Below are 144,179 nucleotides of genomic sequence, written 5' to 3' on the forward strand. Positions count from 1 at the left end.
TCTGTTCTGAGCTCATCCTTTCGGTAAGCTGAATATCACTACGTACTCCACAGGGACAGGTGCAAAAGACAAACTGTGTGCCCTAAGAACGAGGCTGTGGTGGTATTTAGGATGGCCAAGAATACCTCCCTTCTGGCCCTCAGCTGATGCTCCAGAAGGAGGTGTCTATCTCATAGATTTTCCGTCACAGTTTACAAGCACTAGCATAAAACTAGGATCACCCAAGGCACCTTGGGCATCACTGAGAGACTGTGTATGAGCAGTGCAGTCCCTGTGGAATAAAAACCAAGGATTCAGATGAGGGACTCACACACAGACACCTCACTGTGCACATCTGAACTCAGCTAGGTGAACTTGCAGCTCCCATGGTTCTTTGAAAAACTGATCCCAATTCAGCCCCAGGGTTTCCATCTGAGGATGAGATGCCTAACGCTAGAATAAGGATGGGATGGTCTGATGATAACAGGACAAATGGAAATGGATTTAAATTAAAAAGGGGAGACATAGGTTAGATGTGAGGAACCTATTTTTTTACACAGCAACACTGGAAAAAGTTGCCCTCAGAGGCTGTGCATGCCTGATGGATGGGATCCTGGGTTTACTCTGGGTTTACCCTCACGTCAGTCCATGTTTCTACTCATACTTTTGTCTAGGTGAACTCTCACTTAACTCAAGGTTTTACTCACAGTTTACCATCAGGGAGTGTGATCTGGAGATCGGCTTGTGGAGTGACTTGCTGGCATCCCCGAGGGAAGGCTGCCAGGCAGATACCCCCAGAAAAGTGGTTGACTCCCTGCCCTGTCACAGTCAGACAGACCTGACTGATGAAGAGGGTTGGAAGAGAGTCCCAACTCAACGTCACAGGGGCCCCCCCATGCCTGCCTAGCCCTCTACCCCTGCTCCCTCTAAGCAACAGGTTTGACACTCTGAAATCTGAAGGAGATAAGAATGGGGAGGCAATGGAGGATCTGCCTAGGAGGGAGCCTAATGCAAGGCAGTCACTACCAAGCCTTGTGACTTTCTCTGCCATGAAAGAAAGAAGGGTGGCCGTGGTGGGTGACTCCCTTCTCAGAGGAATAGAGGGCCCCATTTGCAGACTGGACCCGAGTTGTCAGGAAGTCTGCTGCCTTCTTGGCTTCAGGTCAGGGACATAATGAGGAAACTCCCAATGCTGGTTAGGTCCACTGATTATTTTCCACTACTCATAGTTTATGTGGGCAGTAATGAAATTTCTTAGATAAGACTACAAACTATGGAAAGAGATTTCAGGACTTTAGGCCATTTAGTTCACAGAGTGTGAGATCAAGTGATTTTTTGTTCTATACCTTCAGTGGCAGTGAGGGACACGGAGCAGGCTTGGAAAGCAAAGCAATGAACAGTTGTCTCAGAGACTGGTATTGAGCCAGAAATTTTTGTTTCTTTGATCACAGGGCAGTTTACTTGGCCCATGGTCTGTTATCCATGAATGGAACCCAACTGTCTCACAGGGGAAAATGAATCCTCGCACAGAAGGTAGCAGGGCTTATCGAAAGAGCTTTAAACTAGCTACGATGGGGGAGGGGACAAAACAAGGCTCACCAGAGATGAGCCTAGGGGAACGCTTCTTGAGCTGGGAGAGAGGCAGATGCCTCAGCTGAAGTGCGTCTACACCAACGCACGCAGCTTGGTCAACAAGCAGGAGGAGCTGGAAGCAACTGTGCATCTGACAAACCATGACCTAGTTGCTATTACCGACCCATGGCGGTACCACTGCCATGACTGGAGCACTGCGATGGATGGTTACAAGCTCTTCAGAAGGGATAGAGGAGGAAGGAAGGGTGGTGGTGTGGCCCTTTATATTAAAGAGAGTTTTGATGTTGAAAAGCTTAGGCTTCAGAACAATCAAGACGAGTGCATGTTTGTAAGGATCAGGAGAAAAGCCTGTAGGTGTGACATCTTGTTAATGGCCTCTTATAGACCACCTAATCAAGATGAATTGATGGGTGAGGCATTCTATGAGCAGCTTACTGAAGTCGCACGATCGCCAGCACGCATTCTCTTGGGAGACTTCAGCCTCCCTGATATATGCTGGGAATATAATAAAGAGCAGAGGAAGCAGTCCAAGAGGTTTCTAGATTGCATGGAAGACAGCTTCCTTACTCAGTTGGTATGAAGGCCTACCAGGGGTGGTTCCTTGCTAGACCTGCTCTTCACTAACAGTGAAGGACTGGTAGGAGTTGAGAAGGTTGGGGACTGTCTTGGGCAGAGTGGCCATGAAATGGTAGAATTCTCTATTCTTGGAGATGTCAGAAGGGTGACTAGCAAAACTACTATCCTGAACTTCTAGAGGGCGGACTTTGACCTGTTCAGGACACTTGTAGCACGGGTCCCTTGGGAGTCGCTCCGTATGGGTAAAGGGGTCCAGGATGTCTGGACACTCCTCAAGATGGAAATCTTAAAGGCATAAGATCAGGCTGTCCCTGAATGCCATAAGGTGAGCCACAGGGGAAGAAGACCAGTGTAGTTGAACTGGGAAAAACTGTTGAGACTCAAGAAGAAAAAGAGAATCTCCATCGTCCAGAAGAAGGGACAGGATACTTGGGGAGATTACAAGGAAGTTGTTAAGGTATGAAGGGAGGAAGTTAAGAAGCTACCTTACTTCCTTGTCCATTAGTCCATGCCCAGAGCTTCTCAGCCATGCCCCTGTCAACTGTAGGCTCCATGCAGAGGTCAAATGGGACACAGAGGGCACAGCCTTCTTCTGGGTGGATACAAGTGTTGGTTGAACTGGACGGGACAAGCCCTCCCACCATGCCCTCCTGGGAAAATGGCCACCCCAAGAATGGCAGTCTGCCTCCTCCATGACCCCATCTGAAATGCTCCTGCACTGATTGATTAAAGGGCTTTAAACCAGGTCTGAAGGAGGAAGGGAGGGGAACTGGATGTGACAGAGAAGGGCTGAGGGATGTTGTTGCTGTTGGAGATTGAATGGAAAGCCTCTGAGTTGTTCTATAGGACTGTGTGAGGATTCCTCAGAGAAAGTCTTGTTGCCAATACCCCGTCCTAAATCTTACTGTGTACCCTCTGGGGGTAACCCCAACCTGCTGCTGCCCTAAAGTGCCTGTAGACCAGTGCGGGTAGCATGGGAAATAAACGGGACAAATCAAGAGAAAACTAACGAGCTTTTCCTTTCATGAAGGCTGCTGCTTCTGAGCAAGGCCCTGAACATCAGTACCACAGTGTAGATGCAAGACCCAGACAGGCTAAATCAAAGCATGCTTCTGGAAGGGGATGCTTTCTGAAGAATCCTTACACTAATGAGAGGACCACAAACATTCACTCAGCGAACTCCAAATCTCTGTGCCTTTGCAGGCCTAGGGTCTAGTTTGTCTCACAGAGACATGGTGGGATGGTTCCCACCTCTGAACTGTAGCAAAGTAGGTACAGACTCTTCATTACGATTAGGCAATGAAGATGAAGAAAGGCTGCTGCCATCTGTGAGAGTGCACTGAGCTCTGCCTGGGGATGGCAGAGGAGCCACCTGAATACTGGTGGAAAGGTTTCAAAAAGAAGAGCAGCAGATTCTGTTCCTTGCTTCCTGATCAGGAAGAACAAGAAGAGGGGACAGGCAGGAATCTGAGTTACAGCTCAGATGAATTTCTTTTCTTCAGACTGCCTGCTATGGTGCAGTGTTTTGGTTCTAGGAGAAAATCATTGATAACACTCTGATGTTTACAGCTACTGCTAAGCAGTGTTGTACGGAGCCAAGGCCATGGTCAGTAAAGGGCACATGGAGCTGGGAGGGAACAGAGTGAGGACAGCAGACTGATAGTGGCCAAAGGGACGTTCTCTATCACCTGACAGCAAGCAGAAATTGTATTGAAAGGGGTGGGAGTTCATCTCAGTCTCTTCACTGCCCAGGGCCCAGCTGAGCATCAGTCTGGTGGTGCTGTGCAAGTGCTTGTGCATCAGTTGTTACATACGATTCCATATCAATGGATATATAGTGATAGCTATTACTCCTCTTCTTTTATCTTTCTTAGTAAATTGCTTTGTTACAACCCGCAAGCTGCACTTTTTTTCCCAATTCTCTTCCCCATCCCACAGTGAATGGGGCAGTGCACCAAGCACTGTGTGCTGCTGAGCCATATGTTGGGTTCAACAACCACTGTCATTTCGGTGCCTGATGTGAGGCTCCAAGGGTAGAGATAACAGCACAACTGTCCAGAGATAACTCAGGGCTTTGTGGGAGTTGGAAAAGTGCAGGCCATGATGCTAATTGTTTCCCTATTTGTGGAGCTTGTTGAGTCTTCTCATGAAGCTTCACTGCACAGCTCCTTACTTGGTGCTTGGATGCTTGATTAGGGTATTTATTTTGCTATGCTGTTTGACCTCAGTTTGTACCACGATAAAATTGGCAGCTGACAAAGTGAAGTTTTGTGCACATTCAGCTCTGTGGTCATCTTTGGGTTTTGGAAGTAATATTGTCCATATGATTAGGAATTACACAATTTACATTGTCGCCTCTGTGAGTCCGGGGGTGTATTGGATACTGTGTTGAGGGACATGGTTTAGTGGGAGCTATTGGTAATAGATGAACGGTTGGACTGGATGATCTTTTAGGCCTTTTTCAATCTTGGTGATTCTATGATTCTAGGATTGAGGTTAAACAATTATTCAGGAATATCACTGAGAGATCTGCCCCAAGGTGAGAAGGCTCTGCATGGCAGAGGGTGTGGGACAGTCTGGGCAGCTGCCTGGAGCGGTGGGCACCCACAGGGCTTTGGAACTTCATCTCCGAGCAACTGCAGGATCCTGAGAAACTGGTAGAATACTGGGGGCAGGTCTGCTGTGGCACTGGTAACCCCCAAGAGGCACAAATGACTGCAGTGTGCCAGATCCAGAGAGCTGGATCTGCTGACAGTGCTGCAGCCTCTGCAACTCCTGGCACAGACCCTGCAGTATAACCAAGTTTTTCTACACATCCTGTGGCTGCTCCATGCTCTGGGACAGATCCTGCTGTCACTCCATCCCTCATAATGAGCTCTGCAGTCACTCCTGCTACGGGTCCTGTAGCTGTTCCAAGTATGGTAATAAGAAAATGGTACAAATTCCTCCCAAGGGAGGAAGTACAGCCCCGTGGTGGCTCCAACCCCTCCAATGAGCCCAGTGGCTGCTCCAACTTAGTCACATCTCCTGTGGTGGTTTCAGCTCTGGCAATGAACTCTGAGGTCACTTCAACTCCTGCAACAGCCCAACAGCCACTTCAGCTCCTACAGTGAACCCTGTGGCTGTTAAAACCTCTGCAACTAGTCCTGGCCTTGCAAACAGATGCGCATAGGGATTAGTTCATATATGTTTGCAACTGCATATGTTGTATATGTGTGAAAATACACTAAATAAATATGTATAAATACATTTGTCATAATTATTATCCTTTTCTTTTTCTCTTTGTCTCAACCCATAAACCTTAAACCACAGCACTGCCCTGAGACGCTTACGGATCTCCTTGGGACTATTCAATCTGATCTGGTCACACACTGAAGAGCATCAGAAGATCTCGAGGTATTCTCATGGAGCAGCTCCTCAGGTATATTCCTTACACCACCTTCGGAAGAGGCCTCCCTCCAGTTCTCTGGTTCTGCTCTAAAGGGGCCCTCTTGTTATGGCAGTGCCAGCAAGGAGACCAGCTCTGACACAGCTGTTCGTATTGCCAGCTACCGACTCCGACTACTGGAGTGCTGCTGTGGAGACAAGACCTTCAGGACTGCACAAATGAGAGGGCTTGAGAGCACTGTGGTGGTGTAAAGAGATCAGAAATGAAAAGAGCACGTTGAGCTGCTGTCCATGGCTGTACCTCCCCAAATCCAGACAAAGTAGGAAAAAAGAAAAGCTAAGTAAAATCTATTTTGAAACCTTTTTAGGTATATTTTAACGTATTCGGGGAATCTGGATAGATGTTTACATGAGCTCTTGGAGTGAAAAAATGGAAATTAGGTAGGAAATAAGTGTAATACATTTTTATTTATAAGTTCAATAACATTTTTTTGCACGTTGCTATATCTCACATGATCAAACAATCAAAGATGCATAAAACATGAAGAACCATCACTGGGAATCCTATGAGGAAGTTGTCCATTTTATGGAAGCTGGAATAGTGCTCACTGCAACACCTTCCTGAGAGCGTGCTTGATCTCCCTGTTTCTCATGCTGTAGATAATAGGGTTCAGTGTTGGAGGAACCACTGAGTACAGAAGTGCCGCTGTCAGATCCAGGAGTGGGGAGGAAATGGACGGGGGCTTCAGGTAGGAAAAAATGCCAGTTCTGACAAATAGGGAGACCACGGCCAGGTGAGGGAGGCACGTGGAGAAGGCTTTGTGCCGTCCCTGCTCAGAGGGCATCCTCAGCACGACAACGAAGATCTGCACGTAGGACACAACAATGAAAACAAAGCACCCAAAGACTAAACTGACACCAAAAAAGAGAAACACAACTTCCCTGAGGTAGGATGCTGAGCAGGAGAGCTTGAGGATGTGGGGGATTTCACAGAAAAACTGGTTGACAACATTGCCTTTGCAGAGAGGCAGTGAAAACGTACTGGCAGTGTGCAGCAGGGAATAGAGAACCCCAGTGCCCCAGGCAGCTGCTGCCATGGTGGCACAAGCTCTGCTTTCCATCAAGGTCCCGTAGTGCAGGGGCTTGCAGATGGCAATGTAGCGGTCATAGGACATGATGGTGAGAAGGGACAACTCTGCTGAGAGGAAGAAGACAAAGATCTGTGCAGCACATCCTGTGTAGGAGATGGCCCTGGTGTCCCAGAGGGCGTTGGCCATGGCTTTGGGGAGAGTGGTGGAGATGCTGCCCAGGTCAAGGAGGGCCAGGTTGAGGAGGAAGAAGTACATGGGGGTGTGCAGGCGGCGGTCGCAGGCTACGGCTGTGCTGATGAGGCCGTTGCCCAGGAGGGCAGCCAGGTAGATGCCCAGGAAGAGCCAGAAGTGCAGGAGCTGCAGCTGCCGCGTGTCTGCCAACGGCAGCAGGAGGAACTCACTGATGGAGCTGCTGTTGGGCATCTGCTGTTGGGCTCGGAGTCCTGTTCAGTGATCAGAAGATAATGACAAGTCCAGACCATTCTCAGAGACACTCCTCCTGCTATAATATGAAATGTTTTAATTCTCCTACAACAGTGTACATTTAGCACCATTACTTGCATTTAATTTCGTGTATTTCAGCATTCCTTTAGCAGAATCAGCATATGGAGCTCTAACGTTCCTCTTATTTTCTTATCACTTCTCCCTGGATATTTTCATCTGTTTCATGTCTCATATCTTTACCCCAAGTGCTCTTAGAGCCCTTTACCCCAGCTTCTGTGGCATTCAGTTTCAGTTAGAAAATGCTGCCTGTTTGTAGGATAAGTGAATTATTCATGCCTACAGAAAATGATGATAATTCCATCCTTTGAGAAAGGGGAGACTGAAAGCACATCATGTGTGAGTGTTCACAAAACAAGCAATTGGTTGATGAAAAATTCTCAGAACTCTTATTGCCCCTTTTAGATTTCTGACTCCAAACCTCTTTGCCTCAGAACAGGAAATGGAAACCCCCTGCCTTGGCTCTCCTCTTGCAAAGTGCCCTCACAAACATTCAGTTGTGCAGTGGAGCTGTGATCCCCTGCCCCAGGCAGCAGCTGTGGCAGCACAAGCCCTGCCGGGGGCTCCTTCCCCCCACACGTCTCCCCTCAGCGCCCTGGGCAGCTCCCCGGGCAGGCTGAGTGCTGAGCCTGGCAGGCGGCAGAGTCCCATACCCGGCACACAGCCCCTGGGGCACAGCAGGGACCCTGCTCTGCAGGACAGCCCTGGGCACCTGCCTGCAGCCCCGGCTGCACAGCCTGCAGCCGTGCTGGGACACGCAGCCCTCAGGGCTGTGCTCTGACACTGAAGCAGGGAAGACCTCTGCTGGAGCAGAAGGCTTTTAACACAGTAAAGGAATATGCAGTGCCTGCAGACAGATCTGCTATGGGATGTCCCAGTTATAGTTATCCCTTAATTAAAAGCAGCTCATGGTCTGCAGTGAGACTTACCCCGTCATGGTCTGTGAGCAATGCTCCTGCAGAGAGCTCACAGCCCGCTCACACCATACACATCCTGCAAGCTCTCTGCAATTTCTCTCTTCTTTTTCTGTCACCTGCAGGCTGTGCTGTGCACAAGAGCTGCTCCTGGGCACAGCTGTCTCTCTGCAGCTCTGCCCACTTTTTTGAGCTCCCTGTGTCCCAGGAGCCTGGACAAGCAAGCAGCAGATTATATCATTTTTATCCTTCCCACTCGTGTCCCCTGACACATCCCTGGGTCTTCATGGCCAACAGCTCCTGAAAGACAACAGCATCATGACTGTGCTTTGAAATTCGCTCAATTAACCACCACATGTCCAGTGGTCAGTGACTGATTGGAGACATATGGGGAGTGCTCCCAGAGTTCGTTTGATGAAACAATAAGGGCACCCAGAGAAGGAAGGCGAGGTTTGGACTTTCCCTGTGCAGAGCAGTGATCCAGTTGAGGCAGTGCAGGAGTCTCATCCGTTGACAGAAATCCTGGAGCTGAAATGGGATTCAGCTCCCTACACACCCACAGGAGCTGGGATTCCTCTGGTTCAGCTCAGAAGTGCACAAGGAGTTGCCTGCATGTGAGCTCCTGCTCTGAGTCCTCGGTCCTTCAGCAGGGAGGCAGCTGCTCACACACAGACACTGGGTGATGCCCAAGGTGCCTGGGCTGCTCCTGATGTGTGCCAGTGCTTGTAAACCATGTGGGAAGTCCCTGAGAAAGACACCTCCTTCCTGGGCATCAGCTGAGGGCCAGAGAGGGGATAGCACCGGCTGTCTGGTGAATTCACATGCAGCTGCAAGAGCAGCACAGGGCCTTCAGCAAAGCCATGCCCATGGTGTGTCCGTGCTGCTACGTCACCTCCAAGACCCACGATCGGTCTAATGCCTGTGTGCCACCTTCTGCACACTGATACCATAGATGAGCTCTCCAGTCTGGCTAAGTCCAGTGATGCTTTCCAGTGAGGATGTTTACTCCTGTATTTTTGCACTAATGCAAACACCAACGCACAAGAAGCTAGAAATCTTGGTAGAGCTGCTGGCCTGAGCTCCTGTTTGGACCACAGGGACACAGTTGAATGGCTTCCACAACTGCACTGTAGCACAAGGGGGATACCGAGTCTTTAGGATGGATGGGCGAGGAGATAAAGAAGGGTGAATGCCCTCTGTGAGAGTGCACTGAGCTCTGCCTGGGGATGGAAGAGCAGACAGGTCAGAGCTAATGGAAATGGCAAACAGAGGAGACCATCAGTGTCTTTTCCTGTCTTCCTGATCAGGGACAGTCAATGGAAGGTGCCCTCTGCAGACAGATGGGAGTCTGATGTTGTCTGGCCATTGTCCCCTTTGGGAGCCTTTTTCACTCCAGTACGTGCTGCAGGGACAGCACAGCAGGGCATGTGCCATCCAGCAGATCCCTGGAGAGCACAGATGGCAGCTTCTTGACCAAACCATGGAGGAACCAAAGAGGAGAGGTGCTCTGCTGGATCTCATACTCTCCGGCATGGAAGGACTTGTGGGAACTGTGAAGGTCAAAGGGGCATCAGGCCATGTGCAAGATGCAAATGTATCTCTTTTTATTTATTTATTTATTTTGAGGCTGTAAGCTTAATAGTTGATCATAAATGTCAATAAAACTGAAACAAATAATTGAAGACAAAGATGGAAATCAATGAAAACGTGTTAACCCTTCTCAACATGAAAAATTCTCATGAGTCTTGTTCCTTTTTAAGTTGTATATATGAATCTTTGAGGTGATTTCTTTTTTTTTCTTTCTTTCCTTCTTTCTTTCTTTCTTTCTTTCTTTCTTTCTTTCTTTCTTTCTTTCTTTCTTTCTTTCTTTCTTTCTTTCTTTCTTTCTTTCTTTCTTTCTTTCTTTCTTTCTTTCTTTCTTTCTTTCTTTCTTTCTTTCTTTCTCTCTTTCTCTCTTTCTCTCTTTCTTTCTTTCTTTCTTTCTTTCTTTCTTTCTTTCTTTCTTTCTTTCTTTCTTTCTTTCTTTCTTTCTTTCTTTCTTTCTTTTCTTTTGCTGAAACTACAATGTTTTCCAGAACTTTGTTCGCTGGACACAAATGCCTTCAGGTTCAGAGACACAGACAGTGGTGCCAGTGCCAATGCCCTGTGACTATAGCCCGGTGCTCTTTGAACGAAGATGTTCATTAATGTCAGTAAAAGTGTAAAATAGAGTTGGAGACAAAAATAGAAATCAGTGAGAATACGTTAACCCGTCTCAATGTGTGAAATACTCAGAAGTCCTGATCAATTTTAAGTTGATAACTCTCAACTACCTGGCTGATCTATCCCAGGGAGATTACTGGAATTTGCTCCATCTCCCAGAGTCTGATGGCCTCTGTTGTCAACTACTTCACTGTGATTCAATCTATCCTATCCTACCTCAGTATAAATCATTACTTTTAAAAGTATTCCATATGAAAGACAAACTTCAATAGATGCAGCTTGAACATGGCATGCAGTTGATCACTGTGTTTTACTGTTCATTCAATTGCATCACCTTTCCTTCCATTTGCTGGCCAGATAAAAAAGAGAAATCTTTCCTTTTCCATGTGCAGCTGGTTCTCTGAGGAAGCCAGTGGGAGTTGGTGCAAAGCAGTTTTAACACTGAGCGGATGAATGCAGAGGAGAAGAGTGATGTGAAGAAAAGTGATGCAAGTCCCATAGGTCCATTGTGAGCAGAAATTGGGTAGGGAGGTTGAGAAGGACCTTTGTCAACACAGTAACAGTACAGAACTCATTGGGACAACCTGGATTGGTATCAGTTGCACAGTGCTGCTTTAAACCCAGCTATAAATAAAGAGACAATAAATTTATAATGGATTCTTTAAGCTCTCTCCAGATATCCCTCCTTTTTGCTGAACAAGTTCTGATAACCTGAAGAAGATAACAAGATGGCATAAGGCACAGGAGATTCTTTAGGTTATAATGGTCCCAGGGTGCATTTGATGCTGAGTTCATCAGCCTCCAGTGCAGAGAGAAGTTTGCACAAAGTGCTCAACAAGACAAAGTCAGAAGTAACAGTGAAGTTTCTTGGAGTATTAATGGGCCCACTGAGGAACATTAACAAGCAAGCTTCCCAAGGAACTTGTTAGAGAAGATAACTGGAAGCCATGACTACAGGCAGGCAAAGGCACTGGCATGCTAAGAAACCTCTCCTTTGCCTTACAAAGCAGACAGGTCAAGCCCTGATTGCAAGACCAGTGGTAGAGAGATCCTGTCTCTCATGTTGGCTCCTGGCATTTCCTGGGGCAATGGGTTTGAGGTCTGTATGATGTTAAATGAAAGACATGGGGACAGAAGATCCCAGGCTCTACATGTGGTGCAAGGACGCTGTGAGGTTCATGTCCCATATGAGACCTATGTTTCATTGCAGGATGTGAGCAGGGATGTGAGAAGGGCCCAGTCTGAACAAGCAGTCAATCCCTGTGAAACTCTGAACTTCAGATCTCTCAGTTCCAGTGCCCTCCTTTGCACATTCTCCCAGAGTTTGATGTCCTTTATGTTCTGTGGTGCCCAGAAGTGCACCTAGTGCTGCTAGTGAGGCAGTAGCAATGCAGAGCAGAGGGATGATCCTTTCCCTCACCCAGCTGGCAATAAGTTGCTTCATGCACTCCAGGGGACCGTTGGCTTTCCTGGCTGCCTGGGCACACTAATGACTCACATTCAATTTGATGCAGACCAGGACCCCCAATCCTTTTCAGTGAGACCACTCTCCAGTGTCCCATATCCAGTCAGTGTGTATGTCCAGGGTTGCCCCTACCCAGGTGCACAATCAGGCACTTGTTCTTGTTATACTTTATGCACTTGGTGCTTAGTACCAACTGGTACCCAGTTCTCTGACTTGTCCACATCTCTCTGCAAGTCCTCTCCACCCTCAGTGGAGGCAACAGCACCTCCTCATCTGGTCTCATCAGCAAACTTGCTCAGAACGTCTTCTAGTCCTGCATTCAAGTCATCTGCATAAACATGAAAGGAAAGTGGCCCCCAAATGGAACCCTGGGGACCCCGACAGTGACCATCTACCAGCCTGATGGAACCCACTGACTATAATCCTTTGGGACTGACCTACTGGCCGACTGCTCACCCACCACATTGTGTTTCTGTCTAGCCATATGCAGAACATTCTGTCCAGAAGGTTGTTGTGAGAAACAGTATCAAAATCTCCACTGAAATCCTCAAGGATTACATCAACTGGCTTCCCTTGGTCAACTAAACGGATAACTGTGTCACAAAATGAGCTTAAATTAAACAGGACCTTTGCCTCACAAACTTGTGTTGTCTGCAACCAATGACAGAATTGTCCTTCAGCTGTTTTTCCATAACTCCCACCATCATTTTCTCCATAATTTTACCAGGCTCTGGTATAGCTTTGCAATGTCTTGAACTCCAGAGTATGCCACAGATGGAGCAGAGGGGAAGATTTGCCTCTTCTGTAGTGAACTCATTCATTTGGTAAGCAGAATAACACTACCTGATACACGGGGACTGTGTCTCTGCTCTGCTCTGCTCAGCTCACAGGGCAGCGGTGCAGGGTGTTGCTCTCATGTCAGTGCAGGTAAACTCACTTTAGCCTTTTTCCTCTGTAAATGCTTCCTCTATTTCTATGCTCAGATACACTTCCACATTCCCTAAAGTACACTTCCATATATCATTAACAGAATTGGAAGAGGCCTCCAGTTCTCTGGTCCTTCTCTGAAGGGGCCCTGTTGTTATGGCAGTACCAGGAAGGAGACCAGCTCTGACACAGCTGTTCGTATTGCTGGCTACTGACTGCTGTGCTGGAGTGCTGCTGTAGAGACAACTGGACTGTTTTGAGATACATAGGACCTTCAGGCCTGCACAAATGAGAGGACTTCAGAGCATTGTGGTAGTGTAAATAGAGCAGGATTTAAAAGAGCACTATGTTCTGCTGTCTGCGGCTGTACCTCCCTAAGACCCAAACAAGGTAGCAAGAGAGAAGGGCTAAGGAATAGCAAATTTTGAAAGCTTTTTAGGTATCTTTTAACCTATTCAGGAGATCTGTTTACATGAGCTCTTGGAGTGAGAAAAAAGAAAGTGGGTAGGAAAGAAGTAAAATAATTTGCAAATTTTTTTTCCTACAGATTGCCGTACCATTCACAATCAAACAATGATGTATCAATAAAACATAAAGAACCATCACTGGGAACTATGTGAGGAAGATGTGCACATTATTGAAGCTGGAATAGTGCTTATTGCAACACCTTCCAGAGAGCCTGCTTGATCTCTCTGTTCCTCATGCTGTAGATAATAGGGTTCAGTGTTGAAGGCACTACAGAGTACAAAAGTGCCACCACCAGGTCCATGGATGGGGAGGAGATGGAGGGGGGCTTCAGGTAGGAAAAAATGCCAGTGCTGACAAATAAGGAGACCACAGCCAGGTGAGGGAGGCACGTGGAGAAGGCTTTGTGCCGTCCCTGCTCAGAGGGCATCCTCAGCACAGCAAGGAAGATCTGCACATAGGACACCACTATGAAAACAAAGCATCCAAAGACTAAACTGGCACTAAAAATGAGAAACACAACTTCCATGAGATTTGATTCTGAGCAGGAGAGCTTGAGGATCTGGGGGATTTCACAGAAAAACTGGTTCACAACATTGCCTTGGCAGAGAGGCAGTGAAAACGTACTGGCAGTGTGCAGCAGGGAATTGAGAACCCCAGTGTCCCAGGCAGCTGCTGCCATGGTGGCACAAGCTCTGCTGTCCATCAAGGTCCCGTAGTGCAGGGGCTTGCAGATGGCAATGTAGCGGTCATAGGACATGATGGTGAGAAGGGAATACTCTGCTGAGATGAAGAAGAGAAAGAAAAAGAGCTGTGCAGCACATCCTGTGTAGGAGATGGCCCTGGTGTCCCAGAGGGCGTTGGCCAAGGCTTTGGGGAGAGTGGTGGAGATGCAGCCCAGGTCGAGGAGAGCCAGGTTGAGGAGGAAGAAGTACATGGGGGTGTGCAGGCGGCAGTCGCAGGCTACGGCTGTGCTGATGAGGCCGTTGCCCAGGAGGGCAGCCAGGTAGATGCCCAGGAAGAGCCAGAAGTGCAGGAGCTGCAGCTGCCGCGTGTCTGCCAACGGCAGCAGGAGGAACTCGCTGATGGAGCTGCTGTTGGGCATCTGCTGTTGTTGGGCTTGGAGTCCTGCTCAGAGTGCAGAAGATAATGACAAGTCCAGACCATTCTCAGACACACTCTTCCTGCTATACTATGAAATGTTTTTATTCTCTTACAGCTGTGTACATTTAGCACTATTACTTGCATTTAATTTCATGTATTTCAGCATTCCTTAAGCAGAAGCAGCATATGGAGCTCTAACCTTCCTTTTATTTTCTTATGCCTTCTCCCTGGATATTTTCATCTGTTTCATGTCTCATATCTTTACCCCAAGTGCTCTTAGAGCCCTTTACCCCAGCTTCTGTGGCATTCAGTTTCAGTTAGAAAATGCTGCCTGTTTGTAGGATAAGTGAATTATTCACGCCTACAGAAAATGATGATAATTCCATCCTTCGAGAAAAGGGAGACTGAAAGCACATCATGTGTGACTGTTCACAAAACAAGCAATTGATTGACGAAAAATTCTCAGAACTCTTATTGCCCCTTTTAGATTTCTGACTCCAAACCTCTTTGCCTCAGAACAGGAAATGGAAATCCCCTGCCTTGGCTCTCCTCTTGCAAAGTGCCCTCACAAACATCCTGTTGTGCAGTGGAGCTGTGATCCCCTGCCCCAGGCAGCAGCTGTGGCAGCACGAGCCCTGCCGGGGGGCTCCTTCCCCCCACCAGTCTCCCCGCAGCGCCCTGGGCAGCTCCCCGGGCAGGCTGAGTGCTGAGCCTGGCAGGCGGCAGAGTCCCATACCCGGCACACAGCCCCTGGGGCACAGCAGGGACCCTGCTATGCAGGACAGTCCTGGGCACCCGTCTCAGCTGGAGCAGAAAGCTTTTTCCACAGTAAAGAAACATGCAGTGCCTGCAGTCAGATCTCCTATAGGATGTCCCAAATTAAGTTTACCCTCTATGAAAAGCAGCTCACGGTCTGCAGTGAGACTTACCTTGTCATGGTCTGTGAGCAAAGCTCCTGCAGCAAGCTCACAGCCCACTCACACCACACACATCCTGGAAGCTCTCTCCCCTTTCTCTTCTCTTCTTCTGTCACCTGCAGGCTGTGCTGTGCACAAAAGCTGCTCCTGGGCACAGCTGTCTCTCTGCAGCTCTGCCCTCATTTATGAGCTCCCTGTGTCCCAGGAGCCTGTCCCAGCTCAGCAACAGATTATGTCATTTTTATCCTTTCCACTCATTTCCCCTGACATGTCCCTGGGTCCTCATGGCCAATAGCTACTAAAAGACAACAGCATCATGACTGTGAGTTGAAATTCGCTCAATTAACCACCACATGTCCAGTGGTCAGTGACTGATTGGAGACATATGGGGAGTGCTCCCAGAGTTCATTTGATGAAACAATAAGGGCACCCAGACAAGGAAGGCAAGGTTTGGACTTGCCCTGTGCAGGGCAGTGATCCAGCTGAGGCAGTGCAGGAGTCTCATCCCTTGACAGATATCCTGGAGCTGAAATGGGATTCAGCTCCCTACACACCCACAGGAGCTGGGATTCCTCTGGTTCAGTTCAGAAGTGCACAAGGAGTTGCCTGCATGTGAGCTCCTGCTCTGAGTCCTTGGTCCTTCAGCGGGGAGGCAGCTGCTCACACACAGACACTGGGTGATGCCCAAGGTGCCTGGGCTGCTCCTGATGTGTGCCAGTGCTTGTAAACGATGTGGGAAGTCCCTGAGATAGACAGCTCCTTCCTGGGCATCAGCTGAGGGCCAGAGAGGGGATAGCACTGGCTGTCTAATGAATTCACATACAGCTTCAAAAGCAGCACAGGGCCTTCTGTAAAGCCATGCCCATGGTGTGTCCGTGCTGCTACGTCAGCTCCAAGACCAACGATCTGTCTAATGTTTGTGTGCCACCTTCTGCACACTGATACCATAGATGAGCTATCCAGTCAGGCTATGTCCAGTGATGCTTTTCAATTAGGATGTTTACTTCTGTGGTTTTGCACTAATGCAAACACCAACACACAAGAAGCTAGAAATCTTGGTAGAGCTGCAGGCCTGAGCTCCTGTTTGGACCATGGGGACACAGTTTAATGGCTTCCACAACTGCACTGTAGCACAAGGGGGATACCAAATGTTTAGGATGGATGGGCGAGGAGATAAAGAAGGGTGAATGCCGTCTGTGAGAGTGCACTGAGCTCTGCCTGGGGATGGAAGAGCAGGCAGGTCAGAGCTTATGGAAATGGCAAACAGAGGAGACCATCAGTGTCTTTTCCTGTCTTCCTGATCAGGGACAGTCAATGGAAGGTGCCCTCTGCAGACAGATGGGAATCTGATGTTGTCTGTCCCTTGTCCCATTTGGTGGCCTTTGTCACTCCATTATCTGCAGCAGGGACAGCACAGCAGGGCATGTGGCATCCAGCAGATCCCTGGAGAGCACAGATGGCAGCTTCTTGAACAAGCAGTGGAGGAACCAAAGAGGAGAGGTGCTCTGCTGGATCTCATACTCACCGGCATTGAAGGACTTGTGGGAACTGTGAAGGTCAAAGGGGCATCAGGCCATGTGCAAGATGAAAATGTATCTCTTTTTATTTATTTTGAGGCTGTAAGCTTAATAGTTGATCATAAATGTCAATAAAACTGAAACAAATAATTGAAAACAAAGATGGAAATCAATGAAAATATGTTAACCCTTCTCAACATGAAAAATTCTCATGAGTCTTGTTCCATTTTAAGTTGTAAATATGAATCTTTGAGGTGATTTGATGTCTTTTTTTTTCTTTTACTGAAACTACAATGTTTTCCAGAACTGTGTTCGCTGGACACAAATGTCTTCAGATTCAGAGACACAGACAGTGGTGCCAGTGCCAATGCCCTGTGACTATAGCCCGGTGCCCAGCACTACTCTTCCCTGCTGCCTCTTTGATGTGCCTCATCCTCCAAGTTTTTTCAGCTCTCCTAAAGAAATGGGTTGGAGGTCTGTATGATGTTAAATGAAAGACGTGGGGACAGAAGAGCCCAGGCTCTACATGTGGTGCAAGGACGCTGTGAGGTTCATGTCCCATATGAGACCTATGTTTCATTGCAGGATGTGAGAAGGGATGTGAGAAGGGCCCAGTGTGAACAAGCAGTCAATCCCTGTGAAACTCTGAACTTCAGATCTCTCAGTTCCAGTGCCCTCCTTTGCACATTCTCCCAGAGTTTGATGTCCTTTATGTTCTGCGGTGCCCAGAAGTGCACCTAGTGCTGCTAGTGAGGCAGTAGCAATGCAGAGCAGAGAGGGATGATCCTTTCCCTCACCCAGCTGGCAATAAGTTGCTTCATGCACTCATGCACACTTCATTCAGTGTGATGCTGACCAGCACCCCAGTCCTTTCCAGTCAGACTCCTCTCCAGTGTCCCATATCCAGTCAGTGTGTATGTCCAGCGTTGCCCCTACCCAGGTGTATAATCAGGCACTTGTTCTTGTTATACTTTATGCACTTGGTGCTTAGTACCAATTGGTACCCACTTCTCTGACTTGTCCACATATCTCTGTGCAAGTTCTCTCCACCCTCAGTGGAGGCAACAGCACCTCCTCATCTGGTCTCATCAGCAAACTTGCTCAGAACGTTTCTAGTCCGGCATTCAAGTCATCTGCATAAACATGAAAGGAAAGTGGCCCCAAAATGGAACCCTGGGGACCCCGACAGTGACCATCTACCAGCCTGATGGAACCCATTGACTATAATCCTTTGGGACTGACCTACTGTCCAACTGCTCACCCACCACATTGTGTTTCTGTCTAGCCATATGCAGAACATTCTGTCCAGAAGGTTGTTGTGAGAAACAGTATCAAAATTTCCACTGAAATCCTCAAGGATTACATCAACTGGCTTCCCTTGGTCAACTAAACGGATAACTGTGTCACAGAATGAGCTTAAATTAAACAGGACCTTTGCCTCACAAACTTGGGTTGTCTGCAACCAATGACAGAATTGTCCTTCAGCTGTTTTTCCATAACTCCCACCATCATTTTCTCCATAATTTTACCAGGCACTGGAGTGAGACTGACAGGTCCATAATTGCCCATGTCATCTTTCTTGCTCTTCCTTACAATGAGACAACATTTGCCAGCTTCCTGTCAGCTGGCATGACCCTAGACTTCTATAGATGCAATTGAAATGAGAGCCCAGAGCACACTAAGTTTTCATCATTGAAAGAAAGTAGATGTGCCATAGCTTTGCAATGCCTTGAACTCCAGAGTATGCCACAGATGGAGCAGAGGGGAAGATTTGCCTCTTCTGTAGTGAACTCATTCATTTGGTAAGCAGAATAACACTACCTGATACACGGGGACTGTGTCTCTGCTCTGCTCTGCTCAGCTCACAGGGCAGCGGTGCAGGGTGTTGCTCTCATGTCAGTGCAGGTAAACTCACTTTAGCCTTTTTCCTCTGTAAATGCTTCCTCTATTTCTATGCTCAGATACACTTCCACATTCCCTAAAGTACACTTCCATATATCATTAACAATTACACTTTCTTATACCATCAAAACAGTTTGTCAAACAGTACGGTTCTTCAGTTCACATAAACTCCCTTAATACAGTCTGTATTCTTCAGTTATAAACACTGTGCCACAGAACCAGCACTGGTTGAACCACCTCCCTCACACACTTCCTCGCAAGCAGTACATAGTATTACATAAATGGGTTGACACTCATTGGTGGTGGAATGTACACCTCTCCTCAGGACAATCTTACTAATCTACAGAGTACAAACTCCCGTCTTCTTACATACAAGCAGAAAGTACATATGAGTGGACAGACAACACAGTCTTTCACTTTGTCCGTGTCTGGCCATTTCCCTCACAGGAGGAAGGAAACACGGGTCGGGACTCGGCACTCACCCTGCAGCTGTTCTGTGTCTCACTCACACCACACTCACTCTGACATTTAGATCTAAAACCATGGTTAATACATACTACACAATGCTGACAACGTTTTCTAGCTGGAATCTTAATAACACTCATACTCTGGTCGACCAGTTGCAAACGTTAATGTTTTTCCCAGAGTCGGCTTGACACACGGTACCAAACACTTAAAGCAGATGATAATATTGAACATACAACCTATAAGCCCCATGATTACAACTTGGAGAACCCAGGCTACCATTTGACAGGCTATCCACTATATCCCATACCCGTAGGAGAGACCAACCTAGGTCCCTTCTATTGCCAACCACCTGGGAGAGAGTATTTGTTCTTGTTTCCATTCATATGACATACAGTTCCCTTTCATAGGAACTCACCCAAGGAGTCTTCCTACCCCAGCTGGCAACCAAAGCCATGAGCTCACCTCCCTGGGAGCAGCACGTATGGCTGTAAACTGTGTAGGATGTCTCCTCAAGACATATGGGCTCCACTTACCATACACATACCTGGTCCACCTATGGGTGGTCCTTGTCTGTCCCTGCAGTGATCACGTGAGGAAGGGAGTCCTTCAGAGAAATCTCAGGGTGCGCCAAAAGTGTCTCCCTCTCAGCTGGTCCTGCAGCGAACAGAGCTGGTCCCACCTGGGCCGCCAAATTGACTACAGGAATTGAACTCTATAACCTCTATAACTGATACAGTCTCCCGTGACATACTTATACCAAAGTTGAGGAAGTATGGGATAGGTGAGTGGACAGTGAAGTGGGTCGAGAATTGGCTGACTGGCAGAGTGCAGAGGGTTGTCATTGGCGGTGCAGTGTCTGGCTGCAGGGCTGTAACTAGCGGCGTCCCCCAGGGGTCTGTGCTGGGTCCGATCTTGTTCAACATCTTCATCAATGACCACCCGCAGCAAGTTTGCTGATGACACGAAGTTGGGAGGATTGGCTGACACACCTGAAGGCTGTGCTGCCATTCAGCGAGACCTGGACAGGCTGGAGAGCTGGGCAGTAAGAAACCGGATGAGGTTTAACAAAAGCAAGTGTAGAGTCTTGCACCTAGGGAGAAATAATTGCATGCACCAGTACAGGCTGGGGGAAGAGCTGCTGGAGAGGAGCTCTGCTGAGAGGGACCTGGGCGTCCTGGTGGACGACAGATTGACCATGAGCCAGCAGTGTGCCCTTGTAGCCAAAAAAGCCAATGGCATACTGGGGTGCATTAAAAAGAGCGTGTCCAGCAGGCCGAAGGAGGTGATCCTCCCCCTCTACTCTGCCCTGGTGAGGCCTCATCTGGAATATTGTGTCCAGTTCTGGGCTCCCCAGTACAAAAAAGACAGGGATCTCTTGGAAAGAGTCCAGCGGAGGGCCACAAAGATGGTGAAGGGCCTGGAGCATCTCCCCTATGAGGAGAGACTTAGGGAACTGGGTCTGTTTAGCCTTGAGAAAAGAAGGCTGAGAGGGGACTGGATCCAGGTCTATAAATATTTGAGGTGTGGGGGGCAAAGAGGTGAGGCCAGACTCTTTTCAGCAATGTGTGGAGACGGGACAAGGGGAAACAGACAGAAACTGGACCATAGGAAGTTCTGCACTAATGTGTGCAATAACTTCTTTATGGTGAGAGTGACAGAGCAATGGGACAGGCTGCCCAGGGTGGTTGTGGAATCTCCTTCTCTGGAGATATTCAAGACCTGCCTCGATGCCGAGCTGTGCGACGTGGTGTAGGGAACCTGCTTTGGCAGGGGGGTTGGACTCAATGGTCTCTGGAGGTCCCTTCCAACCCCTACAATTCTGTGATTCTGTGAATATCATGGGGTGGTTTGGATGGGGAAAGACTACCCCTTTGAATGACCTTTTGTCAGGGCATGTCCTGGGATTCCTAGGATCCTAAAAATGCAGCACTGCTTCTGTCACTGAAAAATGGGGCCCTGTGTGGGACGGAGGGAGGGTCCATGAGTCCCTGGCCCACCTGACTGAGTATTTCCATGGTCTTAGCAAAGACATACTTACAACTTGAGAATGACAGTTAGCTGCGTTCATGGTGGCATGGCCACTGCTGATGGCCTTGAACTGTCTGAACATAACTGAAGAGGCTCAGGCTGATGCAAATCAGCTATTGAATGACAGTGTTGAAAAACTGGAATGACAGGTGGAAGTTTTGATGGGAAAAAAACCTAATTCAATCATTCTCCTATGGAAGATCAGTAACAACTCTCTGGAGGACCATGGGGACCCTGTACAAGGGAATCTGTATAAAATGGACTCTGTAAATGAAGGCACTAAAAGGTCAGATTTTGAGGTTCCATTTGGACTACATCTATTTGAGATCTGACTGATTGTAACCCAAAAATGAAAAAAAAAAATAAAAAAAAAAATGCAGGATAGGTTGGTGGGAGTGCCCTGACCAGTGTCCAACCCCCCAAACCCTGCTGCCCATAATACAGCAGCTGAACTGATGGATAAAGTACAATGGTTTAGACAGAAACCAAGAGAGCATGCCAGCATAGCTGCTCTGGTTATGGGACATGGAGGCAGAAAGCGCTGTGGTGAATGGACTGGAAATTTCAAAACAGACATCCATTACTACTCACCCTGCCCTCAGGCAAAGACTGTATGCTCTGTCCAACATAATGAGGATAGCCATTTGATCAGAGAATGACTTATGGCTGTGTGTCATATAACATGGCCAAATAAGAACGACATACCATTAAATATCAGCCTGTGGTCCTCTATGGAGGACTAACAAAATTATATTAGAGAATTAGGCATGAAAGAGGCAATCTATGAAGATGATTTTGAGAGCAGTCAATAAATTTTTCATCAGGAATGAGGGATCTCATCCTACAGCCATCACCTTTACATCAGGATGGGTCTATGTTATCCATACTGAACCCCCCAGTGGCCCTCAGATGCTGTAATACAACAGGCTGCCCAATTGATGGGGAGACAAGAGTGCCTACGGCCAGATGCAGGCTCTGAATGGTGGTGATAAGGTCAGAGAACCATCTGCTGCCATGACTTAGGCGTCCAGCCCCTAAGGTAATCCAGTCTGGACCCATTAGGGTCTTGAGACAGCAAATGTTTAAAGACCAGATTAGAGCAGGAGTTCAGTTTAAAAAGATCGATGGACAGCATAATCAGGAAATAAATATCTGTTAAACAGGCCCAAGCACTGAGTATTTATAGTCCAACCTTTTCAGCCAAACTAGACGTGAATGTAACTCAAGAAGGGTCTGGATGGGGGCTCTGGCAGAGCCAGAGTTCTTTGTGAACCCCTATGAGGTTTTTGGTCACAGGTTTGGCATGGAGCAGAATAAAGATACATCACAGCTGAAAAGCATTTATTGGCTACCTATTCTACACTACAGGTGGTAGAACCAGTAACTCAGATTTCAGAGGTTATCGTTAAACAACAAGGCCAGTCCAGGGGTGGGTAAAAGATCTAACACACATCTCTATGATGGGGGTGGCCCAATCACAAGCAGTGGTGCGCTCAGTTGTTCTGCTTGCCTGCTCCTCAAGGAGTTAGGAGAAATCTATGCCTGTTGCGTGTTCGAGTGCATGCGCAATGCCATGTGGAGGGCTTATCACAATAAAGATTGGCGGATTTGCTGCGTAGACCGGTCAGAACTCAGATCTGCATTGTGCTTCCTGCGGCACCAAACGCCCAACAGTGGCAGTTCCGTGTATTGGCCAGCAGGTGGCAGCAGAGACCACGGAAAGAACGTCTGCGGGACAGACCCTGGGGATCCGTTCTCTTTTGATTATAGGGGAAGAACACAAAGATGGAAGAGGAGGGAAGGGGAAAAAAAAAAAAGAAAAAAAGAAAAAACCAAACCACAGCAAACAAATAAAACTTCTCCAAACGTAGCAAACGTGAATCTCTGTCAATAAATAAATGAGTAATTGAATTGATGTCCATTTTCCCTCCCTCCCTCCCCCCTCAACTTCTGAGATGAAAAAACACCTGGTATCAATTGGACAGATGCACACAGTGAAGCCAGGGATGGTCTGAAACGCAAAGCAGCTGAGCAGCTTTTAGAAGGAAACAGAGTAGTAACAACTTCTGTACCTACATTCACCACTCTGAGATCCTGTCTGGGTCACCCAAGGCTTGTAAATAACCACTGGGTCGGTTCTGATGTTGAGTGATTTGTTGTCAGTTCTCTCATGGTTCTCCGGTCAGTTCTCCGGTGCCAGGATCTGCCACAGGGCATTCTGACCACAGGCATCATGTTTCTACGCTGCCGCCTGCATTGAACAGGCAATGGGACTGCCCAGCATGTGCAAGGCAGCACCTCTTTCACACCACCAGAATGTTTAAGGCTGTTGGGATTGTTGTTAGCGTCCCATTAACACTGAGGCTAGAGATACCCTTAGGATTGACATTACTAGTAGCATTACTTTGATGGTGCCCTATCTGGGTCATCTTCAGGGGATGTCAGGAGTAAGGCACAGTGTCAGGAGAAAAAGAACAGACTCTGTTACTTTATAAACGTGATAATAGAGAGAGTTCATTGGAAAAAATACAACTCTTAAATAATACAAAGCATGCTTCTGATTGGATGCAGGCATCATCTGGGCTCTGATTAATATTACTCTTAAGGTAAAGATTATTGTTACCTTAATGATTGTTTTTTGGATTATGATCAGGGTTAAGGTTCCTTTTGCTACAAACTTCTAGCATCATTTTTGTTGTTACATTTGGAGTTAGAGACGATTTTAGAATCAGGGTAAGGGTTAGGATTAGAGTTACATTGCGGGTTAATGCTGTTATCTTTACAGCTCCTGTGAGGGTTGGGGTCTGGTTCAGTTGTTTAAAAATGAAATGAAAAAAGAATAATAAAAAAAAAAAAATTGAAAGCTTCAGATTTCATTAATCTTTGTGGAAATCATATAATGTGCAACTCAGCTCTACCTCTTCGTGCAGTGACTGCCTGTAAATTTGCTAGAGCCTAATATAATATGGCCTTGTGCTTTCCGCTAACTCACCTTCATTTCATTTCCATTACATTTGCTTGGTAGTCAGATTTTGGTGTGTGGATATTTTAAAACAATCTAACTGACATTAGCAAAAAATTAAAAATAACTAAATAAATGCATGACAGCATCAATTGTATCAATTTTTATAGATAAGATAAAGAAGAGCAGTTTCCCTTAGTTTTCTGTGCCTCTTTACTTTCTTACCCTCTCCCCTTGTGTGAGAAACTCCCAAAGTCAAAGATTTCTAGTTAGGCAAAGATGGCAGCGATAGCAGCAGTGCTTATTCATTATTGCAATACTGCGTGCACATCCCCTATTGGCAAGGGAGAAATTGCACACCAGTCAGTGAAATCAATTCTGTTCTGTGCCCTAAACCCAATGCAGGTGATGCTCTCATGGCTCTCATTGGTTGAGCATCACAGGCTCACAGACTCCTCGAGACTGTTGCTAGGATTCATTTCCATATAAGGTCAATTACCAACCTCTTGTTTTTAGATCTGCCTTGTACTTTTCTGCGGAGAGAGTAGGGCAATGTTTCCAACAGTCAGTACATTCATTCTGTCCTGTGCTGGGCTCTACCCACCCTGTGTATTTATCTTGTGCTTGTCTCAATTCTACCCATGTCAGAATGCCCCCAGTCTGAACTTAACTCTGTTCAGCAACTTTCTTGGTGGAAAAACTACTTATACAGCTGTTTTACAAGAGGGTTATACATTCAGTTAGGGCCGACACTATGTACTGAAAATACTGGAAACCTCCACTGCAAAAACACAATCTACCTCTCCCATCTGTGCAGCCTTGCAGACCCAGAGCATGCCAGGTTATTTCTGCTTTCATAGCATTTGCATGCTGTAGGGTGAGCAAAAGGTTCTGCTGCTTGATTCTTCTGCAAGAGCTGCCTACCGGCAAATGGTTGCAGGGATGGAGGATGTGACAGAAAGCATTTGTCTCCACAAGAGCAGAGTTACATTCAGTGCAGAGTGTGAGAGTCAGGTTGGTGTGGAAAAGCACTGACACGCTGGGGATGATGCAGTGCTCACATGTCTAACACTCACAGACATTACTGTCAGAAGGATGGTGCTGTGTTGTGCTTCTACCTTTGGCAGCCCCTGGAGAAATGCTGTGGCACACAGAACACCTTTGTATTGCACTGACTGCTGCCATGCAGCATGGATTTAACACACCAAATCCAGAGGAGCATGACTGCATCTAACTGCCCTGAGAAAAACTACTGTAGCTGAAGAGATGAGGAGGCAGCTGCTCATCTGCAGAACAAGCAGTACTGCCAGACATTGGGCCAGGTGAGCACCTCCTGCTGCAGCGTGATGATGACAGGGCTGGAGATGATCTGCAAAGCCAGCTTAAAAGTGGGAGACGTGAGTCAACATGGCAGGAGGACAGAGGTGTTAGGGAGCAGCCAAGGCATCAAAGAGTATCAAAAGGCTTTGAAAGGTATCACAAAGTGACAGCCAGGAAGACTGGAATTATCATGAGCAGCAACCTGGATGCTAGAGATTATTTGCTCCCATACAAAATGGTAGAGATCTTGCTGCAGACATCCCAAAGCCAGGCAAAATGGGAACCCAGAGCTCTGCCTGCACGAACCCCACAGCCATAGCGTTGCAAGCTGAGCTGCCTTGCTGTTTGTTGCATTCATCCCAATCCCTGTGAATGAAGACTCGGAATGCAGTCAAGGCGATGATTGAGCATGAGATTGACCTTATTCAATAAAAGACAGGAGGGCTTGAGAAGTCAAGGGTGAAGATGGGACTCCTCTTGTCAAGATGAGAGTGGCTCAGAGCTGGTGCTGCTGCCTGGTGCCTGGGACTGGCAGCCTGACTCTAAGTCCCCATCTAAGATGCTCAGCTTCACCTCACTGATGCTGACCTGCTCCTGCATGGTGGTGCTGCTGCTGGGGCACTCGGGCTGTGCTTGGGATGGGCAGCACTGCAAAGGCGCTGGGTCACAATCCAGGCAGGTGACTGCTGTGTCTGGCAGGCTCAGGTCAGCATCTTCAGCAGAGCCAGTAGATATGAGAGCATGAACGTGGATGAGCCCCTTGTGTCCATCACTGTTACCATGTGGAAGGCTGTCATCCGAATTGCAGCAATTCGTGCTTAATCAGAACTCTCCATTGATGGAAACACACTGCTTGGTTTGGATCTTTGGGGTTGACAAGGGCTCGAATCACCTAGGAAGGCATAGAAACACAAGTGTTAGAGTCAAACGTTTGCAAGTTGAATCATGAAAGGTTGTTGATATTTGGTAATAGAGTGGCGTCAGGAAGAAGCAAATAGGCTTCAAGCAACAGAGCCACTGTCTTGAAAGTGATCCTCGTGCAGGTCCAGCTCGTGTGTTGTTTCACTGTAGTTCGCTTCTTTGGGTCTACCTAGTGGGCAGCAGCACTCGAGCTGTTACTGATATCATTGAAAAGAACTGGAGACAATTGTTCTATTCCTAAGAGCTTCAAGGTGCCTAGAAGCACAAATAGAAACCAGCAGGATTTCATCACTTCACCAAAAGGAAGGTCAAACACCTGAGCTGTGAAGAGCAGTTACAGAACCTATGCATAAGATCACACCAGACATACTTTGTTCTAACAACAGTTATGGCACATAGTCCATTTCCTTCAATATTCCCAAAATGAAATGATGTGGAGCATTACAGGGAAAGAAACACTGCACACAGACACTATGACCCTGATTAGACTCAAGCAGCAGACTTAAAACAAGTCAGAGTTTTAGATTCCAGGATATTTCAGGACCTATCATGTGTGAAATTCAGTTACACAACAGTGCCTAGGTGCCTGCGTTTCAAGCAACTTTCAGATCACAGCCATGTAAAATAAAAACAAATTCAGTGCAGAAATAGCAATCCTGTACCTTAATACTCATGAGATTATCCATTTTTTACAGCACTCTGACTAAGTTCTAAAACTTGCTCATCCCAGTTCATTTCAACAATTTCCACCAATTCAAGCAATGCAGTTCTGAGATCCTGTGTATGTTATGCAGATAGAATTGAACAGTGCAGAAATAATCTCTGACAGCTTTAAGAGCTCCGTTCTGCTTACAAACTCTCAGTCCAAAACTATTCACAGTTTTAAGGCAATGAACACCTGAAGCAGTTGGATCATCTGCCATTTGCTGCATTCTGCTTCTTGGCATCATGATTAGCACAAAGGGTTTTCTGCTGTCCTGCAGAGATGGACAAAGTCCTGCTTACAAATGGACCAAGTTTCAGTGTACAGCAGAGTTTGTACCAGACTAAAAAACCACGTCATTCAATTCATGTGCTCAGGTTGTTATGCACTCCGAAAGGAAACAGAACTAACTGTTGGATTCTGAAAGCAATCTGTGGGGTCCTACATTACCTCCTGATTCTGGAAGAGGAAATTCTAATAGCAAATGCAGAACTTTGATCTCTGTAGACATGAGAAGAGCTGGCATTTAGGAACATTCATTTCAGGGAAATCAAATGATGTGTCTATATTTTTACTACAGATAGTATAGGGAGCAGCCAGTTGAAGAACCAGATACAAAAATATCCAGCCCATTGGCAAGAAAATACTTCTCCTTAAATTCCGTATGCTATCATGGTACAGAATCAGGCTACAGTGCCACATAGGCCAACCAAGTGTAGAACCAAATCCACAAAATACTGGTAGACAAAGCAGAAAAACAGGGACAATATTCAGCAGACAGGCCTTTCTACCCACAGCTCAGCATGTTCTGCCATCCGAAAAGCAAGGCCTCTTGTCAAGCTCAGCTATTTCCCTTCTCAGTGTATTCTAGCACCACTGATACCCACTGGTATCCTCCTGTAGAGTGCCATCATATTGTCATCATCCAAAGGAAAAACCCACACAGCAGAGCATACAGCAGTACACCCATGCTCCAAATATCCGCCTGAAAAACAAAAAGACAAGCTTACAAACCTGAAGCACCTCAAATGGCTTCCTGACAGACTGGATTGTCTGCCCTTGCCAAAGCCCACATATAGCCCATGAAAAGCTGGCTCTTTCCCTCAGGAAAAAAAACACCTTATCGTCCCAGAGAAAGCATATAACCCTCATTCAATTGTTCTTCCACTCAGCTTAGAGCACTACTAAAGCCAGCATCTTCATCTTAGCTCATCACACTGCTGCAGTTCCTTTTACAAGGATTTCACTGGCAAAAATGAAATCAAAGCCGTCACAAGGGATTTAGCACAGTTACGTGTTACTGGATATGAGAGCTGTCAGCACAGTCACCTGTCAGGCTTTGCTGCTGTTCTATTTATGTATAGGCACAACAAGGTTCAGACACCTCACAGTGCAGTTCTCACTTTGACTGTAAAGAAAAAGGAGGCTTGAAAAGCAGTGTGTGGAAAACAAAGAAATAAGAATTAGAACAACAGTGGGGCCATGGCACTTGTAGGAATTGCTCCGCCTTTAACAGCGATTCAAGAAGTATGAGAGCATCCCAAACCAGACCAGTTTGGACAGATTAACAACTGCAAGTAGTGGGTTCCAAAATTCCAGACATGAAATCAAAGCTGGAAAAACTCTTAACATTTTCATCTCTCAATTTTTAGTACATTGTGCATTACAGTGCAAACAACTCTTCACATACAACTTGGAATCTAGAGACAAGTCTGACAAAACAGACTGCACAGAAATGATGGATAATGAACAGAGCAAATTGCTCTTTCAAACACTTAGTAATAGAAAGAGATCTCTGAAGTTGCTGTTTTGTAGAGCCCCAAAGCAGTCGCTTGAGACAGTTCAGGATTAGCCTGAGACAAACCAGCCAGCTGTGTGAACTGAGACCAATTGCAATTTTCCAGTCTGTGGTCACTGACAGCTTCTGAGAGCTACCAAGCGATGCAACCTAGCAGAATTCAGAAGGGAAACCAAGAGAGCCTACCTGAGCTCCATTGCCTTTAAATGCTCTGTGGAGACATTTGGGTGATTCTGCATGGCTGAAGCAGCTCTTTATTGCTTTGTATTACTGCAATCATCTTGCTTGTTTTAATGTACGTTGAAATGAGGTGTGTATTATGGCAGTGTAAAACCAGTGGGAATAGCTATGAAGAATACAAAATGAACAAGCTAAGACAGAAAGTGGAGAGCGGAAGTTATTTGAAATCTTCCCTTTCCCAGAATGTAGCAATCAAGCAAAAGTATTTACAAAGTCCAAGAAAAGGGGGATTGAGTTCGAACGAGGGGACAATCTAAGGCTTAACTATTGCAGAGGGGCTTGGGTAAGCAGGATGTCAGGTCAGATAAGAAAAGAATATTTTGAAACTCCATTGTCAGCGTTACGGGGAACACTGGGCAAGGGACCAGCTGGAAACGGTTGCAGGCTGAACTCAATGCACAGTTTGATGAACAGCCATGTGCTTCCAGCTGGATTGTGGGCTTCTGAGAACATCCGACCCCGACAGCTCCAGAAATGTCTTACAAGAAGGAGGACAGACAGCGTAACTGCACGTCCTCAATTCTTTTAAGGTTCACGGAGAGCCTGATTCATTATGTACAGTGCGTCTGGGCTACACTAAGAAGTTACAAGCTGAAGAGGAATTGATTTGAATAATGACATTTTAGTAAAGAGCATTACAGTATTTTTTTAAAAAAAGAATAAGATTTAATACATTACACTTATAAAAATCGATTGAAACAAAACAGAGTTTGCAACAGTAAAAAGCCGCATTACATGTCATGAATTCCAATAGACAGGCAATTCACTGCATTTAAAACACATCTGGTCATAACTTCCCTCACAGCATTCTTGACTTCATGGTTCCTCATGCTGTAGATGAGGGGGTTTACTGCTGGAGGCACCACTGAGTACAGAAGTGCCACCATCAGGTCCATGGATGGAGAGGAAGTGGAGGGGGGCTTCAGGTAGGCAAAAAAGCCAGTGGTGAGAAACAGGGAGACCACGGCCAGGTGAGGGAGGCACGTGGAGAAGGCTTTGTGCCGTCCCTGCTCAGAGGGCATCCTCAGCACAGCAAGGAAGATCTGCACATAGGACACCACTATGAAAACAAAGCATCCAAAGAATAAACTGGCACTAAAAATTATAAACACAACTTCCCTGAGATTTGATTCTGAGCAGGAGAGCTTGAGGATCTGGGGGATTTCACAGAAAAACTGGTTCACAACATTGCCTTGGCAGAGAGGCAGTGAAAACGTACTGGCAGTGTGCAGCAGGGAATTGAGAACCCCAGTGCCCCAGGCAGCTGCTGCCATGGTGGCACAAGCTCTGCTGTCCATCAAGGTCCCGTAGTGCAGGAGCTTGCAGATGGCAACGTAGCGGTCATAGGACATGATGGTGAGAAGGGAATACTCTGCTGAGATGAAGAAGGAAAAGAAAAAGAGCTGTGCAGCGCATCCTGTGTAGGAGATGGCTCTGTTGTCCCAGAGGGCGTTGGCCATGGCTTTGGGGAGAGTGGTGGAGATGCTGCCCAGGTCGAGGAGGGCCAGGCTGAGGAGGAAGAAGTACATGGGGGTGTGCAGGCGGCGGTCGCAGGCTACGGCTGTGCTGATGAGTCCATTGCCCAGGAGGGCAGCCAGGTAGATGCCCAGGAAGAGCCAGAAGTGCAGGAGCTGCAGCTGCCGCGTGTCTGCCAACGGCAGCAGGAGGAACTCGCTGATGGAGCTGCTGTTGGGCATCTGCTGTTGTTGGGCTTGGAGTCCTGTTCAGAGTGCAGAAGATAATGACAAGCCCAGACCATTCTGAGAGACACTCCTCCTGCTATAATATGAAATGTTTTCATTCTCCTACAACAGTGTACATTTAGCACCATTACTTGCATTTAATTTCATGTAGTTCAGCATTTCTTAAGCAGAAGCAGTATATGGAGCTCTAACCTTCCTCTTATTTTCTTATTCCTCCTCCCTGGATATTTTCATGTGCTTCATGTCTCATATCTTTAACCCAACTGCACTTAGAGCCCCAAAACAGCCTCTGTGCCATTCAGTGTAAATTCTAAAAAGCTGCCTGCTTGCAGGTTAATTATTCATGTCTACTGAAAGTAGGGATATTTTCAATTGGTTCCATCCTTCAGGAAATGGGATACTGAGAGCACATCATGTGTGACTGTTCTCAAAACAAGCAATTGATTGAAGAAAAATTCTCGGAGCTGTGACAGCCCCTTTTACATTTCTGCCTCCAATCCTTTCTGCATTCCCCCAGAACAGGAAATTGAAACCCGCTGCATTGGCTTTCCTCTTGCAAAGTACCCTCAGAAACATACTGTTGTGCAGTGGAGCTGTGATCCCCTGCCCCAGGCAGCAGCTGTGGCAGCACAAGCCCTGCCGGGGGGCTCCTTCCCCCAAACGTCTCCCCGCAGCGCCCTGGCCAGCTCCCCGGGCAGGCTGAGTGCTGAGCCTGGCAGGCGGCAGAGTCCCATACCCGGCACACAGCCCCTGGGGCACAGCAGGGACCCTGCTCTGCAGGACAGCCCTGGGCACCCGCCTGCAGCCCCGGCTGCACAGCCTGCAGCCGTGCTGGGACACGCAGCCCTCAGGGCTGTGATTTCATACTGCAGCACAGAAGCCCTCAGCTGGAACCGAAGTCTTTTTCCACAGTAAAGGAACATGCAGTGCCTGTGGCCATGTCTTCTATGGGATGTCCCACATTTATATAATCCTCTATTAAAAGCAGCTGCATTACCTACTGCAAGAGACTTACCATGTCATGGTCTGTGAGCATTGCTCCTGCTGGGTGCTCACAGCTTTCTCACACAGTACCCATCCTCAAAGTTCTCTCCAATTTTTCTCCTCTCCTCTGTCACCTGCAGGCTGTGCTGTGCACAAGAGCTGCTCCTGGGCACAGCTGCCTCTCTAAAGAGCTGCACACTTTTATGAGCTCCCTGTGTCCCAGGAGCCTGGTCCAGCTCAGCATAAGATGATGTCAGTTTTTATGTTTCCCACTCACCTCCCCTGAGATGTCCCTGGGTCCTCATGGCCATCAGCTCCTGAAAGACAACAGTGTGCTTTGAAATCTGCTCAACTATCCACCAGACAATTCCTGACATGAGGTGAATCGTACCAGGGAGTGTTTGATGAAACAAAAATTGCACCCAGACAACAAGAAGGAGGGTTGGACTTCCCCTGTGCAGGGCAGTGATCCAGCAGAGGCTGTACAGGCACCTCATCCCCAGATGGAAACCTTGGGGCTGAAATGGGATTCAGCGCCCCACGGACCCACAGGAGCTGGGATTCCTCTGGTTCAGCTAAGATGTGTACAAGGAGTTGTACAGAGCGGCTTTAACATCTTCTTTATAACTGTAAATTAATAAACTATAAATGTCTGCTGGATTCTGGCTCTTTAAGCTCTCTCTAGATAACTCTCCATTTTGCTGAACAAGTTTGAAAACCTGAAGAAGATTACAGAAAGGCACAAGACACAAGACGCTCTTTAGGTTATAATGGGCCCCAGGGCGCATTTGATGTTTAGTCCATCAACCTCCAGTGCAGAGAGAAGTTTGCACATAGTGCTCAGCAAGACAAAGTCATAAGTAACAGTGAAGTTTCTTGGAGTATTAATGGGCCCACTGAGGGACATTACAGGCAAGATTCCCAAGGGACTTGTTAGAGAAGATAATTGGAAGACAAGATTACAGGCAATGAAAGGCACTGGCATGGTGGCTCTAATGCTAAGAAACCCCTCCTTTGCCTTACGAAATAGACAGGCCAAGCCCTTATCCCCATACCCTTGTCATGAAGATCTGGTCTCATGTTGGCTCAGGACCCTTCCTGGGGCAGTGGGATGGAGGTCTGTATGATGTTAAATGAAAGACATGGGGACAGAAGATCCCAGGCTCTGCATGGCGTGCAAGGATACTGTCAAGTTCGTGTCCCATGTGTGCCCTGTGTTTCATTGCAGGTTGCGGGTTGTGAGAAGGGCCCAGTCTGAGCAAGCAGTCTATCCCAATGAAACTCTGAACTTCAGATCTCTCAGTTCCAGTGCCCTCCTGTGCACACTCTCTCATAGTTTGATGTTTTTGATGTTCTGCATTGCCCAGAAGTGCACCCAGTGCTCCAGGTGAGGCTGCAGCAGTGCAGAGAATACAGTGACAATCCTTTCCCTCACCCAGCTGGCAATAACTTGCTTGATGCACTCCAGAGGACCGTTGGCTTTCCTGGCTGCCTGGGTACACTGCTGACTCACATTCAATTTGATGCAGACCAGGACCCCCAACCCTTTTCAGTCAGACCACTCTCCAGTGTCCCATATCCAGGCAGTGTGTCCAGGGTTGCCCATACCCAGGTGCACAATCAGGCACTTGTTCTTGTTACGCTTTATGCACTTGGTGCTTAGTACCAACTGGTACCCACTTCTCTGCCTTGTCCACATCTCTCTGCAAGTCCTCTCCACCCTCAGTGGAGGAAACATCACATCCTCATCTGGTCAAATCAGCAAACTTGCTCAGAACATCTTCTAGTCCTGCATTCAAGTCATACATAAAATATGAAAGAGAAGTGGCCCTAAAGTGGAGCTCTGGGGAACCCTGATAGTGAATATCTAACAGCCTTAATGAACCCACTGACTATAGTCCTTTGGGCCTGACCTATTGGCCAACTGTTCACCTACCACATTATGTTTCTGTCTAGCCATATGCAGTACATTCTGTCCAGAAGGGTGCTGTGAGAAACAGCCTGAAAAGATCTACCGAAATCCTCAAGGATTACATCAACTGGATTCTCTTGTTCAGCTAAATGGATAACCATGTCATAAAAGGATCTATAGTTAAACAGGACCATCTCCGTTGGAACTTGTGTTGGCTGCAACCAATGACAGGCATTCAGCAGGGCTGAAGCGGCTGCTTCCAAAGGCAGGGCTCCCGTGTGCGCTGTGGGATCTCAAAATGGACTCCAAGGGGCCCGACTGGTCTGGCCCAGCCAGCAGGCTGCAGCACGGCCTGGTGAGGCTCAGTCCTGACAGGCCTGTCTCCGCAGCCCTGAGGGTTCATACAGCAGAGCTTCTGCCCAGTGGGACCACATCCATACAGCAAGGCAGGCTTCGGCTGGTTAGTGAGCGAGGCTGGGAAAGCTCACTGTTGTAGTTTTGTAATGTGGTTGGTGTTGCTATTCCACATCAGAACATCATGTGGGATAATGGGAGTTAAGAAGACAAGTTTTTCTTTCTTTTCTTTTTCTGTGGACTGCCTTAAATGGGCATGGGGGGAAGGAAGTAGCACTGGAGGGAAGGTCAGGAAGGTGTCAAGGTTTAACCCGGTTCCCTGTAGGAGACAGCGTGGTTGGAACTTCCCACTTCCCGCAGCCCATTGGTGAGATTTGGACTTGTTTTTCTCCTTGTTGAAAATCTCTCTTTGCTGTTTAGTGTCACAGGGTTCATTAAAATGCCGCTTGTTCTCAGATCGTTTCTTTTTTTTTAATTTTTTCCCTCCCTAGGGGGAAATTCCCATTTGCAATCTCCCTCACCGTCCCCTCTCTTGGGGCGCATGTGGACAGGCTGTGCCTCCATGCAGTACCGCGCTGCTAGAGCAGGGAGGTACTTTGTTCCTTCTCTCCCTGTGTATATTCCCGCTGTCACGGAGTGAGCTCTGGAGAGAATTCCATGATAAAACACGTCAATCACATCACAGCTTCAACTATGGCACTTATGACTACTGGATTGCAAGCAACACGTATTGCGTAGCCACCACCTGCATCCTGATGAGTCCTTGGATGAACTAGAGAATAGTCGGTGTAAAGCATAAGGTCACAGAGCCAATTTCCAGCCACATGAGCACCAGTCGTGACTGATGTACCCTTTCTTTTCTAAGAGCCTCTGCACAGCATCCTTCACTCTCTGCATGGTGGTAGTGGTGTTTTTTTCCCTGTCGGAGGTTCTATTCCTTTTGAGCATGTTAAGAACCTCAGTCATTACCGTGATCCCGGTGGCCTTGGTTAGTGGCCAATGGAGGGTGGAGCAGCACCCTCTGAAGTTCCTCCTCTTCCTCATCCTCCTCATCCGCCAGCACTCGAAATGCCCCTGGCATGTTGCAAGACACAGCCACTGAGTAGGTGTAAATGAGGGATTGCCAAGGGTTATGGCATGTCAGGTTGTCAGTGGTGTTTACCGACACATTGAAGGTCATAACTGAGATATTAGGTCTCGCACTGTAGTTCCCTGGCTTCAAGAAATATCCAGGGAGGGGAACACCAAACCAGCAGAGTGAGAAAGGGTCCCCTACAGATGCGAAGGCCAGGCATATCACACAATTCTCCTGGTGGGAAGTCAGAGTGGCCAACTCTTTCCAGAAATGAGATGCCACATGGTTGAGCAGAAGTGAAAGTTCCAAGGACAGGCATTGTAGAGGTCTTACCCTAGAGTTCATGGAAGATTCTATTTCATGATTTATGAAATCTAGTCGTGAACTGAACCATCTTTGTCTGGAGTATATGACTCCCTGATTGTCCAATCTGGTCTGATTCTGCAAACACAATGACAATGCAAAGCACCAGCAAGTCACTGCTATCTTTGCTAATTCTATAACTGACAATAAATGAAAAGCAGATGTATCCTTCTATTCAGGCTTAAATATGGGGAAGTCTTGAACAGAGCACAGATCTCCTTGATGTAATGCTGGACAGTTTCATCAAAACTGGTGCCACAGGGGATTTAGGATCCATTAAGGCTGAGGTTACAGCAACAACCGTGGACCTTCTTGAACCGTTCTCCTCCGACTTCTTTGTCTCCTCTCCTCCCACCCCAAGTGCATTTAGCAGAGATGAGCCTGCTGTCTATCAAGAGCTTTCAGACATGGAGCCCCGGAAAAATCTCCTGGGGAAGCAGTGAGGAAGAGAAACTCCAGTCCTCTGGTGTGCTGATCTGGGCGGGCTCCTGGGACTCATACAAGTGGGCAGTGCTGCAGAGAGACAGCTGTGCCCAGGAGCAGCTCTTGTGCACAGCACAGCCTACATCTCCGAGAAGGAGAGAAGAGAAAAAGGAGAGAGCTTCCAGGATGCGTGAGGTGTGAGGAGGCTCTGAGTTTCCTGCAGGAGCATTGCTCACAGAGCATGACACGGTAAGTCTCACTTCAGACCATGCAGCTGCTATTGATAGAGAGTTATCTCTATGTGGGACATCCCATAGAAGACATGGCCGCAGGCACTGCATGTTTCTTTACACTGGAAAAAGCCTTCTGCTCCAGATGAGAGCTTCTGTGCTGCAGCGCCAGAGCACAGCCCTGAGGGCTGCGTGTTCAGCAAGGCTGCAGGCTTTGCAGACAGGGCTGCGGGTGTGTGCCCACAGCTGTCCTGCAGAGCAGGGTCCCTGCTGTGCCCCAGGGGCTGTGTGCCGGGTATTGGACTCTGCCACCTGCCAGGCTCAGCACTCAGCCAGCCCGCGGAGCTGCCCAGGGCGTTGCGGGGAGACGGGTGGGGGGAAGGAGCCCCCCGGCAGGGCTTGTGCTGCCACAGCTGCTGCCTGGGGCAGAAGGATCACAGCTGCACTGCACAACAGTATGTTTCTGAGGGTACTTTGCAAGAGGAGAGCCAAGGTAGCAATTTTCTATTTCTTGTTTGGATGGAAGGGGAAAGGATTGGAAGCAGAAATCAAAGAGTCTGTCAAATATAAACACAGCTCTGAGACTCCTAATTCTTCTTCAGTCAATTGCTTGTTATGTGAACTGTCACATGTGAAGTGTTTTCAGCCTCTCCATTCACAAAAAGGAACCTTTCCACGGGTGGAAACTATTTGAGATTATCAATTTTGTTGACAAGAATAATGCACTTATATTGCAAATAGGCATGTTTTCCTGAACAGAAAGTGAAGGGCACAAAGGCTGGGACTGAAGATTTTAAGAGCAGTGAGGGTAAAGATATGAGACACAAAAAAGATGAAAAAGTCCAGGGAGATGGGATAAGAAGATGAAAGGAAGGTTAAAACTCCATAGGCTTCTTCTGCTTATAGAATGGTGAACTTAATGAAGTTAAATTCAATTAGTGTTGCCAAATGAATATTATCATAGAAGAATGAAAACATTTCAAAGCATATTAGGAGGAGTGTCTCTGAGAATGTTCAGGACTTGAACTGGGGTTCTCAATTCCCTGCTGCACACTGCCAGCACGTTTTCACTGCCTCTCTGCCAAGGCAATGTTGTCAACCAATTTTTCTGTGAAATCCCCCAGATCCTCAATCTCTCCTGCTCAGAATCAAATCTCAGGGAAGTTGTGTTTCTCATTTTTAGTGTAAGTTTAGCCTTTGGTTGCTTTGTTTTCATAGCTGTGTCATATGTGCAGATCTTCCTTGCTGTGCTGAGAATGCCCTCTGAGCAGGGACGGCACAAAGCCTTCTCCACGTGCCTCCCTCACCTGGCTGTGGTCTCCCTCTTTCTCAGCACTGCCTTTTTTGCCTACCTGAAACCTCGCTCTGTTTCTTCCCCACCCCTGGATTTGACAGTGGCACTTCTGCTCTTTGTTTCCTCCAATACTCCATCCTATTATCCACAGCACGAGGAACAGGGAGATCAAGCAGGCTCTCAGCAAACTGTTGCAATACGCACTATTCCAGCTTCCATAAAGTGCCCATCTTCCTCACACAACTCTCAGTGATGGTTCTTTATGTTCCATTATTTTTGTATTTTTGATTTTTTGTAATACTGTAATCTGCAAATAAGTTGCAGTTTATTTCACTTCCTCTTTCCTACCAAATTTCCATTTTCTTACTCCAGGAGCTCAAAGAAACGTGGAACCATATTCCATGAATAGGCTAAGAGATTAATAATAAGCTTTAAAAATCGACTTTTCCTTCTCTGTTCTCTCTTCCTACCTTGTCTGGGTCTGGGGCGTTACAGCAATGGACAGCAGCAGAACGTGCCCTTTTCAATTCTGCTCCCTTTATACAGCCACAGTGCTCTCAAGACCTCTTATTTCTGCAGGCCTTGTGTGTCTCACAACAGTTCTGTTGTCTCTACAGCAGCACTTCAGGACAGAAGTAAGTAGCCAGCAATATGAACGGCTGTGTCAGGGCTGGTCTCCTTGCTGGCACTGTCATAGAGTTATCTAGATCAGTCTGTGTCCACGACAGGGGGAGCAGTAGGCCCGTGGGCCCCATGGCCCCAAAAAAATGGGAAGGGAAAAAGGAATGGGGGAGATGGGAGCTGGGCTCAAGGAAACAAACAGAGCAGCAGCAACGACCTAAGGAGGAAAACTTGTCTTACTAACTACTATATATGGAATACCAATAGGAAAAATGACAAAACCAAGATATTCCACCCTCAATTCTACATCACTATATCATGCTTAGAAAACATATCTGAATGCAAATAAACAGTAATTAAAATGCATTATGCACACAGTTCTTTATACTACCCCGGTGGCGCAGTGGTAGGAATGCCGCCTTGCAACACTGTGGCCTGGGTTTGAATCCCCCCTGTGGCGCAAGTGGTAGAAGTGCCACTGTGCTACACAGAAACTCAAATCTCGGGGGTTGGACTCGATGATCTCTAAGGTCCCTTCCTACCCGCACGAGACTATGAGACTATGAGACATATATATACATGGAATTACTGACTGCACTCCCCCAACATCAAATTCCCTTGTGGTACACATTGAACATCCCCATCTCTCTGCATCACCCACCAAGCGCACCCAGGTCCCTGGGCAAAAACAGTTCCACGGACAGGTTTGCCCTTTACAGAGGCTGGAAGGACCCAAACAGCTTTTCCCAACATGTTCTTTACATGAACAACAGTGACCTTATCTCCCTCTGCAGTATACAGGGGCTGGATTGGCTAGGACCATCACAACTGACTGATCCTCTAGTACTGACCAACCAAGTGGCTACTGCCAAATGCTTTACCCAGTGCTTCAGTGTTCCACCACCCATTGCTTACAACATAGATTTCAACAACCCATTGTATTGATCTTCTTTATCAGAAGCCGGTGCATGGTAGGGGATATGATAAATCCAAACAATGCCATGATCTTTGGTCCAAGTATTTATAAGGGAATTTTTGAAAGTCATCCCGTTATCAGACTCTTCTTTCTGGGGTGCCATGCTGCCACAGGACTTGTTTCTCATGACCCAATATGGTGTTAAATTCAACAGATTTAGTGGTCAGTGACTAATTCCAGACATGTGCTGAGTCCTCCCAGAGAGTGTTTGCTCAAAGAGGGCACTCATACAAGGATGGGATATCATAGAATCATAGAATCACCAAGGTTGGAAAAGTCCTAAAAGATCATCCAGTCCAGCTGGTCACCTATCACCAATAGCTCCCACAAATCCATGGCCCTCAACACAACATCCAATCATTCCTTGAATGCCTCCAGGGTCACTGAATCCACCACCTCCAACCTAGGAAGTCCATTCCAGGTCCCAAAGTTCAGGACGTGGCATTTGGTCTTGGTGAACCTCATCCCATTGGCTTCAGCCCAGCTCTCCAGCCTGTCCAGATCCCTCAGTAGGGCCTTGCTAACTCCAGGAAGATCCACACTCCCAGCCAATTTGGTGTAATTTGCAAACCTACATAGGATGCACTCAGTGCCCTCATCCAGGTCATCAATAAAGATACTGAAGAGGAGAGGCCCCAGAACAGACCCCTGGGGAACACCAGGTAGGCACACAGGTGGGCGTCCAGGCGGGTCTTGAATATCTCCAGAGAAGGAGACTCCCCAACCTCTTGGGCAGTATGTTCCTGGGCTCCATCACCCTCACTGTAAAGATGTTCTTGCACACATTCATGCAGAACTTCCTATGCTTCAGTTTCTGTTCCATTTCCCCTTGTCTTGTCTCCACACACTGCTGAAAAGAGCCTGGTCTCTCCACTTTGAACCCACACCTCACATATGAGCACTGACATGAGAGCAACCCTCTCCACCTTTCCCCTGCGAGCAGAGCATAGCAGAAGAGACACAGTCCCCATGTATCACGCAGTGTTATTCTGCTTACCAACAGAAGAGGCCAGTCTTTCTCTATGCTCTATCTGTGGCATACTCCAGAGTTCAAGGCACTGCAAAGCTATGGCATATCTATGTTCTTGCAATGATGACACCTTAGTATTCTCTGGGCTCTCATTTCAATGGCATCTAATTAAGTCTAGGGTCATACCAGTTGACGGGAATCTGGCAAATGTTGTCTCATTGTAAGGAAGAGCAAGAAAGATGACAGGGGCAATTATGGACCTGTCAGTCTCACTCCAGCACCTGGTAAAATTATGGAGAAAATGATGGTGGGAGTTATGGAAAAACAGCTGAAGGACAATTCTGTCATTGGTCGCAGCCAACACAAGTTTGTGAGGCGAAGGTCCTGTTTAATTTAAGCTCATTTTGTGACACAGTTGTCCGTTTAGTTGACCAAGGGAAGCCAGTTGATGTAATCCTTGAGGATTTCAGTGGAGATTTTGACACTGTTTCTCACAACAACCTTCTGGGCAGAATGTCCTGCATACGGCTAGACAGAAACAGAATGTGGTGGGTGAGCAGTTGGCCAATAGGTCAGGCTCAAAGGATTATAGTCAATGGGTTCCATCAGCCTGGTAGACGGTCACTATCAGGGTTCCCCAGGGCTCCATTGTAGGGCCACTTCTCTTCCATGTTTATGCAGATGACTTGCATGCAGGACTAGAAGATGTTCTGAGCAAGTTTGCTGATGAGACCAGATGAGGAGGTGCAGTTGCCTCCACTGAGGGTGGACAAAACTTGCAAAGAGATGTTGACAAGTCAGAGAAGTGGGTACCAGTTGGTACTAAGCACCAAGTGCATAAAGTATAACAAGAACAAGTGCCTGATTGTACACCTGGGTATGGGCAACACTGGACATAAACACTGACTGGATATGGGACACTGGAGAGTGGTCTGAATGAGAAGGATTGGGGGTCCTGCTCAACATCAATTTGGAAGTGAGTCAGCAGTGTGCCCAGTCAGCCAGGATAGCCAACGGTCCCCTGGAGTGCATAAAGCAATTTCTTGCAAGCTGGGTAAGGGAAAGGATTGTCCCTCTCTGCTCTGCGCTGCTGCAGCTTCACATGGAGCACTGGGTTCACTTCTGGGCAAAGCGGAACATAGAAAACATCACACTATGGGAGGGTGTGCACAGGAGGGCACTGGAACTGAGAGATCTGAAGTTCAGAGTTTCATTGGAACTGATTGCTTCTTCAGACTGTGCCCTTCTCACATCCGACATCCTGCGATAAGACACAGGACACAAGTGGGATACGAACTTCACAGTATCCGTGCACCGCATGTAGAGCCTGGGATCTTCTGTCCCCATATCTTTCATTTAACTTCATACAGACCTCCATCCCACTGCCCCAGGAAGGGCCCTGAGCCAACATGAGAGACAGGATCTCCCTGCCAAGGGTCTGGGAAGCAGGGCTTGTCCTGTTTGCTTCTTAAGATAAAGAAGGATTTTCTTAGCATCAGAGCCACCATGCCAGTGCCTTTGCCTCACTGGAGTCATGGCTTCCAATTATCTGCCCTAACTAGCGACTAAGGAAGGTTGCTTGCTAATGGCCCTCAGTGGGCCCATTAATACTCCAAGAAACTTCACTGTTGCTTCTGACTTTGTCTTGCTGAGTTCTTTGTGCAAACTTCTCTCTGCACTGGAAGTTGATGGATGCAGCACCAAATGCTCACTGGGGCCCATTATAACCTAAAGAGCCTCCTGTGCCTTGTGCCTTCCTGTTCTCCAGGTTTTCAGAACTTGTTCAGCAAAATGGAGACAGCTTAAAGAGCAAGAATCCAAAATGCATTTATTGTCTATTTATTTATTGTTTGTTCTATACAGGAAGTAAAAGAAGCACTTTGCAACTGATGTCAATCCAGGATGTCCCCAATGAGTTCTATTCCGTTTCTGTGTGGACAAAGTTCCTCCTCAACCTCCCCACCCCACTTCTACTCACATTGGCTTCATGGGACTTGCATCACTTTTCCTCACATCACTCTTCTCCTCTGCAGTCACCCGCTCAGTATTAAACCTCCTTTGTACCAACTCCCACTGGCTTTCCACAGAGAATCAGCTGCACATGGAAGAAGAAAGTGTTCTCTTTATTTACGTCCAACAAACAGAAGGAAAGGTGATGCAATTGAATGAACAGTCAGACACAGTGATCAACTGCATGCCATGTCCAAGGTGCTTCTATTGAGGTTTATCTTTCATAGGGAATATCTGCACAAGAAATGAGTTAGAAACAGATAGGATGGGATAGATAGAATCACGGTGAAGGAGTTGAAAGCAGACTTTTGAGGAATGGAGCAAATTCCAGTAATCACCCTGGATAGATCAGCCAGGGAGTTGGGAGGTATCAACTTAAAATTGAACAGGACTCGTGAGTATTTCAGAAATTGAGACGGGCTAACACATTCTTCTTGATTTCTATTTATCTTCAACTTTTTTTCACATTTACTGACATTAATGAACATCTTTCAGAATTCATGCTTTTTTTAAAAGCATGAAAAATAAAAAAAAAAAAAGAGAAGAGAAAGAGAAAGAGAAAGAGAAAGAGAAAGAGAAAGAGAAAGAGAAAGAGAAAGAGAAAAAGGGAAAAAAAAGAAAGTGAAAAAGGAAAAGGAAAAGGAAATGACATAGAAAAAAAAAGAAAGAGAAAAAGAAAAGATAGGAAGGGCTAGATAGAATCACAGTGAAGGAGTTGACAACACAGTCCATCAGACCTTGGCGAGATTGAGCAAATTTGAGTCATCCCCCTAAAAATCTGAAATCAGACAGATAATTGGGAGGTATCTGACTGAACAAAGAGCAAGGGATGGGGAAATCTGGCAGGCTGTGGCAGGAGCATGTGTCTAAGTGGCCTGCTGAAAACATGCCCTTAACCACGGCCATTTATTTAGGAGAGCTGAAGAAATCTGGAGGATGAGGGACATCAAATAGGCTGCAGGGAAGAGCAATGGCCACGCCAGGACTTCATAACAGGGCATTGGCACTGGCACCACTGTCTGTGTCCCTGAACCTGAAGGCATTTGTGTCCAACAAACACAGTTGTGGAAAACATCGTAGTTTCAGAAAAAGAACTAAAAAATAAAAAAAAAAGTCATCATATCACGCCAAAGATTCATATGTACAACTTAAAATTAAACAAGACTCATGAGAATTTCTCATGTTGAGAAGGGTTAACACATATTCATTGATTTTGATATCTGTTTTCAATTTTTTGTCTCAGTTTGACTGACATTAATGAACATCTTTTAAGCTTACGACCTAAATACAAACAAACAAACAAACAAATAAATAAATAAATAGATAGATAGATAGATAGATAGATAGATAGATAGATAGATAGATAGATAGATAGATAAATAAATAAATAAAAAGAGATCCATTTGCGTCTTGCACTTGGCCTGATGCCTCATTGACCTTCACAGTTCCCACCAGACTGTCATTGCCGGAGAGTATGAGATCCAGCAGAGAACAGGGACTTCCCACACAGTTTACAAGCACTGGCACACATCAGGAGCAGCCCAGGCACCTTGGGCATCACCCAGTGTCTGTGTGCAAGCAGCTACGTCCCTGCTGAATAACCGAGGATTCAGAGCAGGAGCTCACATGCAGGCAACTCCTTGTGCACTTCTGAACTGAACCAGAGGAATCCCAGATCCTGTGGGTGTGTACGGAGCTGAATCCCATTTCAGCTCCAGGATTTCTGTCAAGGGATGAAACTCCTGCACTGCCTCAGCTGGATCACTGCCCTGCACAGGGAAAGTCCAAACCTCCCCGTCTTTGTCTAGGTGCTCTTTGTGCTTCATCAAACGAACTCTGATAGTACTCGCTATATGTCTCCAATCAGTCACTGACCACTGGACATGTGGAGGTTAATTGAGCGGATTTCAAAGCACAGTTATGACGCTGTTGTCTTTCAGGAGCTGTTGGCCATGAGGACCCAGGGACATGTCAGGGGAGATGAGTGGGAAGGATAAAAATGACATAATCTGCTGCTTGCTTGTCCAGGCTCCTGGGACACAGGGAGCTCATAAAACTGAGCAGTGCTGCAGAGAGACAGCTGTGCCCAGGAGCAGCTCTTGTGCACAGCACAGCCTGCAGCTGACAGAAGAAGAGGAGAGAAACTGGAGAGAGCTTACAGGATGTGTGTGGTGTGAGAGGGCTTCGGGCTCACTGCAGGAGGTTTGCTCACAGACCATGACAGGGTAAGTCTCAATGAAGACCATGCAGCTGCTTTTCATAGAGGGTTAACTTAATCTTGGTCATTCCATAGCACATCCATCTGCAGGTACTGCATGCTTTTTACTGTGGAAAAAGCCTTTCGCTCCAGCTCAGGGTTACCATGCTGCAGTGTCAGAGCACAGCCCTGAGGGCTGCGTGTCCCAGCACGGCTGCAGGCTGTGCAGCCGGGGCTGCAGGCGGGTGCCCCGGGCTGTCCTGCAGAGCAGGGTCCCTGCTGTGCCCTAGGGGCTGTGTGCCGGGTATGGGACTCTGCCGCCTGCCAGGCTCAGCACTCAGCCTGCCCGGGGAGCTGCCCAGGGCGCTGCGGGGAGATGTGTGGGGGGAAGGAGCCCCCAGCAGGGCTTGTGCTGCCACAGCTGCTTCCTGGGGCAGGGAGACTGCATCTCCACTGCACAATAGTATGTTTTCGAAGGCCCTTGGCAGGAGGAGAGCGAAGGCAGAAGGTTTCCATTTCCTGTTCTGAGGCAAAAAGGATTGGAGTCAGAAATCTAAAAGGGGCAGTCAGATATCTGAGAATTTTTCATCAATCAATTGCTTGTTTTGTGAACAGTCACACATGATGTGCTCTCAGTCTACCCCTTCCCTAAGGATGGAACCAATTGTAATTATCTTCATTTTCTGCAGGCATGAATAATTCACTTATCATAAAAACAGGTAGCGTTATCTAACTGAAACTGAATGCCACTGAAGCTGGGGTAGGGGGCTCTAAGAGCACTTGGGGTAAAGATAAGACAAGAAACAGAAGGAAATATCCAGGGAGAAGGGATAAGATTATAAGAGGAAGGTTAGAGCTCCATATGCTGCTTCTGCTTAAGGAATGCTGAACTACATTAAAATAAATGCAAGTAATGGTGCTAAATGTACACTGTTGTAAGAGAATAAAAACATTTCATAGTATAGCAGGAGGAGTGTGTCTGAGAATGGTCTGGACTTGTCATTATCTTCTGCACTCTGAGCAGGACTCCAAGCCCAACAACAGCAGATGCCCAACAGCAGCTCCATCAGCGAGTTCCTCCTGCTGCCTTTGGCAGACACACGGCAGCTGCAGCTCCTGCACTTCTGGCTCTTCCTGGGCATCTACCTGGCTGCCCTCCTGGGCAACAGCCTCATCAGCACAGCCGTAGCCTGCGACCGCCGCCTGCACACCCCCATGTACTTCTTCCTCCTCAACCTGGCCCTCCTCGACCTGGGCAGCATCTCCACCACTCTCCCCAAAGCCATGGCCAACGCCCTCTGGGACACCAGGGCCATCTCCTACACAGGATGTGCTGCACAGCTCTTTTTCTTTTCCTTCTTCATCTCAGCAGAGTATTCCCTTCTCACCATCATGTCCTATGACCGCTACGTTGCCATCTGCAAGCCCCTGCACTACGGGACCTTGATGGACAGCAGAGCTTGTGCCACCATGGCAGCAGCTGCCTGGGGCACTGGGGTTCTCAATTCCCTGCTGCACACTGCCAGTACGTTTTCACTGCCTCTCTGCCAAGGCAATGTTGTCAACCAGTTTTTCTGTGAAATCCCCCAGATCCTCAAGCTCTCTTGCTCAGAATCAAATCTCAGGGAAATTGTGCTTCTCATTTTTGGTTCCAGTTTAGCCTTTGGTTGCTTTGTTTTCATAGTGTTGTCCTATGTGCAGATCTTCCTGGCTGTGCTGAGGATGCCCTCTGAGCAGGGACGGCACAAAGCCTTCTCCACATGCCTCCCTCACCTGGCCGTGGTCTCCCTCTTTCTCAGCACTGCCTTTTTTGCCCACCTGAAGCCCCCATCCTTTTCCTCCCCGCTCCTGGATCTGACAGTGGCACTTCTGTACTCAGTGGTTCCTCCAACACTGAACCCTATTATCTACAACATGAGGAACAGGGAGATCAAGCACGCTATAAGGAAGGTGTTGCAATAAGCACTATTCCAGCTTCCATAAATTGCACAACTTCCTCATAGGATTCCCAGTGATGGTTCTTCATGTTTTATGCATCTTTGATTGTTTGATTATGTGAGATATAGCAACGTGCAAAAAAACTGTTATTGGACTTATAAATAAAAATGTATTACACTTCTTTCCTACCTAATTTCCATTTTGTCACTTTAGGAGCTCATGTAAACATGTATCCAGATTCCCTGAATACGTTAAAATATACCTTAAAATGTTTCAAAATAGATTTTACTTAGCTTTTCTTTTTTCCTACTTTGTCTGGATTTGGGGAGGTACAGCCACGGACAGCAGCTCAACGTGCTCTTTTAATTTCTGATCACCTTACACCACCACAGTGCTCTCAAGTCCTCTCATTTGTGCAGTCCTGAAGGTCTTCTGTGTCTCACGACAGTCCTGTTGCCTCTACAGCAGCAATCCAGGGCTGCAGTCAGTGGCCGGCAATACGAACGGCTGTGTCAGAGCTGGTCTCCTTGCTGGCACTGCCATAACAAGAGGGCCCCTTTAGAGCAGAACCAGAGAACTGGAGGGAGGCCTCTTCCAAAGCTGGTGTAAGGAATATACATCAGGAGCTGCTCCCTGAGAAAACCTCGAGATCTTCTGATGCTATTCAGTGTGTGACCAGATCAGATTGAATAGTCCCAAGGAGATCCGTAAGCGTCTCGGGGCAGTGCTGTGGTTTAAGGTTTATGGGTTGAGACAAAGAGAAAAAGAAAAGGATAATAATTATGACAAATGTATTTATACATATAGAATATATTTAGTGTATTTTCACACATATACAACATATGCAATTGCAAACATATATGAACTAATCCCTGTGCGCATCTGTTTGCAAGTCCAGGACTAGTTGCAGGGGTTTTAACAGCCACAGGGTTCACTGTAGGAGCTGAAGTGGCTGTCAGGCTGTTGCAGGAGTTGAAGTGACTTCAGAGTTCATTGCCAGAGCTGAAACCACCACAGGACCTGTGACTATGTTGGAGCAGCCACTGGGCTCATTGGAGGGGTTGGAGCCACCGCAGGGCTGTACTTCCTCCCTTGGGAGGAATTTGTACCATTTTCTTATTACCATACTTGGAACAGCTACAGGACCCGTAGCAGGAGTGACTGCAGAGCTCATTATGAGGGATGGAGTGACAGTGGGATCTGTCCCAGAGCTTGGAGCAACTGCAGGACGTGTAGCAAAACCTTGGATCTGCTGCAGGGTCTGTGCCAGGAGTTGCAGAGGTTGCAGCACTGTCAGCAGATCCAGCTCTCTGGATCTGGCACACTGCAGTCATGTGTGTATCTTGGGGATTACCAGAGTCACAGCAGACCTGCCCCCACTATTCTACCAGTTTCTCAGGATCCTGCAGTTGCTCAGAGATGAAGTTCCAAAGCCCTGGGGGTGCCCACCGCTCCAGGCAGCTGCCCAGACTGTCCCACACCCTCTGCCATGCAGAGCCTTCTCACCTTGGGGCAGATCTCTCAGTGATATTCCTGAATAAATGTTTAATCTCAGTCATAGATTCATAGAATCACCAATGTTGGAAAGGGCCTAAAAGATCATCCAGTCCAACCGTTCACCTATTACCAATAGTTCCCAATATACCATGTCCCTCAACACAACATCCAGTCACTCCTTGAACACCCCCGGGCACACAGGGGCGACACTGTAAATTGTGTAATTCCTAATCATACTGACAATATTACTTCTAAAACCCAAAAATGGCCACAGAGCTGAAAGTGCACAGAACTTCACTTTGTCAGCTGCCAATTTTATCATGGTACAAACTGAGGTCAAACAGCATAGCAAAATAAATACCCTAATCCAGCATCCAAGCACCAAGTAAGGAGCTGTGCAGTGAAGCTTCATGAGAAGACTCAGCAAGCTCCACAAATAGGGAAACAATCAGCATCATGGCCTGCACTTTTCCAACTCCCACAAAGCCCTGAGTTATCTCACTCTGGACAGTTGTGCTGTTATCTCTACCCTTGGAGTCTCACATCAGGCACCAAAATGACAGTGGTTGTTGAACCCAACATATGGGTTAGCAGCACACAGTGCTTGGTGCACTGCCCCATTCACTGTGGGATGGGGAAGAGAACTGGGAAAAAAAAGTACAGCTTGTGGGTTGTAACAAAGCAATTTACTAAGAGAGATAAAAGGAGGGAAGTAATAGTTATCACTATATATCCGTTGATATGGAATTGTATGTAACAACTGATGCACAAGCACTTGCTCAGCACCACCAGACTGATGCTCAGCTGGACCCTGGGCAGTGAAGAGACTGAGATGAACTCCCACCCCTTTCAATACAATTTCTGCTTGCTGTCAGGTGACGGAGAACGTCCCTTTGGCCACTTTCAGTCAGCTGTCCTCACTCTGTTCCCTCCCAGTTCCATGTGCTCTCCACTGACCATGGCCTTGGCTTTGTAGAACACTGCTTAGCAGCAGCAGTAAACATCAGAGTGTTATCAGTGGTTTTCTCCTAGAACCAAAACACTGCACCATAGCAGGCAGTCTGAAGAAAACAATTCCATCTGAGCTGTAACTCAGATTCCTGCCTGTCCCCCTCCTCTTGTTCTTCCTGATCAGGAAGCAAGGAACAGAATATGCCACTCTCCTCTTTGAGACCTTTCCATCAGTTCTCAGTTGGCTCCTCTGCCATCCCCAGGCAGAGCTCAGTGCACTCTCACAGAGGGCAGCAGCCGTTCCTCATCTTCCTTGGCCATCCGTCAAAAAGATTCTCTATGCCATTTGCTACAGCTAAGAAGTAGGAACCATCCCACCATGTCTCTGCGAGACAAACAAGACTGTAGGCCTGAAAATGCCCAGTGATTTCGAGGTTACTGAGTGAATGTTTGTGGTCTTCTCATTAGTGTAAAGACTCTTCAGAAAGCATCTCCTTCAAGAAGCATGACTAGATTTAGCTTGGCTTGGTCTCGCATCTACAACATGGTACTGCTGTTCAGAAGGTGCCACACAGGAACGAGACCCATTGTGGGGCTCACAGTTGTCCAGCAAGCACTGACACTACCAGGACATGGATTTCCTGAAGGTTCTCAGCTGCTTTTGCCAGCTGGCTTAGGGTGTGCTGGAGACCCCACGGAAATGCCATTTAAATGACAGCCCAAAACAAAGAAAGGTGCCATCAGTGACAGAATGTGTGTTTGTCACAGCTTTGGAATGGCATAAGCTCTGGAATTTTCACTAGACGTATAGAGAAAGATCTGTCTCTTCTTTTGGTGTATTCATCCATTTGGTCAGCTGAATAATGCTGCACTCTCAGGTGCCTATTACTCACAGAATCACAGACTCACACAATCGTAGGGGTTGGAAGGGACCTCTAGAGATCATCAAGTCCAACCCCCCTGCCAAAGCAGGCTCCCTACACCATGTCACGCAGGTAGGCATCCAAGTGGGTCTTGAATATCTCCAGAGAAGGAGACTCCACCACCTCCCTGGGCAGCCTGTTCCAGTGCTCCGTCACCCTCACTGCAAAGAAGTTCTTGTACACATTCGTGTGGAATTTCCTATGCTGTACTTTCATCCCATTACCCCTAGTCCTGTCCCCACGCACTACTGAAAAGAGACCAGCCTTGCCACTATGGCCCCCACACCTCAGGTATTTATAAACCTGGATCAAGTCCCCTCTCAGCCTTCTTTTCTCAAGGCTAAACAGACCCAGTTCCCTCAGTCTCTCCTCATAGGGGAGATGCTCCAGGCCCTTCACCATCTTTGTGGCCCTCTGCTGGACTCTTTCCAAGAGATCCCTGTCCTTTTTGTACTGGGGAGCCCAGAACTGGACACAGTATTCCAGATGAGGCCTCACCAGGGCAGAGTAGAGGGGGAGGATCACCTCCTTCGACCTGCTGGACACGCTCTTTTTAATACACCCCAGTATGCCATTGGCTTTTTTGGCTACAAGGGCACACTGCTGCCTCATGGCCAATGCGTCGTCCACCAGGACGCCCAGGTCCCTCTCAGCAGAGCTCCTCTCCAGCAGCTCATCCCCCAGCCTGTACTGGTGCATGCAATTATTTCTACCCAGGTGCAAGACTCTACACTTGCTTTTGTTAAACCTCATCTGGTTTCTTACTGCCCAGCTCTCCAGCCTGTCCAGGTCTCGCTGAAAGGCAGCACAGCCTTCAGGTGTGTCAGCCAATCCTCCCAACTTCGTGTCATCAGCAAACTTGCTGAGGGTGGTCGATGAAGATGTTGAACAAGACCGGACCCAGCACAGACCCCTGGGGGACGCCACTAATTACAGCCCTCCAGCCAGACACTGCACCGCCAACAACAACCCTCTGCACTCTGCCAGTCAGCCAATTCTCGACCCACTTCACTGTCCACTCACCTATCCCATACTTCCTCAACTTTGGTATAAGTATGTCATGGGAGACTGTATCAGTTATAGAGGTTATAGAGTTCAATTCCTGTAGTCAATTTGGCGGCCCAGGTGGGACCAGCTCTGTTCGCTGCAGGACCAGCTGAGAGGGAGACACTTTTGGTGCACCCTGAGATTTCTCTGAAGGACTCCCTTCCTCACCTGATCACTGCAGGGACAGACAAGGACCACCCATAGGTGGACCAGGTATGTGTATGGTAAGTGGAGCCCATATGTCTTGAGGAGACATCCTACACAGTTTACAGCCATACGTGCTGCTCCCAGGGAGGTGAGCTCATGGCTTTGGTTGCCAGCTGGGGTAGGAAGACTCCTTGGGTGAGTTCCTATGAAAGGGAACTGTATGTCATATGAATGGAAACAAGAACAAATACACTCTCCCAGGTAGTTGACAATAGGAGGGACCTAGGTTGGTCTCTCCTACGGGTATGGGATATAGTGGATAGCCTGTCAAATGGTAGCCTGGGTTCTCCAAGTTGTAATCATGGGGCTTATAGGTTGTATGTTCAATATTATCATCTGCTTTAAGTGTTTGGTACCGTGTGTCAAGCCGACTCTGGGAAAAACATTAACGTTTGCAACTGGTCGACCAGAGTATGAGTGTTATTAAGATTCCAGCAAGAAAACATTGTCAGCATTGTGTAGTATGAATAAACCATGGTTTTTGATCTAAATGTCAGAGTGAGTGTGGTGTGAGTGAGACACAGAACAGCTGCAGGGTGAGTGCCGAGTCCCGACCCGTGTTTCCTTCCTCCTGTGAGGGAAATGGCCGGACACGGACAAAGTGAAAGACTGTGTTGTCTGTCCAGTCATATGTACTTTCTGCTTGTATGTAAGAAGACAGGAGTTTGTACTCTGTAGATTAGTAAGATTGTCCTGAGGAGAGGTGTACATTCCACCACCAACGAGTGTCAACCCATTTATGTAATACTATGTACTGCTTGTGAGGAAGTGTGTGAGGGAGGTGGTTCAGTCAGTGCTGGTTCTGTGGCACAGTGTTTATAGCTGAAGAATACAGACTGTATAAAGGGAGTTTATGTGCACTGAAGAACTGTATTGTTTGACAAACTGTTTTGATGGTATAAGAAAGTGTAATTGTTAATGATATATGAAAGTGTACTTGAGGGAATGTAAAAGTGTATCTGAGCATACAAACAGAGGAAGCATTTACAGAGGAAAAAGGGTTAAAGCAAGTTTACCTGCACTGACATGAGAGCAACACCCTGCACCGCTGCCCTGTGAGCTGAGCAGAGCAGAGCAGAGACACAGTCCCCGTGTATCAGGTAGTGTTATTCTGCTTACCAAATGAATGAGTTCACTACAGAAGAGGCAAATCTTCCCCTCTGCTCCATCTGTGGCATACTCTGGAGTTCAAGGCATTGCAAAGCTATGGCACATCTACTTTCTTTCAATGATGAAAACTTAGTGTGCTCTGGGCTCTCATTTCAATTGCATCTATAGAAGTCTAGGGTCATGCCAGCTGACAGGAAGCTGGCAAATGTTGTCTCATTGTAAGGAAGAGCAAGAAAGATGACATGGGCAATTATGGACCTGTCAGTCTCACTCCAGTGCCTGGTAAAATTATGGAGAAAATGATGGTGGGAGTTATGGAAAAACAGCTGAAGGACAATTCTGTCATTGGTTGCAGACAACCCAAGTTTGTGAGGCAAAGGTCCTGTTTAATTTAAGCTCATTCTGTGACACAGTTATCCGTTTAGTTGACCAAGGGAAGCCAGTTGATGTAATCCTTGAGGATTTCAGTGGAAATTTTGATACTGTTTCTCACAACAACCTTCTGGACAGAATGTTCTGCATATGGCTAGACAGAAACACAATGTGGTGGGTGAGCAGTTGGACAGTAGGTCAGTCCCAAAGGATTATAGTCAATGGGTTCCATCAGGCTGGTAGATGGTCACTGTCGGGGTCCCCAGGGTTCCATTTGGGGGCCACTTTCCTTTCATGTTTATGCAGATGACTTGAATGCCGGACTAGAAACGTTCTGAGCAAGTTTGCTGATGAGACCAGATGAGGAGGTGCTGTTGCCTCCACTGAGGGTGGAGAGAACTTGCACAGAGATATGTGGACAAGTCAGAGAAGTGGGTACCAATTGGTACTAAGCACCAAGTGCATAAAGTATAACAAGAACAAGTGCCTGATTATACACCTGGGTAGGGGCAACGCTGGACATACACACTGACTGGATATGGGACACTGGAGAGGAGTCTGACTGGAAAGGACTGGGGTGCTGGTCAGCATCACACTGAATGAAGTGTGCATGAGTGCATGAAGCAACTTATTGCCAGCTGGGTGAGGGAAAGGATCATCCCTCTCTGCTCTGCATTGCTACTGCCTCACTAGCAGCACTAGGTGCACTTCTGGGCACCGCAGAACATAAAGGACATCAAACTCTGGGAGAATGTGCAAAGGAGGGCACTGGAACTGAGAGATCTGAAGTTCAGAGTTTCACAGGGATTGACTGCTTGTTCACACTGGGCCCTTCTCACATCCCTTCTCACATCCTGCAATGAAACATAGGTCTCATATGGGACATGAACCTCACAGCGTCCTTGCACCACATGTAGAGCCTGGGCTCTTCTGTCCCCACGTCTTTCATTTAACATCATACAGACCTCCAACCCATTTCTTTAGGAGAGCTGAAAAAACTTGGAGGATGAGGCACATCAAAGAGGCAGCAGGGAAGAGTAGTGCTGGGCACCGGGCTATAGTCACAGGGCATTGGCACTGGCACCACTGTCTGTGTCTCTGAATCTGAAGACATTTGTGTCCAGCGAACACAGTTCTGGAAAACATTGTAGTTTCAGTAAAAGAAAAAAAAAGACATCAAATCACCTCAAAGATTCATATTTACAACTTAAAATGGAACAAGACTCATGAGAATTTTTCATGTTGAGAAGGGTTAACATATTTTCATTGATTTCCATCTTTGTTTTCAATTATTTGTTTCAGTTTTATTGACATTTATGATCAACTATTAAGCTTACAGCCTCAAAATAAATAAAAAGAGATACATTTTCATCTTGCACATGGCCTGATGCCCCTTTGACCTTCACAGTTCCCACAAGTCCTTCAATGCCGGTGAGTATGAGATCCAGCAGAGCACCTCTCCTCTTTGGTTCCTCCACTGCTTGTTCAAGAAGCTGCCATCTGTGCTCTCCAGGGATCTGCTGGATGCCACATGCCCTGCTGTGCTGTCCCTGCTGCAGATAATGGAGTGACAAAGGCCACCAAATGGGACAAGGGACAGACAACATCAGATTCCCATCTGTCTGCAGAGGGCACCTTCCATTTACTCTCCCTGATCAGGAAGACAGGAAAAGACACTGATGGTCTCCTCTGTTTGCCATTTCCATAAGCTCTGACCTGCCTGCTCTTCCATCCCCAGGCAGAGCTCAGTGCACTCTCACAGACGGCATTCACCCTTCTTTATCTCCTCGCCCATCCATCCTAAACATTTGGTATCCCCCTTGTGCTACAGTGCAGTTGTGGAAGCCATTAAACTGTGTCCCCATGGTCCAAACAGGAGCTCAGGCCTGCAGCTCTACCAAGATTTCTAGCTTCTTGTGTGTTGGTGTTTGCATTAGTGCAAAACCACAGAAGTAAACATCCTAATTGAAAAGCATCACTGGACATAGCCTGACTGGATAGCTCATCTATGGTATCAGTGTGCAGAAGGTGGCACACAAACATTAGACAGATCGTTGGTCTTGGAGCTGACGTAGCAGCACGGACACACCATGGGCATGGCTTTACAGAAGGCCCTGTGCTGCTTTTGAAGCTGTATGTGAATTCATTAGACAGCCAGTGCTATCCCCTCTCTGGCCCTCAGCTGATGCCCAGGAAGGAGCTGTCTATCTCAGGGACTTCCCACATCGTTTACAAGCACTGGCACACATCAGGAGCAGCCCAGGCACCTTGGGCATCACCCAGTGTCTGTGTGTGAGCAGCTGCCTCCCCGCTGAAGGACCAAGGACTCAGAGCAGGAGCTCACATGCAGGCAACTCCTTGTGCACTTCTGAACTGAACCAGAGGAATCCCAGCTCCTGTGGGTGTGTAGGGAGCTGAATCCCATTTCAGCTCCAGGATATCTGTCAAGGGATGAGACTCCTGCACTGCCTCAGCTGGATCACTGCCCTGCACAGGGCAAGTCCAAACCTTGCCTTCCTTGTCTGGGTGCCCTTATTGTTTCATCAAATGAACTCTGGGAGCACTCCCCATATGTCTCCAATCAGTCACTGACCACTGGACATGTGGTGGTTAATTGAGCGAATTTCAACTCACAGTCATGATGCTGTTGTCTTTTAGTAGCTATTGGCCATGAGGACCCAGGGACATGTCAGGGGAAATGAGTGGAAAGGATAAAAATGACATAATCTGTTGCTGAGCTGGGACAGGCTCCTGGGACACAGGGAGCTCATAAATGAGGGCAGAGCTGCAGAGAGACAGCTGTGCCCAGGAGCAGCTTTTGTGCACAGCACAGCCTGCAGGTGACAGAAGAAGAGAAGAGAAAGGGGAGAGAGCTTCCAGGATGTGTGTGGTGTGAGTGGGCTGTGAGCTTGCTGCAGGAGCTTTGCTCACAGACCATGACAAGGTAAGTCTCACTGCAGACCGTGAGCTGCTTTTCATAGAGGGTAAACTTAATTTGGGACATCCTATAGGAGATCTGACTGCAGGCACTGCATGTTTCTTTACTGTGGAAAAAGCTTTCTGCTCCAGCTGAGACGGGTGCCCAGGACTGTCCTGCATAGCAGGGTCCCTGCTGTGCCCCAGGGGCTGTGTGCCGGGTATGGGACTCTGCCGCCTGCCAGGCTCAGCACTCAGCCTGCCCGGGGAGCTGCCCAGGGCGCTGCGGGGAGACTGGTGGGGGGAAGGAGCCCCCCGGCAGGGCTCGTGCTGCCACAGCTGCTGCCTGGGGCAGGGGATCACAGCTCCACTGCACAACAGGATGTTTGTGAGGGCACTTTGCAAGAGGAGAGCCAAGGCAGGGGATTTCCATTTCCTGTTCTGAGGCAAAGAGGTTTGGAGTCAGAAATCTAAAAGGGGCAATAAGAGTTCTGAGAATTTTTCGTCAATCAATTGCTTGTTTTGTGAACAGTCACACATGATGTGCTTTCAGTCTCCCTTTTCTCGAAGGATGGAATTATCATCATTTTCTGTAGGCGTGAATAATTCACTTATCCTACAAACAGGCAGCATTTTCTAACTGAAACTGAATGCCACAGAAGCTGGGGTAAAGGGCTCTAAGAGCACTTGGGGTAAAGATATGAGACATGAAACAGATGAAAATATCCAGGGAGAAGGCATAAGAAAATAAAAGGAAGGTTAGAGCTCCATATGCTGCTTCTGCTTAAGGAATGCTGAAATACATGAAATTAAATGCAAGTAATAGTGCTAAATGTACACAGCTGTAAGAGAATAAAAACATTTCATAGTATAGCAGGAAGAGTGTGTCTGAGAATGGTCTGGACTTGTCATTATCTTCTGCACTCTGAGCAGGACTCCAAGCCCAACAACAGCAGATGCCCAACAGCAGCTCCATCAGCGAGTTCCTCCTGCTGCCGTTGGCAGACACGCGGCAGCTGCAGCTCCTGCACTTCTGGCTCTTCCTGGGCATCTACCTGGCTGCCCTCCTGGGCAACGGCCTCATCAGCACAGCCGTAGCCTGCGACTGCCGCCTGCACACCCCCATGTACTTCTTCCTCCTCAACCTGGCTCTCCTCGACCTGGGCTGCATCTCCACCACTCTCCCCAAAGCCTTGGCCAACGCCCTCTGGGACACCAGGGCCATCTCCTACACAGGATGTGCTGCACAGCTCTTTTTCTTTCTCTTCTTCATCTCAGCAGAGTATTCCCTTCTCACCATCATGTCCTATGACCGCTACGTTGCCATCTGCAAGCCCCTGCACTACGGGACCTTGATGGACAGCAGAGCTTGTGCCACCATGGCAGCAGCTGCCTGGGACACTGGGGTTCTCAATTCCCTGCTGCACACTGCCAGTACGTTTTCACTGCCTCTCTGCCAAGGCAATGTTGTGAACCAGTTTTTCTGTGAAATCCCCCAGATCCTCAAGCTCTCCTGCTCAGAATCAAATCTCATGGAAGTTGTGTTTCTCATTTTTAGTGCCAGTTTAGTCTTTGGATGCTTTGTTTTCATAGTGGTGTCCTATGTGCAGATCTTCCTTGCTGTGCTGAGGATGCCCTCTGAGCAGGGACGGCACAAAGCCTTCTCCACGTGCCTCCCTCACCTGGCTGTGGTCTCCTTATTTGTCAGCACTGGCATTTTTTCCTACCTGAAGCCCCCCTCCATCTCCTCCCCATCCATGGACCTGGTGGTGGCACTTTTGTACTCTGTAGTGCCTTCAACACTGAACCCTATTATCTACAGCATGAGGAACAGAGAGATCAAGCAGGCTCTCTGGAAGGTGTTGCAATAAGCACTATTCCAGCTTCAATAATGTGCACATCTTCCTCACATAGTTCCCAGTGATGGTTCTTTATGTTTTATTGATACATCATTGTTTGATTGTGAATGGTACGGCAATCTGTAGGAAAAAAAATTTGCAAATTATTTTACTTCTTTCCTACCCACTTTCTTTTTTCTCACTCCAAGAGCTCATGTAAACAGATCTCCTGAATAGGTTAAAAGATACCTAAAAAGCTTTCAAAATTTGCTATTCCTTAGCCCTTCTCTCTTGCTACCTTGTTTGGGTCTTAGGGAGGTACAGCCGCAGACAGCAGAACATAGTGCTCTTTTAAATCCTGCTCTATTTACACTACCACAATGCTCTGAAGTCCTCTCATTTGTGCAGGCCTGAAGGTCCTATGTATCTCAAAACAGTCCAGTTGTCTCTACAGCAGCACTCCAGCACAGCAGTCAGTAGCCAGCAATACGAACAGCTGTGTCAGAGCTGGTCTCCTTCCTGGTACTGCCATAACAACAGGGCCCCTTCAGAGAAGGACCAGAGAACTGGAGGCCTCTTCCAATTCTGGTGTAAGGAATATATTTCAGGAGCTGCTCCCTGAGAATGCTTCGAGATGTTTTGGTGCTCTTTACTGCGTGACTAGGTCAGATTGAAGAGTCCCAAGGAGATCTGTAAGGGACTCAGGGCAGTGCTGTGGTTTAAAGTTTATGGGTTGAGATAAAGAGAAAAAGAAAATGATAATAATTATGACAAATGTATTTATATATACATAATATATTTAGAATATTTTCTCATATATACAACATATGAATTACCAAACATATATGCACAGATAATAATACGTATGCAAAGCTGTTTGCAAGTCCAGGACTTGTTGCAGGGGTTTTAACAGCCACAGGGTTCACTGTAGGAGCTGAAGCGGCTGTCGGGGTATTGCAGGAACTGGAACAACTGCAGAGCTCATTGCCAAAGCTGCAATCACCACAGGACCTGTGACTGAATTGGAGCAGCCATTGGGCTCTTTGGAGGGGTTGGAGTGACCACAGGGCTGAACCTCCTGGCACAGTTCACCTCCCTTTGGAGGAATTTGTTTCATTTCCTTATCACAATACCTGGAACAGGTACAGGACCTGTAGCAGGAGTGACTGCAGAGCTCATTATGAGGGGTGGAGTGACAGCGGGAGCTGTCCAGAGCATGGAGCAACTGCAGAACATGTAGCAAAAACATGCATCTACTGCCTATGAATATGTAGATGAGTTCCTGTAGATTTGTTGAATATGTATGAGCTTGGTTTTGAAATATGTAATGATTCTGCATGCTTGTGTGCAAGACAGGAGGAGTGATTCCCCTTTGTACCCTGCTCTGAATAAACACATCCCTGCTTTATAACCTAACTCTGGGTTTCAGAGTTTGATTCCACAAGTCAGTTTGGTGACCCAGATGGGACCTGCTCTGTTCGGCTGCTGGACCAGCTGAGAGGGGGAACACTTTCGGCTCACCCCAAGATTTCTCTGCCCAACTGGAATGAAAGCAGTGTGCAAACTGCAGTGGGACACTGGTGGAGAAATCCTACCAAGCTAAGTGAGAGGGAACCTTCTCTGATTTCAAAGTTTCCCCTAGCAGATTCACTGGTGAAATTGTAGCTAGGGAAGCAGGATAAGGTGGTTTATTTCCTGGTGGATATGGGTGCTTCTTACTATGTATAAATGGCTTTTTAACAGCAGCAGAAACTATTGCCCCAAAGTGAAAAGTCTTGCTTTCTTAAGACTTTACAATTTATTCTAGGTAAACAGGTAGGAATACACAAAGGTTTGTAGATGCCACATTCACCAAAGCCTTTGCTAGGGCAAGAATTACTAGAAAAAATGGAAGTTGAAATAAAGTCTAAAGGAAAACTGGAGTCTGAAGTAAAAGAAGAACAGTTAATAGAACTGCTTAGTTTTGCACTGATCACTACCCCTGCAGGGACTGGGATTTCAGATGAAGTAAGTGATCATGTTCACCCTGGGGTGTTTGTTGTGCAAACTCAAGGAAGGGCTAAGGCTGCAGCACCAATGGCATTCAGAATAAAGCAGGGAGCTCAGCCAGTTTGGATTAAACAGTTCTTCCTCATATTCAAAGACAGGAAAGAAATCCAGCCAATAATTGATCATTTTCAGAAACTCTGGATGTTGGTGGAGTGAGTCAAAAATACAACTCACCCATCCTCATGATTAGAAAAATGTACAGGAACTACCAGATACTACAAGATTCAAGGGTTATCAACAGAATTGTGGGGGATTTATATCCATTGGTAGCATATCCCTATACACCGCTTACAAAATCATCAGGGGGATTGGCATGGTCCCTCTTGTACCATCCCATGGCACCCAGACTGTGTTGCTGCAAGGGTTGGACTGAGGCACCGGCTCTGTCAGCCTCATCTCAAGTTTGTTGTATGACAGCAGCGTCTCCCGGTGGTGGGTGATGAGGTCGTAGAGGCTGTCAAATTCTCAGCTGTCAGTCAGAAAGAAACTGTGGATGCTGGTGTCCTGCTGCCTGTGGATGTGACAATGCTGCACTTTCCTATTACGCCAGATGGACAGAATGCATTCCCCAATGAGTTTTTAGTTCTTCCTGACAAGAAAGGAGACATCAGGTGCCCCCATCTCAGTGCAGTACTCTGTCAGCAGCCACTCAGCAATGTGCCGCCCACCACACCCTGCTCCCAGCCTGCCATGGAACCATTCCCATGGGAGATGCAGCTCTGTGTTCAAGCTCACCTCCTTTTGCACAGCTCATCTCCCCCAGACATCTCCCCCTGTTGTCCTGACCAGTACAATATAGAGTGGGTTCCGTGCACAAGTGATGGGGTCTTACACCATTTGGCAATCCACCTTCTGCTCATCTGCCACCATTTGGCACTCTGCCGTCTGCTCCTCTGGATTTGCCATCTGCTCCTTTGTCAGACATGAACCCATGGATCCTTACTGCTCGCTTCAAGCCACCTCAGCTTTGGTGGCGCTTGCCTATGGTCTTTACAGCATCTGCTAACACCCATGCTAGGTGTCTGGTTATTATTTTGAGAGGGTCTGTCTGGCATGGATAGTTACAGTCTTTCAGTTTTCTCCCTCCATATCTGTTGAAATTAATTTATGGGGGTGGGGTGGGGAAGAGATAGGTGGTTCAGAGAGCATACAGAAATGGAGGACATGGAAATGCAGGCTTTGTTTCCAGACAGTAAAAATTTAAAATGAGATTAAAAAACAAGATACCAAAAATTGATAGAGGTCTTAGGAGGGCAGGTAGGAGAAGGAGGGTGGGTAAGGGTTCAAAACAAAATAATAGTCCCTATTATGCGCAATATTCATGGCTGAGCACAGGAAAACATACAGGGGAACAGAGGCTCTTTATAAATAGCTGAGCCATCAGATTATGGCTTGGAAGTTATACACCACCACTGAATAGGTAGCACAGCAATGTGAGGTTTGTTTGCAGAATAATCCTAGAACCAGCCCCAAGGTTTCTGTAGTACAAATAGGAAAGGGAATTTACGCTGGGCAACAATAGCAAATGGATTTCTCTGAACTCCCAAGGAAAAGGATGGTTTCATTATATGCTAGCTCTGACCAATACATTTCAGCATAGCCGTATGGGATTCATTCCCTGACCATACTCAGAATGTCCAGGATAGGGAAAAGAGAGTGGATAATCTTCCTAAAAACCCTGCAGTTGTAATAGTTGCAGAAATAAAGGATCTCAGTCAAATGTTTGAAGCTGAGACAGAGTATGGGGATATGAATGCCTGGGTAGAACTGATTAAATATACCATCCAGAATACCAACCATAGCGATTGCTATGCTTCATCATTCATCAGGATGACCTGTAGCTCAGGTAGTACCCCTTCCACTAGGGTGGACTCAGGAACCCCAAGGGATGTGGTGCATGATTGCCCTGTATCAGGAGAAAGCCGCTTAGGGCAACAGAGCCTGTAAATCGCTATCTTTACTGCTCTCTCCAATGCCTGAGGTGGATGCCAAAACCCCTCCTGCATTCCCCATGGCCACGGGTAACCATACAGTTTGCCTCTCAAGACAGGGTGTAAGAGCTACCAGGACTACAGGGAATATCTCCCTATGCAGTGAGACCTTGAATGTCATGGAAGATTCAGCAGGAAACTATTTGAGATTGGGAATCTGTAGAGCAGATCTCTGGTGCTGTTGCGGCCTGTGGGAAGATCTTACAGTCCACTCTCCCATCTTACTGGGGAGGTACCTGTGTGCTTGCTCAACGAGCTCTACCATTCACCCTGGCATTCACAAAGGGGATGTCACACACCCCCAGAAGGAACAAAAGGAGCTTAGGGTTCTCATTTGATGATGCTGTATATAGATATAGATTCGATGGGAATGCTCAGAGGTTTCTGTGATAAATTTAAGGCAAGAAATCCAATTGCTGCAGGGTTTGAATCACTGTTCTGGTGGGTGACAATTAACAACAATGTGGACTGGATTAACTACATCTCTTAAAACAACAAAAGAGAGAATCTGGTCTACAGGCAATATGGGAACATACTAAACTACTTCATCAAGTATCGATAGATGATACTTTATTTGGATTTACCAAATTGTGGGAAAAACCTACTGCTTGGCTACCACAGTTTGCATGGCTGAAGCAGCTCTTTGTTGCTTTGTATTACTGCAGACATCTTGCTTGTTTTAATGTACGTTGAAATGAGGTGTGCATTACGGCAGTGTAAAACCAGTGGGAATAGCTGTGAAGAATAGAAAAAGCACAAGCTAAGACAGAAAGTGGAGAGCGGAAGTTATTTGAAATCTTCCCTTTCCCGGAATGTAGTAATCAAGCAAAAGTATTTGCAAAGTCTAAGAAAAGGGGGATTGAGTTTGAACAAGGGGACAATCTAAGGCTCAACTATTGCAGAGGGGCTTGGGTAAGCAGGATGTCAGATCAGATAAGAAAAGAATATTTTGAAACTCCATTGTCAGCGTTATGGGGAACAGTGGGCAAGGGACCAGCTGGAAACTGTTGCAGGCTGAAGTCAAAACACAATTTGATGAATAGCTGTGCGCTTCCTGCTAGATTGTGGGTTTCTGAGAACATCCGACCCCAACAGCTCCAGAAATGTCTCACAAGAAGGAGGACAGACAGAGTAACTGCACGTCCTTTATTCTTTTAAGGTTCACAGAGAGCCTGGTTCATTATGCACAGTGTATCTGGGCTACAATACAAAGGTAAATGCTGAATAAGAATTGGTTTTAATAATGAAGTTTTAGTGAAAAACATTACAGTATTTAAAAACATAATAATAAGCAGAATAAATTACACATACTAAGTGGCATGAAACAAACAAACAATGAGAGAGAGAGTGATTCTGTAAAAAGCTGCATTACAAGTCATAAATTCCAAAAGACAGGCAATTCACTGCATTTGAAAAACATCTGGTAATCACTTTCCTCACAGCATCCTTGACCTCCCTGTTCCTCATGCTGTAGATGAGGGGGTTTACTGCTGGTGGCACAGCTGAGTACAGAACTGCCACCATCAGGTCCATGGATGGAGAGGAGACAGAGGGTAGCTTCAGGTAGGCATAAAACCCAGTGATGGTAAGTAGGGAGACCACAGCCAGGTGAGGGAGGCACGTGGAGAAGGCTTTGTGCCTTCCCTGCTCAGAGGGCATCCGCAGCACAGTAATGAAGATTTGCACATAGGACACAAATATGAAAACAAAGCACCCAAAAACTAAACCGATACTAAAATTGAGGAACACAACTTCCATGAGATTTGATTCTGAGCAGGAGAGCTTGAGGATCTGGGGGATTTCACAGAAAAACTGGCTCACAACATTGCCTTGGCAGAGAGGCAGTGAAAACATACTGGCAGTGTGCAGCAGGGAATTGAGAACCCCAGTGTCCCAGGCAGCTGCTGCCATGGTGGCACAAGCTCTGCTGTCCATCAAGGTCCCGTAGTGCAGGGGCTTGCAGATGGCAACGTAGCGGTCATAGGACATGATGGTGAGAAGGGAATACTCTGCTGAGAGGAAGAAGGAGAAGAAAAAGAGCTGTGCAGCACATCCTGTGTAGGAGATGGCCCTGTTGTCCCAGAGGGCGTTGGCCATGGCTTTGGGGAGAGTGGTGGAGATGCAGCCCAGGTCGAGGAGGGCCAGGTTGAGGAGGAAGAAGTACATGGGGGTGTGCAGGCGGCGGTCGCAGGCTACAGCTGTGCTGATGAGGCCGTTGCCCAGGAGGGCAGCCAGGTAGATGCCCAGGAAGAGCCAGAAGTGCAGGAGCTGCAGCTGCCGTGTGTCTGCCAACGGCAGCAGGAGGAACTCGCTGATGGAGCTGCTGTTGGGCATCTGCTGTTGTTGGGCTTGGAGTCCTGTTCAGAGTGCTGAAGATAATGACAAGTCCAGACCATTCTCAGAGACACTCCTCCTGCTGTACTGTGAAATGTTTTCATTTACCTTTGGGTAATTTTCATTTAACTCCATAACTTGAATTTATATTCATGAGCTTCACCATCCCTAAAGAATTAGAAGATTAAGGAGCTCTTACTTTTTCTCATTTCATAATCATATCCCAGACTCCTGAATATTTTCCTCTTGGTAACTGTTTACATGTCTCATATCTTCACTCCAACTGTTCTTAGTGCCCCCAACCCCAGCCTCTTTGCACTTCAATATGTTTTAGTCAAATATGCCTGTTTGCAGGATAAGTGCACTATTGAAGTCTGCAGAAAACAAGAAAAACATGAACTGATTCTTTCCTTTTAGAAACGAGAGGCTGAAAGCACAACCTGTGTGGCTGTTCACAAAACAAGCAATTGATTGAAGAAATATTTGGGAGTAACATAGCTGTGTTTTAAATTTTACAGCCTCTATTAGATTTCCACCTCCAGTCCTATCTGCCTTCCCTCAGATTAAGATATGGAAAATCCCTTCCTTGGCTCTCCTCTTGCAAAGGGCCTTCACAAACATGCTATTGTGCAGTGGAGCTGTGATCCCCTGCCCCAGGCAGCAGCTGTGGCAGCACAAGCCCTGCCGGGGGGCTCCTTCCCCCCACACATCTCCCTGCAGCGCCCTGGGCAGCTCCCCGGGCAGGCTGAGTGCAGACACTCAGGGCTGTGCTCTGACACTGCAGCATGGAAGCCCTCGGGTGGAGCAGAAGGCTTTTTCCACAGTAAAGAAACATGCAGTGCCTGCAGCCAGATCTTCTACGGGATGTCCCTGGTTTGTTTAACCCTCTATGAAAAGAAGCTGCATGGTCTGCAGTGAGACTTACCTTTTCATGGTCTGCGTGGAATGCTCTTGCTGTGTGCCCACAGTCTGCTCACACCGTGCACATCCTGTAAGCTCTCTCCCCTTTCTCTCCTCTCCTTCTGTCACCTGTAGGCTGTGCTGTGCACAAGAGCTGCTCCTGGGCACAGCTGTCTCTCTGCAGCACTGCCCACTTGTATGAGCTCCCTGTGTCCCAGGAGCCCGGCCCAGCTCAGCAGCAGAGGATGTCATACTTTATCCTTCCCACCCGTCTCCCCTGAGATGTCCCTGTGTCCTCTTTGCCATCAGATCCTGGAAAACAGCCACATCATGATTGTACTTTGAAATCTGATGAATTAAATACCAAATGTACAGTGGTCAGTGACTGATTCCAGACCTGATACCTGAGATCCTGTGATGAAACAAAATGGGCATACAGGCAAGGACAGAGAGAGGTGAACTTCCCCTGTGCAGGGCAGTGATTTCACTGAGGCAGTGCAGGCGTCACATCCCTAATTGGAAACCCTGGGGCTGAAATGGGATTCAACTCCTCATGGACACACAGTATCATTGGGATTCCTCTGGTTCAGCTCCGATGTACACAAGGACAAATGGATCTAATTTTATTTATTTATTTGTTTGTTTGTTTGTTTTGAGGCTGTAAGCTTAAAAGATGAACATACATGTCAATAAAACTGAAACAAAGAATTGAAGACAAAGAATTCAATGAAAATGTTTTAACTCTTCTCATCATGAGAAATTCTCATGAGTCTTGATCCATTTTTAGTTGTAAATATGAGAATTTGTAGGGATTTTGTGTCTATTTTTTCTTTTTTTTTTTTTTTTTCCTATATTTCAAATGCCTTTGGGTACAGAGACACCATCAGTGGTGCCATTGCTATTGCCCTGCGACTAAAGCCCAGCGTCCACCGCTGCTCTTCCCTGCTGCCTATTTGATGTCCCTCATTTTTCAGGTGTCTGGAGCTGTCCTGAATAAATGGCCGTGGTTAAGGGCATGTTTTCAGCAGGCCATTTGGACTCACGCTCCTCCCACTGCCTGCCATATTTCCCCATCCTTGTTCAGTCAGATACCTCCCAATTATCTGTCAGGTTTCTGACTTTCAAGGAGATTTCTTGAATCTGCACTGTCTCTCCAAAGTCTGATTGACTGTGTTGTCAAATCCTTCACAGTAATTCTATCTATCCCTTCCTATCTTTTCTTTTTCTCTTTCTTTCTCTCTTTCTCTTTCTATTTTTCCCTTTCTTTTTCTTTTTCTTTTTCCTTTTCTTTTTCTCTTTCTCTTTCTTTTTCCTTTTCCTCTTCCTTTCTCTTTTTCTTTTTTTTTCTGTTTCTTTTACTTTTTTTAATTTTTCTTTATCTTCTTTTTTCTTTTCCTTCTTTTACTTCTTTTTCTTATTGTCTTTCTTTTTAATTTTTTTAAAGCACAATGTCTAAAAGATGTTCATTAATGTCAGTAAAAGTTAAAAATATGAGTTGAAGACAAAGATATAAATAAATGAGAATGTGTTAAACATTCTCAATGTGTGAAATACTCACATGTCCTGTTCAGTTTTAAGTTGATACCTCTCAAGTACCTGGCTGATCTATCCCAGGGAGATTACTGGAATTTGCTCCATCTCCCAGAGTCTGATGGCCTCTGTTGTCAACTCCTTCACTGTGATTCAATCTATCCTATCCTACCTCAGTATAAATCATTTCTTTTAAAAGTATTCCATATGAAAGACAAACTTCAATAGATGCAGCTTGAACATGGCATGCAGTTGATCGCTGTTTTACTGTTCATTCAATTGCATGACCTTTCCTTCCGTTTGCTGGCCAGATAAAAAAGAGAAATCTTTCCTTTTCCATGTGCAGATGGTTCTCTGAGGAAAGCCAGTGGGAGTTGGTGCAAAGCAGTTTTAACACTGAGCGGATGAATGCAGAGGAGAAGAGAGATGTGAAGAAAAGTGATGCAAGTCCCATAGGTCCATTGTGAGCAGAAATTGGGTGGGGAGGTTGAGAAGGACATTTGTCAACACAGTAACAGTACAGAACTCATTGGGACATCGTGGATTGGTATCAGTTGCACAGTGCTGCTTTAAACCCAGCTATAAATAAAGAGACAATAAATTTATAATGGATTCTTTCTCTTTAAGCTCTCTCCAGATATCCCTCCTTTTTGCTGAACAAGTTCTGATAACGTGAAGAAGATAACAAGATGGCATAAGGCACAGGAGATTCTTTAGGTTATAATTGTCCCAGGGCGCATTTGATGCTGAGTTCATCAGCCTCCAGTGCAGAGAGAAGTTTGCACAAAGTGCTCAACAAGACAAAGTCAGAAGTAACAGTGAAGTTTCTTGGAGTATTAATGGGCCCACTGAGGAACATTACCAAGCAAGCTTCCCAAGGGACTTGTTAGAGAAGATAACTGGAAGCCATGACTACAGGCAGGCAAAGGCACTGGCATGCTAAGAAACCTCTCCTTTGCCTTACGAAGCAGACAGGTCAAGCCCTGATTACAAGACCAGTGGTAGAGAGATCCTGTATCTCATGTTGGCTCCTGGCATTTCCTGGGGCAATGGGTTGGAGGTCTGTATGATGTTAAATGAAAGACATGGGGACAGAAGATCCCAGGCTCTACATGTGGTGCAAGGACGCTGTGAGGTTCATGTCCCATATGAGACCTATGTTTCATTGCAGGATCTGAGAAGGGATGTGAGAAGAGCCCAGTCTGAACAAGCAGTCAATCCCTGTGAAACTCTGAACTTCAAATCTCTGAGTTCCAGTGCCCTCCTTTGCACATTCTCCCAGAGTTAAATGTCCTTTATGTTCTGCGGTGCCCAGAAGTGCACCTAGTGCTGCTACTGAGGCAGTAGCAATGCAGAGCAGAGAGGGATGATCCTTTCCCTCACCCAGCTGGCAATAAGTTGCTTCATGCCCTCCAGGGGACTGTTGTCTTTCCTGGCTGCCTTGGCACACTGCTGACTCACATTCAATTTGATGCAGACCAGGACCCCCAATCCTTTTCAGTGAGACCACTCTCCAGTGTCCAATATCCAGTCAGTGTGTATGTCCAGCATTGCCCCTACCCAGGTGCACAATCAGGCACTTGTTCTTGTTATACTTTATGCACTTGGTGCTTAGTACCAACTGGTACCCACTTCTCTGACTTGTCCACATCTCTCTGCAAGTCCTCTCCACCCTCAGTGGAGGCAACAGCACCTCCTCATCTGGTCTTATCAGCAAACTTGCTCAGAACGTCTTCTAGTCCTGCATGCAAGTCATCTGCATAAACATGAAAGGAAAGTGGCCCCCAAATGGAACCCTGGGGACCCCGACAGTGACCATCTACCAGCCTGATGGAACCCACTGACTATAATCCTTTGGGACTGACCTACTGGCCAACTGTTCACCTACCACATTATGTTTCTGTCTAGCCATATGCAGAACATTCTGTCCAGAAGGTTGTTGTGAGAAACAGTGTCAAAATCTCCACTGAAATCCTCAAGGATTACATCAACTGGCTTCCCTTGGTCAACTAAACGGATAACTGTGTCACAGAATGAGCTTAAATTAAACAGGACCTTTGCCTCACAAACTTGTGTTGGCTGCGACCAATGACAGAATTGTCCTTCAGCTGTTTTTCCATAACTCCCACCATCATTTTCTCCATAATTTTACCAGGCTCTGGACTGACAGGTCCATAATTGCCCATGTCATCTTTCTTGCTCTTCCTTACAATGAGACAACATTTGCCAGCTTCCTGTCAGCTGGCATGACCCTAGACTTCTATAGATGCAATTGAAATGAGAGCCCAGAGCACACTAAGGTGTCATCATTGAAAGAAAGTAGATGTGCCATAGCTTCGCAATGCCTTGAACTCCAGAGTATGCCACAGATGGAGCAGAGGGGAAGATTTGCCTCTTCTGTAGTGAACTCATTCTTTTGGTAAGCAGAATAACACTACCTGATACTCGGGGACTGTGTCTCTGCTCTGCTCTGCTCAGCTCACAGGTCAGCGGTGCAGGGTGTTGCTCTCATGTCAGTGCAAGTAAACTCACTTTAATCCTTTTTCCTCTGTAAATGCTTCCTCTATTTCTATGCTCACATACACTTCCACATTCCCTCAAGTACACTTCCATATATCATTAACAATTACACTTTCTTGTACCATCAAAACAGTTTGTCAAACAATACTGTTCTTCAGTTCACATAAACTCCCTTAATACAGTCTGTATTCTTCAGTTATAAACACTGTGCCACAGAACCAGCACTGACTGAACCACCTCCCTCACACACTTCCTCACAAGCAGTACATAGTATTACATAAATGGGTTGACACTCATTGGTCGGGTGGAATGTACACCTCTCCTCAGGACAATCTTACTAATCTACAGAGCACAAACTCCCATCTTCTTACATACAAGCAGAAAGTACTTATGAGTGGACAGACAACACAGTCTTTCACTTTGTCCGTGTCTGGCCATTTCCCTCACAGGAGGAAGGAAACACGGGTCGGGACTCGGCACTCACCCTGCAGCTGTTCTGTGTCTCACTCACACCACACTCACTCTGACATTTAGATCAAAAACCATGGTTTATTCATACTACACAACGCTGACAACGTTTTCTAGCTGGAATCTTAATAACACTCATACTCTGGTCGACCAGTTGCAAACGTTAATGTTTTTCCCAGAGTCAGCTTGACACACGGTACCAAACACTTAAAGCAGATGATAATATTGAACATACAACCTATAAGCCCCATGATTACAACTTGGAGAACCCAGGCTACCATTTGACAGGCTATCCACTATATCCCATACCCGTAGGAGAGACCAACCTAGGTCCCTCCTATTGCCAACCACCTGGGAGAGAGTATTTGTTCTTGTTTCCATTCATATGACATACAGTTCCCTTTCATAGGAACTCACCCAAGGAGTCTTCCTACCCAGCTGGCAACCAAAGCCATGAGCTCACCTCCCTGGGAGCAGCATGTATGGCTGTAAACTGTGTAGGATGTCTCCTCAAGACATATGGGCTCCACTTACCATACACATACCTGGTCCACCTATGGGTGGTCCTTGTCTGTCCCTGCAGTGATCAGGTGAGGAAGGGAGTCCTTCAGAGAAATCTCAGGGTGCGCCAAAAGTGTCTCCCTCTCAGCTGGTCCTGCAGCGAACAGAGCTGGTCCCACCTGGGCCGCCAAATTGACTACAGGAATTGAACTCTATAACCTCTATAACTGATACAGTCTCCCATGACATACTTATACCAAAGTTGAGGAAGTATGGGATAGGTGAGTGGACAGTGAAGTGGGTCGAGAATTGGCTGACTGGCAGAGTGCAGAGGGTTGTCGTTGGCGGCGCAGTGTCTGGCTGAGGGCCTGTAACTAGCAGCGTCCCCCAGGGGTCTGTGCTGGGTCCGGTCTTGTTCAACATCTTCATCAATAACCACCCTCAGCAAGTTTGCTGATGTCATGAAGTTGGGAGGATTGGCTGACACACCTGAAGGCTGTGCTGCCATTCAGCGAGACCTGGACAGGCTGGAGAGCTGGGCAGTAAGAAACCGGATGAGGTTTAACAAAAGCAAGTGTAGAGTCTTGCACCTGGTTAGAAATAATTGCATGCACCAGTACAGGCTGGGGGATGAGCTGCTGGAGAGGAGCTCTGCTGAGAGGGACCTGGGCCAGCAGTGTGCCCTTGTAGCCAAAAAAACCAATGGCATCCTCGGGTGTATTAAAAAGAGCGTGTCCAGCAGGTCGAAGGAGGTGATCCTCCCCCTCTACTCTGCCCTGGTGAGGCTTCATCTGGAATATTGTGTCCAGTTCTGGGCTCCCCAGTAAAAAAAAGACAGGGATCTCTTAGAAAGAGTCCAGCAGAGGGCCACAAAGATGGTGAAGGGCCTGGAGCATCTCCCCAATGAGGAGAGACTGAGGGAACTGGGTCTGTTTAGCCTTGAGAAAAGAAGGCTGAGAGGGGACAGGATCCAGGTCTATAAATATTTGAGGTGTGGGGGGCAAAGTGTTGAGGCCAGACTCTTTTCAGCAGTGTGTGGAGACGGGACAAGGGGAAACAGACAGAAACTGCACCATAGTAAGTTCTGCACTAATGTGTGCAATACCTTCTTTACGGTGAGAGCGACAGAGCACTGGAACAGGCTGCCCAGGGTGGTTGTGGAATCTCCTTCTCTGGAGATATTCAAGACCTGCCTGGATGCCGAGCTGTGCAACGTGGTGTAGGGAACCTGCTTTGGCAGGGGGCTGGACTCAGTGGTCTCTGGAGGTCCCTTCCAACCCCTACAATTCTGTGATTCTGTGAATATCATGGAGTTGTTTGGATGGGGAAAGACTACCCCTTTGAATGACCTTTTGTCAGGGCATGTCCTGGGATTCCTAGGATCCTCAAAATGCAGCATTGCTTCTGTCACTGAAAAATGGGGCCCTGTGTTGGACGGAGGGAGGGTCCATGAGTCCCTGGCCCACCTGACTGAGTATTTCCATGGTCTTAGCAAAGACATACTTACAACTTGAGAATGACAGTTAGCTGTGTTCATGGTGGCATGGCCACTTTTAATGGCCTTGAACTGTCTGAACATAACTGAAGAGGCTCAGGCTGATGCAAATCAGCTATTGAATGATAGTGTTGAAAAACTGGAAAGACAGGTGGCAGTTTTGATGGGGAAAAAACCTAATTCAATCATTCTCCTATGGAAGATCAGAAACATCTCTCTGGAAGACCATGGGGACCCTGTACGAGGGAATCTGTATAAAATGGACTCTGTAAATGAAGGCACTAAAAGGTCAGATTTTGAGGTTCCATTTGGACTACATCTATTTGAGATCTGACTGATTGTAACCCAAAAATGAAAAAAAAAAAATGCAGGATAGGCTGGTGGGAGTGCCCTGACCAGTGTCCAACCCCCCAAACCCTGCTGCCCATAATACAGCAGCTGAACTGTTGGATATAGTACAGTGGTTTAGACAGAAACCAAGAGAGCATGCCAGCATAGCTGCTCTGGTTATGGGACATGGAGGCAGAAAGCGCTGTGGTGAACGGACTGGAAATTTCAAAACTGACATCCATTACTACTCACCCTGCCCTCAGGCAAAGACTGTATGCTCTGTCCAACATAATGAGGATAGCCATTTGATCAGTGAATGATTTATGGCTGTGTGTCATATAACATTGCCAAATAAGAATGACATACCATTAAATATCAGCCTGTGGTCCTCTATGGAGGACTTACAAAATTATATTAGAGAATTAGGCATGAAAGAGGCAATCTATGAAGATGATTTTGAGAGCCCAGTCAATAAATTTTTCATCAGGAACGAGGGATCTCATCCTACAGCCATCACCTTTACATCAGGATGGGTCTATGTTATCCATACTGAACCCCTCAGTGGCCCTCAGGTGCTGTAATACAACAGGCTGCCCAATTGATGGGGAGACAAGAGTGCCTATGGCCAGATGCAGGCTCTGAATGGTGGTGGAAAGGTCAGAGAACCATCTGCTGCCATGACTTAGGCGTCCAGCCCCTAAGGTAATCCAGTCTGGACCCATTAGGGTCTTGAGACAACAAATGTTTAAAGACCAGATTAGAGCAGGAGTTCAGTTTAAAAAGATCAATGGACAGCATAATCAGGAAAAAATATCTGTTAAACAGGCCCAAGCACTGAGTATTTATAGTCCAACCTTTTCAGCTAAACTAGATGTGAATGTAACTCAAGAAGGGTCTGGATGGGGGCTCTGGCAGAGCCAGAGTTCTTTGTGAACCCCCATGAGGTTTTGGTCACAGGTTTGGCATGGAGCAGAATAAAGATACATCACAGTTGAAAAGCATTTATTGGCTACCTATTATACACTACAGGTGGTAGATCCTGTAATTCAGATTTCAGAGGTTATCGTTAAACAACTAGGCCAGTCCAGGGGTGGGTAAAAGATCTAACACACATCTCTATGATGGGGGTGGCCCAATCACAAGCAGTGGTGCGCTCAGTTGTTCTGCTTGCCTGCTCCTCAAGGAGTTAGGAGAAATCTATGCCTGCTGCGTGTTCGAGTGCGTGCGCAATGCCATGTGGAGGGCTTATCACAATAAAGATTGGCGGATTTGCTGCGTAGACCGGTCAGAACTCAGATCTGCGTTGTGCTTCCTGCGGCACCAAACGCCCAACAGTGGCAGTTCCGTGTATTGGCCAGCAGGTGGCAGCAGACAACACAGAAAAAACGTCTGCGGGACAGACCCTGGGGATCCGTTCTCTTTTGATTATAGGGGAAGAACACAAAGATGGATTAAAAAAAAAAGGGGGGGGGGGGGAGGGGAGGAGGAGTGGGAAAAGAAAAAAAGAAAAAATCAAACCACAGCAAACAAATAAATCTTCTCCAAACGTAGCAAACATGAATCTCTGTCAATAAATAAATGAGTAATTGAATTGATGTCTGTTTCCCCTCTCCCCCGCCCCCCCCAACTTCCGAGATGAAAAAACACCTGGTATCAATTGGACAGATGCACACAGTGAAGCCAGGGATGGTCTGAAACGCAAAGCAGCTGAGCATCTTTTAGAAGAAAACAGAGTAGTAACAACTTCTGTACCTACATTCACCACTCTGAGATCCTGTCTGGGTCACCCAAGGCTTGTAAATAACCACTGGGTCGGTTCTGATGTCGAGTGATTTGTTGTCAGTTCTCTCATGGTTCTCCGGTCAGTTCTCCGGTGCCAGGATCTGCCACAGGGCATTCTGACCACGGGCATCATGTTTCTACGCTGCCGCCTGCATTTAACAGGCAATGGGACTGCCCAGCATGTGCAAGGCAGCACCTCTTTCACACCACCAGAATGTTTAAGGCTGTTGGGATTGTTGTTAGCGTCCCATTAACACTGAGGCTAGAGATACCCTTAGGGTTGTCATTACTATTAGCATTACTTTGATGGTGCCCTATCTGGGTCATCTTCAGGGGATGTCAGGAGTAAGGCACAGTGTCAGGAGAAAAAGAACAGACTCTGTTACTTTATAAACGTGATAATAGAGAGAGTTCATTGGAAAAAATACAACTCTTAAATAATACAAAGCATGCTTCTGATTGGATGCAGGCATCATCTGGGCTCTGATTAATATTACTCTTAAGGTAAAGATTATTGTTACCATAATGATTTTTTTTTTTTTGGATTATGATCAGGGTTAAGGTTCCTTTTGCTACAAACTTCTAGCATCATTTTTGTTGTTACATTTGGAGTTAGAGACGATTTTAGAATCAGGGTAAGGGTTAGGATTAGAGTTACATTGCAGGTTAATGCTGTTATCTTTACAGCTCCTGTGAGGGTTGGGGTCTGGTTCAGTTGTTTAAAAATGAAATGAAAAAAGAATAATAAAAAAAAAAATTGAAAGCTTCAGATTTCATTAATCTTTGTGGGAATCATATAATGTGCAACTCAGATCTACCTCTTCATGCAGTGACTGCCTGTAAATTTGCTAGAGCCTAATATAATATGACCTTGTGCTTTCCGCTAACTCACCTTCATTTCATTTCCATTACAATTGCTTGGTAGTCAGATTTTGGTGTGTAGATATTTTAAAACAATCTAACTGACATTGGCAAAAAATTAAAAATAAATAAATTTTAAAAAAATGCACGACAGCATCAATTGTATCAATTTTTATAGATAAGAAGAGCAGTTTTCCTTAGTTTTCTGTGCCTCTTTACTTTCTTACCCTCTCCCCTTGTGTGAGAAACTCTCAAAGTCAAAGATTTCTAGTTAGGCAAAGATGGCAGCGATAGCAGCAGTGCTTATTCATTACTGCAATACTGCGCGCACATCCCCTATTGGCAGGGGAGAAATTGCACACCAGTCAGTGAAATCAATTCTGTTCTATGCCCTAAACCCAATGCAGGTAATGCTCTCGTGGCTCTCATTGGTTGAGCATCTCAGGCTCACAGACTCCTCGAGACTGTTGCTAGGATTCATTTCCATATAAGGTCAATCACCAACCTCTTGTTTTTAGGTCTGCCTTGTACTTTTCTGTGGAGAGAGAAGGGCAATGTTTCCAAAAGTCAGTACATTCATTCTGTCCTGTGCTGGGCTCTACCCACCCTGTGTATTTATCTTGTGCTTGTCTCAATTCTACCCATGTCAGAATGCCCCCAGTCTGAACTTAACTCTGTTCAGCAACTTTCTTGGTGCAAAAACTACTTATACAGCTGTTTTACAAGAGGGTTATACATTCAGTTAGGGCCTACACTATGTACTGAAAATACTGGAAACTTCCACTGCAAAAACACAATCTACCTCTCCCATCTGTGCAGCCTTGCAGACCCAGAGCATGCCAGGTTATTTCTGCTTTCATAGCATTTGCATGCTGTAGGGTGAGCAAAAGGTTCTGCTGCTTGATTCTTCTGCAAGAGCTGCCTACCGGCAAATGGTTGCAGGGATGGAGGATGTGACAGAAAGCATTTGTCTCCACAAGAGCAGAGTTACATTCAGTGCAGAGTGTGAGAGTCAGGTTGGTGTGGAAAAGCACTGACACGCTGGGGATGATGCAGTGCTCACATGTCTAACACTCACAGACATTACTGTCAGAAGGATGGTGCTGTGTTGTGCTTCTACCTTTGGCAGCCCCTGGAGAAATGCTGTGGCACACAGAACACCTTTGTATTGCACTGACTGCTGCCATGCAGCATGGATTTAACACACCAAATCCAGAGGAGCATGACTGCATCTAACTTCCCTGAGAAAAACTACTGTAGCTGAAGAGATGAGGAGGCAGCTGCTCATCTGCAGAACAAGCAGTACTGCCAGACATTGGGCCAGGTGAGCACCTCCTGCTGCAGCGTGATGATGACAGGGCTGGAGATGATCTGCAAAGCCAGCTTAAAAGTGGGAGACGTGAGTCAACATGGCAGGAGCACAGAGGTGTTAGGGAGCAGCCAAGGCATCAAAGAGTATCAAAAGGCTTTGAAAGGTATCACAGAGCGACAGCCAGGAAGACTGGGATTACCATGAGCAGCAACCTGGATGCTAGAGATTATTTGCTCCCATACAAAATGGTAGAGATCTTGCTGCAGACATCCCAAAGCCAGGCAAAATGGGAACCCAGAGCTCTGCCTGCACGAACCCCACAGCCAGAGTGTTGCAAGCTGAGCTGCCTTGCTGTTTGTTGCATTCATCCCAATCCCTGTGAATGAAGACTCGGAATGCAGTCAAGGTGATGACTGAGCATGAGAGTGACTTTATTCAATAAAAGACAGGAGGGCTTGAGAGGTCAAGGGTGAAGATGGGACTCCTCTTGTCAAGATGAGAGTGGCTCAGAGCTGGTGCTGCTGCCTGGTGCCTGGGACTGGCAGCCTGACTCTAAGTCCCCATCTAAGATGCTCAGCTTCACCTCACTGATGCTGACCTGCTCCTGCATGGTGGTGCTGCTGTTGGGGCACTCGGGCTGTGCTTGGGATGGGCAGCACTGCAAAGGCGCTGGGTCACAATCCAGGCAGGTGACTGCTGTGTCTGGCAGGCTCAGGTCAGCATCTTCAGCAGAGCCAGGAGATATGAGAGCATGAACGTGGATGAGCCCCTTGTGTCCATCACTGTTACCATGTGGAAGGCTGTCATCCAAATTGCAGCGATTCATGCTTAATAAGAACTCTCCATTGATGGAAACACACTGCACATCACTACTTGGTTTGGATCTTTGGGGTTGACAAGGGCTCGAATCACCTAGGAAGGCATAGAAACACAAGGGTTAGTGTCAAACGTTTGCAAGTTGAATCATGAAAGAGGTTGTTGATACTTGGTAATAGAGTGGCGGCAGGAAGAAGCAAATAGGCTTCAAGCAACAGTGCCACTGTCTTGAAAGTGATCCTCGTGCAGGTCCAGCTCGTGTGTTGTTTCACTGTAGTTCGCTTCTTTGGGTCTACCTAGTGGGCAGCAGCACTCGAGCTGTTACTGATATCATTGAAAAGAACTGGAGACAATTGTTGTATTCCTAAGAGCTTCAATGTGCCTAGAAGCACAAATAGAAACCAGCGGTATTTCATCACTTCACCAAAAGGAAGGTCAAACACCTGAGCTGTGAAGAGCAGTTACAGAACCTATGCATAAGATCACACCAGACATACTTTGTTCTAACAACAGTTATGGCACATAGTCCATTTCCTTCAATATTCCCAAAATGAAATGATGTGGAGCATTACAGGGAAAGAAACACTGCACACAGACACTATGACCCTGATTAGACTCAAGCAGCAGACTTAAAACAAGTCAGAGTTTTAGATTCCAGGATATTTCAGGACCTATCATGTGTGAAATTCAGTTACACAACAGTGCCTAGGTGCCTGCGTTTCAAGCAACTTTCAGATCACAGCCATGTAAAATAAAAACAAATTCAGTGCAGAAATAGCAATCCTGTACCTTAATACTCATGAGATTATCCATTTTTTACAGCACTCTGACTAAGTTCTAAAACTTGCTCATCCCAGTTCACTTCAACACGTTCCACCAGTTTAAGCAACGCAGTTCTGAGATCCTGTGTATGTTATGCAGATAGAATTGAACAGTGCAGAAATAATCTCTGACAGCTTTAAGAGCTCCGTTCTGCTTACAAACTCTCAGTCCAAAACTATTCACAGTTTTAAGGAAATGAACACCTGAAGCACTTGAATCATCTGCCATTTGCTGCATTCTGCTTCTTGGCATCATGATTAGCACAAAGGGTTTTCTGCTGTCCTGCAGAGATGGACAAAGTCCTGCTTACAAATGGACCAAGTTCCAGTGTACAGCAGAGTTTGTACCAGACTAACAAGCCATGTCATTCAATTCATTTGCTCAGGTTGTTATGCACTCAGAAAGGAAACAGAACTAACTGTTGAATTCTGAAGGTAATCTGTGGGGTCCTGTAGAGAGTGTTTTTTACAGCTAGTTAGCTGAGAAGGGTCGTAAACACGGTGTGGTTAATCAAGCAGCCATAACACCTGCAAGGACAGTGAGAACATCAGGATGCCCTGTGATGGTGAGAAACTAGCCATGGTTCTGGGAACTCAGCAAGGGAGTATCTTTCAGGATGATAACAACAAGCTGTTAAGATACTCGGGGATGGTATGTAATTGGGAACCAATGATGAGCTCCACTTTTGCAATATGTATGAGCTAATTATCCGTATTATAAAGGTACACGCAGCCAAGGAATAAATGAGATTCACTGATCATATGTCAATGACAGGTGTGGTCGTCTGCTTTTCTCCCGCCGTTCTGCAACAAACACCTATATACAAATTTAAGAACACAACGGAGTAACTGTTACTGTTTATTAACAACCAGTTTTAATAATACGATGAAAGTATGTCCTGAGAAAGGGGAACAAACACGCTTCTTCAAGGTTTTTTAGCTGTTCTGGATCTCAGCCGTCGCTTGATGATCAGATGATCACTTTCCTTCTTTTGTTCCTCAGATTCCTGAAGAAAACATTTCAAAAGTTACTCATCTTTTCACACAAGACTGACAAGCTCTTCTTGACCCACGCAAACATATTTCTTCCCCTAAATGGATTTCAGAATGGAATTTGCTTATTATATTTTATTCAGAAAACTATGGGATACCGAGATCATTTTAATGCAGCTTAATCACAAGGAACAAATATGGAGAATGTACAAAATCCTGTTTATTTTAAAAAAGCACACACATCTGAGGAAAGCCTGAAGGCAGGTTTCATTTTGAAATACTTGTTTTCAAAAGAGTATTATAATACTTGTTTTGTGAAACATGAAGCGTTCAGAAAACATTTTTAGCCTCAATCCCTGTAGCTATGACTTGCCCAGAATTTCAGTTCTCGGTTCAGTTCCATGTTCTCAGAACTACAGTGAGAGAAGAAATTCTCATCTTCTTCATCCTATAACAAAAAAAATATAACATTTTGGTTTCTGCCCCTATCATTCGTCAAATCATCAAAAAATTCAGAGGGATATTACAGTATGGGCAAATGATCACTATGCTGAACAGAAAAAGGACTCTAATATAATTAAAAGATGCAGTTCCAACAGAGCAAGAATGTTTTTAGCACAATAGCTGCCGACAGAGTCATGAAACTGGCACATCGGATCCTTTGCAAGTTGGCTTAGACAGGAGATCATAGTTTAAGCATACCTAAAAAGCTGTCTAAGTTGTGCTCTAGAAAAGCGTGTAGTAGAATAATTCCACTCCAACACACTGAAATTATCTATGATTCCAAATTAGAAGACATCTCCGTGATTGCTACATCACCTACTTAGTAAACTGTAAGCCAGCCAAACACAGAGATCTTTGAGGACAAAATAAAACAGAACAGCAGGAAGACCAACAAGAATGACTTGGTAGAATAAAGAAATACCTCAGTACTTTCAACCTCCCCCTGCAAATAGATGAAACCTCCAGTCTGTTTGGACTCCTTAGTAGTTTATTTTAAGCCAAGACTACATTATAATCGCTTACCGAAGAAGCAGGTATATCTAGAGGGCCAGAAACGGCAATGGAATACAGCTTCCTTTTGGATCGTTTTGGCTTGGTCTCTCCTTCTTCGAGACTTTCAGGTTCGTTTGATTTAGGAGAACTTACTGCTGACATCAGCTTCTTGGCTAGAAGAAATTTGTTTTGATACATAAACCAGTCAACTTACTGGTTTTGTGAGTCTTTAAATCACTGAATGCAAAAAAAGCTTCGTAACAAACTTGGTTTATAAATGACACCTAAAATTTAAGTGAAAATACTCAGAAATTGTATTTGTTCATCGAGGTTCTTTATTGCTTCTATAGCTGAAACTGTTTATAGGTTCAGGTACGGCAGCTTAAAGCACACATTAAAATGGAGCATGAAAGACAATCATGGCTCAGAAGTCGCTGGAAGTCAGAAACTTCAGCAGGAGTTAAACAACAGGCCTAACTTTCGTGCTGACAGAAGCACAAGACAGAACCAACTTTCTCTGTATACTTGTAGGTTTTCACAAAAGTAATAATGAATCTCTGAAGAGACGAATAAATGCATTTACTTCATAAATCAAAGGACAACTTAACATGGCAGACAAGTTCTCTAAGAACACATACATTAATAGCCTACAGCAGAAACAAGCCATTCTACAATGTCTAGAAAACATGGAATAAAACTTATTCTACACCAACCTTTATGGTGTATAATAGAAGGAGAGCTTTGAATAAAATCTCCAACTTTTTGCAGTGTTTCATCCTTCTTTTTAGTCAGTCTTGAAGCATGTACTCGCTTTCTCAGGAAGTAGTCTTTTCCGTATTTCTGTTCAACAGAGATGTGAACATGTGAAACAAGAGCATTGTTTAAACTTCATTTTAGTTCAACGTTATTTTAAGTTGACATTTTGAGCTTTACTACTGACACCTCTGTTCATTATGCTGATGATACCACAACGGCAAGTAATGTAGACAATTTTATACCCTTTAGGGAGTTGTCAAAATCTCAGCTATTTCAAGGCATACGTTTCTTAAAGTTTCTTAATAAGGCAGTAGTTTCTTTAAAAGTAGCTCCCAAGCGGTGGAGTTGTTTCTTACATAAGCTGTTCTAATTACATAAAATAAACAAACATACAAAACAGAAGACAACAAATGGGAAAAATCTACTACTCATACTCTGACCATGCCAAGGATACTGCTATCACATGTGAACATCTGTTTTTAATAACTGCCATGCATATTAATGATATGAACCTTAGTTTAATACAAGGGCTTCACTTACAAAAGCACACGATAATACACTAAAGCTTCTCTTCCCAACTATTCAGTGTGCAATATCCTTCCCTCCAAATCATTACACAGTACAGCCATTACACGCTCTGGGGACAGACTGCCTTGCCCTTTGGTTAGCTTATGGAATTTAATAGGAAGAGCTCATAAGCATGTAAGATTCCCATTCACGTATACACATAAGGATAAGACACTGCTTCTTTCGTGTTACAGGATCAATTAATTAATAATTAATTAACAATTACAGGAAGTCCCAAGCTAGCTTCAAAACTAGAACAAAAACCAACCATTTTCTCGTCACTTGCAAAAGGGGGAATTAAAAGCCATGACAGATTTTGTATTTTTCGTGTTCTCACTTTTCACCAAATCCTGGGAAAATAAGACACGTTTCAGCCATGATTCTTTTGGAAAGAACAATTGATGTCACAAAAGTGAACACTTTAAACACTTTTGCTAATAGTAGGGAAGTATCTGCTAGTGGTAACTATTCCACTGTAAATCAAATAATAAATAAGCATTCAATTATAAAAACAGGACATTAAGATATCAGTATTAGACATCTCATGATGTCTAAAAAGCTGATTTATGTCTACAGGTTTCAAAGAAAATACACAATGGAGTTAAGAGAATTTCCCTTCTCTTAAACCATTATCACTGAGCTTGGCTATTAGTTTTGTTCATTAAAGCAGTTCATTGATTAAATTCTTCAACTACTTTACTGAGGTAGAAATAGCATTTTTTTAATGCTTGAATGAGAATGGTAAAAAGGCACCAGATATTTTGTTTTCTGTTGGGTCTAGGTCATACCTCATCCACTTCTTTTCTTTTTTGCCTTAGGCATTTTCACTCCTAAAGGTATCATGCTGCCGTGCTGCTTTATCTCCATCTTATCAGGTTGCAGAGGTGTCAGTGGGATTTCCAGCTCCGGTTTTGGGAACCGACTAGTTTTGCCATTTTCTGCGGACACTCCAGAAGAGTCGAGGACAGTTTCCAAATGCTCCTGATAGCACAGAAGAATTTTAAGTGCAAGTGTTAAGGTAGCCATGAGATTAAAAAGCTATAAAGCATCTGGAAAAGGATATGTAAGCATTCAATTTTCCTGCTGTAAGAACACTTGTAACAGAAGGAGTCTATTTCAGTTACAGCAGAGTTTTACCCTTCTTTCCTAGAACTTGTTACATTTAAAATTATTTCCAATCTATGATCACAAAAAAAGTTCCCCATGTTAAACTGAGCCTGATACTTTACAAGTCATTTTTTCTCAAGGGCACAGACAACTACACTTTTTTTTTAATAGAGAATGGTGGTAGAACTGACACGATTTTCTTCATCTCAACTCTGCTGCGTCAGAACTGGGCAGGAACAGGAGCATTTGATTCAAGTGTTCGATTAACTTCCAGCTTAATCTTAGGGAATTTGCCCTTCTCTTCTACACTAGAGATGTTATTTACATAAGTAAGGTCCAGCTGGCAAGGTGCAAGCCCAGTACAAGTCATTAAAGAACTCCATTGCTATCTTTTCCCTGGAGAGAATACAGACATTCAAGCAATGACACCGTACTTAAGCTGAAGGCTATCATGTACCTGCTCATGGTCAAATGGCAGCAAATGCACAGCTAAGTGACAGGGAAATGTCAGTATGCATTTCCCCAGCAGCACTTACTGTCCACAATCCACCCAATCCTGCTTTTCTCAACAGGAACAACAAAGTCAGAACTGAGATCACCTGGACTCCTCCTTCTCTATGGCAGGAATTCAGCTAGCATATCAAAAATGAGTTCAGATGCTGGTTGAACACATGGAAGACAGGCTGCTGGGGACATCAGAAAATGGTAGATGGCTGCTTCTACTGCTGCTAGTAACTAGCAAACTCCAGTGTCCCAAACACAGACTAGCAGCTTTTACTACTTACACTGTTCCCACCCCCTGAGGGGAGTCTTCTTCCTCTCAAAAAGTTACCAAAGATTGTAGAAAGACAAAAAGTAGTCAGAGCCACTTTATCAGACTCTGCTAAGAATCTGAATGGAGTATCACCACCCACTGTATTTCCAAGAATTAAGTTGGTTAATAAATACTTTGTTTTTAAAATATATGTAACTGCTGTTTTATGAAAGTTAGCAATTAAAAACTTATATAGGAATGATCAACATCATCTGCTAACAAAACAATATCCAGAAATCCTGCAGAGGAAGAAAATAAGTTCAATTTGCTGTGCCTGTTTCAGTGGCTCCATGAATTTTTTCCAAGTAACTTATCTAATTATGAGCCACTTCATAAGCATTAACATGAGGAGAGTTTTCAACAGCACCTGACAAAAATTCATCACACAATTGTTTCAACAGCTTTTTTTCCTATCAAAGGCTATAAAAACAGGTGATCTGATCACCTTGAAAGGGATAAATAAATTAAAACTTGGGAATTGTTTAGAAAACATGAGATCTTTTCCTACTCATTCCTTATCAAAAGCAATACAATCACAACATTTTCAGATCTGAAGTTTCATACTAACCTCAGATTCATTTAATGAAGTGAGGCTCCTAGTACATCGACGTGGCAAATAATTGTCTTCAGCTTTGCATCTTAATGGAATACTTTCTCCAGTTTTAGTTTTGCTTTGTTGTTTCCTAGGCTGTAAATATTTAAAAGGAGTAAAGATTAGGCTATGCATTAGACCTCCAAAATATCTCGAGTTTTCTAAAGTTACAGTGTAAAACCTCAAGCTCAGACGCCACATGAACACGTAAGCTGAAACACAGCACAAGTGTGGGAAGGTAGTAACATCTATTCATTGTGTGATCTTCAGATACACCCTACTGGGTCTCACTAACAGTCTCAGGCAGTATTCTGCCTCCAAAAGAGAGAAAGCGAGACATTATTTAGGGACAAAATCTGTAACGCTGGTCGTTTTGTCATCCATTACCCCCATACTCTGCACGCTCACAGCTGCTATGTTAGAACACCAAAGGCTAAACCTCTGCCTAATCTTCAGCATCCACATACGAATACATGGAAAACTGCATGGAAAAGTTCCATAATGTACACAGAGAGATGGTGTTCTAGTAAATAAAATATTTTTGAGAAGATGAGAGCTCATGTTTGAGTGGAAGACAAAAAGAACCAACAAGTACTCATCACTGAATATGTAATTAAAGGACTATATGCTAAGAAAAATGATTCCAGCTCCAGTATCTCCTAGGAAAACAGAAGAACAAAAAGGGGTTAACAAGATGTTAAGTACTGACTTTCTATATATATAATCATACCTTTTCATTTACAGAGTCATTCCTTCTACTTTGTCTTTCTTCAAGTAAAGGTATTTCTGGCAAACACTGAGGGCTACTGTGGTTAATGCGTTGTTTTAATTCCTTTATAAAGTCATCTTTGTCAGCCAGTTCTTTTCTTAACTCTTCTATCACAGTTGCATTATCCTAATAAACAGTAAAAACTGCTGAGTTGTGGGATTGGCAAAAGGAATTAACACACACAAGCAGTATTGCAATTACTTAGTAGCATCAGTTTTAGAATTGCAGGCTAGAACACTTAACTATTCAAGAACAGTAACATTTCACGGATTTGTACGGTCACTGTTACAAGTGCAGTAGTCACAGAATTGCCTGGGAAGTTGTAATACAATATATTTTGATTCTTCTATTTTACTTATGTGCTTCAGCCTTCATCTCCCTTAAGATATAATAACCCGAGCTTTTATTTGTTCCCAAATCCTCGGTACTGTGAGAAAGTCGGCAGTTGTAGGGGAAGTTTTGCTATGAGAACATCTTTCTTCTCAGAGAAAGTGAATCCAAACATTCTCAAAAGAGCACAACTCATTTAGTCTTCTGTTTAGCTTCTGAAATTCTATGCTACGGCTTAGATTGGCTATCCTGATTAAAAGCTGGATGTTGAAATAAGAAATGCAACTTCCAGAGATCATCCCCCCTCTGCTTTTTGATGCTTCCCTTAATCTCTCTCCACATCCCCTTCTGTCTTTTCATGCCATTGTAGATACTACCTCAGAGAAAGCAAAGAAAGTAAGAAACCTGAGACAGAACTACTGTCTGAGTATTGAGCCTAGCTTGGGATCCGGAAATGCTGTGAATTATCGGAAAAAGCTACAGATGTCCAGTATGATTGTAGGATCATAAGCATCAAACTGACATCTGCTTATCTGAACTACTGAAAAATTTGAAATTTTAGTAATTAACAGAAATTCTGTTTCTGAAGAACAAAAATAAAAGCTGGTGCTTTTTTTGGTTAGTTGCACATGATGTCAATACGACAGTGTTCAAGAACAGAACCACACCCAGAATACAAAGAGCAGGTACAGGAGTTTTACAGAATTTATGGGTAGCTAATCAGGTAGGAGGAAAGGAGAGCTGACCTTGCTTGAATCCTTTAAGGCAGATTGTCTCAGTTCTGCTATTTCTGTCTCTTTTTGTATGGCAATAGAAGCCAAAGTTTTGAGCTGTTCTTCCAAAGCTTCTACTAACTGATCTCTCTCCTCACGCCACTTTTGAATATTATGGTCCTTTTACTCCAGCTCCTATATTTCATGTTGAAAGAAAAGCATACACAGTAGAAACAAGCAGAATCTTTAAGACAGCCTAGAATTAATAAGTTTTTCATATAGCATAAATAAGGACTCAAGCTGATAAAAAAAGTTTATGGTAAGACATTTCAATTAACATATCGTGATGTCACTCAACAAGATCAGGTTATATGCATGTATTACATATGTATTTACTATGCAGATTATTGTATTTAAAGCAATCTGCCAGTGCTCTGTAGTGACTAATTATTTGAATATCTTTCATGGTCTACCACTAATTTCAGTTGGCCACTTTCATTTTGCTCTATCTTTTTTCTTTTTTGACCTTTTCCCTGTTGCTTGGAAAACCTGCATCATTCATGTAATAAAAATTAAGAGCAAGTAAAATACCTGTTTAAGTTGTTGGATAGTATAGTCTTTATAATCCAGCTCATCCTTAAACTGGTTATTAATCCTTTCAAGTTCTTCCATCTTGTTCCTGAGGGATTCCTCCACAGAACGCATCGTGGACACCTGTAATGTAAGCACAGCTCACGGTTAATTAAAAGACTTCTGTAATCCAACCTGGCCAAATACTTCTTTGTTAAATAAAGAGGAATTCACAAACAAGTGCTGAGTAGGAAAACGACAGCAAGTGCAAGGTTACCAAGGAAGACATGAATTCATTTTTAAGCTTCAATTTTCCACCCCAAGCACACCCAATAAACTTTCAGACTAAGATCCTGCAAAATGGGTTTTAAGATATCTTCTTGTTTAATAATTAAATTTTAACTATTAACATCACTGAAGCTGAAATTGAAGAAAAAAATATACATGCTTATATTAAAGAGCCTCTGGAAATTAGTCTATTTCTCTTCAAGTAAATAGCATTCTTCTTCCCAGTTATCAGCGTTTTTTCACAAGACTTAGGTTTTAGGCTTTGGAGTTACCACGGATACCAATGGCAAGTCACCAGTAACGTAGAGATAATAACAAGTCCCCTCCAGAGGCAGATTAGCTATTCTCTTCACAAACCTTATTCCAGACTACCAACCAACTTTACTTTCCTCTGTTCATTATCTATGTGAAACCATGTTTTAACTTCTGCTCCCCTCTAGAGCTTCAATGGCAACTTTACCTAAGATTTGCTGCTAGCCACACTAGTGTGAAATTTCCAGCTTCATAGTTAGAGAAGTTTTAACAGCAGAAAGCCAAGCATAATCTTACAGAAAAAAATATCTCAGTTGACTACAAACCTTGCTTTGTACTTGCTGAATTTGTTTCTCAGCATCAGAATGTTTGTCTTTTAGATCTGCATACTCTTCTTCTTTCCTCTGCAAATCTTTTTTCAAATTCAGTACAAGGGCAGAACTCTCAGAAAGAATATTTTCGAGCCTTATGTTAGAAATAAAGAGACAAAGAACATTACTGTTACACATCTCATGGAAACAGCAATTACAGCTTAATCCATGCCCTGCCTGTTGGTTTCTATTTGTAAATAGACTCTTAAATCTATCCAGACCAGTGACAAGATTTAAACAATTACTTTCAAATTTTAGCTTGCTTCTCATAATCAGATGCTGAAGCAATAAATTATTCAGATGCTATTCTGAGGGATGTACAACAAAACCACCAGAAATCCCCATATTATTCTTTATTTCCTTGCACACTCCTGTTTTCCCTTGGAACTCAAGTAGCATACCAAAGCATCCTAAAGTAGTAGTTTGGCCATTGATAAGCATGCAGATGCATTAAGTCAAAGGGATGTTCCCATTAACTATTTTTAACTCTAGTTCATTCTCAAAGGGCTCTAAGTTAACTCAGTGGTTACTTACGATTCTATACGTTGCACTTTCTCCATTTCACTCTTTTCCTTTTCCCGAAGAGAATGTTTCATCTGCTCCAAACTGTTTTTCAGCTGCATAACTTCTTGAATCAGATTTGCTTCATTGCTAATTAACTCTTCAAAATTTTTGTCTGCATTTGCAGACTTCTCCTGCAGAGTTGCTGTAACTGTCTCCAGATTAACAATAATAGATTCTTTTTCTTTAAGTAATTCATTGAGTTTTGACACATTGTCTTCCATTGGCTTGTAAGCCTCCAGGCGATATTCAAGCTCTCTTATTTTTACCTCACAGTTGGCAACTTCCTCCTGAAATTGTGCAATCACTCTCTGATCTTCTGCAGTCTTTTCTTCAAAGTCCTGAGTTTTCTTTTCTATTTGCTCATGTAACTGATTCACAAGATCATCTTCCTGACTAGTGTGAGTTGTAATCTCACATAGCTTCATTACAAGTTGACGATTATGATTTTCAGCATTATTCAGTCCCGCCTTTAGGTTTTCATCGTCTTGAAGCAGTGCTTTGATGTGCTGACTTTTTTGTGAGGAAACATCAACAATACTTCTGCATACTTCCCAAATCCTTTCAAGACTATAGTTAAAGGAGAGGTCCTGCACAAGATCTGAGATGGAAGAAGTCTGTGACTGAATGCATGCAGAACTAATTTGAGATGTCCCTGGCTCATCTTTTTCAGTGTCTGAGGAATCCTTTACACTGACAAAGTCAGTACCGATGGCGTGAAACTCTAAGTGACATTTGTATAATTCATCTAATTTGGTCCACATTTCTTTTACTTGTGACACTTTATCAATTATATATTCTTTGGCAACTTCTATGTTGTTAGTTAGTTGGGCATTTTTGTCTTCTAGTGTCATATTTATAGATTTCTGTTCATCCAGTTCAGAAGCAATTTCCCGATAGTCAGCTTGACCCTGCAGAATTTGTTCACGGAGGACATCAGCTGTTTCTTCAGAAAAAGAAAGCTCAATACGCAGGCTTGTTACCTGCTTACTGAAATCTTCTTTTTTATTTTTTTCTCTTCTGCATTGTTCTTCAAGCACAGTTAAATGACGTTCCAAGATTTCAGTTCTTTCCCTCAGTGCTAGTACTTCCTTTCGGTACGCGGAGCACTTTTGTTTCATGTGTTCAATTGTCTTTTGCTCTACAGTGTTCTTTTTCTTTCTCTCATTTACAACTACTGTAAAACAAACAAACAAACAAACAAAAAAAAGGGAAAAGGAATGTAGCTCAGATTGATTAAAATCATTATTACATAGCAGTTCACAACACCAAGTAGCAACTTCTAAGTGAAAAACTGTCGTAATATGCAAGCCATGCCCTCACATCACATAGTATTTGATACTAGTGAAGGAATTAAAGTCCTCTGGACACGTAATCAGGTGCCTCAGATTTCTATACAGAATTAACAGCAAAAGGTTTTCAGTCTGGAAGAACACTTTTACCATGGCACTACTCAAACCTTCCACTCCACACCAGTAGAAAATCTTATTAGATCTAAGAAACATGGGAACGAGATAGATAATTCACAGCTATATTCTTTCTATCTTCCCTGCTTCAGCAATCCCTATAAGGCAGCCAGGAATCACTCCATCTACATCTAAATGGTAGATAAACAGTTCTCTAAGAAATTTCATTCCAACTCACAGTCCTCTTACTTTCAAAAGAAAGATAAAACCCTGGACAAGTTGATCACTTAAGTGTTGATATCTGTCTCTCTTATTCAGTTGATCTCTAAACAAAATATGAGGATTCCTACTTCTGTCCACACTTACTCTTTTGCATATAAAGTTCACTCATAAAGTTGTACAAATTTGCAGATTCAAGTTTCCATAAATATTCCATTAGCTTGGGGCTGTTTTTTTCTTTAACTGGTGAGCAATTAGCTAAAATCACATGCATTTTCTTTCTATCAAAAGCGACTTCTGCTGTATTTCATCATTGCTTTAGAATCCAGTTATGTCCATTCCATAATATGCATACTTTAAGTATTAAAAAAAATAAGTCAAGACTTACTAGGGATTGTGTCACCACAACAATATATTCCATGGTGATTCTTGTACAGTCCTTTTATTACTACAACTACAGAAATGCAGAATTTTATAGCGCCCACGTGCAGCCTGCATTACATACAGATTCACATGTACTGCATGGAAACAGCCTCTTAACTCATCTAAGGAGTTTTATATACAGCCCTCAACTGATTTAAAAGTCATACTGAAGAAACATCAGTGGCATATTCCACCCCAAACCAGGTGTTGGGTTTTGACTGCTGCTCCCAGCAACACTAGTGAGGGGAATATGATTTATAAGTAATCTAAACACTTTATGCTGAAAACAACAAGCAAGCACTAAAGCAAGATAAATAAGACTAGGGAGAAGATGTGTAATGTTCAGTCTAGAAGCTCCTTACACAGGAAGTAGGGAAAAAGCATTATTACAGAGCATAGGAAACAAGACCTAAAAGCTCAGAGAATGGTGTAAATACCTTGAACTTGAAGCTGAGATAACCTAGCATCTCCTAAAACACTTTTGCTCGTGCTACTTATATAACTAATTCTACAAAAGAACCAGCACAACATACCTGTGCTCATTGTTCTACTGAGTATATTTAACATAGCTAAAGAATATATATTAAGCGGTTTTTGAAATTGGATGCTATTAATACTCACAAATAGAAGAAAATTTTAACATGATTGAATACTCAGTACTTCTTAACAGAAAACTTCATGCTGACATTGTGACTATCAGCTACCCATTTTAATTCCTATGTGGAGCATTGCTGTCATTAATTTTTAAATGAGAGCTTTGGTCATATGATTAGAACAAACCCACTACTATTTGGAGTATGGAGGAGTCCACATCCCTCCCTCAGTCTCTGGTAAGATGCTTATATGTGATGCTATTCAGTGGTCACATTAGGATTCAATATTTATGCCAAATAAAGGCAGCAGGGACAAATCATCCAAGAACAGCATCTCATCCAAAGAAGGCCTTGACTTTCTCCCTTGCACATATTTTGCAAGAGGAATACAAGAAAGGAAGGGACTACAGCTAAGTTTTAGATTTTCCCTTCTACATTGTATATGCCTTCCGTAATTCTAGGAACACTGATGCTCAGCTGTGCCCAGAAGTGAAGTTAAATGCATCAGAGCTTATCCAAACCATTTTGCTCAAATATTGCCCATGAGTGAGCAATTAGCAGGTCGTCAACAATTTTGATAGTTGCTTCAGGAAAAACAAAACAAACAAACAAAAAAAAGCACTTGAGCAGCTGATGCTACTCAGAAGATCAGCAACAGCAGTTGAAACAATCCTAAAGAAACTGCTTTAAAACTATTACCAAATCTGCAAGTGCATCAACAGATGAGGAAAAAGCAGCAAAAAGGAAAAAAATAGTGCAAAAAACTTTTATTCTTAAGCATTCAAAAATGAACAGCATAGGACCTTCTGAAAAAGGGATATTTACATAACAGTTACTTCTATTTACAGTTTAACACAGTGGCTTTTCTCCTTATACCATAAGGTACGCGCTTCACAGCCTTTTGCTTCCTATCCGGAATAGGAAGCAATTTATTGTTTTGGAAGACACCCTGTTCAACGATGGAAGAAACTGTACCTTTCTTTGGAGGTGGCTCTTCCACAGTAGGCTTATCTTCATCAGTACTGCGCTTTCTTCCCACTTCCAACTCAGTTTTCTCTTGTTTCAGTGCTTTAACTGAAAGCACTGAAAATTGGCTGCTTTCAGTTCCTTTATTAGTGTTCTCTTCTGCCGGTTCTGCTTTAATGGTAGTTAAATGGTAGGTAGTCTTTTCCTGTATTGATATAAGATCAGTTACATTGAAGCTTAACAAAAGGAGCACTTAAGTCTCAGTAATCTTCTGTAGGCAAATATTTACACAAAACCATACAGCTAAAATATTTACCCAGTGACTCTATAGACATCAGTTACAAATTTCAATAGCAGACAGAACAAGTACACCTTCAGATAATGACAAGTGCAATACTCGGTAGAGTATACAAGGGAAAGCAAGAGCCGAGCAGGTTACAAAGTAAAAGACTTGCACACAATCAAGAGTTTACCAGTTTATCAAAGAATTTCCTGTTTCCAAGAAGTCAACAAAATTACAAACATGGTCAAAGAGCAAATGGTCAGCTCTCATACAAGTTCATCACATCACACTTCTGCTAAGCTGCTAAAATCACTTTCATCGTGACAGATATAATCCAACCTTAAAGCTTAGTCAGCTCTGTCACGCATATTTTAGATTGTGTCCTTGACCACAAGTGAAGCTTCCTTACTTACAAGATGACGATTGTTAAGCCATGCTGGCACTGCCAAGGACTGATTATTCATCTTTAGTAGCTTATGAAAAGAAAAGCTTCAGAAGTGTTCAGGCCACACAATCTCACAGATAGAGTTGGAGCCCTGTTCTTGGAAGAAGTAATAGGTGAGGACATGACTACTCATCACAGTCAGCTTTAACACCATGGAAATACTAAGTTGCAGTGATGCAGACAGTCAAAGACTAAGAAGGGTCAAGTTGCTAAGCTTACAAGGTTAGAGATTTGAGTGACAGAATTAACTATAAATGTTTTCAGAGCTACTTCAGGCTACCAAACATCAAAAAATGAACAAAAACCACCAGAAGTGGTATGCACACATACTTAATCAAGCTAGTCTTCACATATTCAGTAGCTCGCGGTACTTTAGTCAGGATAAAGTTTTATAGACTGCATAGAACGTGGAGATATCCTGACCATTCATACTCGTACTTCAAACTCTAATCAATATACTTTTACTGTTGCTCTTCCTCTGATGTAGGAGTGTGAGGCAGGAGTTAGTGGAACACACTGATATTTTTGTTGTTTGTGTTAACAACAACTACCTTCAGATAAATTTGAATTGTTTACAATTTCAAGCAAGTACCAGCTACATACAGAAAATCAGTTTTCCAAAAATGTGTTGATTACAAGCATAGAATTAGTGTTTTTCTTTTTTTATATAAGGATACGGAGATGTGTAAAACTCACATAATCTTTTACTTTTTCTTCTAAATGAGATTTTAAGTCTTGTAGCTCTGTAATAATGTCATCTTTCTGCACCTTGAATGAGATTGGAAATAAAAAATAAAAAAAATTCAGTCATCAGTTTCTAATGTAGTGTTAAGTAGCTGAATTACACAATGCATTAAAGGCAAATTCAGTTAAGCTAAGCTCGGTAAGAAATCTATTAATGGAGCCTACTGGAATAGCATTTTAAGCTACCACAAGTTGGTATTAAAACAATTTTACACAATATCTTCTTGATAAAGTTACCTCAGTTGCTTCTTTAAGTTGCTCATCAGACTCATCCAATTTAATCACCTGCATTTCAAAGTCTGTAACACACAGAAAAGGTTGTATTACATAAGTAGCCAATAGATAGTTTATTAAGTAATCAATTTTTGCAGATATTCTAATGTTTAGGTAGCTTTTGAACAGATTAATTAATTTGCATGTGGTCTTCACTTATTGGGAGTGATTCAAAAGTTTTCTATATTTCTTGGAACGAAAACATTGCATCAACAAGACATAAACAAGAGTAGAGATTACAATATAAAAGTAAAAATCAAGATATAGACATTTAACCCCATACTTACGAAAGCGTAAAGCTGCTAGTTGCAGTTTAAAGGAGAGGGGGAAAAAAAGAAAAGAAATAACCAAAAACCGTGGAATTGCTGAACCTGAATATACACAAGGAACAAACTATCACTTATCTACAGGCTATGGTTCCAAAGGTAGAACATCTCCTCTAATTCCTACTCAAACTGGTTATTTCTCTTTTAGATTAATGAACTATTTCTGTCTTCTACCTTTCACATCACATAACTCACCTTTGTTCTTCTGCATCAGCTCTTCTTCAGTTTTAAGTAGTTTGGTGTTTTTCTCTGTTAGCTCTTCTTTAGTCTCCATCAGTTCAAAGTTAGTTTTCTCCAGCTGCTTTTCAAACCAGCCAATATCTTCCTTCGGGTCCTCCAGTGATACAATGGAACTCTGTGCTGCCTCAGCTTGCTCTTTAATATCCATGACATCATAATGCACAGAATCAAGAATGCCCTCAGGATCAACACAGGTGTCAGGCACTATGCTATGTTCTCCACCCTGAAACGTAATTTATAATCAGTTAAAACTGGTGAACAGCTGACTACATAATAGCTGTCATTTCTACAGATAGTCTGGATAGCCACTATGAAGACAGCCATACAAGAAGTTTTTAATTTCAGCTTCAAAACCCACCTCACAAATTCACATACAACATGACAGTGATTCATATGGGGGGAAGATAAGTGGCATTCTAGTAACAGCTAATATATTTTATAGTATTTGATGACCACACTCCCTTTTTTTTTTTTTTTTTTAATATTACCCCAGATTGATCTCCTTCAAATTTAACGTACAAGTTTGGACTCCCCTTTTCTTTGTATACAGCGTAAATTTTCATTTTGTGTTGCAGAAACAAGGAAAACACCCAAATTCCCAAAGCTTTCTGAAACTGTTCTTAAGGCTCAGCAACTATTCCTGCTAGATGAAGAATAGATGTATCTTGCTCATCATACAGCAACACAGCATGCACTTCTTTGTAAACAGCCTTGTGTTTCTATAAGATGTGCCCATAACATTTAAATAGTAAAAAGGAAAATATTTAAGAAAAAAAAAAGAAAAATACCAGGGTGTCATGGTTTAATAATTTTGTAATTTTGCTAAGAGTATTCCACATCATAACATCATATAAAGCATGAATAATTTTACTGCTACCGAACACTTGCAGTATATTGATGATATTGTCGTGTGGGGCCATACAGCAGCAGAGATTTTCAAGAAAAGAAAACAGATAATCCAAATTCTTTTGCAAGCTGGTTTTGCCATTAAGCGCAGCAAGATGAAGGGGTCTGCCCAGGAAATCCAGTTCTTAGGTGTAAAATGGCAAGATGGGCATCGACACATCCCAGCAGATGTGATTGAAAAAATCACTGCTATGTCTCCTCCCACCAACAAGACAGAGACCCAATCTTTTCTGGGAGTAGTGGGCTTTTGGAGAATGCATGTCCCAAACTACAGCCACATAGTGAGCCCCCTCTATCACGTAACACGGAAGAAGAATAATTTCTCACGGGGTCCTGAGCAGCAGCAGGCTTTTGAGCAGAGAAAACAAGAGATAGCCCGTGCCGTGGCCTTGGGGCCAGTACGGACGGGACAGGATTTAAAGAACATCCTCTACACTGCTGCTGGAGAGAAAGGTCCCACTTGGAGTTTGTGGCAAAGAGCTTTAGGAGAAACCCAAGGCCAACCCCCGGGACTTTGGAGTCGAGCATATAAAGGGTCTGAGGACTGCTACACTCCAACTGAGAAGGAGATCTTAGCCATGTACGAGGGGGTTTGGGCTGCTTCTGAAGTAGTTGGGACAGAGGTTCAGCTCCTTCTAGCACCTCGCTTACCTGTGGCCCCCCTGTCACGGACACAGGTAGATTTTTGTTTAAACCGTGACAACTACCCAGAATGCAGCATAAGGGAATTTTTGCCTAGAACTCTGGAGGACTATTTGTAACTCAGAAAGGTCAGGGATAGAAAGTTCACACTGATTTCTGGGTCACCAGCCTCACCGTACATCAGCATTTTTGGTTTTTAAATGATACATAAAGTTCTCAATGGCACTGCTCTAGTCGGTAGTTCTTTCCCTTTCCGTGCAGCTTGCTCTGTGCATGGCTTGTGAACCGCTATTCAGGCCAGACAGCTGCAGCCCCAAAGACCTGCCATAAATGTACAAATTCTACCAGGATAATGGCTTGGTAGTGGAGAAACAGGATGCGCAGTCATATGGCTCTCACACATACCTTGTACAACCAGCTTGGCTCTGGACTGGGCATCACCAATGTCACAGGTGTACACGTCACTGTCACTTTTCTCCAGATTTTTTATGCTCAGCTGCAGGTCTCGTCCTTTCTGTGCCCTCTTGTATTTCCTGCCAGGCCTGAGCTCAGCAATGCCTTTCCTCCATATGACGAAGGATGCGGCTTTCTTGCTCTGACATGTAAAAAGTGCACTTCCACTTTCTTCAATTTTCACATCTGAAAGTTCCTTGATAAAGTAATTAGGTTTTTCTGGAAGGAAAAAAAAAAAAGGATGAGGGTATAGGACAGAGGGATTTGTTACCCCAACAAGTCCCAAGCATACAGAGGTGTCCTGAATCTCCTTTGCCCTCATTTCAGAATATCACATAGAGATGCAAAGAGTCTAAGAAGACCACAGAGTCCACCCATTTACATAGGTTTGATAATTCCAGTAGATATCTGGAAAGTTCAATACCATTATACATGCGCTGGTAGGATCTCATCTGATAAACTGCATATAGTTTTGATTACACATATTCAATAGAGACTAATTCAGATTGCCATCTTTTCTTGGCTCACTAACACCCAAAATCATAGAATCATAGAATGATCACAGAATCATAGAGTGGCCTGAGTAGAAAAGGACCTCAAAGATCATCTAGTTTCAAACCCCCTCCAAGGGGTTACCAACCACCAGACCAGGCTGCCCAGATCCACATCACACTGGAGAATCATTCAGTTTCCAGATTATTTTAAGGAAAAGATTTTAATCCATCATATTTTCTGAAAACTAAGAATTGATCCTGCTCAACGAAACAGAAGAGAAAAACATCACCCACAGGCTGCAGATATTTACCTCGACTTCTCTACATGCCATCCCCAGTGTGCTTTTCAACTCACCTTGCACAGTGACCCTGGCTTTAGTTATGGAGTCCTCTGTCTCACAGGGGTACTCCCCACTGTCCTTGGCAGTAGAGTCATGGATGATCAGAATGGCCCCAGTTCCCTCCTGCTGCAAGTCGTACTTCTGGCTTTTTCTGATTGCTTTGCCATCCTTGTACCACCTGATGTTCAAATCCGGTTTTGACAGCTCACAGCTCAGGCTGCTGTCCTGCCCTGCTGCTGCTGTCTTATCCTCCAGCTGTTTTGAAACCTCAGTAGGTTTTCCTGGAAGAAAACATTGCTTTTTGAGTAACATACACTTATGGTAGGATGCCTCTCTCAAAATACATGCATCTACATGCTGGATAATGAACATGCTTCACATAAGTTAGAGAGGCACTTGCAACAGACGCCATCCTACAGCCAGCAGTAATCTGCAAAGTACAGACAATAGAATTCCAGGCAGCATTTATTCTCTCTTAAATCTACCCAATTGAGGATGATGAACCATGTCTGAAAACTGCCTCTTCCTTCTCTCCACTCATCACACTGGGAGCCTCGGATGATGCTCTCAGATGCACATGCTCTAGATAGGAATTTGTTGTACAGCTAGATGATGTGAAGGCCATCCCTTCAGCTTATACTTAGAGGATATTTGCTCCCACAGTTCCCTCAACAGATCATTCCTGATTTACTGTTAATGGAACAAGCTGTAGTGAGATCCCCATTTCCAACACTACCCCAGTGCTTTGGGTAGTTCTCACATTTGTGTAAAATGCTTCCTCCTTTTACTTATTTTTAAGAGAAATTCTCAGAGCTTCGAGGTTCAAGTAGAAGGTTGCTATTCACTTTAACCATATTATGAGTTAGCTCTCATGACAATCTTATCAGAAGACAGTTGAAGGAATCAGACCCCAGAATCTCTCCCATCTCATTACCTTTCACAGACAGAGAGGCTTTGGAGGTTAGACCACGGGCAGTAAAAACGACTTCCCCAGCGTCAGTAGGAGTCACACTTTTGATAATGAGAGTATATTTCCGACTCACGTTAGAAGCTTTATATCGCCCACCACTTTCCACTCTGCTTCCATTCAGTGTCCACTTGAACTCATCAATGCTTTCATGGGACGGAATGCATTCAAAAGTACAATCTTCTCCCTCCTGGATTTCAGTGGTTTTCAGCCGTTTGGTAATGCCACTATTCAGCTCTGGAAGGTAAGAGATAGGTTAGTATGAGGTTTATATGGAGAAAAGGCATTTGTGACTGACATGAGTAGCAGCACTGGTGTTTTAACTCAGGATTTGCAGAACATGGCTGCATTCCTTACTGATGTATTCTCTAAGACATTCTCCACTCAGAATTACCAGAAAGCTATAAAAAAAAAGAGACGTGAATCTCTTGTCTTTGCTCTGGAAGAACTACAATTAGAGCAGCTCAGTCCATGGAGCAGAATGAAGATTCAATGAGCTACAGAGGGAAAAACCTAACAGAGAGGACAACTCTAGGATGCTGCATGAGAAAAAGGGTTTTGCCTATGACAAGAAATTAAATGTTTCTATTAGCTAATTTGTTACCATCCTAACCCTACTGGTATTCAAACCATTTCTCCCTTTTAGGTATGTTTAGAAAGGAAACATTTCCAGGACATTCTTGACATGTTTGGTGATTTTCATGGCAAAATGAGATACATTTACATCAAAAGCAATGGGAATTTTCCAGACATCACTGCACTAAATTGCAGTAATACACTTCTATTGTAGAAACTATTAAGGCTCATGGGGGAATAGGTGTAAGACAGAGTGACCACACTGAATGTGCTTTTAGCACTCCTTTACTTTCCACAGTACTTACCCTGAATGCCAACCTTTGACTTGGCAACATCAGTGCCAGTATCACAGGTATAGAAACCTGCATCTGACTTCTCGAGGTCATGGATAAGGAGACATAGGGTCTTCCCAGACTGTACCAGCTCATACTTGTTGCCAGAAGTGAGCACAACACCGTCCTTTTTCCACACTGGTTTGACCTTCTCTTTAGAGACTTCGCATTCCAATTTAATCACACCCCGCTCATCACCAAAAACATCATCCAAGGACTTCATGAAGACAGCAGGCTTCTCTGCAATTAAAAAGGCAAAACAGAACAATGTGATACGGAAGTTGAGACATTTCCAGTTGCTTTCAGATTTTTAAAGAGGGATAAATAAATCTTTACCAGCACTGACGACATCAATATAGAACCTAAAGTGGTTTCATGTGTGTTGACTGAATGCACTTTATGGAATTCTGAACTAATCAGTAGGAGAATACAGGGAACAGGAGGGACAGCCTGCATTGCCGTGGGTGGGACTGATATCATATGAAGTAATTGGGATGCAGCTCTTCTAAAGCTGGAGAGCTGGCATTGCCCTCACATGGAGCAGAGCTCATACAGCAGGCCACAGGATTAAGAGGATAAGCTGCTGAACACTTTTGATTTTCCTGTTTTATTGACTCCTTTTATCTATCTTCTATTTCACACATCAGATGTTTATACTGGGGAAAAAACTTCCACCAAATGCAAAAGAAAGGAGAAAGAGGAAATCCTTCAAACTCTGAGCGCATAGAGTAAAAGAGCTTAATTGCTGAGGAGAGCAGATTAGAATCACAGTACCCTTAGAATTGGAAGAGACCCTTAAAGGCCATCTAGCCCAGCTCCCCTGCAATAAAAAGGGACATTCACAGCTAGATCAGCTTGCTCACAGCCTGGTCATTAGTCATCCCAGAGGCAAAACACACACTGAATGATCTCTCCCTGCAGTCATAAATCCTTGGAGACAACAGCATTGACACGGCATGTTACTGATGCAGTAAAAGAAATTGCTCTTGTAACTCTCCTTGTGCTAAATAAAATGATGATAAAAAGCAATGGAATGCTTTGGCAGGACACCAAAACCATCCTCCTTCGTTGGTATTTGCTGCAATGGAACCTTCCACTGGAAGAAAGCCTCTGATGACTTGTCACCCCAGAGAGGTCAGCTTTAGAAGCAGGACTGCTGACAATAGAAAGAACTGGAGCTCCTTAGCATCTCTTACATCCAGGAGGGGTGTGATCAGACCCACCTATCACCTTCAGGTGCGCTTTCTGACACCTTGTCTGACTTCACTGTCACTGTGCCAGCATCCTCAGGCTTAACCTGCTTCATTGTCAGTGTGCAGCAATTGCCAACGTTCTTGATGTCATTGTAATTGTTGGTGTAAAGGAGGTTGCCATTCAGGAATGTCATGGTTTAATAATTTTGTAATTTTTGCTATCAGTATTCCACATCATAACATCATATAAAGCATGAATAATTTTACTGAATCTGCAACTTACAGAAGAAGACTACATCTCCCAGGGAACAACACGATAGGTCATGGGACCTGGACTCTATATTAACTCGGTCGCAGAACAGACTGACGTCTTTCGAGTTCTGGCGTTCAGGGGAGTGTGTGGGAGCCTTCAGCCGTTCGCCTAGATTTACAGTAGGCCTCTCGGTTACGGGACTCATTCTCTCTCCTATTTTGCTTGATTCGTTAGTTCAATTTTCAATTTTCAATTATATTGTATTATATTGTGTTATCTGGTATTTCGATATAGTATTTAGTAAATAAGTGTGCCTCCTTAGATCGTTGCCGCTGTTTTCTTTTCCTAATTAACTTTTTCCTTTCGGCCTAGGGCCCCTCCGGGGCCCACGGCCCCTGTCACGGACGCAGGTGGATTTTTAGTTCAAACCGTGACAGATTTTGGTGGAGAATGCGGGCATATTGAGTTGCTGTTTTTTTCTGTGTTTTCTTCTGTTGCTCTTTTAGCTTTTAACAGAGCTACGAGTTTTTTTCCCCTGTTAAGGAGCTATCTTAGGGTTGCGATTCTGCACCTGCGAGCTTGACCTTGAAAGTCCAGGCGGACTGCCAATACTCCGGTATATTTTATGAACACTGCTGAGCTTTGTTTTCTTTTACTTTTTTTCTCTCTATTGGAGGAAAAAAAATGTTTTCTCTACTAAATTTGTTTTACCAGGGACTGTGTGCCATTGGTTCCTTTTTTGAGACGCTCCGAACATATTGGGCCATGTTTAAGCTAGCCACTTTTTCTTATGGAGCTATACAATTGTATAATGGATTGAAAGCATGGTTAGCAATGCTCACTTCGTATCTGCATACAGCTCCAGAGGGAGCAACTAATGCAACTAATTATACAGAAATGGTGATTTTTAAGCGTGCTCCTCTTTCTTTCTATGAATCCTTTATGCAGTTTTTGAATGATCAGTGGGCCACACTCTTAATTTCCCTGATCTTACTGTTGATTATTGTAATAATCTCACTCAGTATCTGGATTTATAACATCCGGAGAAAGTCTTCCCTAGAACCAGAGAATACTGAGTGGCAGGGAGTGTGGAGAGGCTTTGAAGAGATTCTCAAACGACAGACATCTTCAGTGTTATGGAGCTTCACTCCTGAACACTTGAAGAATCCTGAGAGTTTGATTGCATATTTGAGGCAGGAATGTTGTGGCTCAGGCAGATCTCAGGAGGCACAAATGATTTTGGGCCTAGCTAATGCTTATCGGGCATTATTCAATACCATTCCTGAGAGGGAAGTTTTTGAAGCTGAGAGAGAGAGAGTCTCAGGGCCGAGAAGGAGAGTCTTAGAGCTGAGGCAGAAAAACTTTGGACTGAGAAGGTAGAGAGAGAAAAAGCTTTTGAAGCTGAGAGAAAAGATCTCCTGTACCAACGAGACTCAATCTGGTACGAGAAAGAGTGTCTTAGAGCTGACGCAGAAAAACTTTGGGATGAGAAGGTAGAGAGAGAAAAAGTTTTTGAAGCTGAGAGAAAAGATCTCCTGTACCAACGAGACTCAATCTGGTACGAGAAAGAGAATCTTAGAGCTGACGCAGAAAAATTTTGGGATGAGAAAAGCTCCCTGCAATCCCAACTCAACACTCTCCAGTCCGAGCACAGTGCCCTCCGGACCGAGCACAATGCCCTCCAGACCGAGCACAACACTCTCCAGTCCAAGTATGACGCCGTCCAGTCTGAGTGCGGCACCCTCCAGGCCAAGCACGATGCCTTCCAACCCAACTGCGACACCCTCCAGTCCGAGCACAACACTCTTCAGTCTGTGCATAATGCCCTCCGGTCCGAGCATAACGCTCTTCAGACTGAGCACAATGCCCTCCGGACCGAGCACAATACTCTCCAGACTGAGCACAACGCTCTCCGGTCTGGGTACAATACTCTCCAGTCCAAGTATGACGCCCTCCAGTCTGAGTGCGGCACCCTCCAGCCTAAGCACGATGCCCTTCAAGCCAATTGTGACACCCTCCAGACTGAGCACAACACTCTTCAGTCCGAGCATAATGCCCTCCAGTCCGAGCATAACGCTCTTCAGACCGAGCACAATGCCCTCCGGACCAAGCTCAACACTCTCCAGACTGAGCACAATGCCCTCCAGGCCGAGCATAACGTCCTCCGGTTCGGGTACAACACTCTCCAGTCCAACTACAACAGCCTCCAGACTGAGCTTGGTGCCGTCCAGTTTGAGCGGAACGCTCTCCGAGACCAGCTATGTGCCCTCCAGGGTGAGTTGAATGTATTTAACCAACTACCAGGGGCACATGTAGTCCAATTTGGCCAGCCACTGGGGGCGCATGTAGTCCAATTGGACCAACCATCTGGGACACCAGATACAATGTTGGTTGCCCCTGTAAGAGGGCAAAAGACAAAACAAGTTTCAACTCAGTTAGAGAAAATGCAGAAGGAGTTAGAAAAGCGGAGGGAGTTAGGAGAGCAGGACTCAGGAGACTCAGGGGACTCGGGAGAGCAGGGGGAGTCAGAAGACCAGAAGAAGTTGGAGGAGCAGAGGATGTTAGAGGAGCAGAAGAAGTTAGAGGAGCAGAAGAAGTTAGAGGAGCAGAGAAAGTTAGGAGAGAGGAAAAAGAAGGAGGGTTACCTGGAGGAAATAACACAAGCATCAGGGTCAGGGTCAGAGTCAGAAGAGGAGCCAAAAGCTAGTTTTTCTTTACGAGAATTTCTCAAGTCCAAACTTATAGATGGGGCAGCCTCATCAACACAGTTGCCACCATCAACACCTGGGACTCTTGATAGAGCAAAAGGTGAGCAAAGTATAACGACCATTATTGATCGATCTTTTAAACTGAGTGAAATTCGAGATCTAAGAAAGGATTACACACGTCAGCCAAAAGAAAATATGGTCACTTGGTTACTTTGCTGCTGGGACAATGGTGCCAACAGTGCGTGGCTCGATGGCAGTGAAGCTCGCCAACTGGGTAGCATTTCCAGGGACTCTCGTGTGGACAGAGGTATTGGCACATGCCAAAATCGGTCCTACACCCTCTGGAAGCGGATGTTGATAGCGGTAAGAGATAGATTCCCCTTTAAACGGGACTTGGAGCCTGAGAGAAAGAAATGGACTGATATTGAAAAAGGTATCCAATTTTTGAGAGAAAATGCTCTGGTGGAAATGCTATACAGCCGCGAGTTCAATCGTAATGATCCAGACCAATTACATGATCCTGAAGCAGTCCGCGTTCCACGACAAATGTGGCGTGACTTTACAAAAGCAGCTCCAGAAAAGCATGCCAGTGCACTTGCATTAGTATATGGCAAAGGGGACAGGAAACCCTTTGTGAATGAACTAATTGGCAGACTTCAGGAACTTGAATTATTTATAAGCGCCACAGAAGTTAATCTGTATACTTCAGCCATTGTCAAAATTGTGGAAAGGTTAAACGAAGTGGAGTGAACACAAAATGATATTATTGACAAATTGGCTAATGTGCCTGATGTAGATGAATCCACGGTGGTACAAGATGATGGAAACCAGGATTTCCACAATCACCTATTGAGGAAGCTAAACAACATGAGTTCCTCTCGACCTGTATAATCGAAAATCTCAACCATAAAAAAGAGACGTCCTCGTATTCAAGCAAATGATGATGATAAGTCACCTCGAATCAACGATGAGACTACACGTCTTGCCTTGTTGCTTTTCCTCTGTAGTCATGGGGAGGACATGAAGAAGTGGTGTAATTCATCCACTTCTGCACTTCAGGCACGAGTGAAAGAATTACAAGGTGAAACAACTACCAAGGTGAACTCTTCCAAGAAGGGGAGAGTTCCAGTTGCTGCAAGTCAACGAGGTAAACAATAGAGGGGCGCTGCCCCCAGCCAGGGGAGGGAAAGGGACAATAGAGTATATTGATTGGACTGTGTGGATTAAGTGGCCTGGCACATCTCAACCACAGAAATATAAAGACTTGGTGGACACTGGTGCACAATGCACCCTAATGCCCTCAAGTCACCAAGGGACACAACCAATATAGATCCATGGAGTGACTGGGGGTTCCCAAGAATTGACTATGTTGGAGGCCGAAATAAGCCTCACAGGTAAAAACTGGCAGAGACACCCTATTGTGACTGGTCCAGAGGCTCCATGTATACTGGGAATCGATTACCTTAGGATGGGATATTTTAAGGATCCCAAGGGGTATCGATGGGCCTTTGGGATAGCTGCTGTTAACACAAACGGTGTTAAGCAGCTGTCAGCTTTACCTGGTCTGTCAGATGATCCTTCTGCTGTGGGGTTGCTCCAGGTAAAAGACCAAGAGGTACCAATTGCCACCAAAGTGGTTCACAGACGGCAGTACCGCACCAATAGGGACTCATTGCTCCCCATTCACAAGCTAATTCGCCAATTAGAGAATCAGGGAGTGATTAGCAAAACTCACTCGCCTTTTAACAGCCCCATATGGCCAGTGCGTAAAACCAGTGGAGAATGGAGGCTAACGGTAGATTACCGTGGCCTGAATGAAATCACACCTCCATTAAGTGCTGCTGTACCAGACATGCTAGAACTCCAGTATGAGCTGGAGTCAAAAGAAGCTAGGTGGTATGCCACCATTGATATTGCTAATGCCTTCTTTTCCATCCCATTGGCTGCAAAATGTAGGCCACAGTTTGCTTTTACCTGGGGAGGTATTCAGTACACCTGGAACCGTTTACCTCAAGGGTGGAAGCACAGCCCAACAATTTGCCATGGATTAATCCAAGCTGTTTTGGAACAGGGTAATGCTCCTGAACACTTGCAGTATATTGATGACATTGTAGTGTGGGGCCATACAGCAGCAGAGGTTTCCAAGAAAGAGAAACAGATAATCCAATTCTTTTGAAAGCTGGTTTTGCCATTAAGCGCAGCAAGGTGAAGGGGCCTGCCCAGGAAGTCCAGTTCTTAGGCATAAAATGGCAAGATGGACGTCGTCACATCCCAGCAGATGTGATTGACAAAATCACTGCTATGTCTCCTCCCACCAACAAGACAGAGACCCAATCTTTTCTGGGAGTAGTGGGCTTTTGGAGAATGCATGTCCCAAACTACAGCCACATAGTGAGCCCCCTCTATCAGGTAACACAGAAGAAGAATAATTTCTCATGGGGTCCTGAGCAGCAGCAGGCTTTTGAGCAGATAAAACAAGAAATAGCCCGTGCCGTGGCCTTGGGGCCAGTATGGACGGGACAGGATGTGAAGAACATCCTCTACACTGCTGCTGGAGAGAAAGGTCCCACCTGGAGTTTGTGGCAAAGAGCCTCAGGAGAGACCCGAGGCCGACCCCTAGGATTTTGGAGTCGAGCATATAAAGGGTCTGAGGAGCGCTACACTCCAACTGAGAAGGAGATCTTAGCCGTGTATGAGGGGGTTCGGGCTGCTTCTGAAGTAGTTGGGACAGAGGTTCAGCTTCTTCTAGCACCTCGCTTGCCAGTAATAAACTGGATGTTTAAAGGACAGGTTCCCTCCACCCATCATGCTACTGATGCCACTTGGAGTAAGTGGATTTCATTAATTACTCAACGAGCTCGAATGGGAAAACTCAGCCGTCCTGGAATTCTAGAAGTGATCATGGACTGGCCTGAGAGTAAAAAAATTGAAACACCACCTACAGAAGAGGTATCACGTGCTAAAGAGGCACCACCATTCAATGAGCTACCAGAAAATGAAAAGAAATTTGCCCTATTCACAGACGGATCATGTCGTATTGTAGGGAAGCATCGCAGATGGAAAGCTGCTGTATGGAGCCCCACACGACAAGTTGCAGATGCCACTGAAGGTAAAGGAGAATCAAGTCAATTCGCAGAGGTAAAGGCAGTTCAGCTGGCTTTAGATGTGGCTGAACGGGAGAGGTGGCCAATGCTTCATCTTTATACTGATTCATGGATGGTGGCAAATGCCTTATGGGGGTGGTTGCAACAGTGGGAGGATGATAATTGGCAACGAAAGGGTAAATCTGTTTGGGCTGCTGAACTGTGGAAAGACATTGCTGCCCGAATAAGGAACATTGATGTAAAGGTGCGCCATGTAGATGCTCATGTGCCTAAAAGTAAGGCTACTGAAGAACATAAAAATAACCATCAGGTTGATCGAGCTGCCAAAATTGAGGTGGCTCAAATTGACTTGGACTGGCAGAACAAGGGTGAATTATTCCTAGCTCGGTGGGCCCATGAGACTTCAGGTCATCAAGGAAGGGATGCAACATATAAGTGGGCCAGAGACCGAGGGGTGGACTTAACCATGGATGCTATTGCGCAGATTATTCATGACTGTGAAATATGCGCCATAATTAAACAAGCCAGAAGGATGAAACCTCTCTGGGAGGAAGGGCGGTGGCAAAGGTATAAATATGGAGAGGCATGGCAGGTTGATTATATCACCTTGCCACGATCTCGCAATGGTAAGCGTTATGTACTCACCATGGTGGAGGCAACCACTGGGTGGCTCGAAACATACGCAGTACCCCATGCTACCGCCCGAAACACCATATTAGGGTTGGAAAAGCAAATCCTGTGGCGGCATGGCACTCCAGAAAGAATTGAATCAGATAATGGGACCCATTTTAAAAATTCCCTTGTAACCACTTGGGCGAAAAATCATGGCATTGAGTGGATTTACCATATTCCCTATCATGCACCGGCTTCTGGTAAGACTGAACGATTCAATGGGTTGTTGAAAACTATGTTGAAAGCAATGGGTGGTGGAACGTATAAAAATTGGGAGAACCATTTAGCAGAAGCTACCTGGTTGGTCAACACTCGAGGATCTAGTAATTGTAATGGTCCTAACCAATCCAGCTCCCTACATACCGTGGAGGGAGATAAGGTTCCTGTAGTACACATAAAGAGTGTGTTGGGGAAAACAGTTTGGGTCCTTCCAGCGTCTGGAAAGGGAAAACCTCTCCGGGGTACTGTCTTTGCCCAGGAACCTGGGTGCACGTGGTCGGTGATGGACAAAAATGGGAATGTCCAATGTGTACCACAAGGGAATTTGATGTTGGGGAGTGCAGCCAATGATTTCTTGTAGATATATAGGTAGAGTCTCAGAAAATATTTGACGAATGTCCAATTAGGTACAGGGCTTAAGATAGAGTGGATTAATGTTAAGGAAACACTTTTTCTCTATATACCTTCATTAGGCATTCTGTAAGCAAGTTTTCCATCTGGACTCTATATCGTGCACTGGCCATGCATGTGTAGAGTACACATGGAAAGAAGTATAAGTCAAAAGGAAATCTGCTGTGGTGGCTGGGAAAGGATGAGTGCACCTTGATGTGGGGGACGCCCTACTAGCACTGCCATTCTCTTCCACCACTGACATGTATTCCTTTCTCTGGCAGTTTTGCCATTTTTCTCAAAATTAATAAAGAGTAGGTTAGGTTACAGAGTTTTGTTCCCAACTTAGGGATTTGTATGGAATAAATATAAATTGTTGAGACAATAAGGTTCCTGATTATTCACAACTATACGTATGAGTGTGTATGTATGTATAAACATAATGTAATGATGTAGAATAAGGGGTGGAATGTCATGGTTTAATAATTTTGTAATTTTGCTATCAGTATTCCACATCATAACATCATATAAAGCATGAATAATTTTACTGAATCTGCAACTTACAGAAGAAGACTACATCTCCCAGAGAACAACACGATAGGTCACGGGACCTGGACTCTATATTAACTTGGTTGCAGACTAGACTGATCTCTCTTTCGAGTTCTGGCGTTCAGGGGAGTGTGTGGGAGCCTTCACCGTCTCGCCTAAATTTCACAGTAGGCCTCTCGGTTACGGGACTCATTCTCTCTCCTATTTTGCCTGATTCGTTATCTCAATTTTCAATTATATTACATTATATTTTATTATCCTGTATTTCGATATAGTATTTAGTAAATAAGTGTGCCTCCTTAGATCGTTGCCGCTGTTTTCTTTTCCTAATTAACTTTTTCCTTTCGGCCTAGGGCCCCCGCGGGGCCCACGGCCACCTGTCACGGGCTCAAGTGGATTTTTTCGTTCAAAACGTGACAATAAGGTGCTGACTACCCCCAGTAAATGCCATTTTGCCATCTATCATTCTGAGTTATAGTGGCTTTGGTCCTGGCGTGGAGCAACAATAGACTTTAGGGCAGAGTGTGGTTGAACCATGGAAGCACGCGACAACACCCGGCCCAAGGCAGTCTGACCACTGGGAAGTGGAAGATGCAGTGTGACCTGCTTTTCCTCTGCCCTCCAAAGCCAGTTGCCATCTGGGATGCGGTGGCCACCTACGTATGAGAGCAGCTGCTGGTGCACAAGGTGTGCTGGCTGTCGGGTTCCTCCTCTCCCTGTCCAGGTCAGCCTACAGTTCCTCTGAGTCTTCCCCTGCACGCACAACAGGAGACTCAGCCCACATTTCCCTGCTGTGCATCCCATGGGCTTCCTGCAAATGCAGGAATGCTTGTGCTAGGCAGGGTTGCAGCTCAGGCTGAGCCCAGCCTCAGGAAGCCTCTGGGTTCCATCAGACTGCTTCCGCCCTGGCTGCTGTGCTGCATTTGGGAGGTCAAGGGGAAGGAGGAGGCTGCACGGCTCCTTCCCAAAGCCTCTCCGCTGCCCTGCCTTGTGCCTCGGAACAGCAGGTGGGGGCTCCTGAGCTCTGTCCCTGCACAGGACCAACTCCAGCTCTTCCTGCAGCCAGCCCGTAACCCTGTAGCCCGTGCTTTTTCTTCCACCTTCAGGGTGTCTGGACTCCCACCTTGGGCTCATTTGACACCATCTCTGAAGACATCAGGACTGACGATGGGACAATGACTCTGTGAAGGCCCGCGTTTCAGCTCGCCAGGAACCGCAGAGCCATGCACCACCTCCAGTCTGAGAAGTAATCCCTGCCAGGTAGGAGGGGGATTAAACCCTTGCTGGCTTCATGGGCGGGGCAAAGAAAGCCACCCCTCCCTTCTCAGAACAAGACCTCCCCCCCCAAGGAAAGGTGCCGGCTGGGAGATGGCTGCAAGTATCAGTTCTAGGGAAGCACCTGTGGAAAACTGAATGTAGGATCAACTCCGATCCTCCTATTTTTCAGCCCTTAAGGAGGTGGAGCCCCTGAAATACTGAAAGGTGGCTGCTGCTGCCTCTGTGAGCTGGCAGAGAGGGAAGGCCTGCGTCCAAAACACTGTGACCCTCCTCTCCAGCTGCCTGCAGGACGAGGAGAACGTTGCCTTTGTCCCGAAGGACACTGGAGTGCTCCTCTTTCAAGGTATGAACTTTGAACTGAAATACTATTACAACATCCTTGAGAAGCTCTGTGGGAAGGAGACGTTCAGAAAAGTTGAATTCAAGGTGAGCCATAGGTTTCTCCCTGGTCTGGGCAGCCCTGTCAGCCTTGCTCAGGCCGCACGTGGCCCAACAGGTCCTGGCCAGCTGCTCAGTGCAGGTGCTGTGGTGCTGTCAGCTCCCCCTGCCTTGCGCTCCTCCAGTCCCCAGTGCCTCAGCCATGAACAGGCCGTCCCACAACCTCCCCGTTCCTCCCGCACAAGCCCCTTAGCTGCTGGACATGTTGGTGTCCCAGGTAGCACTAGTGGCCTCCCTGACTCTCCCTGGCCAGCTTGTGGTCCTTCCTATGTGAGTGTGGGCACCTTGAGCCCAGTTCCCATCTCCCAACCTCTTTCCCTTTTGACCTTCCCATTTGTCAGGGGTGGGGGGCCCAAAGGCCTACTGCCTCCCCTTGTCATGGACATAGATTGATCTAGATAACACCATGAAAACTGTTTACAAGCCCTGATACGCTTCCAAGAGCTCCCCAGGCACCTTGGGCATCACCCAGTGTACGTGTGTGTGAGCAACTGCCTCCCTGCTGAAGGACCGAGGACTCAGAGCAGGAGTTCAAATGCAGGCAACTCCTTGTGCTCATCTGAACTTAACCAGAGGAATCCCAGCTCCTGTGGGTCCATGGGGAGCTGAATCCCATTTCAGCCCTAGGGTTTCCCTCTACAGATGAGAGGGATCCAGCCTCAGCTGGATCACTGTCCTTCACAGGGAAAGTCCAACCCTCCCTGTCCTTGTCTGTGTGCCCTTTTAGTTTCTTTAAACAACCTCTGGAAGGACTCACCTTATGTATGGAATTTCAAGTACAGTCATGATGCCGTTGTCTTTCAGGAGCTGTTGTCCATGAAGACCCAGAGACATCTCATGGGAGACGAGTGGGAAGGATAACAATGACATCCTCTGCTGCTGAGCTGGACTGGGCTCATGGGACACAGGGAACTCATAAAAGTGGTGAGCGCTGCAGAGAGACAGCTGCGCCCAGGAGCCACTCTTGTGCACAGCACAGCAGGGCTGGGATACGATCTGCAGTTGATATGAGGATAGAAGTGAAGGGAGAGACAGCTTACAGGATGCTTTGGGAGGGAGCAAGCTAAGAGCTTACTGGAGGAGCATTGATCGCATGCCTTGACATGGTAAGTCTCACATCAGGCCATGCAGCTACATTTAATACAGGGATAAATAAGTCTGACACATCCCATAGCAGATCTGTCTTCAGGCACTGCATGTTTCTTGACACTGGAAAAAGCCTTCTGCTCCAGCTGAGGGCTTCTGTGCTGCAGCATCAGAGCCCAGCCCTGAGAGCTGCGTTTCCCAGCACAGCTGCAGGCTGTGCAGCCGGGGCTGCAGGCAGGTGCCCAGGGCTGTCCTGCAGAGCAGGGTCCCTGCTGTGCCCCAGGGGCTGTGTGCCGGGTATGGGACTCTGCTGCCTGCCAGGCTAAGCACTCAGCCTGCCCAGGGAGCTGCCCAGGGAGCTGCCCAGGGCGCTGCAGGGAGATGTGTGTGGGGAAGAAGCCCCTCGGCAGGGCTTGTGCTGCCACAGCTGCTGCCTGGGGCAGGGGGATCACAGCTCCGCTGCAGAACTGAGTGTCTGTAAGGGTACTTTGCAGGAGGAGAGCCAAGTCAGGGATTTTTCTTTTCATTTTCAGAGGGAAGGGAAGATTGGAGGCAGAAATATAAAAGGGGCTGTCAACTCTGAACACAGCTCTGAGACTCCCCAGTATTTTTCCAATCAGTTAGCTGTTTTGTAAACAGTCACACAAGTTATGCTTTCAGCTTCGTCTACCTAAAAGGATATAATCAGCTTAGGTTATAGTTTCTTTGTTTTCTGCAGACATTAATAGTTCACTTGTCTGGCAAACAGGCAGATTTCTCTAAGACAAATTGAAGTGCAGAAAGGCTGGTGTCTAGAAGAGTAGCTGGAGTAAAGAGGAAAATATCCAGAAGGCTTGGGTATGACTAGGAAATGAGAAGAGAGAAAGAGCTCCCTAATTTTCTTCTCCTTAACGGATGGTGAAGTTCATGGAAATAAATTCAAGTTATGGTGTTAAATGATCATTTTTGAGAGGGAATGGAAAAATTTGTAGCATAGCAGAAGGAGTGTCTCTGAGAATCGTCTGAATTTCTCATTATCTTCTGCACCCTGAACAGGACTCCAAGCCCAGAACAGCAGATGTCCAACAGCAGCTCCATCAGCGAGTTCCTCCTCCTGCCGTTGGCAGACACGCGGCAGCTGCAGCTCCTGCACTTCTGGATCTTGCTGGGCATCTACCTGGCTGCCCTCCTGGGCAATGGCCTCATCAGCACAGCCGTAGCCTGCGACCAGCGACTGCACACCCCCATGTACTTCTTCCTCCTCAACCTGGCCCTCCTCGACCTGGGATGCATCTCCACCACTCTCCCCAAGGCCATGGCCAACGCCCTCTGGGACACCAGGGCCATCTCCTACACAGGATGTGTTGCACAGCTCTTTTCCTTTGTCTTCTTCCACTCAGCAGAGTATTTCCATCTCACCATCATGTCCTATGACCGCTACGTTGCCATCTGCAAGCCCCTGCACTACGGGACCTTGATGGACAGCAGAGCTTGTGCCACCATGGCAGCAGCTGCCTGGGGCAATGGAGCTCTCTATTCCCTGCTGCACACTGCCCGTCCGTTTTCACTGCCTCTCTGCCAAGGGAATGTTGTGAACCAGTTTTTCTGTGAAATCCCCCAGATCCTCAAGCTCTCCTGCTCAGGCTCCTACCACAGGGAAGTTGTGCTTCTCATTTTTAGTGTCAGTTTATACTTTGGGTGCTTTGTTTTCATTGTGGTTTCCTATGTGCAGATCTTCATGGCTGTGCTGAGGATGCCCTCTGAGCAGAGACGGTACAAAGCCTTCTCCACGTGCCTCCCTCACCTGGCCATGGTCTCCGTCTTTCTCAGCACTGCCTTTTTTGCCTACCTGAAGCCTTCCTCTGTCTCCTCCCCATCCATGGACCTGATGTTGGCACTTCTGTACTCAGTGGTGCCTCCAGCAGTGAACCCCCTCATCTACAGCATGAGGAACAGGGAGGCCAAGGATGCAGTGAGGAAAGTGATGACCAAATGTGTTTCAAAACCAGTGAACTGCCCATCTTTTGGAATTCATGGCTTGTAAGGCAGCTTTTTACTGAATCAAGTTCTTTTCTTGTTTATTTTGTGCTATTTTATATGTGTAATTTATTCTTATTCTTTTTTTAAAAATATTGTATTGTTTCTCACTACTAAGTCATTATTGAAACCAATTCCTGTTCACCTTGTACCTTTGTAGTTTAGCCCAGACATGCTGTATATAGTGAAACAGGCTCTCTGTGAACCATAACATAATAAAGGTCATGCAGTGACTCTGTCTGTCAACCTTCTTGTGAGACATTTCAGGAGCTGTCGGGGTCAGATGTTCTCAGAAACCCACAGTACACCTGAAAGCAGAGAACTGTTCATCAGCAGCAGTGGCCAGCAGCAGCAGCTGGTTAAAATGTTGGTTGTCAAGTCCCCTCTTTCTCATTCCCTGTGAGACCCTGCACACAACAAATTCTTGGATTTGTGTTATCATGTCAGAAGTTCCCAAGCTTCCTCCAGGGCTTCTTCCAATTTCTACACAGACGTGGTCACTGCCTCCAGGATGGTCTGTGGAGAGGGAAATCTCCACAGATCTCTCATTGGCCAGTGGTAGCTCTGCCCGGCCCCCAGCCTCTCATTGGCAAGTGGCAGCTCTGCCCCGTCCTCAGCCGCTCATTGGTCCGCGGCAGTTCCGGCCCCATGTCGCCATCTCATTGGTCAGCGGCAGCGCCGCCAACTCCAATTTGCTGAGTTTCCGCACTTGCAAGCGGCCGCCATCTTCCTTCTCGGGGCTGCCCGGCTCTCCCCTCATTCTGCAGAAGCCGCACAGCAGCTGTAGGGAGGGAATAGGGTAGTATGGAGCTGTGGGTGGCAGTGGGATGAATCTAGGGGTGAATAGTGGGGGATATGGGGTTGTAGTGGGCTGAAGGGGGATACCAAGGGATAAGGAATGGGTGGCTGTGAGGGGAACGTGGGGGCTGTAGGGGGATATGGGTTGTAGATAGCTGTTGTGGCAATGTAGAGGGATGTGGAGGTGTGGAGGGGCTATCGGGAGAGATCTGGGGCTATAGGGAGCATTTGGGGGGCTATAGAGGTATATTAGGCTGTGCAGGGTTTCTTGGAGGATATGGGTCTGTAGGGTGCTAGGGGGACTGCAGGGGTAGATGTAGGTGTATGTGAGGCTATGGGGAGCTTCCTAGTGGCCATAGGAGGGGTATGGAGTTATAGAAAGTTGTCAGGGACTTCTGAAGTGGTATTGGGGTATATGGGACAGTGGGGACTCTGGGGAGAATATATATGACTGTGGAGGGGATACAGGGCTTATGCTGGGCTGAGGGGTCTACAGGGGATCATAGAGCTCTAGGGAGCTTAGGGGCTGCAGTGTTATGTAGGGCTGTGGTGGAGGTTCTACAAGAGTCCCATAGGGTGCTCTGGGAGGGCTATAGCAGGATTATGGGGGACATGTGTCTCTAGGGGGCTGTGGGTGAGCAGTAGGAGGATTCTAGTGGGATACAAGGCTATTTGGGATGTATAAGGCTATAGGGTGATATGGGGTTATAGAATGGGTTATAGGGGCATGTGCGGCTAGAAGGCTTTCCCTTGCTTTCCCCTCTCCTTTCCCCTCCCTTTTCCCCTTCCATAGCAGGGTGGGTGAAATGCTAGTCCTGAAATTTAAATCAGAACTTGAATTGTACTGGACTAGAATATGACTGTTTTGTGGTCTTGGATCTGAACTGTGTTTTCTCCTGGGGCTTCAGGTCCAGGTGCTGTTTAATATTGACTTATGAGAAGGTTTCAGCATCCAGTCTGCTGCTCAGGAAGAAAGAAGGAGGTTTCTGGAGGACTTGCTGATGAGTGGAGCGGCTGCTGAACCTCCACTTCTAAGAAGGCTGCAGGTGAGGATGTGGTGCATCTCAGCCTTTCCTCAGTACAAGGTATTGTCATAGGGCTGTGGGGTCAATGGGGGCATTGGGGTTATGGGGTCAGTGGGTTCTATGGGGCTATGGGATCTATGGGATCTATTCAGGCTGTGCTTTGCTCTGATTCTCCACCAGGACTTGTATCTGACCAGCAGCGGTCACTAACATTCTGTGCTGGCTTTAGGCTGGGCAAGCATAGGAAGTACTGCCTGCAGCAGAACCAGCTGAGTCGAGGTACCAATGGGCTGGACTAGAAGCACTGAGGTTTTGAGGGCCTGATGCACAGTGGGTGGCCAAAAAAGAGACCATAAGTCCCTGAGTATTTAAGGCACAAAGGAAGGCTTAGAGGTGTGATGGAGAGCACACTTGGGGGCACAGGTATCCTAGAGGCATAGAAGGACGCCTAAAGGCCTAGAAGTTGCCAAGGAGGCTAAGAGACTTTCAGGTAAAACAGCGTGGAGGGAGGCCGAAAGCCTGGCCAAGAGGCCTTGCAGCTTTAGTAGTCCTGAGGCCAAGCTAAGGCATGGAGGCCAAGAAAGAGGGAGTCTAGAAGAGCAGAGGCCAAGAAGACCTAGGAGTCGTCCTTGAACCTAGTGGTCTGGACACCTACAGCCCAAGAAGCCTGAAGGCCTTGAAGCTGGACTGGAGGTCTTGAGACGGTCTTTGCTTCCCCTCCAGCCAGTTGGGAAGAGCTCTTCCATTGTGGAGAGGGCTGTGGGTTGAGTTCAGCATCTCCTGATGTGTCACAAAGATCCAGGGCTTTCAAGAGGTCATTTATTGAAGTGCTTCAGATGGTGAATATTCCTAGACATAGCGCTTGTCTCCTCCAAGCTCTGAATTCCAAGGTTTGTTCTGCAGGTCCTGATGATGGTCCAGGCATCAAACAGCCTAGAGCTGTGGATTACATAGTGAAGGGAGAGCTGGAGGAGGGCTTTGAGCAGCACTGTGCAGGAATGCAAGCATCTGGTAAGAGAAGAGATGTGTGTGCTGAGAGCACGGGCTGTACGGCTCATCTCTGTGTGCTGACAGGGAATGCAAGCAGAGCTCTTTGCTCTCTGTTCTTTCCTGTAAGGCTGCGGCCCTTCAAAGCGTGCTGCGGATGGGCAGCATGACGACAAGCCAAGGGTGGCAGCAAGAGATGCAGCGCAGCTCGTACCAGCAGCCAGGTGCATTATTCCTCTTTCTGCTTCTTAACCTAGAAGGTGTGTTGAGCTTCCATAGTTGGTGCCTTGGTCACCTGTTTTGACGGCTTTTAAGCTCTTCCTCTTTTTCTCACATCCTAAGACAGCCAAGGACTTCCCTGTTTTGATAGGAACAGTTCATGTGCAAGGGCATGGCTGTCTGTGTCTGTTCCAGATGGTGAAGGGGATGGTTATGTGAGTGCAATGATGGAGCTGACATTTTAATGGCACTTGCAACCCGCTGATGTGCAGCCTTCAGGTACAGGGAGACAGAGAGTGGTGCCAGTCCCAATGCCCTGTGACTACAGCCTGGCATCTAACTCATTCCTTGTACAAATATTTCCTCTGAAAGACAAAACCCATGAGATGCAGCCAGGACATGGCAAGCAGTTTATCACTGTATTTTACTGTTCATTCAATTGCATCTACTTTCCTTCAATTTGTTGGCCAAAAAAAAAGAGAATTCTTTCCTTGCCCACGTGCAGCTGTTTCTCTGAGGAAAACCTGTGGGAGTTGGTGCAAAACAGGTTTAACACTGAGCGGGTGACTGCAGAGGAGAAGAGTGATATGAGGAAAAGCGATGCAAGTCCCATGGGGGCAATGTGAGTAGAAATGGGGTGGGGAGGTTGAGATAGACATTTGTCCATGCAGTAACAGAATGGAATTTTTGGGTACATCCTGGTTTGATATCAGTTGCACAGTGCTGATTTGATGTCTTCTAAAAAACCCAACTATAAATAAATAGACAATAATTGTCTGCTGGACTCTGGCTCTTTAAGCTCTCTTCAGATACCTCTCCATTTTGATGAACAAGTTCTGAAAACCTGCAGAAGATGGCAGGAGGGCACAAGGCACAAGAGGCTCTTTAAGTTATAATGGGCCCCAGGGTGCATTTGCTGCTGAGTCCATCAACCTCCAGTGCAGAGAGAAGTTTGCACAAAGTGCTCAACAAGACAAAGTCAGAAGTAACAGTGAAGTTTCTAGGAGTATTAATGGGTCCACTGAGGGCTGTTACCAAGTGAGCTTCCCAGGGGACTTGTTAGAGAAGACAACTGGAAGGTATGACTACAGGCATGCAAAGGCACTGGCATGGTGGCTCTGATTTTGAAAAACCCCTCCTTAGCCTTACGAAGCAGGCAGGCTAAGTCCTGATTCCCAGACCCTTGGCAGGGAGATCCTGTCCTTCATGTTAGCTCAGGACCCTTCCTGGGCAGTGGATGGAGGTCTGTATGATGTCAAATAAAAGACACAAGGAGAGAAGATCCCAGGCTCTGCATGGGGTGCAAGGATACTGTGAGGTTCTTGTCCCATGTGTGCCCTGAGTCTCATTGCAGAATGTGGGATGTGAGAATGGCCCAGTCTAAAAAAGCAGTCAATCCCAATGAAACTCTGAACTTGAGAACTCTCAGTTCCAGTGCCCTCCTTTGCACACACTGCCATAGTTTGTTGTCCATTCTGCTCTGCAATGCTCAGAAGTGAAGCCAGTGATCCACGTGAGGCTGCAGCAGTGCAAAGCAGAGAGGGACGATCCTTACTTTCACCCAGCTGGCAATACCTTGCTTGATGCGCTACAGGGGACCGCTGGCCTTCCTGGCTGCCTGGGCACCCTGCTGACTCACGTTCAATTTGATGTTGACCAGGACCCCCAATCCTATTCAGTCAGATGGCTCTCCAGTGTCCCATATCCAGTCTGTGTTTATGTCCAGGGTTGCCTCTACCCAGGTGCACAATCAGGCACTTGTTCTTGTTATGCTTTATGCACTTGGTGCTTAGTGCCAACAGGTACCCAGTTCTCTGACTTGTCCACATCTCTCTGCAAGTCCTCTCCAGCCACAGTGGAGTCAGCAGTACCTGCTCATCTGGTATCATAAGCAAACTTGCTGAAAACATCTTCTAGTCCTGCATGCAAGTCATCCGCAAAAACATGAAAGACAACTGGCCCTAAAACCCATCGACTGTAATCCTTTGGGCCTAACCTACTGGCCAACAGCTCACCCACCACGTTCTGTTTCTGTCCAGCCAGATGCAGGACATTCTGTCCAGAAGGGCGCTGTGAGAAACAGTATCAAAAGCTCTAATGAAATCGTCAAAGATAACATCAGCTGGCTTCCCTTGATCAGCTAAATGGATATAGGTGTCATAAAAGGACCTGAAATTGAATAGGACATTCCCCTGGGAATATTGTGTTGGCTGTGACCAATGACAGAATTGTCTTTCAGCTGTTTTTCCATAACTGCCACCATCATTTTCTCCATAATTTTACCAGGCACTGGAGTGAGACTGACAGGTCCATAATTGCCCCTGTCATCTTTCTTGCTCTTCCTTACAATGAGACAACATTTGCCAGCTTCCCGTCAACTGGTATGACCCTAGATTTATTTAGATGCAATTGAAATGCAAGCCCAGATCATACCAAAGTGTCATCATTACAAGAACGTAGATGTGCCACAGCTTTGCAATGCCTTGAACTCTGGAGTATGCCACAGATGGAAGATAAAGACTGGCCTCTTCTGTTGGCAAGCAGAATAACACTACATGGTACACGAGGACTGTGTCTCTGCTCTGCTATGCTCTGCTGGCAGGGGAATGGTGCAGGGGGTTGCTCTCATGTCAGTGCTCATATCTGAGGTGTGGTGTCAAAGTGGAGATACCAGGTTCTTTTCAGTAGTGTGTGGAGACAAGACAAGGGGAAAAAACAGAAAGAGGAGCATAGGAAGTTCTGCATGAATGTGTGCAAGAACTTCTTTCTAGTGAGGGTGATGGAGCACTGGAACAGGCTGCCCAAGGGGTTGGGAAGTCTCCTTCTCTGGAGATATTCAAGACCCACCTGGACGCCTACCTGTGTGCCTACCTGGTGTTCCCCAGGGGTCTGTGCTGGGGCCTGTCCTCTACAATATCTTTATTTATGACCTGGATGAGGACATTGAGTGCATCCTTTGTAAGTTTGCAGACTACACCAAATTGGCTGGGAGTGTGGATCTTCCTGGAGTTAGCAAGGCCCTACTGAGGGATCTGGACAGGCTGGAGAGCTGGGCTGAAGCCACTTCAATGAGGTTAACTGAGACCAAATGCCGCATCCTTCTTTTCAGCTGCAACAACTCCGGGTGACGCTACGCAGGCTTGGGGTGAAGTGGCTGGAAGACTGTGTAGAGGAAACGGACCTGTGGGTATTGATTGATGCTCAGCAGAACATGAGCCAACAGTGTGCCCAGGTGGCCAAGAAGGTCAACGGCATCCTGCCTTGCATCAGAAACAGGGTTGCCAGCAGGAGCAGAGGTGATTGTTCCCCTGTACTCAGCACTGGTGAGGCCGCACCTCGAGTTCTGTGTCCAGTTTTGGGCCCCTCACTGCAAGAAAGACACTGAGGCCCTGGAACATGTTCAAAGGAGGGCAACAATGCTGGTGAGGAGTCATATGAGGAGAGGCTGATGGGGCTGGGAATGTTCAGTCTGGAGAAGAGGAGGCTTAGGGGAGACGTTATTGCTCTCTATAACTTCTTGATGGGAGGTTGTAGTGAGCTCTGGGACGACCTCTCGTGTCATTAGCTATAGAATTAGAGGGAATGATTTCAAGGTGCGGCAGGGGAGATTCTGGCTGGACAGTAGGAAATATTACTTCTCAGAAAGGGTGGTCAGGCACTGGAATGGACTGCCCAGGGAGGTGGTAGAATTACCGGCCCCGGGGGGGTGCTCAAGAAAGGATTGGATTTTGTGTTGAGGGACATGGTTTAATGGAAGCTGTAGGTAACAGGTGAACAGTTGGACTGGGTGATCTTACAGGTCTTTTACAACCTTAGTGCTTCTATGATTCTATGATTCCCTTGCCCTTTTTGCTTCAGCAAACACTCCCTGGGAGGTCTCAACACATATCTGGAATTGAAATCTGGTCATGATGACGTTGTCTTTCAGGAGCTGTTGACCATGAGGACCCAGGGACATCTCAGGGGAGGCAAGTGGGAAGGATAACAATGACATCCTCTGCTGATGAGCTGGGCCGGGCTCATGGGACACAGGGAGCTCATACAAGTGAGCAGCGCTGCAGAGAGACAGCTGTGCCCAGGAGCATCTCTTGTGCACAGCACAGCCTGCATCTGACAGAAGTAGCAGTGAGAAAGGGGAGAGAAGATGAGTACAGTGTGAGCAGACTGTAAGCTCGCAACAGGAGCATTGCTCTCATGCCTTGACATGGTAAGTCTCACTGCAGACCATTCAGCTGCTGTTCCTATAGGGTTAACTAAAACTGAGACATCCAATAGCAGATCAGGCTGCAGGCACTGCATGCTCCTTTCCTGTGGAAAAAGATTTCTGCTTTAGCTGAGGGTTTCCATGCTGCACTATGAAAGCACAGCCCTGAGGGTTGCGTGTCCCACCACAGCTGCAAGCTGTGCAAATGTGGCTGCAGGCGGGTGCCCAGGGCGGTCCCTGCTGTGATCCAGGGGCTGTGTCCTGGTATGGGACTCTGCTGCCTGCCAGGCTCAGCACTAAGCCAGCCCAGGGTGCTGTGGGGATACGTGTGGGGGGAAAGAGCCCCCCGGCAGGGCTTGTGCTGTCACAGCTGCTGCCTGGGGCAGGGGGATCACTGCTCCACTGCACAGCAGAATGTTTCTGAGGGAACTTTGCAAGAGGAGAGCCAAGGCAGAGATTTTCCATTTCCTATTCTGAGGGAAGATTGGAGGCAGAAATATAAAAGGGGCTGTCAACTCTGAACACAGCTCTGAGACTCCCCAATATTTCTCCAATCAGTTAGCTGTTTTGTAAACAGTCCCACAGGTTATGCTTTCAGCCTCATGTACCTAAAAGTATATAGTCAACTTACGTTATAGTTGTTTTGTGCAGGCATTAATAGTTCAGTTGTCCTGCAAACAGGCTGATTTGTCTTAGATTATTTGAATTGCACAGATGCTGGGGCTGGGGTCCCAAAGAGCAGCTGCAGTAAAGAGGAAAATATCCAAGAGGCTGGGATATGATTAGGAAATGAGAAGAAAGTAAGAGCTTCCCAATCTCCTACTACTTAAGGGATGGTTAAACTCATGAAAATAAATACAAGTTCTGGAGTTAAGTGAACATTTTCCTACATCAAACGAGAAGAGCCAAGTAAGGGGGTTTCAATTTCCTTCTCTAAGGCAAAAAAGGATTGGAGGCAGAAATCTTAAAGTGGCTGTCAGAGTTCTGAGAAGTTTTTGTCAATTAATTGCTTGTTTTGTGAACAGGAGTGTGTCTGAGAATGATCTGGACTTGTCATTATCTTCTGCACTCTGAACAGGACTCCAAGCCCAGGGACAACAGATGCCCAACATCAGCTTCAACAGTGAGTTCTTCCTCCTGGCATTGGCAGACATGAGGCAGCTGCAACTTCTGAACTTCTGGCTCTTCCTGGGCATCTACATGGCTGCCCTCCTGGGCAATGGCCTCATCAGCACAGCCGTAGCCTGCGACCGCCGCCTGCGCTCCCCCATGTACTTCTTCCTCCTCAACCTGGCCCTCCTCGACCTGGGCTGCATCTCCACCACTCTCCCCAAAGCCATGGCGAGTGCCCTCTGGGACACTAGGGCCATCTCCTACACATGATGTGTTGCACAGCTCTTTTTCTTTGTCTTCTTTATCTCAGCAGAGTATTCCCTTCTCACCATCATGTCCTATGACCGCTATGTTGCCATCTGCAAGCCCTTGCACTACAGGACGTTGATGGACAGCAGAGCTTGTGCCAACATGGCAGCAGCTGCCTGGGGCACTGGTGTTCTCCATTCCCTGCTGCACACTGCCAGTACTTTTTCATTGCCTCTCTGCAAAGGGAATGTTGTGAACCAGTTTTTCTGTGAAATTCCCCAGATTATCAAGCTCTCCTGTTCAGCCTCCTACCTCAGGGAAGTTGTGTTTCTCAGTTTTAGTTTCAGTTTAGTCTTTGCGTGCTTTGTTTTCATTGTTGTGTCCTATGTGCAGATCTTCATGGCCGTGCTGAGGATGCCCTCTGAGCAAGGACGGCACAAAGCCTTCTCCACGTGCCTCCCTCACCTGGCCGTGGTCTCCCTCTTTCTCAGCACTGGCTTTTATGCCCTCCTGAAGCCCTCCTCCGTCTCCTCCCCATCCATGGACCTGATGTTGGCACTTCTGTACTCAGTGGTGCCTCCAGCAGTGAACCCCCTCATCTACAGCATGAGGAACCGGGAAGTCAAGGATGCAGTGAGGAAAGTGATGACCAAATGTGTTTAACAAATATTGGACTGCCCATCTTTTGGAATTCATTACATGTATTGCATCCTTTTTACTGAATCTAGATCTCTTTTATTGTTTGTTTTGTTCCATTTTATATGTGTAATTTATTCTTATGATTTAAAAAATAATCCTGTAATGCTTTTCATTACAAAGTAATTACTCAACTCAATTCCTATTCAGCTTGTACCTTTGCTGTGTACTTCAGACACACTGTATATAGTGAAACAGGCTCTCTGTGAACCATAACATAATAAAGGTCATGCGGTGACTCTGTCTGTCAACCTTCTTGTGAGACATTTCTGGAGCTGTCAGGGTCGGATGTTCTCAGAAACCCACAGTCCAGCTGGAAGCACACGGCTGTTCATCAAACTGTGTGGTGACTTCAGCCTGCAAGAGTTTTCAGCTGGTCCCTTGCCCAGTGTTCCCCATAACACTGACAATATAGTTTCAAAATATTCTTTTCTTATCTGGCCTGACATCCTGCTTACCCAAGCCCCTCTGCAATAGTTAAGCCTTAGACTGTCCTCTTGTTTGAACTCAATCTTCCCTTTTGCTAGATTACTTCAGTCTGGGAAAGGGAAGATTTCAAATAACTTCCGCTCTCCACTTTCTGTCTAAGCTTGTGCTTTTTGTATTCTTCATAGCTATTCCCATAGGTTTTACACTGCTGTAATACACACCTCATTTCAACATACATTAAAACAAGCATGATGATTACAATAGTGCAAAGCAATAAAGAGTTGCTTTAGCCATGCAAAATGTGGTAGCCGACCAGTAAGTTTTTCCCACAGTTAGGTGAATCCAAATAAAGTCTGATCTATCGATACTTGATGAAGTAGTTTAGTATGTTCCCATATTGCCTGTAGACCAGATTATCTCTTTTGTTGTTTGTAAGAGATGTAGTTAATCCAATCTACATTGCTGTTAATTGTCACCCACCAGAACAGTGATTCAAACCCTGCAGCAATTGGATTTCTCACCTTAAATTTATCAGAGACAACTCTGGGCACTCCAATCGAATCTATATCTATATACAGCATCATCAAATGAGAACCCTAAGCTCCTTTTGTTCCTTCTGGGGGTGTGTGACATCCCATTTGTGAATGCCAGGGTGACATACACCCAGAGTGGATAAGGGAAACTGGAGAGCCATCTGACTGAATAGGATTGGGGCCCTGGTCAACATCAAATTGAATGTGAGTCAGCAGGGTGCCCAGGCAGCCAGGAAGGCCAGCGGTCCCCTGTACTGCATCAAGCAAGGTATTGCCAGCTGGGTGAAAGTAAGGATCATCCCTCTCTGCTCTGCACTGCTGCAGCCTCACATGGAGCACTGGCTTCACTTCTGGGCATTGCAGAGCAGAAAGGACAACAAACTATGGCAGTGTGTGCAAAGGAGGGCACTGGAACTAAAAGATATCAAGTTCAGAGTTTCATTGGGATTGACTACTTGTTCAGACAGGGCCCTTCTCACATCCTACATTCTGCAATGAGACTCAGGCCACACATGGGACAAGAACCTCACAGTGTCCTTGCACCCCATGCAGACCGTTGGATCTTCTCTCCCCGTGTCTTTTATTTGACATCATACAGACCTTCATTGACTGCCCAGGAAGGATCCTGAGCAAACATGAAGGACAGGATCTCCCTGCCAAGGGTCTGGGAATCAGGACTTATTTACAACTTAATATGGAGTAGGACTCATGAGAATTTCACATGTTGAGAAGGGTTAACATGTATTCATTGATTTCTGTCTTTGTTTCACTTTTATAGGTATTAATGAACATCGCGCAGACTTTCAGCTCAAAAAAAAAAAAAAAACCCAAAAAACAAAAAACCCAAAAAACAAAACAAAACAAAACAAAAAAACAAACAACCAAGAGGGATATCCATTTGTGTTTCACACGTGGCCCGGTGCCCCCTTGACCTTCACATTCCCCACCAGCCTTTCCTTGCTGTTGAGTATGAGATCTAGCAGTGTTGCACAATGGCTGCAATAACAGGGCGGCCATGAAGATGTGTATGAGCATAGCCTGTATCACAGTACAGACTGCATAACCATGGGAAAGTGTTAGGGGTTAAGCAAAGGACACAATGCCCTTGAAGCAAGCTGCAAACAACTAAAACTGGAGTTTGTATCCGCTGGTCTAAGGAAGCTGGTGAGTGTCCTAACCGCAGTAGCCCACACAGTGGTCTTGCTTGATAACTGCTTCATATGGCTATTCTGCCTAGCTTCATATGGCTATTCCCTCTAGCTTCATATGGCTGTTCCACCTGGCAACTATAAGCTACTCAACAATGACAAATGACACACGTATTAGGAGCACTGTATAAGCTGTGTGAGAGTCACAATAAAGTTGAAACTTGATCACTCATGTTGAGTTGGTGATGCTTCCCAGTTGGATGGCAATCACACAGAGAACCCGACCCACGGCACATCAGAGCATCTCTCTTCCATGGTTCCTCCATTGCTTGGTCAAGAAGCTGCCATTTGTGCTCTCCAGGGATCTCAGAAAAAGAATCCTTGTGAAGGTATAGAAGTGATGTGAGAACTTGTAATAAAAAGTTTGGATCGTTCCAATCTGAGTCCATGCTTCAGATGCAGCATTCCTGTGCACCTATGTCCACAATGCCCCCCACAGCACTTTCCCCCACATCCGTGCTGTACACCTTTTCCAGTACTGGGGGTCCTGGGATGGAAATGGTGGTTCTGTCAGGGACTGTGGGGGTCTGTGAGACTACAGGGGGCCTGGAATGCGTAAGGGAAGGCTAAGGGAGGAAATAGGGGGGTTCAGTGGAAACCCAGTGGGGCACATGGGGCGCTGTTTGAGACAACGTAGTTCTGTGAAGTTTTGGGCCAGCTATGGGGAAGGTGTACAGGGTCTAAGGAAGTCCTGGAAGGGTTCTGGGGCTCTGTGGGGGCTGTGGGGTGGCTACAGGTTCTTGGATGGGTGTGGGGATGCAAGAAAAGCTGTTCAGAGCAGCAGCTGTGGAGCAAGATAAACAGCATGAGAACCAAGGACACCTCTGCAAGGAGAAGAAGAGTCTCACAGCTCTGATTGGATATGTGCCTGCACGGACAGTTGAAAAGTGTTTTGTAGAATGCTTTGCTGACATGTAAGGTGTTTGGGAAAGTTGTAAGGGCGGATGGGAAAGTTAGAAAATAACAACTTGTGAAGGTATATAAGGGATGTGAGAACTTGTAATAAACGATTTGGATCGTTCACATCTGAGTCCGTGCCTCAAACGCTGCAGATGGGAAACACTGATGGGTACTGAGGCATTCAGGGAATTATGGGTGGCTGTCATGGGAAAGAAAGGGCAATCTTCTGGAAAGCAAGGGGCAGACACGGGGATGGAAGGGACACCTACTGGAATGCAAAGGTAATCCAGGCTGAATCACAGAATCACAGAATTGTAGAGGTTGGAAGGGAGCTCTAGAGATCATCGAGTCCAACCCCCCTGCCAAAGCAGGCTCCCTACACCATGTCACACAGGTAGGCGTCCAGGCGGGTCTTAAATATTTCCAGAGAAGGAGACTCCACCACCTCCCTGGGCAGCCTGTTCCAGTGCTCCATCACCCTCATTGTAAAGAAGTTCTTCCGCACATTCGTGCAGAACTTCGTATGCTGTACTTTCATCCCATTAACCCTAGTCCTATCCCCACGCACTACTGAAAAGAGACCAGACTCACCACTATGATTCCCACACCTCAGGTATTTATAAACCTGGACCAAGTCCCCTCTCAGCCTTCGTTTTTCAAGTCTAAACAGACCCAGGGAGGCCAGGGGATAGGCAGGAGAAGAACAGGAAATGTAGCTGAGTTCCTCTTTCAAACCCATATCTTCTAATTCCCATCTTTGCTGTAAAACTGCCAGAGGAGCTGCAGTCCTGCCGCCCATCTCCTGCCTGTGTCAGAAAGAGCTGCACATCAGCGGGGTGCAAGTGCCATTAAAAAGTCAGCTCCATCATTGCACTCACATAACCATCCCCTTCACCATCTGGAACAGGCACAGACAGCCATGCCATTGCACATGAGCCATTCCTATCAAATCAGGGAAGTGCTTGGCTGTCTTAGGATGTGAGAAAAAGAGGAAGAGCTTAAAAGCCTTCAAAACAGGCAACCAAGGCACTGACTATGGAAGCTCAACACACCTTCTAGGTTAAGAAGTAGAAAGAGGAATAAATGCACCTGGCTGCTGGAGAGGGCTGCGCTGCATCTCTTGCTGCCACCCTTGGCTTGTCGTCAACCTGCCCATCCGCAGCACGCTTTGAAGGGCCACAGCCTTGCAGGAAAGAACAGAGAGCAAAGATCTCTGCTTTCATTCCCTGTCAGCACACAGAGATGAGCCGTACAGCCCGTGCTCTCAGCACACACACCTCTTCTCTTACCAGATGCTTGCATTCCTGCGTAGTGCTCCTCAAAGCCCTCCTCCAGCTCTCCTTTCACTATGTAATCCACAGCTCTAGGCTGTTTGATGCCTGGACCATCATCAGGACCTGCAGAACAAACCTTGGGCTTCAGAGCTTGGAGGAGACAAGCTCTCTGTCTAGGAACATTCACCATCTGAAGCACTTCAATAAATGACCTCTTGAAAGCCCTGGATCTTTGTGACACATCAGGAGATGCTGAACTCAACCCACAGCCCTCTCCACAATGGAAGAGCTCTTCCCAACTGGCTGGAGGGGAAGCAAAGACCGTCTCAAGACCTCCAGTCCAGCTTCAAGGCCTTCAGGCTTCTTGGGCTGTAGATGTCCAAGACCACTAGGTTCAAGGACGATTCCTAGGTCTTCTTGGCCTCTACTCTTCCAGACTCCCTCTTTCTTGGCCTCCATGCCTCAGTTTGGACTTAGGACTACTAAAGCTGCAAGGCCTCTTGGCCAGGCTTTCGGCCTCCCTCCACTCTGTTTTACCTGAAGGCCTCTAAGCTTCCTTGGCAACCTCTAGGCCTTTAGGCCTCCTTCTATGCCTCTAGGACATCTGTGCCTCCAGGAGTACTATCCATCACACCTCTAAGCCTTCCTTTGTGCCTTAAATACTCAGGGACTTATGGTCTCATTTTTGGCCTTTCTCTGTGCATCAGGCCCTCAAAACCTCTGTGCTTCTAGTCCAGCCCATTACTACCTTGGCTCAGCTGGTGATGCTGCAGGCAGTGCTTCCTATGCCTGCCCAGCCTAAAGCCAGCACACAACGTTAGCGGCTGCCTGCTGCTCAGATACAAGCACAAGTGTTGGTGGAGAATCAGAGCAAAGCACAGCCTGAATAGACCCCGTAGACCCCATAGCCCCATAGACCCCATAACCCAAAAGCCCCCATTGACCCCATAACCTCCATTGACCCCATAACCCCCATAGCCTCCATAGACCCTTATAGATACCATATCCCCATAGACCCCATAACCCCATAGACCCACATCCGAAGCCCAGGACCAGCAGCAGCTCTGTTGCCCTACAGAGGGACATTGACTTTGGAACCCCACTGACCCCATTGACCCCATAGAACCCCATAACCCCATAGACCCCATGTATAGGTGGTGTATAAGGTGGTGTAAAGGTGGATAATATAAAGTTGTTGACCAAGATGGTGATAAATAGAGGCTTAGAGTCTTAGGGGGAGTAATACAAATGTTTCAAGGGTACTAGGAGGGGAAGGTCCGCCCTGCAAGGCAAGATACAGGCCGTATTCTTATCTTGGGTCAATACTTCTGCTTGTACCCAATTATGCCCCGGATGCTGATGCCATACCCTCTGGCCAGATATCTGTGGCTGTATAACTATATCTGGCACCAGAGGGGGAGTCTTAATTTGCCATAAGGACATGATAGGTGTCTCTTTAGCAATGAAGATCGGAGTATTGACCATGATGTCAGTAGGCCATGTACCTATCACCGAGGGGGTGACTGAACCTCCCACCTCCAATAATCTCCCCCAAGGGGCAAGTAGGCCACACCACTTGGGTCCTACCTGCACCTTCCAGGACCAATTTATCTTATGGATTCCTGGTTCTAGATTCTCAGGGGCAGGGAGCAGAAGATTATTTTCATTACCAACCTGCAGTTTTACCTGATTATCAGTACCCGTAATTTGGATCCTAAGACGGGAGGCCTAAGACGCGGGTACCTGCTCGACGGAAGGGGCATCCTCCATCACGACCATCCCCGGCTCCCCAGGTGCCTCTGCGAAACCGGTTTGAGGCCCTGGAACTTGAGGGGGGGACTAGTGAGAGTATGGAAACAGGTGCACCCATGAGGTTGCCACAGGTGAAGCGGTCACCCCGAAGCCTCAAGACTGCTTCTACACGTAAGGACAGAAGGGTGATTGTTGTAGGTGACTCCCTTCTGCAAGGAACAGAAGGCCCTATATGCCGGCCTGACCCTACCCGCAGAGAAGTGTGCTGCCTTCCTGAGGCACAGGTCAGGGACATTTCAAAGAAGATTTCTAGATTGATTCATCCTTCAGACTACTACCCACTTTTAATAATTCAGGCTGGCAGTGAGGAAGTTGGCAAGCAAAGCCTGAGGTCCGTCAAGAAAGACTTCAGGGGAATGGGGCGAATACTTGAAGGAGCTGGGGTGCAGGTGATCTTTTCTTCTATGCCCGTGGTGTCAGGAAAAGATACAGGGAGGATCCAAAAAACCCATCTCTTAAACAGATGGCTTAAGAGCTGGTGCAAACACAAGAATTTCGGCTATTTTGACCATGGGGCAATCTACACTGCACCTGGAATGATGGCTGCTGATGCAAGCAGCCTGTCCCTGAGGGGTAAGAGGGTATTAGCTGAAGAATTAGCGGGACTCATTGATAGGTCTTTAAACTAGGAACGAAGGGGGAAGGGGGCAAAATAAGGGCTACTGGGGTTGAACGGTACATTCGAGGGATTGTACCAAACTCTGTGGGCAAAGATTGCAGAGTGCAAAAGGAGGGAGTAGGGCAGGGGGATGCTGGGGATGCCGCTGTTCTAGTGGATCCTGGTTCGCTTATGAAGGTGGTGAGACGGACAGCCCGGCTGAAGTGCCTTTATACTAATGCACGGAGCCTGAGTAACAAGCAGGAGGAACTGGAAACTGTGATGCACTCTGAAAATTATGACATTGTTGCTATCACAGAAACATGGTGGGATGACTCCCACAATTGGGATACTACCATCAATGGCTATAAGCTCTTTAGGAGAGATAGGCAAGGTAGGAAGGGTGGGGGAGTCGCCCTTTATGTCAGAGATTGGATAAACTGTGAGGAGCTCCCCATGAGAAACAGTCAAGAACAGGTTGAGAGCCTGTGGGTTAGGATTAGAGATGGGACTAATAAAGGTCAGCTGGTATTAGGGGTATACTACAGGCCACCTGATCAAGGGGAGGCTGCTGATGAGGCTTTCTTGCTCCAGATGCGTGAGGCGTCTGGCTCACGGGCTCTTGTCCTGGTGGGGGACTTCAACCATCCTGACATCTGTTGGGAAAACCACACGGCGAGCTGCAAGAGCTCCAGAAGGCTCTTGGAATCCATTGATGATAGCTTTCTGGTTCAGGTATTGGACAGACCGACCAGAGGTCAAGCATTGCTGGACCTGCTGCTCACCAACGCTGAGGAGATCATCAAAGGCGTCAAGGTTGGAGGCTGCCTGGGCTCCAGCGATCATGCCCTGGTTGAGTTTGTGATCTCAAGCGATGTGGGCCTGGCAAAGAGCAGGACCAGGATGCTCAACTTTAGAAGAGCAGACTTCAAGCTACTCAATGGAATGCTGGCCAAGATCCCCTGGCGCGCTGCCCTCAAAGATAAGGACGTTGAGGAGAGCTGGCTACTGTTCAAGGATGCCCTCCTGGCAGCACAAGAGGTCTCCATTCCCCTGATTAAGAAAGTGGGCAGGAGAGGTAGAAAACCGGCATGGCTCAGCAAGGACCTGCTAAGAGAACTGAGGGTGAAGAAAGGGGTGTACAAGCTCTGGAAACAAGGCTGTGTCACCCAGGAAGAATACAGGGATGCCGTCCGAACTTGCAGATGTGGGATCAGGAAAGCCAAGGCGCAGGCAGAACTGAACTTGGCGAGGGATGTGAAAAACAACAAGAAAACCTTCTACAGGTACATTGGCCAGAAGAGACAGGCCAAAATGGACGTGCCTACTCTGGTAAATTTAAAAGGAGAAATGGCTTCAACAGATGAAGAGAAAGCTGAGGTGCTGAATGAGTTCTTCACCTCGGTCTTCACTGGTGGCCAGGATTCTAGTGTTTTTCACATCCCTAAGTCTTGCACCCCCATCCCTCCATGTGGAGACCAAGGAGGTAAATCCCTCCCCACTGTAAGGGTAGAGCAAGTCCGAGAGTGCCTCCTTAGACTGAATGAGTATAAGTCTATGGGGCCAGATGGCGTGCATCCCAGGGTCCTGAAGGAGCTGGCTGAGGTGGTTGCTGAGCCGCTCTCCATCATATTTGAGAAGTCGTGGCTGTCAGGTGAGGTCCCGGATGATTGGAGGAAGGGTCACGTCACTCCCATTTACAAGAAGGGGAGCAGGGACGACCCGGGTAACTACAGGCCGGTGAGTCTCACCTCTGTGCCTGGGAAGATTATGGAACAGATCCTCCTGGACAACATGCTTGATCACATAAAGAACAAGCATGTGATCCGAGACAGCCAGCATGGCTTCACCAGGGGAAGGTCATGCTTAACTAATCTTGTGGCCTTCTATGATGGAGTGACGGCGTTGGTGGATGAAGGGAAGGCGACCGATGTCATTTACCTGGACCTGAGCAAGGCCTTTGACATGGTCCCCCATCACATCCTCATCTCCAAATTGGAGGGAGGTGGATTTGATGGGTGGACAACTAGATGGATAAGCAATTGGTTGAAAGGCCGCAGACAGAGGGTGGTGGTCAATGGCTCTATGTCCAGGTGGAGGCCGGTAACGAGCGGCGTCCCTCAAGGGTCTGTCTTGGGACCGGTGCTCTTTAACATCTTTATTAATGACATCGATGAGGGAATGGATTGCACTCTCAGCAAGTTTGCTGATGACACCAAGCTGAGTGGTGCAGTCGATACGGTGGAGGGAACGGGTGCCATTCAGAGGGACCTTGACAGGCTGGAAAGCTGGGCTCGGGTGAACCTAATGAGGTTCAACACGGCAAAGTGCAAGGTTTTGCACTTGGGCCGGAAGAACCCCAGGCACCTGTACAGGCTGGGAGGAGTTGTCCTTGAGAGCAGCTCGGCTGAAAAAGACCTAGGGGTCCTGATAGATGAGAAACTTAACATGAGCCAGCAGTGCGCTCTGGCAGCCCGGAAAGCAAACGGGATCCTGGGCTCCATCAGGAGAGGGGTGGTCAGCAGGGATAGGGAGGTGATTGTCCCTCTCTACTCTGCTCTTGTGAGGCCCCATCTGGAGTACTGTGTCCAGGTGTGGAGCCCTCAGTACAAAAAAGATATGGAGATTTTGGAAAGGGTCCAGAGGAGGGCCACAAAGATGATCAGGGGGCTGGAGCACCTCCCCTATGAGGACAGGCTGAGGGAGTTGGGTTTGTTCAGCCTGGAGAAGAGAAGGTTGCGAGGTGACCTCATTGCAGCCTTTCAATACCTGAAGGGAACTTACTCCCAGGAGGGGAGTAAACTCTTCGAAAGGGCTGATAATAGCAGGACTAGGGGAAATGGTTTTAAGTTGAAGGAGGGAAGATTTAGGTTGGATGTTAAGGGAAAGTTCTTTACTAGAAGGGTGGTTAGGTCCTGGAACAGGCTGCCCAGTGAGGTTGTGGATGCCCCATCCTTGGAGGTGTTCAAGACCAGGTTGGACAGGGCCCTGGGCAACCTGATCTAGTAAATGTGTATGTTTGGTGGCCCTGCTAGGCAGGGGGGTTGGAACTACATGATCCTTGAGGTCCCTTCCAACCCGGGTAATTCTGTGATTCTGTGATTCTGTGATTCTGTGAGGCCCATATAGTCTGCTGCATTTTTAGGGCACTGGGTCTGCCATCTCGAGGTCTTTCATTCATGCCATGCAGGGTTTCATATAGTCATTTTGTCCACCCCTGAAGGGACTGGGAGTCTGTCTTCAGGGCAGTCTTGAGGATACCATTGTAACGTTCAGTAAGGCCTGCCCCTGTTGGATTATATGGTAGGTGGAATCGCCATTCAATGTTGTTTTCTTCTGCCCAGCGCTGTATCATTGCACCAGGAAAGTGAGTCCCTTGGTCACTCTCAATAACTTGAGGTGTCCCATAGGTAGACATCAATTTAGTAAGTGCCTTGATGGTATACACCTGATTTGCTTTTGGCACTGGATAGGCTTGCAGCAGTCCACTTACTGTGTCAATGCAGGTCAGGGTATATCTCGCCCCCTCAGATCGAGGAAGGGGCCCAATGTAATCAACCTGCCATCTTTGAAGAGGACTGTATCCTCTAGCAATGTGGGATGTTGTTTCGGGCAACGGTCTTGGTCTCATCTTTGAGCAAGCGTCGCAATCCTGACATGCTTGGACTATATCAGATAGTTGTACAGGCAGGCCCCCATGCTTTAGCGGCTGCCAACATTATCTTTTGTCCAGCATGTCGTAGTTTCTGATGTAACCAACGGGCAATATTTTCGGATTGTGAGTTCTCAATCCATCGGATTCGGGCCAGTGTGTCAGCTTCATCATTTCCTGGTGAATGCAGGGGTTGATGACCGCAGACATGGTAGACACATACTGTCCTGCGTTTGTCTGCATTCCGTATATCTAACCACATGTCTTTATCCCAAATCAGTTGGGCGTGGATAGTCCATTCTTGAGTAGCCCACTGCGTAATCCAAAGAGTGAGCCCCTGATATACCCCCCAACTATCTGTACAGATGTTCAGGACACCGTCACCAGGTTCTTTAGTTATAACCATCCACACAGCTCACAATTCTGCCCATTGGCTGCTCTGACCATCCCCCTCATCAAACCAGATTGTCTCAGTAGAGGGATGGTATGCTATCGCTCGCCACTTACTCCGGTTGCCTTTGCTTGATCCATCCGTAAACCAGGCATCATCAGGAATAGAATATCTTCCTTCCTGTACGGGACTCTTCTCTGGTGGAGCAACCATCGGTTCTTTTGGTGCATCACTGTGATATGTCACTGGGCCTAGGATTTTCTGTAGTTCTTCTTTAAGTGGAGATGAAGACAGACCACTTCTCTGGCTCAGATAGGCGACCCATCGTGCTACCGTTTGTGCTTGGGCCACCCCTGTCTTAGGAAGGTGGGTCAAATTCCTTACCCACCCCTGGATTGGTAATGTAGTTTTTACTATGACTTTTGCTGTCTGCGTTATTGGCTCTACTGCTTTCAACGCTAAATAGGCAGCCAATAACTGTTTCTCAATCATGCTATACCTTTGCTCTGCTCCATGCCAAACCTGAGACCAGAATCCAATGGGGGTTTGAACAGCACTCTGGCATTGCCACAGGCCCCAGCCAAAACCATTCTGAGTAACATGAACATCTAATTCGGCTGGGAGGGTAGGATAAAATATACCCAATGCCTGAGCTTGTTTAACTGCAAGTTTTGTCTGTTGAAAAGCATCCTGTTCTACCTTCCCCCAATCCCATGACTGACCCTTTTTAGTGAGTTTGTACAATGGCCTCAATAGCTGCGCCAACTGAGGTATAAAGGAGTGCCAATACCCCAATATACCTAAGAATTCTTGCAGCTGCTTAGATGTTGTAGGGACGGAAATGCCTGAACCTAATCAACTACTGCACTGGGTAGTACTTTGGTTTTCCCCGACCAAATAACTCCCAGGAATTTCACAGATAACCCTGGACCTTGCACCTTCTGTGGGTTTATAGCCCACCCTCTTTTCTGCAGATAAGTTTTCAACAAATCTGCTGCTTGTCCTACTGCATCTAATGAGTCAGATGTTAACAGGAGGTCGTCAATATAATTATATAAATTGACATTATCTGGCTTTTCCTAATTAGCCAGGTCAAGTGCCACTAAATTGAAACTATAGTGTGCCCCGGTGGCGCAGTGGTTGAGGACGCCACCTTGCAACACTGGGGCCCGGAGTTCGAATCCCCCCTGTGGCGCAAGTGGTAGAAGTGCCGCTCTGCTACACAGAGGCTCGAATCCCGGGGGCTGGACTCAATGATCTCTAAGGTCCCTTCCAACCCGCACGAAACTATGAAACTATGAAACTATGAAATTATGATGATAGGTGGGAGAATGCACGTACCCTTGTGGTATGACCTGGAAAGTCCACTGCCTGCCCTCCCATGTAAAAGCTTCAAATCTTTTACCTCTGAAGTCTCAGGTATTGTAGCTCGAGACACTTGAGGCGGTTTCTTTTTTCTACTAGGAACAATGAAATCTTCTAAGTTCCAAGTTACTGTTGGACATCGTTCTATGATTCTTATCCTTGGTCTTTTAGGGTGGTTTTGAAATTTTTGTTCATCCTTCAGCTGCTTCCACAACTGAAGGAGGACATGGTTAGGCTGGCCATCAACTTTTGTAAATTGAATGCCTGCCCAAAGAAGATCACCAAACATTTTTTTTTCAGGACACTCTTATAGGTCCCGACTGAGGGGTTCGCAGGGCTGGTTTCCTAGTTCAAGTTATTGGAAAGATCTCTGCATCTTCTATTACCCTAATATTGCGCTTAGCTCTTAAACGCTTTGTCTCCCCCAGATCCGCTACTAATTGAGCAGCTTGTTGAACTGCTGCTTCCGAAGCCACCAATGGATTTAATATGGAAACTAATGTTCCATACATATGTGAGGGAGCTTGTTGCAGTATTAGGTCCCTCATCTCTACAGAAAATTTTACCATATCAGGGCTATCGAATGTATATTCAGAAATGGCTTTTCGCATGCCCAATTCCCGTATATAATTTTGAAGGTCCTCCATCGAAGACCACATGCCCATGTTTACCAGTACGTCAGATTTATTTGATCATACCATGCGGCATGCAGCCATCAACCAGTCTATGATTGAATAATTTTCATCAGGGAACTGGGTCCCTGCATATATAACATTTGCCTAATGGCAGGATCATCATAGTATCATAGTCTCGTGCGGGTTGGAAGGGACCTTAGAGATCATCGAGTCCAACCCCCGGGATTCGAGCCTCCGTGTAGCAGAGCGGCACTTCTACCACTTGCGCCACAGGGGGATTCGAACCCAGGGCCTCCAGTGTTGCAAAGTGGTGTCCTTAACCACTTGCGCCACCGGAGGCACACAAAGGATGGATAGATATAGTTGCTAGTTTAGATACTTTGGGTCCACTAACTAATACACTTTCTGCCCCTGAATCCCATAGACGCAACAGCCAGGCCGGAACACTTTCTCACGGCCTTTGTCTAAATCGCTGAACCAAATCCATGAGTTCAGTGGATGTGTAGGGGCAGGCTGTTACATGTAGGTAAGTCTCGACAGGGGGCCACTGATCTGGTGGCACGCCTGTTGACTGGTCCCGGATCTTTTCTGTCTTTTGAGTCACCACAAGACGGACTTCTAATAAGTCCACCTTAGGTGGTTCCTCCAGATCAGCTTTGGTGACTTTGTCCTGATCTGTTGTTTCACGATCTTGTTCTTCATTCATTGTAATATATCTAATTTGAGGATTTGGTGAAAAAAATGATGGATTTTTCCCTGTTAATAAATTGAGCTCACTTTCTAGCTTTTCAGTTTGAGCCTTTAATAATTGATTTTCATGCTCAATATCATTTTATCTCATTTCGGCCTGATTTAAAGCAGTTAGTAAGGACCAAACTACTATAGACGCAGCCATTTGTCTTTCTCTGGTAGTAAGTATATCCATATGTAATCCTTGAAAATATTCAGTTAAACGAAATGGGGACATGTTGTCCACCACCTGTAAGGGACTCCATTGTTCAATAATAGTCGCAAGTTGGAAATATGGGGATCCCATGAATCCTGGGATTTGCCCAGGAAGGATCTTTCCTAAAGGAATGGCCTTCTCCCTCTTGAACCAGCTAAACATATTCCACAAGAAAGTCATCTCTTTACCTGTATCCACAGGCTACACTGCCTGGCTCGCCAAATGTAAAGGTGGTGTATAAAGGTGGTGTAAAGGTGGCTAATATAAAGATGTTGACCAAGATGGTGATTGTCACGGGTTACCTAGATTTACCTATGCCCGTGACAGAGGGGAGCCACACCGTAGGGCACCCCTGGCCCGGAAAGGAAAGGAAAAAAGGGGAATGGGATAAAAACAGCAGCAATCTAAGGAGGAAAACTTATTTTACTAAATATGATATAGGAATACAAGATAACACAATATAATAATATAATATAATTGAGGCTAATAAATTGAACAAAACAGAGAGTCCCCAAAAACCGAGAGGCCTACTGTGAACTCTAGGCGACATGGCTAGAACGCTTCCTACTCTCCAAGAAGTCTGAGAGAGAGAGAACTCCAGCCTGGGAACGAGATTATATAGCGTCCTGGTCCCGTGACTCATCCCTGACTGTGATGTTCTCTGGGATATGTAGTCTTCTTCTGTGGACTGCACATTCGATAAAAGTGTCCATGCTTTACATGATGTTATGATGTGGAATACTGATAGCAAAATTACAAAATTACAAAACCATGACATTCCACCCCTTATTCTATTTTACACGTATTATATATGTATATATATATACATATATATAACTATGATAGCTAAATAGTACAATTAAATGTAACATAACTAAATGTATAACTATAATAACTAAAATACACTACACATGCAAATATATACAAAGATACATAAAATTATTGACTGCACTCCCTCAGCATCAAATTCCCTTGTGGTACACACAGAACATCCCCACCCTTCTGCATTACCCACCAAGTGCACCCAGGTCCCTGGGCAAAGACAGTTCCACGGATAGGTTTGCCCTTTCCAGAAGCTGGAAGGACCCAAACAGCTTTTCCCAACACGTTCTTTGCATGTACAACAGGGACCTTATCTCCTTCTATAGTGTGTAGGGGGCTAGATTGACTAGGACCATCATGATTGACAGATCCTCTAGTATTGACCAACCAAGTGGCTTCTGCCAGATGCTTCTCCCAGTGCTTCAATGTTCCACCACCCACTGCTTTCAACATAGTTTTCAACAACCCATTATATTGTTCAATTTTACCAGAAGCTGGTGCATGGTAGGGAATATGATAAATCCACTCAATGCCGTGATCTTTGGTCCAAGTATTTATAAGACAATTTTTGAAATGTGTCCCATTATCAGATTCAATTCTTTCTGGGGTACCATGTCGCCATAGGACTTGTTTCTCAAGACCCAATATAGTGTTTCGAGCAGTAGCGTGGGGTACAGCATATGTTTCAAGCCACCCAGTGGTTGCCTCTACCATGGTGAGTACATAACACATACCACTGCAAGATTGTGCCCCGATGGCACAGATGGTAGGAATGCCGCATTGCAACACCAGGGCCCGGGTGTTCGAATCCCCCTGTGGCGCAAGTGGTAGAAGTGTCGCTCTGCAGCATAGAGGCTCGAATCCCGGGGATTGGACTCGATGATCTCTGAGGTCCCTTCCAACCCGCACGAAACTATTACTATTACTTTTACTATTACTATTACTATTACTATTACTATTACTATTACTATTACTATTACTATTACTATTACTATTAATATTAATATTAATATTAATATTAATATTAATATTGTGGCAAGGTGATATAATCAACCTGCCATGCCTCGCCATATTTATACCTTTGACATCGCCCTTCCTCCCAGACAGGTTTCATCCTCTTGGCTTGTTTAATTATGGCACATGTTTCACAATCATGAATAATCTGTGCAATAGCGTCCATAGTTAAGTCCACCCCTCGGTCTCTGGCCAACTTATATGTCACGTCTCTTCCTTGATGACCTGAGGTCTCATGGGCCCATCGAGCTAGAAATAATTTGCCCTTATTCTGCCAGTCCAAGTCAATTTGAGCCACCTCAATTCTGGCAGCTTTATCTACCTGATGGTTGTTTTCTTGTTCTTCAGTAGCCCACCACTTGGGCACATGTGCATCCACGTGACGCACCTTTAGAAGCATATTCTTTGTTTGGGCAGCAATGTCCTTCCATAGTTCAGCTGCCCAAACAAGTTTACCCCTCCGTTGCCAGTTATTTTGTTCCCACTCCTGAAACCACCCCCATAAGGCATTTGCCACCATCCATTAGTCAGTATAAAGATACAGCATTGGCCACCTCTCCTGTTCAGCAACATCTAAGGCCAGCTGGACAGCTTTTACTTCTGCAAACTGACTTGATTCTCCCTTACCTTCAGTGACCTCTGCAACCTGTCATGTGGGGCACCACACAGCAGCTTTCCATTTGCGATGCTTCCCTACAATGCGACATGATCCGTCAGTGAATAGGGCATATTTCTTTTCATTTTCTGGTAATTCGCTGTATGGTGGGGCCTCTTTAGCACGTGACACCTCTTCTGCTGGTGATGTTCCAAACTTTTTATCTTCAGGCCAGTCCATGATCACCTCTAGGATTCCTGGACGATTGAGGTTTCCCATTTGTGCTCGCTGTGTAATCAGTGTAATCCACTTGCTCCAGGTGACATTGGTAGCATGTTGGGTGGAGGGAACCTGTCCTTTGAACATCCAGTTCAGCACTGGCAGTTGAGGTGCCAAAAGGAGCTGTGTTTCAGTCCCAACTACTTTGGAAGCAGCCCGAACCCCCTCATACACAGCTAAGATCTCCTTCTCAGTTGGAGTGTAGCACTCTTCAGACCCCTTATACGCTCGACTCCAGAATACCAGGGGTTGGCCTTGGGTCTCTCCTGAGGCTCTCTGCTGCAAACTCCAAGTGGGACCTTTCTCTCCAACAGCAGTATAGAGGATGTTCTTTACATCCTGTCCAGTCCGTACTGGCCCCAGGGCTACAGCACGGGCTATCACTTGTTGAATCTGTTCAAAAGCCTGCTGCTGCTCAGGGCCCCATGCAAAATCATTCTTCTTCCACGTCATCTGATAAAGGGGGCTTACAATGAGGCTGTAGTTTGGAATGTGCATCCTCCAAAAGCCCACTGCACCCAGGAAAGATTGTGTCTCTCTCTTGCTAGTTGGTGGAGACATGGCAGTGATTTTGTCAGTCACATCTGTTGGGATGTGATGATGTCCATCCTGCCACTTCATACCTAAGAACTGAATTTCCTGGGCAGGCCCTTTTACTTTGCTTCGCTTAATAGCAAAGCCGGCTTGTAGAAGAATTTGGATGATCTGCTCTCCTTTTGTGAAAACTTTCTCTGCTGTATTGCCCCACACAACAATGTCATCAATGTATGACAGGTGTTCAGGATCACTACCCTGTTCCAGTACAGTTTGGACCAACCCATGGCAAATGGTTGGGCTGTGTTTCCACCCCTGGGGCAAATGGTTCCAAGTATACTGAATGCCCCTACAGGTGAAGGCAAACTGTGGCTTACGTTCTGCGGCCAAAGGAATAGAGAAGAAGGCATTGGCAATGTCAATGGTGGCATACCATTTGGCTGCTTTTGACTCCAGCTCGTACTGGAGTTCCAACATGTCTGGCACAGCAGCGCTCAATGGGGGTGTGACCTCATTCAGGCCACAGTAGTCTACTGTCAGCCTCCATTCTCCACTGGCTTTACGCACTGGCCATATGGGGCTGTTAAAAGGGGAGTGAGTTTTACTGATCACTCCCTGATTCTCCAGCTGGTGAATCAAATCATGAATGGGGAGCAAGGAATCCCTGTTGGTGCGATACTGCTGTCTGTGCACTGTCTTTGTAGCAATCGGTACCTGCTGCTCTTTTCCTCATAGCAGCCCCACAACAGACGGGTCCTCTGACAGGCCAGGCAAAATAGACAGCTGCTTAATGTTGTCCATATCTACAGCAGCTATTCCAAAGGTCCATTAATACCCCTTAGGATCCTTGAAATGCCCCCTTCTGAGGTAATCAATACCCAGTATACATGGAGCTCCTGGGCCAGTCACAATAGGATGTTTTTGCCAGTCTTTGCCAGTGAGGCTTATTTCAGCCTCCAGCACAGTCAGTTCTTGAGAGCCCCCAGTCATTCCAGAAATATGGATTGATTCTGTCCCTTCATGACTGGAGGGCATCAGGGTGCACTGTGCACCAATATCCACCAGCGCCTTATATTTCTGTGATTCTGTGATTCTTTATGGGGTCCTTTGTGGTCCATATGGGGTCCTTATGGGGTCCTTATGGGGTCCTATGTGGTCCTTACAAGGTCCTTATTGGGTCCTATGTGGTCATTACGGGGTCATATGGAGGATTTATGGGGTCCTATTTGGCTCCTATAGGGTTCTTATGGGGTCCTATGTGGTCCTATGGGGTCCTTATGGGATCCTTTGTGGCTCTTATGTGGTCTTTATGGAGTCCTATGTGGTCTTTATGGGGTCCTTATGTGGTCCTCATGGGGTCCTATGTGGCTCTTTATGTGGTTTTTTTTATGGGGTACTATGTGGTCTTATGGGGTCCTTATAGGGTCCTAACGATCTTGGAGGTCCTTCCCAACCCTAATGACTCTGTGATTCTATAAGAAGGGAGATTTAGGCTGGGTCTAAGAAGTTCTTTACGACATCGGAGGGCGATGCCACATCCACGGCCCTTAGCTCCAAAGCACTTTGCTGTGCCACTGGGCAAGCAGTGCTGACCCAGCACTGGGACTGACCTCACACTGGGCCTCCACTCTGTGGGGGGGCTGTTTGCTTACATCTCAAATCCCATCTTAACAAACCAGCGCTGATAACTCAGCCTCCACAATTGCTGAAGTACATTCCCAAGTATATTGACCTATAGCCCAATAGGACTTCAGTTGTTTAGCATTCAAAGTGAGCTATAAATCAAAGCTTACAAAGGCATTACATTGTATAATACTAACACAGAACTTGATGTGGCTTGCTCAGCACCAGTGGCTAAGTTTGCTGATGCCTTAGGCCACAAGCTGTGGACCTCCACCAAGTCAGTCAAAGGAAGCCCCTACTCGCTGCTTTTAGCCAGAGGACGAGGAAGCCTCGCCCACCAGCAGAAGCAGAGTTTACTTGCCATGTTGTTCGCACAAGACTGCAAATATCCAGGTCTGCAGATAAGGTACCACTAACTCCCAAGGTCATAATGAGCTACACACTCCACTCCCATCTACCACAGCCTTATAACTCTAGTGAATGTCATCAGTCATCAGTCAAATGCTTCCTAAGCTGTGTTCTGTCATGCAAATATTTTAATCAGTTTCATTAACCACATGCGTACCAAGGCCTAGAGAATTGGATATCAGTGTGTTTACATGTCGTGGCCTACTGGCCTCTGCATACACCAAAGACTGAAATGTTCGGTAAGTGTACAGTCATTCAAAAGTGTACCCTGAAATATTGTTCAGGAAGAAGGATGAGGCCTTAAGTCCAAATGCTGCACATCACATGTTGCCTGGAGAGAAGGCATTATTCAGCCTCAAGTCAAATTCCAGTTTCCCAAGTCGTTTTCCTCACCTCATAATGCCTCAGAGCTACCTGGAGATATGTGTGTGGTGGATCTCCTGTATACCTAAGCTGCTGCTTATCTGTAGTAGAGCGGAAAATCATTAGTGTGAATCTGATTCACATTCAGTGTCACTCTCTCCAACAATGACCCTACAGGGTCTGGGAAAAAGGAATGGCCATGAGAGTTCTGCAGAACGGGAGCCCCAGGGCAGCTGGGAGGGAGGACCAGGTGTGCTCTCGATTGGCCTTATTTTCACCAAGAACCATTTCTGAGATGAGGAGAGTTAGGAGCTGTTTGAAACCAGCCCACTCTAAACAGCATTAGAACCAGCCACCAACATGCAGCTAGCTCTGCTTGACCCATGGTTTACAAATGGCATTGATTAGACAAGAGTACCTTCACTTTTCTTGGGATCTAACTAAAGCACTGTAGATATCTTCCCGGTTCTCATAGGCCATATTCCCTTTGGGGCAGCCTCTTGCTATCCCCTACATTAGAGCCGTAGTCAAGCCTGGGTGCCTCATTGGAGAGCTGCTAACTGCAAGGAGAGAAATCTTGAGACTCTAATAATGCACAGCGGAGCCAATTGAAACAGGCTTAAACTCAGGCGCTGAGGTGCATCGCCGTCATTTGTCAGGCATCAACTTTTTAACCACATCGACTGAGACCTCATTAAAATCATCTCCCAGAGGGGGGGAAACCAATGTTATTAAATAGTTTGAATACAGGTGGCCAAAAGCTGAATGGAATTTGTGTTTGACTTCAGAGTAATTATCTCTGGTTTCTGCAGTGATTGTGTCATGCTTCCTTGCGGCAAAGAGAACATAGCAGATAATTCCCCTAGGGTGGGTGATTATATTCCAGTACCTGAAAGGAATCCAAGGCTGGGGGTGAAAATTGGCAGAAGGTACCTGATTAGGTTCTGAAGTTACTGGGGTGTGTGCCTGAGCTTCAGCAGAACAAAGGTGTCCTATGGGTTTTGTTCCCATGATGATCCAGCCTCCTGTCATGGCTTCAAAGAAAGTGAGTCTTGTTTTATCCGAATGTGCGGAAAGAAATAATAGAGAGCTGATAGACTGCTTAGAACTGCAAACAACTCAAGGATTCTGCAAGGAAACATGATATGCCAATTTGATCTGACAGAGCAGCCAGCTGGTCACAGCTTTCATGGGGCATTTCCCATAAATAGGAGAGCTGCTATGGGTCATCATTGAGAAGAACACTTGATTGTTTACGTTAGAAATGGCCCAGAGAGCAGCCAGCTGGAAGAGTTTCCTTTGGGCTGCTTCTGCTCTGTGCAGTATTTGTCAGAGCTGATCAGTGCTGCCTCATTCACTACACTTAAATGTAACGTGGCATTATCCCTACACTGGGGTTCTTTTGGAAAGAACCAACCAATTGTCCATACTGCCATCACTGAGGAATCTTGACTGAGGGGAGGTACAGACTGTCTTTGAGATCAGTGCAAAGCAGGTGGATGACACTTGATAGCAATTAGATGTGAAAGATCCTCCTCAGGAAAAGCCCTTGGCTGGACTGATGACATCTAAAAAGAAATAGTCAGGCTTTTGTAACAGTCAAACACTGAACAAGTGAAATGTGACATGGTCTGAGTTCTCAGGCTGCTCAGCAACAGCCTCCCCTGCAGTGATCTCCCAATCACAGCATCATTTAGGTTTGAAATGACCTCTCCGATCATCCAACTGTTAACTCAGAGCTGTCAAGTCAACTGCTAAACCCATATCTGTGACATGTCTCCCGATCTTTGCTATGGCACATTGCTGGGCCCTGAATTTGTTCTGCTGGGGAACAGATGTAGGGATTTCCATGGTACAGCATGTTCTTGGTTGGGCTTGATGACCTCAGATGTCTTCTCATTCTGGGGTTCGAGGAAATTCATGTTCCATCACGATAGTAGGATTCTCATATTTGATGTTGTTTCTCCAGTTCTGGATTTCTAGGATTCTAGAGCCGTAGGAGCATAGAAATTACAGCACGTAGGATTCTTGCTTTGTAGGATTCTGGATTTTTCCTTTTCTTAGTTTTGTAGGATGGTAGGACTCTTAGATTCCAAGATTTCAATTGGTCGCAGCGCCCCCTGGTGGCCTCCTTTGGATCTGCGGGTGCAGCCCCAATGTTCCAGGCTCTGCACCACTGTGTCAGAGTGCTAGGGGAAAAAATTTACAGTTGTTGACATTGACCAATACTTGCTGAATGCTTCTGGAGACCAAACAATGGGTGTGAGCAGAGCGAGGCAGAGGGAGGTTGTAGAGAGTGTTATTTACAGCTGGTTAGCTGAGAAGGGTTGTAAACACAGAGCAGCTAAACAAGTAGCCATACCACCTGCAAGGACAGCAGGAACAACAGGATGCCCTGTGATGATGAGAAACTAGCCATGGTTTTGTGAACTCAGCAAGGGAGTAACTTTCAGGATGATAACAACAAGTTGCAAAGATACTTGGGGATGGTATGTAATTGGGAACCAATGATGAGCTCCGCTTTTGCAATATGTATGTGCTAATTATCCGTATTATAAATGTACATGCAGCCAAGGAATAAAGGAGATTAGCTGATCATATATCAATGACAGGTGTGGTCGTTTGCTTTTCTCCCACCATTCTGCAACAAGAGGTGTGTTTCAGCAGTGGTAATGGTGGGTCACCTCCTCTGGTGCAGAAGTTTATGAGAACGTCTGACCAGTACAGGTCCAGAAACGTCTCACAAGAAGGACAGCAGACAGAGTGACTGCATTTCCTTTATTCTGTTAAGATTCACAGAGAACCTGGTACATTATGTACAGTGTGTCTGGGCTACACTACAAAGGTACAAGCTGAACAAGAATTGGTTTCAATAATGACTTAGTAGCGAAAACATTACAGTATTATTTTAAAAAAGAATAAGAATAAATTACACCGAAAAAATGGCACAATACAAACAAACAATAAAAGAGAGCTTGATTGACTAAAAGTCTGCATTACAAGCCATGAATTCTGAAAGATGGGCAGTTCACTGCTTTTAAAACACATTTAGTAATCACTTTCCTCACTGCATCCCTTACTTCCCGGTTCCTCAAGCTGTAGATGAGGGGGTTCACTGCTGGAGGAACCACTGAGTACAGAAGTGCCACTGTCAGATCCAGGAGAGGGGAGGAAATAGAGAAGGGCTTCAGGAGGGCAAAACATGCAGTGCTGACAAATAGGGAGACCACAGCCAGGTGAGGGAGGCACGTGGAGAAGGCTTTCTGCCGTCCATGCTCGGAGGGCATTCTCAGCACGGCCATGAAGATCTGCACATAGGACACAACAATGAAAACAAAACACCCAAAGGCTAAACTGATACTAAAAATGAGAAGCACAACTTCCCTGTGGTAGGAGGCTGAGCAGGAGAGCTTGAGAATCTGTGGGATTTCACAGAAAAACTGGTTCAAAACATTCCCTTGGCAGAGAGGCAGTGAAAACGTGTTGATAGTGTGCAGCAGGGAATAGAGAGCCCCAGTGCCCCAGGCAGCTGCTGCCATGTTGGCACAAGCTCTGCTGTCCATCAGGGTCCCGTAGTGCAGGGGCTTGCAGATGGCAACGTAGCGGTCATAGGACATGATGGTGAGAAGGGAATACTCAGCTGAGATGAAGAAGACAAAGAAAAAGATCTGTGCAGCACATCCTGTGTAGGAGATGGCCCTGGTGTCCCAAAGGGCGTTGGCCATGGCTTTGGGGAGAGTGGTGGAGATGCAGCCCTGGTCAAGCAGGGCCAGGTTGAGGAGGAAGAAGTACATGGGGGTGTGCAGGCGCTGGTCACAGGCTACAGCTGTGCTGATGAGGCCATTGCCCAGGAGGGCAGCCAGGTAGATACCCAGCAAGATCCAGAAGTGCAGGAACTGCAGCTGCCGTGTGTCTCCTAGCGGTAGGAGGAGGAACTCACTGATGGAGCTGCTGTTGGGCATCTGCTTTTCCTGGGCTTGGAGTCCTGTTCAGGGTGCAGAATGTAATGAGAAATTCAGACGATTCTCAGAGAAACTCCTTCCGCTATGCTACTAAATTTTCCATTCCCTCTCAAAAATGATCATTTAGCACTATAACTTGAATTTATTTTCATGAACTTCACCATCCCTTAAGGAGAAGAAGATTAGGGAGTTCTTTCTCTCTTCTCATTTCCTAATCATATACCAGCATTCTGAGTATTTTCCTCTTGACTCCAACTGCTCTTTGATACCCCAGCCCCAGCCTCTCTGCACATCAATTTGTCTTTGAGAAATCTGCCTGTTTTCAGGAAAAGTGAACTATTAATGCCTGCAGAAAACAAAGAAACTCTAATTTAAGCTGATTATATCCTTTTAAGTAGATGAGGCTGAACGCACAACTTGTGTGACTGTTAACAAAACAGCTAATTGACTGTAAAAATATTGGGGAGTCTCCAAGCTGTGTTCAGAGTTGACAGCCCCTTTTATATTTCTGCCTCCAATCTTCCCTTCCCTCTGAAAAGGAAATGAAAAATCCCTGACTTGGCTCTCCTCTTGCAAAGTACCCGTACAGACACTCAGTTCTGCAGTGGAGCTGTGATCCCCCTGCCCCAGGCAGCAGCTGTGGCAGCACAAGTTCTGCCGGGAGGCTCCTTCCTTCCCAGGAATTGGTATACACACGTCTCCCTGCAGAGCCCTGGGCAGCTCCCCGGCC

General features: G+C 46.0%; 5 protein-coding genes and 2 long non-coding RNA genes across 8 annotated transcripts in view; 1 reads left to right on the plus strand and 6 right to left on the minus strand.

The window, feature by feature from the left end:
* Positions 1-29,711: 29,711 nt before the first annotated feature.
* Positions 29,712-30,677, minus strand: LOC146756448 (olfactory receptor 14J1-like). The gene has a single exon (XM_085524549.1). The coding sequence runs from the start codon at positions 30,675-30,677 to the stop codon at positions 29,712-29,714; it is 966 nt and encodes a 321-aa protein (XP_085380675.1).
* A 46,801-nt stretch (positions 30,678-77,478) lies between these two features.
* On the minus strand, positions 77,479-79,941 carry LOC146756449 (uncharacterized). The gene is made up of 3 exons (XR_014937485.1): positions 79,304-79,941; positions 78,621-78,763; positions 77,479-77,608 (listed from the first exon to the last, which is right to left on the minus strand). It is a non-coding gene; the product is annotated as an uncharacterized LOC146756449 (long non-coding RNA).
* Positions 79,942-80,712: 771 nt separating this feature from the next.
* On the minus strand, positions 80,713-84,428 carry LOC146756450 (uncharacterized). Of its 2 annotated transcripts, XR_014937446.1 has the most exons (4): positions 84,272-84,428; positions 83,157-83,321; positions 82,403-82,522; positions 80,713-80,894 (listed from the first exon to the last, which is right to left on the minus strand). It is a non-coding gene; the product is annotated as an uncharacterized LOC146756450 (long non-coding RNA). The 2 variants fall into 2 exon arrangements; XR_014937447.1 differs by lacking the exon at positions 83,157-83,321.
* Positions 84,429-85,641: 1,213 nt separating this feature from the next.
* LOC146756451 (kinesin-like protein KIF20B) lies at positions 85,642-90,385 on the minus strand. Its single transcript, XM_085524399.1, has 3 exons — positions 89,897-90,385; positions 86,254-87,457; positions 85,642-85,813 (listed from the first exon to the last, which is right to left on the minus strand). The coding sequence occupies exons 2-3, from the start codon at positions 87,399-87,401 to the stop codon at positions 85,642-85,644; spliced, it is 1,320 nt and encodes a 439-aa protein (XP_085380525.1). The 5' UTR covers positions 87,402-87,457; positions 89,897-90,385.
* A 1,172-nt stretch (positions 90,386-91,557) lies between these two features.
* On the minus strand, positions 91,558-95,309 carry LOC146756452 (uncharacterized). The gene is made up of 4 exons (XM_085524400.1): positions 95,049-95,309; positions 94,152-94,418; positions 92,154-92,421; positions 91,558-91,658 (listed from the first exon to the last, which is right to left on the minus strand). Exons 2-4 carry the CDS (start codon positions 94,182-94,184, stop codon positions 91,558-91,560), a joined length of 402 nt encoding a protein of 133 aa, XP_085380526.1. The 5' UTR covers positions 94,185-94,418; positions 95,049-95,309.
* Positions 95,310-109,856: 14,547 nt separating this feature from the next.
* Positions 109,857-110,822, plus strand: LOC146756453 (olfactory receptor 14C36-like). The gene has a single exon (XM_085524401.1). The coding sequence runs from the start codon at positions 109,857-109,859 to the stop codon at positions 110,820-110,822; it is 966 nt and encodes a 321-aa protein (XP_085380527.1).
* Positions 110,823-141,547: 30,725 nt separating this feature from the next.
* Positions 141,548-144,179, minus strand: part of LOC146756454 (olfactory receptor 14J1-like) — a 3,001-nt gene continuing 369 nt past the window's right edge. The window contains exons 2-3 of the mRNA XM_085524403.1: positions 142,547-143,403; positions 141,548-141,676 (exon numbers count right to left, since the gene is read on the minus strand). Of these exons, the coding sequence (XP_085380529.1) occupies positions 141,548-141,676; positions 142,547-143,403 (986 nt within the window). The remainder of the gene's footprint in view (positions 141,677-142,546; positions 143,404-144,179) is intronic.

Source organism: Coturnix japonica, chromosome 27 (assembly GCF_054131305.1).
Source record: "Coturnix japonica strain WE chromosome 27, WE-NBRP24, whole genome shotgun sequence".
Classification (NCBI taxonomy): Eukaryota; Metazoa; Chordata; class Aves; order Galliformes; family Phasianidae; genus Coturnix; species Coturnix japonica.

Coding starts and splice junctions, on each gene's coding strand:
- LOC146756452 (XM_085524400.1), bottom strand. CDS start 94,184: ATGCCCAGTCCAGAGCCAAGCTGGTTGTACAAG. Junction 92,422..94,151: donor AGCCAAGCTGGTTGTACAAG/GTATGTGTGAGA, acceptor ATTACGTTTCAG/GGTGGAGAACATAGCATAGT. Junction 91,659..92,153: donor GCTGATGCAGAAGAACAAAG/GTGAGTTATGTG, acceptor TGTGTGTTACAG/ACTTTGAAATGCAGGTGATT.
- LOC146756448 (XM_085524549.1), bottom strand. CDS start 30,677: ATGCCCAACAGCAGCTCCATCAGCGAGTTCCTCCTGCTGCCGTTGGCA.
- LOC146756451 (XM_085524399.1), bottom strand. CDS start 87,401: ATGAAACAAAAGTGCTCCGCGTACCGAAAGGAAGTACTAGCACTGAGG. Junction 85,814..86,253: donor AAAGTGCAACGTATAGAATC/GTAAGTAACCAC, acceptor TTCTAACATAAG/GCTCGAAAATATTCTTTCTG.
- LOC146756453 (XM_085524401.1), top strand. CDS start 109,857: ATGTCCAACAGCAGCTCCATCAGCGAGTTCCTCCTCCTGCCGTTGGCA.